The sequence below is a fragment of the Esox lucius genome, chromosome 17, assembly GCF_011004845.1.
Source record: "Esox lucius isolate fEsoLuc1 chromosome 17, fEsoLuc1.pri, whole genome shotgun sequence".
Taxonomy (NCBI): Eukaryota; Metazoa; Chordata; class Actinopteri; order Esociformes; family Esocidae; genus Esox; species Esox lucius.
Genome location: NC_047585.1, coordinates 9,492,157 through 9,636,335, shown reverse-complemented (window position 1 = coordinate 9,636,335; position 144,179 = coordinate 9,492,157). Strand labels below are relative to the sequence as shown.

Genomic DNA, 144,179 nt, shown 5'->3' with positions numbered 1-144,179 from the left:
ACACACACACACACACACGGTAGTCAGCAGTAAACAGATTAAAATCCATAGCAAACATTTCCTAAAAAGATCAGATGAGCCAAGCGCAATGTGTACTTTAGCAGGCATGGTGGTCCATTAACAGTCCATAAGTAAATCAGAAGATTGTGATGCGAGAGCTTTCCCGGCTGTCTTGTTACTCAATGACCTGCACAGACCTGTGAGCCACGCTGGTGATGTCGTTCACAAAAGAACTCTTGTTCATTCCTTGCTGTGGGACACATTTTTAAACAAACATAAGATCCCATATTAATGACTTTACTCCCCTTGATCAACAACAAGCAAAAGTTCTTGGCTCACTGCAAGTGAAACTGACATGCGAGATCTAGGCAAAACTATGGTTGTATGAGATTAAGTAACTGTAAGATGTCCTGGTTCTGTGGGTAAGAGCCTAACACACATGTGAACCTGCACCCCTACATTCCTTGGTAGAGCCACATGAACAAAATATCCATTCTCCCAGCAGACTAAACTTACTCTAATCCTTTCATCTCTCCTCAGTTTTCAACTACATGCCTGACTGGGGCGTGGATTAGGTTCATAGTTAGGAGAAAAGACATTAGACCGGCACACCCATACCCACCCAGATAGTGTGTATCTCTACACTGCATTTTCAACTTGAGAAAGAGCCACTGAAAACAACATCAGCCACAATGAGTCATACATTTGTGCTCTGGGCAACGTGTGATTAATCACCACACAGATCACTGTCGTTCACCTGACGGAGCCTGCCTAGTCAGATCCTTTTCTCAATACCCTCCGATGCAAAACTCGGTAACATCATTTGTAACATTGGTAAATAAAATGCAACAGGGATATGTTGCATCTTAATAAAACTGAAATCATACCTTTTTAAGAAAGCTCTGTATGTCCTTCTCTGACCAGAGACCGTAGAGGAGTACTCCTGCTGCTTTGCTGGCCTTTGGTAATTGCCTTATAAGAGAGAGCAAAATCTCTGTAAGATGTACTGAGTAATTAGACTCAAACCTCGGTCTCCTCTCCTCGGTTGGAAACTCCCCATACAGGCTGCCCACAACAGCTTTACATAGAATCACTTTCAGGGTACTTAATGTAACTTCAGCGAAACTTTATAAAGAATATTTTCTGTTTTCAGTCCTCCAGAAAAAACATATGAAACACATAGTTGAGACAAGCACAGATTCAAGCTGCAGTGCAACGCTCCTGTTCTGGGGTTAAGGTCCCAAAGGTATGAGAGTATTCTAAAGAAGTTGCGGATGAGAGTGTCTAATGAAAGGATGAGTGAAACCTACGCCCAATTAATTAAAACAAGTGTTGTTTTTTTCAGCACCCACCCCATGATTCAAAACGGCTACTTTTCAGCCACAGGTCCAACTCACAAACACATTTCTAATGTAATACAAGAGAACGATCAGGTCTCAGTTGCCTAAAACATGAAGGGACAGTTTCGCAGACACGGATGAAACCTTGTCTAGAAAAAAAGTTCAATAGAAAACTAAAGTGAGCTTGTTTTTGTAGTCCTAGACTAGGCTTAATGTGTGTCTGCGATACCGGGAAAGTGTTTCTCTTGATGTTTCTTAAAAGATTTTATTTCCTTATGTAAGACCATAAATGGGTTTTAAAACTTTGAACATAAGGTACTGCAGAAAAACTGATTACAAGAGACAGGATTTTCTGAGATTGTATTTATTTTAGGAGATCTGAAAATATTGTACCTGTTCTTGCTCAGATCATTAAGTGTGTTGACAACAGTGTTAGTGAGTAGGTTTTTCCCCATCTCAGGCTCCTTTATCAACAAGCTATGGCAGGTTTGACATGCCATGGCCAGGGTGTCATCCGAATCAGTCTCTTCCTTGGACAACGAGTGGAGGATGCCAACCAGATCCGGGAGAGTCTGTCGGGCTTCAGACAAGACGCACACACCATTAGATAAATATCTTCCATTAAATGCACTCCACAACCTGTAGCTCATTCAACATGGCATCCACAGCATTTGAAAAGCTACGGCAACTGTAGGCCAGGAGTAAAGTAAGTATTTGCTTTTAATTGTTTAATCCTCTCAGGAAATAACAGCAAATTCCTTTAGCTAATTTGACCCTGCAGGATGTGTGCTCTTGGTAGTAGACTGCACCACCACTTTATAGGCAATCATATATGCAAGAAGCAACAGGCACATCCAAATGCTTTAGGTTACTTGCTAACCAAACGTCATTCCCCGGTTTGAACAGAAAGGGATTGGGGAGTGATTCCTGCCGGGAATGAAGGGCCACCCCCTTCCTAGGCCAATTAAATTCCACTACCAATTATTCTTTAAACGTGAGCTACAAACCAACATATCTATAATCTTCATCCTTTACTGAACAAGGAAAAACAAACGCAGCTGTATAAACAAAGGTGGCTGTAAACCCAGCTAAAAACAAAATATTAATCCACAGTTCCATCCATTCAACAAAGGACTACTGATATCTATGCGCACCTATTTTACTCTGAAGGCCCGGGTTCTTGGTCAAGTTTCCAACCAGAGCCACAGCGGTCTTCTGGAGGCCGAGGTTGGAGGACTGCAGCAGAGGAGAGATTTGAGGCAAGCCATTCAGCTTCCGCACGATGCTCTGGCTAATCACACTTGATACCTGGGACACAGAGATAAAAGCCTTAAAAAGGGTATAAGACCAGTATTTATTAGGGCAATGTAAAGTTTAAAGACGGAATAATTATTGTTTTTCCGCACACAACTGGTGCGTTAAACACTCTTGGTGTGAAAATAAATCATGACAAGAATTGTTCGTACAATGCCAGGGCTAGCAGTTAGGTTCTGCAGGGCCCCACAGCAGGCCTCCAGGGTGTCATCTCTCTGACTCGAACCCAGCAAAGACAGATAACTCTCAATGGTCTTGGAGTGGAACAGCCAACCCGCTCCTTTAGGATTCGGGTCCTCCATTACAGGGAAATCAAAGTGATTCTGCAGGAGAAAAATTAGGACAGGGTTTTATAAGTTGTGATTAATAAGTCAGGTATTTGATGAAAGTTCATGAAATAGCTGTTTTTAATGAAGTGTACTATATTATTAAATAACGTGCAGCACATTGTTTTTATTATTTACAGAATCCATTGATGTCTCTAATTTGGTTTGTGTGCCTTACCTCTTGCTCCAGGACCTTACTGCTCTGTGGGCTGAAGCAGCCAATGGGGCCGACGTCACCGTGGGCGTTGGCCCTGGATGTGGTTTTTGCCAGAGCATTGATCTTGCTGAACAGGGTCGGGGCCTCATTCTCCAGCTGAAAGCTCAGGTTGTGCAAGACACACACACAGTTCTCCACAGACTAGCAAAGAGAAACATACAAAGTATTACTCAGTTTGGCATTATTCTGCAGTGTAACCCCTATCACACACACACACACACACACACACACACACACACGTTTGTTTTTGTGAAATGTGGGGACCAGAAAAACTAAATTCCATGCTCCCTTGCCCTAACTTTAACCCTAACCTTAACCTCAATAAAGTAACATTTATGGCTAAACTTTACCTAGATATAATGGCTAACCTTAACCCTAAACTTAACCAACAACACCTGGACCTTAAAGAAACCCCAATTCTAAGTCTAAAGTTAATTGTAAGTTTGACCCTAAAACTTAACCCTGAGCCGGAAAATGACTTTTGAAATGTGGGGACATGAAAAATGTCCCCACAAGTCACCTGGTTCAGGTTTTAGTATAGTTGTGGGGACAAAATGTCCTGACCCCACACACACACACACACACACACACACACACACACACACACACACACACACACACACACACACACACACACACACACACACACACACACACACACACACACACACACACACACACACACACACACACACACACACACACACACACACACACACACACACACACACACACACACACCTGAATTATGTTGCTTTTAATATGATTCAAACCATGTGCTGTGGAAGCACCTAGTAAACACAGACCGAATAAATTGCCCTAATGTGGACAAAGCTAGGTAACCATTAAATTAGCTGTAACAAGGACCATTGGTCAGGCAATGCATCTGTAAGTAAATGAAGACCAAAAGCATTCTAAAGAAATTTGAAATAAAGTAATATAAAATGCAAAGAATAGGAAAAGGGTACAACATAATATCCAAGTGTTTAGATATCCCCGTGAGCCCTGATGGATCAATAATCAGTAATTGGAAGCTACAGAGGCCAATAATCACTTAAAAAGGAGGTTGAGTTCAGTGTCAGTCAACCATATTAAAAGTTCGGCACAACACTGTCCTCTATGGAAGGGTGGCAAGAAAGAAGCCGTTACTCAAAAAAACTCTGAAAGCATAAGTGTAGATGCCAATCAGATGAGACCAAGATAGAGCTTTTTGGTCAAAACGTAAAGTGTGTGGAGCAATCTAACACTGCCCATTCCCCAAGACAGAGAAATATACAAGTAATTACTGTAGGAAAGACTGATTCAGTCTGCAAAAAAATTAATGCTTTGAAGGACATTCAACTTCCATCAGCAGCATCCCTTCCAAGATATTACAGCACGCTATGGCAGGTTTGGCACTCCATGGCCATGGTGTCATCCAACGCAGTCCTTTCCTTGGACAACAAGCAGCTTAATTGTTCTTTACTAGGTTCTGACAAATGTATTTTACTGAAATCTGCCATTTTGAGCACACAAAATGAAAACCATTTAACTTTGGATGAATTAATGTAATCCATTAAATATCCTGTAAACCTGACCGAATTACAACCTAATTTTCTGCCTTCGTGGACATTTAAAACAATGCTACAGTACGGGCGTTCATCCACATTAATATGAATGACACTTCAATGTCACATGAAATATTCGCAAGTAACAACTGTCTACAAACAGCAAGAGCACTGAATCATTGTGCAGTGCAAAACACGGCACAACATCGAACAGTCTTTTATCCTGATCAGAGCTGTATTGGCGAATACTGCATGTCAGTAGTTATTCCACTTTCAAATATATATATATATATATATATATATATATATATTTTAAATAAAGTAATATACTGAACTAGTTTCTTAAAATTAGCACAAACTACCATGGAAATGTGTTTAACTGATAGGGAAGGACTCCTCCATAACATGTTTAGCATGCTTGCTATGGCGCTCTACAAACAAAATCTATTTCTGCCAGACTCCTGGCTTTTTGGGAAACTAAATAAAAATACATTGTTATAGGCTCTATGCCAGATGGATGGGAACGGAATTTGCAGCATGATACACAAAATAATTTGCTGGCATCATAACAGCAAGTTCAGTTGGGTAAAGAATTTCGAGCAAAGCCACTAGCCAGTTAAAAAAAAAAAAATCCACTGATTGGACAGTCCTCAGCGATTAGCTTGAGCGTTTTGCATAAAGTTTGGAAAAGCTGAACTTTTTCTTCACCTTGCAAGCATTGCCCAATGAGCCACTCACTCGCCTTGCTTCCCTTCATTTAAATGAATTTAACCATAGCCCCTAAAAAGATCAGTTTGTAGATACAGTCAGGGTTAGTGAGATGGTTGGCTTTTGGCAGAAGCAAAGCTGTGCTACTTAGGGGTGACATACTACTCACATGTCTGGCTGTTCACACATAATAGCCTATGCAAGGTGAAGTGGACTATGCACTCTGGTATGAATTGGCACCACATTCAGAACTCTGAAATATATTCCAGACTCAGATAGTGTGCGCAAAGCTGTTACATACCCACCCCCCCAAAATAATTAAAGCTGTTACACCAAAAGGAGTCTACCAATGTGTGGGGATTAAATAATGCAAGTAACATATTTCAGTAAATTTTTCTCACAAATATTTCCCAACCCACAACCAATTTCGCCTAACAATAACGGAGTGTTTCAAAATAAATTACCAAACAGAATGAAATTTACTAATGCAAGAATTGCTCAGGGGTTTAAATACTGCAAGGCACTGTAAAAACATAATGATTTATCCAACACCAAGTTCAAAAGTGGATACCAAAAATTCTAAGCAATGGAGGTAACATCCTTCAGCAAAACAAAAGTATTTTGCTTAAGGATGACCTAGTATTAACATAACGTTACTAATTTTCACTGAGAAGTAAATCAATGTCACCTTGTCATCAGGCTTGTCGGCATCCACGCAACCCTGGACATAACTGACTAGGGAGTCTATGAAGCCTCGACAGTTACGCATAGCCTGCCGGTTGCCTTGTTTCGCACAGCTTAGGTTTCTGTTGGGACAGTCAGAGTAAACATCTAGTTAAACTTGTCTTGACATTCATCAGATGAAGGCAGGTCAAGACATCTTTGAGGGATCTGACAGTGGAAGACATGCTACACAATAGACAATCCTCTGAGACAGACACCGGTTAAATGGCTGAGTTGGACACAGGTCAATTTTTGTTAAGTGCCTCAAACAAAGCCAAAATAAGGGCTGGTAGTGCCTGGGCTCTAATTAGCCCCTAACACTGCTACCTTGCTCATTCCCTGGCTAACTGGCAGTACACATACATTTGCAGTGGGTACTCCTTTTCTATAAAATTTATTGCAGCGTCATACCGTAGGCAGGCCGTAGCATGGTAGAAGAGCTCTGGGTCCTGGTTGCTGGTCTCGCCCATTCCTGCCGTGTAGGGTACTATCACGGTGTCCATCAGAACAGGAAGAGCACACCGTACCAACTCTGGCTTCAGACTGTCTGCAGATGACAGGTTCCAAAGGAGACCTGAAGACAAAAGAGCCAGATTTCACCAGCAGCAGAGGTAGCACTTGCTCAAATAGCTGCTACAATATCTGCTTTCCATGTGACAGCTCGACTTTCGGGCCTCTTAAATTATATAGCTTGACTCATTTTTTGTCATCAAAATTATGCTTTGTTTAAGGTTTCAGTGTTTTCGGGTTTGTGCTCCCAAAAGCAAACCTTGTAAATTGAAAAAAAAAATAATCTAAGCCACTATGCTTAAACCAAATCAGGAGACCACTTTCAAGGTGACCACTTTTAACATCATCAAGAAGGCTTTTGGGAAAGCCTAAAGTCTACAAGAAAATAGTTTATTTGCATACAGCAGTCACTAACAATACCCAAAGTGGTAGGTACATTACACATACAGAGAGACAGGGCATTCTCATGCCGCGGCACAAAGTTGCGGTTAAAAAATAAAAAAAAACACTGATAAATATCTGAGCATGGTTTCATAGATTATTTTTGTTTCCTACTAAGGTCAATTAGTTGTTTTGTATAGTTGAACACCATTTTTAATGTCTCAGTTCTTTGAATATTTCCAACATTTTTGCAGTGTATGTAGAACATACGACGGGCACTTCCAGTTACATAATGAGAGAACAAAAGCTGTAGCTTTTTTTTTTTTTTAAGTCTCCATGACCCAGGTAGACAAGAAATGCTTTTGTTAGTGCTACACATCACTCTGCCATTGTAATGCACAGATAATGTGTCTAGTTGCTGTATCTGCTGTTGCTAGTCAAGAACCAAGGGAAATATTTGATTACATTAGAGCCAGTCAGGTGACAGCCTCTGGCAGACAACAATGGTGAGAGCAGACCGACTTAACCTCAAGAACAGAGCCTATTGTGATTTGGCGCAGTGCAAAGGCCAGACAACATCTGTGACTTGACAGATGGTTCGGTTCAGACTGAGCTGATGGTGTTTATTGACAGTTCATTCAGTTATATACATAAACATTTCATTTAAGAAATACATGTGTTTTGGCAACAGAAAGGTACAATACCTCTTTTTTCTTTCTTACAGGATCATGCTCATATACACATCTACAAGGCATCCATGATGTAATTAGCGAGAGTTGGGTGGCATATACAAACAGGGCGATGGTATCTACCTGTGAGTTGTTTCTGTGTCTCACTACAGTTTGTCTCTCGGAGCAGGGTCAGGACCTCAGTGATACCCCCACAGCGTTGGATCTCCTCTTTGTTGTCCGGATCTTTAAAGGCCAGATTCCGCAGAGCGGCGGAAGCTGTCTGTTGGACCTGGGGACTGGTACTCTTCAGCAGGTTCACCAAAGGAGGAATGCCTTTGAACCGCAAAACCTGAGAGACACATAATGCTGTGACATTCTTAACTCAGGAAAGGCCAGTTTCATTTAATCCGGGTAATGGAGACCCAGATGTGTCCCTTTACCTCCTGTTTAGCCTTTTCTTCAGTGAAGGTAGAATGTTGGATAAAAGAGGCTCCGCAGTGCTGGTAGTTAACATCTCCACTGGACAAGTACTCCACCGCCTCCTTCATGGTAATATCAGCAATCTGACCATTATTGTTCATCCTGTTTAGTAAAAATAAAAATAGTAACATAGTTAGGTCCGGAAATATTTGGACACTGACACAATTTTCCACAATTTTCCTGTATGCCACCACAACAGATTTGAAATTAAACAACTGACTTTCAGCTTTCTTTCAAGGGGTTGAATAAAAATATTGTATGAAACGTTTAGGAATTGCAACCATTTTCATACACAGTCCCCTTATTTCAGGGGCTCAAATGTAATTGGACAAATGAACACAATCATTATTAATAAAATGTTCATTATTAATACTTTGTCGAGAATCTTTTGCAGGCAATGACTGCTTGAAGTCTGGAATGCATGGACATCACCAAACGCTGGGCTTCCTCCCTTGTTATGCTTTGCAAGGCCTTTACTACAGCGGTCTTCAGTTGTTTGTGGGTCTTTCTGCCTTAAGTTCTCTGTTAAGCAAGTGATTGTGGCATGCTCAGTCAGGTTGAGATCAGGTGACTGACTCAGCCATTGCTTACTGTTTTCGCAGTATGTTTTGGGTCATTGTCCATCTGTAAAGTGAAGTGCTGTCCAATCAACTTAGCTGAATTTGGCTTAATCTGAGCAGACAATATATCCCTATACACTTCAGAATTCATCTGGCTGCTTGTCTTCGGTCACATCATCATTAAACACTAGTGACCCAGTGCCATTGGAAGCCATGCACGCCCATGCCATCACACTCCCGCCACTGTTTTACAGATGATGTGGTATGCTTTGAATCATGAGCCGTTCCAAGCCGTCTCCATACTTTTTTCTTCCCATCATTCTGTTATGGGTTGATTTAGTTTCATCTTGTCCAAAGAACGCTGTTCCAGAACTGGGCTGGCTGTTTTAGATGTTTTTTGGCAAAGTCTAATCTGGCCTTTCTATTCTTGAGGCTTATGAATGGTTGGCACCTTGTGGTGAATCCTCTGTATTTGCTCTTATGAAGTCTTCTCTTCATGGTTGACTTGGATAATTATATGCCTACCTCCTGGAGTGCGTTCTTCACTTGGCTGGATGTTGTGAAGGGTTTTTTCTTTACCATGGAAAGGATCCTACAATCATCCACCACTGTTGTCCTCTGTGCACATCCAGGCCTTTTTGTGTTACAGAGTTCACCAGTGTCTTCTTTTTTTCTCAGAGTGTACAGACTGTTGATTTGGCTACTCCTAATGTTCCTGCTATCTCTCTGATGGACTTTTTTTGCAGCCTAAGGATGACCAGTTTCATTTGCATTGAGAGTTCCTTTGACCGCAAGTTGTGGTTCAGAGAAAAAGTTCCCAAATGTAAATGTCACACCTAATAATAATAATAATAATAATAAAAGGCTATATGATCATTAGAAAAACTGGCCTTCTTTAGACTAGTTGAGTATCTGGAGCATCAGCAATTGTGGGTTTGATTCCAGTCCAGAAACAATGAACCTTCTTCTGAAACTTTTCAGTCTATTCTTGTTCTGAGAAATTAAGACTATTCCATGTGAAGAATAGCCAAGAAACTGAAGATCTCGTACAACGTTGTGTCCTACTCCTTTCACAGAACAGTGCAAACTGGGGCTAACCAGAATAGAAAGAGGAGTGGGAGGCCCCGGTGCACCACTGAGCAAGAGGACAAATATATTAGACTGTCTAGTTTGAGAAACACACCGCACAGGTCCTCAACTGGCAACTTCATTAAATAGCACCGGCAAAACACTAGTAGCAACGTCAACAGTGAAGAGGTGACTCTGAGATGCTGGCCTTCTAGGCTGAGTTGCAAAGAAAAAGCCATATCTCAGACTGGCCAATAAAAAGAAAAGATTAAGATTGGGAAAAGAACACAGACACAGGAAAGAAAAATATTGAAATAACATTTGTCAGATACAGACCAAATTAAAAGATGCTGGAGAAATTCTTGAAGCCATCTGTCAAGCATGGTGGAGGCAATGTGATGGTCTGGGGGTGCTTTGGTGGTGGTAAAGTGGGAGATTTGTACAGGGTAAAAGGGATCTTGAAGATTGAAGGCTATCACTTTATAATGCCATGTGGATAGCGCTTGATTGGAGCCAATTTCCTCCTACAACAGGACAAGGGCCCTAAGCACAACTCCAAACTAGGCACGAACTATTTAGGGAAGAAACAGACAGCTGGAATTCTGTCTATAACGGAGTGGCCAACACAATCACCGGATATCAACTCTATTGAACTGTCGTGGGAGCAGCTTGACCATATGGCACGTAAGAAGCGCCCATCAAGCCAATCCAACTTCTGGGAGGGGCTTCAGGAAACATGGGGAGAAATCTCTTCAGATTACCTCAAATTGACAACTAGAATACCAAAGGTCTGCAAGGCTGAAATTGCTGCAAATGGAGGATTCTTTGACAAAAGGAAATTTAAGGGCACATTTATTATTTCTATTAAAAAAAACCATGATTTTTTTTACCTTGTCAGTGAATATGTTTCCTATTAATTTTGCTATATTTCTCATTCAAACTCATTTCATTTGTGTGTTAATGGAAAGCAAGGACATTTCTAAGTGACCACAAACCTTTGAACGGTAGTGTACATGTATGAACTCCCCAACATTTCAAAGGCAATTCATCAAATCGGCGTTTACACAATTTCTCATATTCCACTCACCCAAAATCACTCTTGCTTTTTATATTCTTAGACTCCCCCACGGACAGGCTCGAGGATACCATCTCATTAGGAAATTGAGTGCTGGTAACCTGGCTACTTTTCGTGCCAATGATTTTTCTGCTCTTAGGATGCAGCTCGTTGCTGATGAATGTGCCCTGAGAAAAACCGTTGGTGAGGACTGGTCCACGGCCGCTATCGGCCAGAATGATGCTTGATCTGTAAGGCTGGGTCTGCCAACCCGCTGGCTTGGAACGCTGTGCTGGGAGAGTACTGGCGGGGTTGCGGCCCAGCTCTGGCACACTGCGGCTGCTGTTGTTCTGTCCCATGGCTATTGTGTGCCTCTTCCACTGGCGGGTGCCACCCTCGATCCTCTTGATTGTCGATCCCTTGGAGGCCGTGACCCTAAGCCCCTCTGTGTTCTGTTCTTTGATGAGCTGCAGGACGAGGACATTTTGTAAATGCTAGCCAATACTTTAGAAAGCTTCATCGTTATGGCAACTTCATCTCTAAGCATAATAGAGGGTTAGGTATTTTTTTTGCATTAATTACTGTATGCCACTCTGTTAGGAGGTTGAGAACTGTGGAATGTCATTTATTAATCGATTGATATGGAAAGGTAAAACGTGTGATAGGCAGAGCACACGTTTAACCAGATCTTTGAGTTCAGCTCATGATAAATGGGGGCAAAACCAAAAGTGTTGCATTTATAATTTTGTTCAGTGTACATACCAGACCCCCGACTATCCACTCCAACGGTTCAATCTAGATTTACTTGGTAATCTACAGAATATTTTCTGTGTCAATCTGGAGCTCTTATTTTCTTTAATCATAAAAACCAAGTAGTCAGTTGGCTAGAAACTTGGCATGGACCAGATTACACATCATGCCTCATCAAGGTATTTATTACGATCATGAGTCAGATGTCATGACAGTAGGATAACTCTTACTTTTCTTCTCAGCAGTTGGGAAATGATGAAAGTCTCTCACATTCACACCTAATCTTTTTAGGTGTGAATGTTTTACAGTGAGTCAACTCCAGTAGCAGGCTCCACCTGACTCAGACCAGCCTCCCATGACAATTCACATAACATTACGTTACCATTCCCTTATAATACTTACTCTCCCATGACAATGGCAGTGCTATCAAATACATCTCACTCATAATGCCACAAAAGTGATTTTATGGAAATAAATGTAATTGCCAATAAATAATGTACTGATAAATATCAATAGGGGGGGGGGGGGGGGGGACAAACAATATAGGGACAGTTTCCCCCACCACCTTTACAGTATTTAAATGTCTAAGTGAGGTGGTATGTGAAAAAAGTCCTACCGTTTTTGAGAGGGTATTATGACCAGCTGAAACATTAAAGAATGCATTTCCATTGAGATTGGAAGATGACTTTACGGATTCAGAGAATATGTTGATGTTTTGGGGACCTGAGGAGAGAAATAGGAAAGATCTTAAACGACTTGTAAAATCTGTGACAATGTTAGCTACCACTATAAAATAGTAGGTGTGAGCAAAATTATTAATTGGTTGGGTGTGACAAAAATGAGAGCTTTTGGAAGCAAGTCCCCAAACTTCAATTTAGGGTGGAATTACCAGGGACATCAAGACACAATATCATCACAATATTTGGTATCAATACAATGTATATTGTGATACAGTCAGATCTATATGTATTGAAATGTAATTTTTTATAAAAAAATATTATGGTTACTCAATGAGAAAACATAAGAACACAGGTTTATCATCAGTCATGGGAAAAAGTTGCTGAAAACCAGATTGGCACCCCATTTGAAAATAAGCTAGAGAACCAGCTACGGACAAAAATAAAGGTTTTGGTGCATACTAGTCCATAAATTGTATTGAACATTTCAAAACAACTAGAGTTCAGAAAGGTCAAACTGTCTACAAATCATATGCAATCAATGCAGCCTCTGTTAGGGTTCTCTAAACACAGTTAGCCTGATAAGGTAAGGAGCGGTTCAAAAGGACAATGCCTGTTCCCCTTATGAACTTCAGACAAAAGGTTCACAGCTGTTTGCTTCCATCCCATGCTGCCCCATTCCAAATTATATATAACCTCGGGACTTGTGGTATGTTATTTTATTCATACCACACCTTATGCAATATCATATTTTGATCTGGACTATGGAAATATCCATCTACGCCATGTATTGTGTGTTAATCAGGGTGTGTCTGCTAGATGACAAAATTTATTAACTCATTTGGCTTTATTACTTCAGTTAGTTTAATTGCTTATTTGATGTAGGTTTTTACATGTTCTGTTCTGAACTAGCTTAATTTATTTTTTATTTTGCAAGCTCTGGTGAATAGATTTCCAGGATACAATACAAACATACGCCCTTGATAGTGATACGTTTTTATATAGTTTATACAACAAATTATCTTGGAGGCATCATTAGAAGAACTAAACATGTCAAATATGGATTTTCTTTTTTACCTAACATAATTTACAAGAGTTTAGTAACTTTTTGGTATTGCGCTTTCATGGTCGACAATGAATACGTAAATCGTGTAATTCCAAACCGAATGTCTTTACAGCGTGTAGAAACCAACCATCTGCAACAAATCTGAGTAGACCGCCCGGAATAGTATTTTTGTTCAAAATAGTAGCATATACATAATTAGCGACAACAGTTATAGTAATAAGAAGAATCCTTACTCGTTGGCGATGACAGAGATCCATTTTTACCATACTTCGACTTTCCCCTCTTCATCGTTTGCACTTGATCCAAAACCCGCTGTTGTTTGGACCGAAGTTGGTTATCAGACGGCAAAGCAAGAGATGTCTCGTCGACATTCCCTATCGATATGGCCGATTTCAACGGATCCATTGTCATGAAAGACATTTTTCCAGAAGTAATCCAAAGTGCGACGGTCCCTACCTAGATCCGTACAGGTGTTCTGTACGAGCAATTTAATATGACCTTGCCCTACCCTGAACCACAAACCACGCCTACTATTAGGTGTGAATGAACTGAAAGTACAAGTTTTTCTTGTGTGCAGCTACAGACAGATGTAAAATATAAATTACTCAAAGTCAGTGTTCAGACCCATCAAATGCCTGCGCTGAAAGTTAGGCTGCCCACTTCATTTGATACATTTCAGCTGAACCAACTACTCTTAAGCTACGTTTTAGTCTTTTAGCTGACGCTTTTATCGAGAGGGAGTTGCAGGTAAAACAGGCGTAGCCAGAAATATGTTGGTCGACAGGCATGCAGGGATTTGAATGGGCAGAAATATATCACAAATCGAAATTTCACTTTATCATATGCACAGCCTTATTCTTATTACTTACTATTGTACGTAAAAACATTTCAAATCTAATTTGACGGATTTATTTAAATGTAAATGTATTGCTCTCATTTAACAAGAAAGGTAGATTTCAGTGGGCTACACATAACATTGTCGTTGGGAAGCATGGGTGCTGTCAGGAATGTTGGTAGCCCTGGTGAGACTTTTGGAGTTTCTGCCAATGCACTTGGGTCAGCAGCAAGTAAACAAATGGTTTATTAAGCAGTCCTTGTTAAGTTCATATTATTTTTTCGAAAGGATTTTGTGATGTATATTAAAGTTAGAAAAATAAGTTTCCAGTGAATATCACGTTTTAACTCATTTTCCAAAGGGTGTTATTCCCTATAATAAGAATTAGGGTATAATTATAAGAATTAAAACGCCAATATATACATTGATGTTGAAAATATGACTGATCATGCAAAAAAAAAACACGTTATTTTATTTAATGATAGTGATAATATGAAGCCATTTATTATCACATAGTTGTTTTGCTCCTTTTTAAATCATAATGATAATAGAAATCACACAAATGGCCCTGATCAAAAGTTTACATACCCTTGAATGTTTGGCATTGTTACAGACACACAAGATGTCACACACACAGGTGAAAGTGGCAGTTAAAGGTTAATTTCCCACACCTGTGGCTTTTTAAATTGCAATCAGTGTCTGTGTATAAATAGTCAATGAGTTAACTCTCATGTGGATGCACTGAGCAGACTAGATAGAGCCATGGGGAGCAGAAATGCAAACGTTTGAGCACGCACGCACGCACGCACGCACGCACGCACGCACGCACGCACGCACGCACGCACGCACGCACGCACAAAATAATGTATTACAATTAGATACCTTGCATTTAGACTAAATATAACACTTATCCTTTATAAACACTATGAACATGTACTGTGGTGATGCCGGGCCGAGGTGCAAGCTGTCCTTACAGCCCCCTTTCACCTACCTAACCCACCCCCCTGACGAAAAATGGGGATCATAACCGATTCTAAATTAAACACTACGGGCCACAAGAAAAGAACATCTGAATAATATAATCAGTATTTCACTCAGCAGGCCATGGTTTTAGAACTTCAATCATAGTCCATTATGATTTTCATATAATAAAGATTTGTCATGATTTGTCAAATGAAGTAGATTGTCTAACGTTTAGTTTGTTTATTAAGGTTTTTATTTTTCATTTTTCCCCCTTGAAGATTTCAGTTTGGTGTTCAATTGAATTGTTCACATTATAGGTCACATTAAAAGCTGAAAAAGTTCTGACATGATTTATCTTTGTCTCATTCTTTTACATCACAAAAACCTGGCATTTTAATAGGGGTGTGTAGACTTTTTATATCCACTGTATGTAAATATTCCATTAAAAATCAGCCGTTTCCAGCTACAATAGTCATTTGCAACATCAACAATGTCTGCACTCTATTTCTGATCAAACGGATGTTATTCAAATGGACAAAAAAGTTGCATTTTTAAGTAACCCCAAACATTTGAATGGTGGTGTATCATGTGGATGGCTGGCTTGTCCCTCTGTCAAACACCTGTGAGAGAGCTTATTTAAGGTGTGTGTGCCTGTGTGTGGTTCTAATTGGATCATTAATTGAAAACAGATTAGAGACTTACTTGAAATAGTGATGTATTGGCCCATCTCTTAGATATTGTATACATGTAGTTAAAGGGGCAATATGTAAGATTTCTACTGTACTACTAGCATAAATAAGTGAAAATTAACAGTAGACATTTGCAGTTAAGGTTTTTATTTAAAGTTTCAACAAAAAAAATCTACAAAAGGAATCTGAATGACTGACATATTCCCCATTTAAACTTTCTCGCTGGTCCGTCTCTCAGTTTACACTTACTTGAAATCTCCCTATACTCCCTTTAGACACTTGCAGTACTATTCCTCGAAACTAAACCACCCTGGTTTAGCTAGTACTGTAACGTTCTCGTTCCATAAAGGAAAACAAGGAGGATACAAGTGGTGTAATTGCTGGCAGGATTTCACACAGTGCCGCTTTAAGGTGTTCAGTGGAATAGCAGTTTTTAAATGAATGAGTAAATTATGACCAATAAAGTTATCAAGGTCTGGTTTTACTCAATGTAATGGATTATGTAATATATATACAGTGGGGCAAAAAAGTATTTAGTCAGCAACCAATTGTGCAAGTTCTCCCACTTACAGTTTTTCTCGATTGCTTAAACACATTTCTTGAACCTATGCCTCGTATTCTCAAAACAGTAAACACAAATCCATAACTTCTCACACAATTCAAATTTTCAGGGCAAAATGAAGCACTATATCAAAACCATCAACTCTTGCTGAAAAACCAAACTTTGACCTCAGACGGGACACACAAGCCGTCACAACATACACACTAAAACTTAGTTTTACACACTGGTGTAATAAATTCAAAACAACATTTCCAAAACTGTTTATTTATGTTGCCACAAACCTTTTCAGATGAACACAAGACACAACCAATGGTTACATTGGCACATTTCATTCATTACTGTATTACAGTACTACACAGTAAAAAAATAAATAAGAATTGGCCCTAGCCAGGCAGGGGGGGTAAAACCCTCTTGCATGCCTGATCCACCCCTGGCACGCATCTACTGATATGTCTAGGCAGGCTTCTTTCATGGCTTGAAGAAGGTGAACACGCATATAAGGTTCTCGGTCATACACTTTCTACCGCCATGCCAAAAAAACTCCTCTATTGGGTTAAGAAATAGAGAGTATGCAGGTAGAAAGAGGTTGGAAAATATTGGGTTATCGGTAAACCTGTCACGAACCAGAGCAGCGCGATGGAAGCTGACGTTGTCCCAAACAACCACATAGTGAGGGTGCTCTGGTTGTGCTGGTTCCCTGTGGTCCAGCTGGAACATATGCTCTCTTAGACCGTCAAGGAATGCAAGAAGGAGCATAGTATTATAGGGTCCTAGACTGGGATGGCGGTGGAGTACCCCTCATTGGCTGATGGCTGCGCACATCGTGACATTCCCTCCATGCTGACCAGGGACATTTACAATAGCCCGATGGCCGATTATATTCCTCCCCATTCTCCTTTTTTTGGTGAGGTTGAAACCAGCCTCATCCACAAAGATAATTTCAGGTGGAACAGGCCAGCCTTCAATCTCAAAGATTCTCTGCAAAACACATCAAAACCCAATAGAATACTTCATACAATATCAAAAGTCATACCTGAACATAATCCACTCGTGGATCTTTTACCCTGTCAGAGTTTCGTTCAAAAGGGACGCGGTACACCTGTTTCATCTGGAACCATTGCTTTCGGAGAATGCGATCAATTATGGAAAGGCTGATGGAATTTATTCCTTGAAAATTATTATTATCCTCAATCACTCTCCTTTGAATCTCTCGCAGGCGGATTACATTATTGGCAATGACCATGTTTACAAGCTCCCTCTCTTGCTCCTCTGACAAAAGCCTTAACCTCTCACCACCAGATGGTCGTCTCTGTATCCTACAAAAATAGAAGCATGCATTACTGTACATTTGATGGATTTATTTAGTATTACAGAAGCATAGTACAACAGTGGATGTGATGTCAAAGCACAGAGTACAGCACTCAAAAGTTACTGTACAGAGCAGTCATACTGTAAGTACACCTACCTGTTTTCCTCCCTGAAGGTTCTGATGATGGAGGCGACGGTGAAGCGACTCAAATTAGGCTGGATTGCCCATCCTCCCTCATGGTCATACCATGGACAAGAACATGGTCCACTAAAGTGGCTCGAATTTCATCCGAGACTGCTTGTCTCCTTGCCCTTACTCCTCTTCTACCTCGTCCTTCACCACGTCTTTCTCCTTTCCCTCCTCGCCTTCCTCCTTCACCACGTCCTCGTCCTCCTCCATCTCCTTCACCACGTCCTCCTCCTTTTCTTTCACCACGTCCTCATCCTCCTCCTCCTCCTCCTCGACCATGTCCTCTCCCTCTCCCTCCTCGACCGTCATTTCTCTGTGGATCTATTGTTCCAAAACTCCATTAACTGACTCTGGCCATTTTATCTATCTATTGAACGTTCTGATTGGTGTGTGATAAATTTTGACTCGTAGTGTTTCCACCTGGGTAATTGTGTGCTAATTGAGCTTCAGCTGTGCTGATTTGAGTGAGCAATATTGAATGCTGTGCTTTCTAAATGACAACATGGTGTAGGCAATGTGAAATTAAGGGATTTGTGTGTAGAGTTTTGCAGTAACAGTTCAACAAATCTGACTCATGTGTCAAAACCAGGGAATAGTGTTTATAGTTTAGTGAAATGGGTGTGCTTTTTGAAAAACTGGCGTTTTAGTTTTAGTTCAAAAGCCTGGTTATAGTGTTTAAGCAATTGAGAAAAACTGTAAAATGACGAGAGAGGCCTGTAATTTTCATCATAGGTACACTTCAACTAGGAGAGACAAAATTAGAAGAAAAAAATACAGAAAATCACATTGTAGGATTTTTTATGAATTTATTGGTAAATGATGGTGGAAAATAAGTATTTGGTCAATAACAAAAGTTCATCTCAATACTTTGTTATATACCTTTTGTTGGCAATGACAGAGGTCAAACGTTTTCTCTAAGTCTTCACAAGGTTTTCACACACTGCTGCTGGTATTTTGGCCCATTCCTCCATGCAGATCTCCTCTAGAGCAGTGATGTTTTTGTGTCGCTCGGCAACACAGACTTTCAACTCCCTCCAAAGATTTTCTATGGGGTTGAGATCTGGTGACTGGCTAGGCCACTCCAGGACCTTGAAATGCTTCTTACGAAGCCACTCCTTCGTTGCCGGGCGGTGTGTTTGGGATCATTGTCATGCTGAAAGACCCAGCCACGTCTGTGAGAGCCAGAAATCTTGCTTGTTTGTAGATGACCAAATACTTATTTTACAGAGGAATTTAACAATAAATTCATAAAAAATCCTACAATGTGATTTTCTGGAATGTTGTTTCTCATTTTGTCTCTCATAGTTGAAGTGAACCTATGCTGAAAATTACAGGCCTCTCTCATCTTTTTAAGTGGGAGAACTTGCACAATTGGTGGCTGACTAAATACTTTTTTGCCCCACTGTATATATATGTAATATTGACTGTATACTGTATATCTAAAACAGTACACTACTTAAAAAAGCACATCACATGGTCTAGAATCATATTGGCATTCATAAAAATAATATACATTAGCTTTTTTCTTTGCAGAAAAACGTTTTTCTTGATTTTACTGTACTATGAACATATTAAATAATAATAATTAAAAAATCCTGTTGGATATTTTGAAGTTATTAAATGTCACAAACAGTAAAGAAACCTATAATAATCTTATAGTAATATCATAGCAGAAAAAAATATAATGGATTATACAGCTAATTATGGGCATCCTGAGTCTTTTTGGTGAACCCGGGTCTTCTGGCTCAGTTGACCTAAAAGAGCTGATTCATTTGGTTCTCAAATGGCTCTTTATTTAAAATGCTTAAAACAACAAACTAACCCAATACAATAAAAAAAAGTGCAAATATGCAATTTAAAAGTGAAAACATAGGCTGGAATTATTGTAGAGCCTGAAATGTATGTTCAAATTGGCTACAACATACAGTACCTGTCCTAATTATTAGATTGTCTCCTGTATATATTTACTGACATTACCCTACTGGAAAAACACATGAAACACATTGATTCATCAGTACAAGGTGTACAATATTTGGTAAATACATTTTCACCTTATCTGGAAATAATCGTTGTTTGAGCTTAAAAATTAAGGAAATTAAGTAACCAATTAAAAGGCTATTTTCACCAATGCAAATTAGTTCCCAATGCGCCACAAAAGGAGCAGTTCAAAAACAGCCATTTGTTTGCTAACGACCTATCACTTGTTTACAGTGCTGTATTACATTACAGTAAGCACTGCAGCAACAGCATGCAGCTTCCATCACAATAACTAATAATAATGTTATCGGGTAGCTACTACTTAAATCAACAGTAGCTACAGTAGCCAACTGGAGTAATACATTTAAGTTTGTATGTGCTTCAGCTGCCCTGTTAGCACATACAAACTAAGCTAGCAACTCATCCTTCTTGTATGAGTTGCTGGCTTAGCTAACGTTACCAAATTAGAAAATAATGCTAGCTTTCGTGACATTGTTAAACTTACTAAATATGAATCACTGGTGCACAAAATCTCTTAAATTATCCAATAATTCATCTCATCTTCATCCACTTATCCTGTATCGGGTCGCGGGGGCAGCACCTCCAGCAGGGGACCCCAAACTTCCCTTTCCCGAGCCACATTTGCCAGCTCTGACTGGGGGATCCCGAGGCGTTCCCAGGCCAGTGTCAAAATATAATCTCTCCACCTAGTCCTGGGCCTACCCCGAGGTCTCCTCCCAGCTGGACGTGCCTGGAACACCTAAATGTTTAGTATTTAATATGTATATACTATAATTTAAGCCTGTGTTAAGCAATGGATATAATGGTCCTAAAGATGGTTCCACATGCTGAGTGACACCAAGTAGGATCCATGCATAGACACCACATTTGAAACACAATATGTGCTAGTGCCAAATTATGAGCATTCTGCCCGTATCTATCTTTAATATATATCACTATAAATCACATTATAAAATGTAAAAAAAAAAACTGATAGTTTGAATGGTCCTATAGTTGTAGGCCTTTACAAATGCAGTAATATAAAAAACAAATAATGCAAAATAATATTTCAAGAACAACTTTTGATTACTGAATTTACTATTGATAATTTGCTAGATTCATGAAACCTAGTAAAGTAGTCAGCATCAAACTGTGATTCCCAGACCAGATTTGGAGCAAGTTAGACTGCTGAGTCATAGTCTGGTAACAGGCGGAATAAGTAATTCATACACCTCTTTCCCCTAAACTTTGCTAGGTTTGCATTATTCACTCTTCCCAGCCAGTGACACCTAACATACCAAAATCCTGACTGCTATCTGTCTGCTATCTATGCTGTATTTTCAGGCATGTCTGAAAGCAACAAATCTGACTCTGAAGCAATCTTATTATTTATTTAGCTAACCTTCATTTAACCTGAAAATCATAGAAATGCTTACATACAACTTGGAAAATAGTAGAGGAATAGTGAATAATATAATGTATACACAGTATTTACAATGCAAAAGATTTATGAAAACCAAGAACATGGCTATTCACAGGCACTACCAGTCAAACAGCAGGGGGTTAAAGGTAATTTATTCTTAGTACTTTGTATTTGTACAAAAGCTCAATGGTGTGTGATAACTTTAAATAGTCCTACATTCAAAGGAATAACATTTGGTACTGAAACATTTTGAAAAAGCACTCTCCCAAAGGGAACGAAGAGGCTAGTTGTATTTATAAGTCCTCACTGAAAACTGAAAAAGGGCTTCAAGAAATACTTTGTATTGATAAACGGACCAATGAACCAGAGTTGTAAATAACTGATAAGTTCTATTTGTCTAACAAGTGATAATAGTTGATTTATCAGAACTTTTTTGAAGATCAAAAAGCACTGAACATACCCTGGGAAAATATAGAGCCAATTCTATAAAACTGAAAAGTGCATGATGTTCAGCCAGGCCACTCATCATTGAGAAAATGCTCTGGTGTAGACAAAACAGCACCACACCCATAGGCAGTGGCAGACCTAGGCGCCGTAGGGAAGTTACGGCTCTGGGCGGTGGCCAACGTACACTTGGCAATCTGCAGCAAGCATTCATTTTCCACTTTTCCAGAACCCTTGGATGGAATTACTTGTTGATGTTCAGGCATGTTTAAAGCTGGGATCCTCCATTTCAAAATACATTTGTTAAATGTCTGAATTGATATCTCCAGAACCATTTCTCCAGAACCTTATTTCATATTTAACCGAAACAGGCGGGTGTTATTTTTTAATTTGAGTATCCCAGCTTTAACATTTTCCATTTTGTGTTGAAGTGACAGAACTTCTCCTGTATTTTTCAATCATACTGTCAATACAGACTTAATGTTTGTAGCTTCTAAAGGTCAATCTCAGTCTTATGCTATATTAATTTTATTTTGTATTTATTTAAACAAAGGTTAACTATTTACTATTTATTAACTGAGTGGTTTGAACCCATTCCGGTTTGATGGGCTGAAAGCCTTGTTATATTTCAGCAATAAGGCATAAACGTGTGTGGTATATGGGAAATATACCATGGCTAAGCACTGTTCTTAGGCCCAAGGCATTGCGGAATGTCTGGACACGTCATTTAGCTGTGATATATTGGCAATATTACTAACCCCCAAGATGCAATGTACCCGTGGTATACCCGTGGTATAGGGTCTCATATACCCCAGCTGTCAGACAATCAGCATTCAGGATTTAAACCATTAGGTTTCGAAGAGTTTCAAACTTTTTACTGCTCTCATTGTGCTAATAGGTTTATGATAGCAATAAGATGGTTTGTGATCTGTTGCCAATATACTAATTCCACAATGTGTCGTGCATAAGAACAGTTCTTAGCCATGATGCAATGGCCATGTACCACACCCAACGCATACCTTATTGCTTTAATATAAATATACACTTTAAACAGTAACAAAATTTGCAGACTTCAACAATATTTGTACGTACATCTTGACATCATAGATTGTGTGCATTTTCAACTAATCCTATAGCACACATCTGGTTAATATTTGACTGTTGTACATAAAACATGGGTCATCTGAACTCATTTGTTTGCCATTTGAATTATTGCCATCCACAGATGGACAGGATCTGTTGGTTGCAAGTGAAACAAGGCCCTCTAGTGGTGAATAATTAGAGCCACATATAAGAGTCCTTTATGCCACTGACGTAAATGGAGAATCGAGGCTCTTCTAATGACACTGACATTTAATATATTTAGCAGGCACTTTCAAAGCAACAGACATGGTCACGCATATATATGATTGATATAGAGGCCATATTTCAAAATGTTAATGTACTACCAGCATGAATACAAGAATACATTACCAGATGACATTTGAGGTTGATAATATGGACATTCTAAGGTAATACTTCAAACATGTTTTCTATAAAATGTTTGCGTGCATGAGATATCCCCAACTGAAACGTCCCTGCCTGTCCGTGTATCAGTTTGCGTCGACTTGTAATCTCCTCACACTTACTTTAGCCACTGGCAGTACAATCCTCCCCAAACCACCCTGCACTAGCTAATACTATTCTGGTCTCTGTTGGTAAGGGAAGAGGCAAGTGATGTTATTATCTAAATTCAGTCATGTAAACGTTAAAAGCAGGATTCTACACGTTTCCCACTTTCTGTGTGGGCCTAGCAGTAATAAAACCCACAACCCTGGTATTGCAAGCACTATCACAGACTGACGTGCTTTCTAAACTTAGCTCTTGAAATGATTAATTGTTGATTCCTTTTGTCAACAAGGGGGATTGACATTCATGTGCAAATCCAGGAAGTAGTCACACTACATCACATCACACATTTGTACACTTTAATATTACAATAATGTCCTAACATTTTTCAATTAGAATATAAATACGATCAATGGTAAACCAGTAAAATATAGCCTGAAATGGGTCTAGTAGATCTAGTAGGTTGTTATTAGCTAGTTACAATTTAACTAGCTTAAGATAGTTCAAAGAGATTGCCTGAATACGTTATTCAACAAGCCTACATTCATGAAGATAGATACATTACATTAGGAGTGTAATATAAAAAGGTTATAATATATAGTCAAACATTTCCATCTTTCATTGCACTAAACTGAACCCCCTGACAAAAGCATGAAAGGGTTACAGTTCAGTTATTTACCACTTTGAAATGGACCACCTCTGCATATGCTGCCGAAGTTGAACTGGCCTTCATTATACAGTACATTAAATTTAAAGGGAAGTACAACAAAAGCGTTACCTTGCATTTCGAGTGCAAGTTTCTATACTTGATCTTTACAACAAATGTGTGTCATTATATATTTATTGGATTCTGAACACACTACAGGAAAAGGGTAATGCCTTCAAATCTCTACCTTATGACAGTGCACCAGTCAAAGATCTGATTGTCTCGTCCAACACATCCACAATAAAAGCCTGCTGCAGTTTAAATGGAAGGTGGAGCTATTTATCTGGCAAGACGCACTGCTGGATTTGAATCAAAAATTTACCCTCTAAATTTACCCACATTAACCACACCGATGTTGTTAAAGGTCTTGAATAGATAAATACCTTGCTGTAGTGGCAGCAGCTTGTCTTGCCTTTTGATTGGACATCCAGAACTGTTAGAATATACAGTGGGTGTAGAAAAGAATCACCCCCCTTTAAAATAATCAAATTTTGTTGCTTTGCAGCATGAAATGAAGACATACACAGTATTTCCGCTGTATTTACTCAGTGCAACTTATAACATCCAAGTGAAAGATATAACACCAACATGTCAGAAAAACAAAACAAAAACAACCACTGAGTTGGAAAAAGGATCACTCCCTTGTGTCAGCATTTTGTTGAACCACCTTTTGCTTTAATTACAGCCTTTAGTCTGTTGGGATATGTCTCTACTAACTTTGCACATCTAGACGTTGCAATATTTGACCACTCTTCTTTGCAGAACTGCTCAAGTTCAGTTAAATTTGATTCCACAGATTTTCAATGGGGTTTAAGTCTGGGCTCTGACTAGGCCATGCAAGGACATTCACCTTTTTCTCCTTCAACCACTGTGTGGTCAGTTTTGCTGTGTGCTTTGGGTCATTGTCACGTTGGAAGGTAAATCTTCTTCCCATTGACGACTTTCTGGCAGAGAACATCAGATTTTCCTCAAGAATTTGACAGTATTTTACCCCATCCATTTTTCCTTCTAGTGCTCCCTGCTGCAGAGAAACAACCCCATAACATGATATTACCACCTCCATGCTTTACTGTAGGAATGGTGTTATTTGGATGGTGAGCTGTATTGGATTGGATTTTCGCCAGATATATCGTTTGGCGTTGAGGCCAAATAATTCAATTTTAGTCTCATCTGACCATAACACCTTTTTCCACGTGGCCTTAGAATCTTCAAGGTGCGTTTTGGCTAAGCTCAGTCGTGACTGCAGGTGGCCTTTCTTGAGGAGTGGCTTTTTTCTTGAAACCCTCCCATACAAGCCACATTTGTGGAGAATGTGATATTGTTGTCACATACACATAATGACCACTCTTTGTCATGAATTCCTGCAACTGCTTCAGAGTTGCTGTAGGCCTCTTGGTAGCCTCTCTGACCAGTCTCCTCCTGGCTCTTTCATCCAGTTTGGAGCGACATCCTGACCCAGGGAGGGTCTGTGTTGTACCAAATACCTTCCACTTCTTAATTATAGACTTCACTGTGCTTCTAGGCACTGATAAAGCCTTTGAATTTTTTTTTTATCCGTCTACTGACTTGTGCCTGTCCACAACTTTATCCCAGAGATCTTTTGACAATGCCTTGCCACCCATAGTTGATTGTTTTCTTCAGTTGCACTACCAAGGACTGAAATGCTTCAGGAAAAGCTTGTTTCATGCGGAGTTAATCAAAATGACCACAGCTGATCACAGTTGAAAGTCAATTGGCTTTGTATGCTATTGAGAAGGGGATTAACTACAACTGGTTGGGTTTACAAGTAATTTTTATTTTTTGGGGGGGTGATTCTTTTTCCAACTCAGTGATTCTGTTTTTTTATTTTTAATTTTTTTTTCTGACAAGTTGGTATTTCACTTGGATGTTATAAGTTATACAGCTGAATAAATACAGCTGAATAAAACAACAAAAAATGTGTTTGTTTTCATTTCAGGCTGCAAAGCAACAATGTGATTATTTTAAAGGGGGGTTATTCTTTTCTATACCCACTGTAGCTTCCACATATCCAGTCCTCTCAGAGCTATGGTAAGTTCAACCATCCATTCAAAAAAAAAATCTATTACAGTATGCATCTACAGGGAGTGGACAAAATAACAGAAACACCACGTGGAAAAGGACTGTTACTTATAATTACAAACGCATCTTGCAGAGGTTACATTAGGTTGATGGCCAATTAACATTATAGCTGACACATTTACTAAAGAGGTTTGACAATTAGCACTTTGATATTTGAGTTTTCAAAGCAACGAGGCAACTACCAGAGTTCCAAAAAGGCCAAATAGTCAGGGCCTGAATTGCAGGTGCATTTGTTTAAAAAAAAACTAAACTAAAACGTATCAAGGGGAACTGTCTCAAACATCATGACAACAGATGCCAAACATGGACAAATTGCATCGGCAAAGAGGAACAGTCAAAGCTGACCAATAGGGTTAGAAAGACACTTCAAATAGTTGCTCAATGCGCCAAAAGTACAGCCTTGAGAATGTCCACAGAACTGTCTCAACAAAAACTGTACATCATGAGCTTCACAAAGCTGAAATTTATGGCAGGGCAGACATTTAGAAAACTTGATAACATGAAATGCCATCCATGGCCCCCCAAACATCTTTGTATGTTTGAACTTCTTTCTGGAGTGCAGTGTGCAAAGTAGATTTCCACAACCTTCATCCCTCAATGACCTCAAGGCTTTTCATCATGAAGAATGGTGAAATATCCTACTATACACAGTTCAGGACTTGTATGACAACATTCCATGGACTGGAGCTGTTCCACTCATTAAGTCCTTGAAATTAACATATTGTTAGGTGTTTCTGTAATTTTGTACCACATGTACCATTCAAGACCATTCAGATCTAGAGGCATGACTACACTACAGTGGAAGGTGCCATAGGGCAACTGGGGATTAGATGTAATGTTAACAGCACACAACAAAACACAGCTCCACTAACAGAGGTTACAGTCCGACCCTGAGTTGGACACTTAAGCTGCTACAAGCCAAAGGAATTCATGAAACATTTGAAGTAATTGGTCCCACCCACAACGTGAGCGGTGGAATGCAAATCAGAACTGAGAAACCCAATGCCAATGCCGTCTTCAGATATGGACTCCTAGAAGAAAAAAAAGCTGCTACAGAAAGGGCAATCCATACCATAGCGACTGGAATTTACAGAAGTTGCAAACCAACAAGCACGTGAGCAAAGCCTAAGAAAGGTATTTTACTTTTGGTTGTCATAAGGGCAAACAGTATGATGCATGCTTCTAGTGCATAAAACAATTGAGTTGATTCCAAGGACCTCTTCAAGAGTTCCTGACAGTGACGTATAACCCACCCCGCTCCCAGAAGCATTCTCCTGCCTCTATTCCTCTGGCGTCAGAGGACAAGTGTCCTGCTCATCCAGTGGCCTACAAAGAGAGTTTAAAGGGTGGGTCTGAGGGAATCCTTTCAGCCTCTCCTGGAGGCTACCCACAGCCAGCCTCATCTGGTCTTCGGCCCCCTGCAGAGACTTCAGCTCCATCGTGTAGAAGACGTAAAACAGGAATGCGATGAGCAGGATGGCAAAGCATAGCGCCCCCAACAGGTAGAAGGATGTCCGGGGGAAGGGCTGGTCGGCTCCCAGGGCCAGCCAGGGAACGGCACCGATGGCCAGCTCCAACAGCAGCAGGGCCAACCCCATCACCCCGGTGCGGGCCGCAGTGTAGCGCATCCTCTCGGCGCAGTGCAGACCCACCTTCACCTCTGTGCGGGCCTCCGTCACCATGTCCACCAGCTCTGCCAGCTTAGCTGAGGGAAGGGGGTGAAGAATTAACAAGACAAACCCTCGGTCTTCACACCAGAATTGTGGGTTGTTATACCAAAAGGTAGTAGTGGGTATTATCATTAGGTTTTTGACTACTTCAAAAGATTGCCGACAGAGTTGTTCTGAACCTCTTACAGTTTTTCCCAATGGTTTACACACGAAAATTGGACTTTGAAATGCAATCACTGAAATCTGAAACGCATGTACCAAATCCCTAAACAAAGTCTGCAAAACTGCATGCAAAATTCCTAATGAACTCAGATTTCAATTCCATATCACACTTTTGGCAAAACACTACACACAGTTCTCTATATTAGGCACAACAAACATTTTTAATCTCTTTAGTCCCTTTGGAAAGCAACACCAATCACAATGCCAAGCTCTATACACCAATTGGAAACACTCTCCTCACAGGTGTAAACACTAGTTGCTGAATTGTTCACTCAGAAACCAGAGCTATAAAAAAGCACTAAAAGCACTATAAAAGGCCACAGATGAGGTCTCCTGTATTTGTGGAAAATGGAAGTCAATAGTGAAGCAAGAGCTAGAGGTCAAGGAGTGAGAGTAAGAGTAGGAGGACGTGAAAGGACAGTTGTCTCAGATGAGATCACAGCCACATTTGTTGACTATGTGCTCAACCATGGATTGAGTATGAGGGAGGCTGAGTTTAGCCCAACCGAAGCTGCTACACAGCTGCATCTCTCATCCGTATTTTCAGAAATGAGAACCGGTAACTACCATCTACACTATGCACTACGTGTGTATACTGTAGTATACTGCAGTCCAACATGTCAGTAGGCCTATGTTACTTAGTTGTTGTTGGCCAATGCTTCAGTAATGTCATTTCATACTGAAAGAAAACAGATTATTTTTGCAGCTGTAACCAGTCATATCACATTTGTGAATCTTTGGCAGAACTGAGAGACGGTCAGGCCATGGTGGAAGACACTGGCTGTTCACACCAGAACAGGAGAACGCTATTGTGAACATGGTGGGGGCAAACAATACCATTAGACTATGAGAAATCCAGAACCACATAATTACAGACAACACAGTATTAAATGAGATTCACCAGGTGGACAACATTGGATTGTGTATTACAGCGCAACCAAATCCGGATGAATCAGGACTACAGGGTGCCATTTGAGCAAAACTCAGAGAGGGTTAAAGAACAGTGCTATGAATATGTGCCCTGTAAGTACTATACTGGGAATTTACTATCAGCCCTGGACAGAGTAGAGGGAATAAGACCATGTGAATGTCCCTGGACAGAGTTGAGGGAATAAGACCATGTGAATGTCCCTGGACAGCATGGAGGGAATAAGACCATGTGAATGTCCCTGGACAGCATGGAGGGAATAAGACCATGTGAATGTCCCTGGACAGCATGGAGGGAATAAGACCATGTGAATGTCCCTGGACAGCATTGAGGGAATAAGACCATGTGAATGTCCCTGGACAGCATGGAGGGAATAAGACCATGTGAATGTCCCTGGACAGCATGGAGGGAATAAGACCATGTGAATGTCCCTGGACAGCATGGAGGGAATAAGACCATGTGAATGTCCCTGGACAGCGTTGAGGGAATAAGACCATGTGAATGTCCCTGGACAGCGTGGAGGGAATAAGACCATGTGAATGTCCCTGGACAGCGTGGAGGGAATATCCCCATGTGAGCAGCCGTTAGCCAGCAAGGAGTCCTCAATCGCCATGACAAATTTGGTTCCTACAACACCACCCTTCTCATCACATTCCAGGACACACTACATCCTCATTTCAGCTGAGCAGAGGAGTGGATGAGAGCAGCCCAGGCATGTTGTCATCAGGGACAGCGTGAGTTCCCACACGGCTACTCTGGTCCGCAACGGATTCAACCACCCACAAAATATTGTTTTATACCTCCCACCATATTCCCCATTCCTAAACTCAACTCAAGAGATGTGTCCGGCATGGCTATGAAAGGTGTATGACCGCCATCCCCTCACACGCATGTCTCTCCTCCAGGCAATGGAGGATGCATGTGGTGAAATTGATGTGGGGGCTTTCGGCGGCTGGATCCGTCATGCCAGAAGATTCTTTCTCTGCTGTTTAGCCATGGAGAACACCGCTTGTGATGTAGATGAGGTGCTGTGGCCAGACCAAAATAGGAGGCAGGATGCAGCCTAATTTATTTTGTATTACATTTTGCATGTTTTTGTCTTTTTGCATTTTGAAAGAATGAGACACTTTCATTGTACAGAAAACCCTATCTTACTGAATGTTTTGACTGGTTATCTCCTGTTGGGTATGGAACGTGTTACATACAAAACAAGTGTTCAGAAATAGTGCATTTCAGAAAATAAACGGTAATGTTTTTGTTACTGTATTGCGTGTGTGTGTTTACATATATTTCAGTAGGTGTACATTACTGTAACAATCTTTTAAACTGGCTACAGTATATCACTGACAATTCACAAGACAAATCTACTCATGGGATATTCATAGTGTTTCATGTTGAGGCCATCAGTGTGTTGTTGGTTGGTAGATAGATCTATACATATGATGCGTGTCAATTTGATGCAAAAAAACATTTTGGAAAGGGAAAAAACTATTTAGAATTTCGTGTTTGCTTTTGCTAGAGATTTTGAATTTTGAGTTTATGGTTTTGTGTTCAGAGTTTTGGGAAACTAATGGGCCAAAGTTTCAGCAAGTGTGTGTACACAGTCAAGAAAAACTATAAGCCTTTTGTGGCGAATTACAAGGAGAGGTGAGGGGAGTGGTAATTGAAGGAAGGTATCTTGCGGCTCGTTGGCTCCACCCCCGAGCCTTATATGGACTTCCTCTTCCAACACGGACAGGCTGGGATTAATTGGGTAATTAGGTATTGGAGGGTAAAAGGGAAGCAGCTAGTTTTAGAAGGAGAGGATAGAAGAAGGTGGGACAGCGTGTAGAGAGAAGTGACGAGAATATAGATCTGTGCGACTACTTGGTGTGACCTGGACTGGCTGACTAACCCCCTGTGTACCGAACTGATTTGGATGAGGACCTGTGGATAGAAGACGATGAGAACGGAGTGTGGACTGTGAAACAGTGGACGGTGAAGTAGTGGCAAAATCCCCTCCTACGCTGTGAATTGTCGCACACCGGGCTTGCCACACTTTGAATGGTCAAACTGTTTTGGATGTGTACCTGAAGCGCAATCCAACTCTTCTCTGGTTTGGTCCCCTCCAGCCTGCTGTGTGGTAGTGTGAAGCTCCAGCTCAGCGCTTAATGCCTCATGATCAGAGTAAGGGAAGGGGTGGCCAGGGACAGAACCCTTGGTGGTAGCCAGAGACACACAGCGGAGAGACACCCTGCCCGACCCCTGGGAATTACACAATGAGTATACAAGATGGCCCTCAATACAATGAGCAATATCTCATCCATTTCCAATCATCTAATCATGTAGGTGCATTTAATTGTTTGTAGTTTTTACTTTATCAATGTTCCAAAAAAGCTGGGACGCTGCGTAAAATGCAAAACATTTATCCCTATGTTTATTTTTCATTTCACAATGCGCCAAATGTTTTCAAAGGGTGACAGGTCTGGACTGCAGGCAGGCCAGTTTAGCATCAGTTTACTATGGAGCCAGGCTGTTGTAATACGTGCAGAATCTGGTTTGGCATTATCTTGCCGAAATAAGCAAGGCCTTCCCTGAAAAAGACGTTGTCTGTTTGGCAGCATATGTTGCTCCAAAACCTGTATATCTTGTTCAGCATTAATGGTGCCTTAACAGATGTGCAAGTCACCCATGCCATGTGCACTAATGCACACCCATACCATCACGGATGCTGGCTTTTTAATTGTGCACTGACAAGAAGCCAGATTGTCCCTCTCCTCTTTAGTCCGGAGGAACTAAAATTTTGATTTGTCAGACCACAAAACAGTTTTGCACTTCGCCTCAGTCCATCTTAAATGAGTTCAGGCCCAGAGAAGGCAGCTGCAGTTCAGGATCTTGTTTAAATATGGTTTATTCTTTGCATGGTAAAGTTTTAACTTGTGTTTGTGGATGCAGCGACCTACGGTGTTCACAGACAGTGGTTTTCAGAAGTGTTCCTGAACCCATGCAGTGATTTCCACAACAGAATCTTGTCTGTTTTCAATGCAGTGCCACCTGAGGGCGCAAAGATCACAGCCATCCAATACTGCCGTGATCTTCTGCCTGGTCTGTTGTATACAGAGATCTCTCCGGATTCCCTGAATCTTTTAATGATATTATGTACCGTAGATGATGAGATCCCAGAACTCTTTGCAACTTTACATTGAGAAACGTTATTCTAAAATTGTTGCACTATTTGCCTGCGCAGTCTTTCACAGAGCGGTGAACCCCTCCCCGTCCTCACTTATGACAGACATCCTCTCTGGAATTATCTTTTAATACTCTGTCATGTTACTGACCTGTTCTCAATAGACCTAATTAGTTGTGTGATATTCCACCAGGTTTAGTTGTTTAGCATTACACAACCTTTCCGGTCTTTTGTTGTCCCTGTCCCAGCTTTTTTTTAAATGTGTTGCTGGGCATAAATTTCAAGAAACAATAAAATGTCTGTTTCAACATTTGATGTCGCCTTTGTACAATTTGAATATACTGAATATTCCAAATATTTCTATTAAATATTGGGTTTAAATAATTTGCACATGATTGCATTCTGTTGTCATTAACATTTTATGAGGCGTCCCAACTTTTTTGGAAACGAGGTTGTACATCACCTTATACAGGATGTAGTCTATACGGACGCCGTTCTCAAAGGGGCAGAGCTCTTTAGGATTGATGAAAGGGTTATCAGCTATAAGAGTTATGCCGCCCTCACAGCCCTATGGAGAAAAACAAAAAGATTCAAACCCTTTCAATTCATTTCAATAGGCATTAGAGGGAAGTACACAACAAATCAAATTAACTATAATCTACCGGTCCTCTGCCAGACCGTTCAGTTAAATTTCACATTAGATAAGAATGGCCCTGTACTGTCCTGGGGTGACCATCATACATCAAACTTAGCAGTCTCTGTGTAACCGTCAAGGAGGCCTGTGTATGTCCGTAGCAAGCGGGTCCCAAGGTCCTGAGGATGCATGTTCAGATCTCCGCCCAAAATTACCAGGTCTGCTCCACTGGAGGTATGACTAGCAGAAAAAACAACATGAAACCCATGCAAATAAGACTGAAATGACAACAGCAAGAACACCACTATGCAATGCGAAGGAAATCCACTCCAGGCTTTTCCCAGCCCTCCCTATTGAAAAAGAATAATATTTATAACACATTCTGGTGGAACATACATATTCATTTTGGAGGTGGGGTAAAATGTTGTGTGCGCTGCAGGGATATGGATCAATACCAGTGTGACGGAAATCTCAGTGTCTGGATTGCTACACTGATTGCATTCTGTGAGAGATGGACTGATAAAGCTGAGGCAATCAAACCCAACTGGGAGAGTAGAAATCCAGTTGAAGAAGAGGACTTCTCCCCATGCAAATCCAGTAATTGGTAAACAAAGAACCAAAAAATGTTTCATTACTCCAACCTTTTAAACACTGAACAGTAGTGGCATCTGCTGGTTTAAAAAAAACATTGCACATTTAATGTTTATATGGATGTCTTTTCCCTCGATATACATGAAAAGGTTGAATTAGTTAGAATGCGGTTCACATCACAGATCCCTCTTGCCTTTCAAATTACTCTTTTTTTACTATGCATCTGTTAATGTTTTGATGAAACCTTTGTACCTAAATTGGTTAAATAAGGTGTCCAGTAGAGGTCAGTGTTTGAAAGCACATGGGCACCAAAGAAGCCTGCATTTTGCAACAAGCATGAAACAGCATGTGATCAAACGAGACTTTGGACATCATTAATCAAGTGCTATTGTCACTATTGTTTATTTTTAATTATTACCAATTGTCGTTGTTACACTGCTGTGATACTGTGACAGCACCATTCAGTGGCCCTTGAATTCCCAATGAAAACTGACGGCCAGGACCAAGCCAGTTCAGAGCTATCTCAGGTTCAACCATTGGTTCTGGGCCCAGCCAGACTTGGTATTGCAGTGGTAAAGGAGGAGGTGGCAAAGGAGGTGAGAGAGAGGATCTATACAGTGAACCATATATGCACCAGCCCACTTCCTGTCAGTTCCAAACCAGGTGAATGACAGGAAAAGCCTCTGACCAAATGCATTGATTCCAGGTTTTACTATACATAGCCAATGAATATGGTTCACTTCTGACATCTGATGCTATTAATAAAATGTATGCAGCATGAACTGAGGCTAGAAAAACAGCTTGACGTTCTGACTGGTAGACTTAAGCAGTTGAGGAAATTGTTTAGACAACTTGTTAGAAAAGCAAAATCTACTATGTAAACACACTGATTATAATGGGGATACAGCCAAATTCTGGAAACACAAAAACAGTGCCTCCACTTAAACTGCCTAGATACATAGATTTGTACTCTGGACTCATTACTGATAAAAAAAAAAATTATTTTTTGAGGCCTTTAACCATTCTGAACAGGGCTCCAGTCTAAGAATTTCCACTGGTGCCACTGAGTTGTTCAGTTGGTTGCCCCAGCCCACAAAGAAATATTATATAATGACTTGTGTAAAACAAATGTAATTTGTAATTTAGTTTGTATGTAAAAATGTATTCAGTAAGCCAGTTGACTGTATGTTTAAACTGTTGCTCCTTACTTCTATGATTAGGCTACTAACATTGGTCTTTATGTTTTTTGTGAAGAATGTAAATGTCTCCCCGAACAGAGCACTCAACAAGAATTCTAGATTTCAACATGACCAATAAGGATCGTGACAAGTTAAAACTGAAAACCCAAGTCAGGATTCTAAATACAAGCCTCGTTCAGAATAAAGAGCTACTGTTAACATGTTTAAGACTTCAAGGTTCAAATGAGTTACACTTATAACAACTGAGCATACAAAAATAAAATTTCTTATTGCATTTAAAACTACAGTAGGATAGAGTGGGAGCTTGGTGTAGAATAATCTCGGATTTAAACTATAAAAGGCATATTACAGTTATTGAGTGTCGAATTTCGCTATAATCTCAGTATCCTCGCTCACTTCTCATTATCGCTCTGTCTCTTTTGCAACTTGACTTTGAAAATGGTCACTGTGCAGCAAATAGTTGCCTCCATTTCACGCGCCTCCAGGATGCTGTTACAGTTACGCCCTTGTCGGGAGGGAGAGAATTAATCATACGTAGCCACACACACACAACTTCAATCAATTAGTTCTTATTAATTGATTATTCTATTAGAAATTCTATTTTCTCTGTATGATGAATACATTACATGTACTAACAGACATGTCTTCCCTAGCCAACATCCTCTGTCTTTTCCTTATCTGTATTCAGGGACTGTAATTAGTGGAATCTGTGTGCAACCTTGCTTTTAGTTGAGGACAGATATTCCTAAGACAATAGGTACCCATGTATGAACTGTATTATGGACACCAATAAGAGTGTTTGAATTGCATTACGGACACCGATAAGAGTCTGTATGAATTGTATTCTGTTTATTGATTAGAAAACTGCTTAACTGGTATCCAAAACCCAGTGTAATAAATGAACTGTGTTAGACTAGCCTTGAATTTGCTTTAGACTGTTCAGGGACGCCAAGGATAGGCAAAGACCTAGGTCAGCATGCTTTGTTCTTAGAAGTGATTGCGGCCACAACAAAAGGCGCCAGGTCTGAACCCGTTTTATTTTTATGTTTCAATGGCCCAGCAGCAGATAGCTAGAAGGTGAAGTTGCTGATCTCTTCTGTTCCTTCTGTCTGGGGCAGAACAGAAGCAAGAGATAGCACAGATCAGATGGTCTGTTAACTTGGACCTAAAACTGTGGGTGCCATGACAGTATAGAGGTCTATCTTATTTGTATGATGACTTGATTTCTTGTATGAATCTTGAGCATAAGAATTGATAATATAATGTAATAATATTTGGGGAACTGACAAGGAGGGGTATGAAAAAGTAAAATGTGACTTCTAAACACTTATCATGACATTACTTTGTGTTAGTCTCTGTACTCCTACTTCTGCTGGACACTTGTTCCCGTATATACGGTATACACAATTAAAGATCTGAAGCAATCAACTTCTACACAAAATAGAAAATACTTTTACTTTATACTTTGCAAACTACCACAGTATCAGGAGAATAATTATTTACTTTACAGTTCAACTAAATCATGAAACTTGGAATGAATAAAAAGTAGCTTCTAGTGCAGTCAATTAAAATGTAACAAAAAAAAACATGAAAAAGAAAATCTGGAGAGAACTCTGAGAAACCTACCCCAAAAGAAAGAGAAAATCAAAGTAGTCTTCTCACAGTTCATTGTGATTGCTTTTCTAGGTGTACATTACATGCACTGCTCATAACAATTAACAGAACACAATCATCACAGTATAACACCAAGTAAATTAAACTTCTGGAATATCAATCTGTCAAGTAAGGAAACACAAGCGATTGTGAATCAATGTCACCTGTTTTGGTGCAAATGAAAGTGACAACAGGTGCACTGGAGAGGCAACAGCAAGACAACCCCCCAAAAGGGAATGGTTTTGCAGGTGGTGGCCACAGACAACTGCTCTCTCCTTATCCTTCCTGACTGATTCTTCTCTAGTTTTGCTTGTGTCCTTGTCACCACTGGTAGCATGAGGCGGTACCTGCAGCCCATTCAGGTTGCACAGGTAGTCAAACTTCTCCAGGACAGCACGTCCATACGTTCTGTCACAAGAAGGTTTGCTGTCTCTCCTAGCACAGTCTCAAGAGCATGGAGGAAATACCTGGGCCTTTACACGAGGAGAGCTGGACAGGGCCAAAGAAAGGCATCCACCCAGCAGCAGGACCGGTATCTGCTACTTTGTGAGAGGACGAACAGGAGGAGCACTACCAGAACCCTACAAAAAGACCTCCAGCGGGCTACTGGTGTGCATGTTTCTGACCAAACTGTCAGAAACAGACTCCGTGAGGGTGGCATGAGGGACCGACATCCTGTGTGCTGACAGCCCAGCACCACGCAGCTCGACTGGCATACTGGCAGAGAACACCAGAATTGGTCCGCTATTGGTGCCCCATTCTCTTCACAGATGAGAGCAGGTTCACACTGAGCATGTGAAAGTGTCTTTTTATTTCCTTTATATAGTTCCATTACCTTGTTACACAGGTCTTTTGACAGTTCTTTTCTGCTCCCCATGGCTCAGTATCTAGCCTGCTCAGTGCATCCACAAACTCATTGACTATTTATACACATACTAATTGCAATTTAAAAAACCACAGTTGTGGGAAATGTACCTTTAATTGCCACTTTCACCTGTGTGTGACACCTTGTGTGTCTGTAACAAGGCCAAACCTTCAAGGGTATGTAAACTTCTGATCAGGGCCATTCAGGTGATTTCTGTTATCATTATGATTTAAAAAGGAGCCAAACAACTGTGATAATAAATGGCTTCATACGATCACTATCCTTAAATAAAAGATCAAAATCAATGCCAAATGTTCACAATTTCTGCCAGGGTGTGCAAACTTATGAGCACAACAGTACATTCAGCGATTTCCAGACTTCACGTTAATAGATCCTCTGGAGCAGATGGATTCTCCTCAGAACGGCATAAGACATTTAAAGAACTCATACCTGGTCTGCTTAAAACACTCAATCGGGCAATGGAAAAGGGTCAGATACCCATATAAGCCATAATTTCGGTGATCCCAAAGGAAGGAAAGGACAAACAGGAGGGTGTCTCATACAAGCCTATATCTGTCCTTAATGTTGACCATAGATTATACACGTATTATATCATACACTTAATTATATACTCAAGGGCTATTTGACCAGGAAGGTGAGTGATGGTGGTGCATCAGATGACCTGGCCTCCACAGTCACAGGACCTAAACCCGTTTGAGATGGTTTGGGGTGAGTTGGATCACAGAGTGAAGAAAAAGCAGCCAACAAGTGCTCAGCATGTGGGAACTCCAAGACTGTTGGTAAAGCATTCCACTACCTTATGAACATGGTTGAGAGAATTCGTCAACAGTAAAGAGGCGACTCCGGGAAGCTGACTTTTTTTTTTTTCAAACGTCCTCTGTTCAGTGTCCATGTTCTTTCAGTGTCCATGCCCATCTTAATCTTTTCTTTTTATTTGCCATCTGAGATATGGCTTTTCCTTTGCAACTCTGCCTAGAAGGCCAGCATCCCAGAGTTGCCTCTTCACTGCTGACGTTAAGATTGGTGTTTTGCCGGTACTATTTAAGAAGCTGCCAGTTAAGGATCTGTGAGACATCTGTTTCTCAAAGTAGACACTAATGAATTTTTCCTCTGGCTCAGTTGTGCACCAGGGCCTCCCACTCCTCTTTCTATTTTGGTTAGAGACAGTTTGTACTGTTCTGTGAAGGGAGTAGTACACAAAATTGTACGAGATTTTCAGTTTATTGGCAATTTCACACATGGAATAGTTTTCACTTCTCAGAAAAAGAATGAGTTTCAGAAGAAAGTTCTTTGTTTTTGGCAATTTTGAGCCTGTAATCGAACCCACAGTAGCTCACGTTCTAGATAATCCACTAGTCTAAAAATTGCCAGTTTTATGGTTTCTTCAATCAGCACAACTGTTTTAAGCAGTGCTAACATAAATGCACATTGGTTTTCTAATGATCACACAGCCTATTAAAATAATATACTTGGATTAGCAAACACAGGACTGATGGTTACTGATAATGGGCCTCTGTACACCTATGTAGACATTCCATTACAATTCTGCTGTTTCCAGCTACAATAGTACACTGTATTTCAGATCAATATGATGCTATATTACTGGACAAGAAATATGTGAAAGTGATCTCAAACTTTTGAATGGCAGTGTAAATGTATTTTGATTTAATACTTTTTGGTTATTACATGATCCCATGTGTCATTTCACAGTGTACGTCTTCACTATCATTGTACTGTACAATGTGGAAAACAGCCAAATAAAAAAATACCCTTGAAGGAGTAATTGCTTCCAAACATTTGACTGGTACTGTATTGTTAGTGCCAGTGCTACCACAAAAAAAAATCTAGATACACTACTGAAAATATTTTTTGCTAAATAAAATATGACGAGAATTAAAATGTTTCACTGTAACTAATGCTGGTTTCTCCTGAAATTAAAACCACTTTATAAGTAACTATCACTTTCACTAACTGTTGGACTTACCGTATGAAATGCTGCAATTCCCAGGCCTGCACCACTCTGTGAGGTAAATAGGAATCCTTATCCCTGCAGTACTCCGCATGCAGCTGGACGACATGGAAAGAGGACACTGCGTCACTGGTAGATGTCACCTCCAGGTAGGGGTTACCCATAGTAATGATCTTGAACCTGTGTCTCAGGAAAAAAATCATATTTCTGTGCGGACGAGAGGTTCTGATAACCTTACGTGTGTGACATAGACGTGTGCTGTCAGTCTGCCTATCTTCAATATGACCACCCCCACAGCCTTGCCGCCAAACCAGTCTCCATGGTGGGCCTGGAATCACAAGACAGGACATGCTGAAAGGACCAACCACCCACAACAAACTCATCATACTGCATACAACACCCAAGGACCAGCCTACTTACCATGTATGGGTAACCGTTTAATGAATAGCGGTAAAGAAATGCATCGTGGATTCTATGTCTGGAAAACGTGGCCAGTCCGCTGCCTATGACTCCACTGGAAAGGACAAAGAGATAAGAATACAACACGCAGTATTGGGAAACTTGTGTAGGTAGCCACATGTTCCTTCAGACAACTTCAGACAGCACAAGGGCCCAAAAGAAAGGGATTGATGTTCATTATGAGGTTATGATGTTGGTACAGTCCAAGTAAAGTGTTTAGGCTAGTCCCATGTGTTGCCTAAAAACTGCAGAATATTTGACATAATAGGTAAGTCAACTAGACTATTCAATTATACAGTGAATATACATAGTCAATATAAGTGTAGGCTACCTCAGGGAAAAAAAATTAAGAACTAGCCAACTAAGATCTGCTGCCAAAATGTGTTAAAATCCTCCACTCTTTTAGTGAATTACTGAGGGGATTAGAAATGCAAGGCCTTAGATATAATCTAAGTCATGTGCCTTGGTATGGAGGTCAGGCAAGTATTAAGATCAACTTGGAGAAATTCCATTGGGCAATACATCTTCATGGGCTAATAGCTAATCTTCATGCTTTGAGGTAATTCTCCCACAAAATGATTCTTACAAGTGAATAGTAAGGATGTACAAACTGGAGTTATCATGTAATGATTTCCCCACTGAAAAATGTATATACAAAATAAATAAGAAATGAACACCAGTAAAGTAGCATCATAACGTCCTGTATTTTTACAAGCCTTTGTAATTGCTTGCTATCCTCACTTTCAAAAACTAGAAATACTTTAAATGGGTTTTTGAGGCATTATGTTTCTTGTGTTTGATAGCAGAATGCAGAATACAGTAAAGAACACAGTCAAGGATTTGTGCGTTTGTCCTTAATTATTAGGTTTGAATGAGCAACTTAAACTTGAGTCTGATTAAAAATATATTTTAAACGTGTGTCCTAAAACTTGGGAGGGATTACATGAAAAACAAACTAGGTGATATAGGACTTAACCTAACATTGCAGGTGGAAAACAAAACACTTGAGCTGCGTTCCTTTCTGGTCCTCAAAAGATAAGAAATGGTTGGGGAAGGACTGCACTGTTCAACCAATCCAGAAAATAAGGTGGGGGAGTAAAGTTGACATACAGTTGCTTGGAGGCCAAAATATGGGGAACATGAAGCCAACAGTTTGAACCAGACATCTGGGTTGAAGAATATAAAGTTTACCTTTTGAAGTAATGGGAGTGGGGATGGCTGGAGGAAAGTTTCCTTTTCAAGCCAAGGAAGTCATTTTCACTCCAGACCTGAAAAATAAACCCACAATTTAATTGGGAACCCGAAGAAATTTAGTAAAATGAGTGCAGTAAGTGAGGCATCACCACAACAATTATTAGCCTAAGGACAAGTGTTGAAAAATTTGGCTTGAGAAGGATTGCTTTGGGGTGAGTCTGTGGTTATATACAGTATCTCACAAAAGTGAGTACAACCCTCACATTTTCACAAATATTTGATTATATATTTCACTACAATGTAAAGTAGTGAGTGTAAAGCTTGTATGGCAGTGTAAATTTGCTGTCCCCTCAAAATAACACACAGCCATTAATGTCTAAACCGCTGGCAACAAAAGTGAGTACACCCCCAAGTGAAAATGTCCAAATTGGGCCTAAAGTGTGAATATTTTGTGCAGCTACCATTATTTACCAGCACTGCCTTAACCCTCTTGGGCATGGAGTTCACCAGAGCTTCACATGTTGCCATTCATGGTTCCCTCAAGGAACTGTAGCTCCCCAGTGCTGGCAGCACTCATGCAGCCCCAGACCATGACAGTCCCACCACCATGCTTGACTGTAGGCAAGACACACTTGTCTTTGTACTCCTCACCTTGTTGCCGCAACACATGCTTGACACCATCTGAACAACAATAGTTTTTTTCAGATCCTCAGAGAGTTCGTTGCCATGAGGAGCCATGTTGAACTTCCAGTGACCAGTATGAGGAAGTGTGAGAGCGATGACACCAAATTTAAGACACCTGCTCCCCATTTACACCTGAGACCTTGTAACACTAACAAGTCACATGACACAGGGGAGGTAAAATGGCTAATCGTGCCCAATGTGGACATTTTCACTTAGGGGTGTACTCACTTTTGTTGCCAGCGGTTTAGACATTAATGGCTGTGTGTTGTTATTTTGAGGGGACAGCAAATTAACACTGCAATAGAAGCTGTACACTCACTACTTTACATTGTAGCAAAGTGTCATTTCTTCAGTGTTGTGAGGGGTGTACTCACTTTTGTGAGATACTGTATATATATGATCTATATCTAAGGGAAGTAAGACTACATTGTTGGCAGAATGCCCAGACAGTACAGACAACCCAAAAAGTATTCAAAAGAGCTGAAACATTGTAATGTGTGAGCATGAGTGTGTACTTGCACCAGGACCAACCTCTTGCAGCAAGACAATATCATGCTGCTCTCTGCTCAACAGCTCTCCAATCATGGCATAGCGTTCCAGGCGGTGCTTGCTGAGGTAACGGATACCCCTGAGAAAGAGAAGGGGGGAAAAATAAGGACAGACAACATTACCAGAACCTATAGGCCTAGAATTTAAAAAAATGCTTATCCAGCACACTGTAAAAAATAAATACTGCACTAACCAGCAGTTGAGGGAGAACACCCGGAGTCTGATGGTGTCGTGGTCAGCCATAGTAAGAATAAATGAGCAGTGATGGTGGACTGCAGCAGAGACCAGGTGACTGGGTGGTTAGGGCAAGTCCACAGGGGTCAGCGGCAATTAGGCCCTGCTGTTGTGGACAGATGCAAGTCCCTGGTTAGGATCAGCAGTGAGGAGGACTATGACACAACAAGACATCAGCAGAGCTGACTTGACCGTCCACTTTCAGGCTAAATGCGCTATTGCCATTCTAAGCAACTAGTATTGTTCACTGGCTGACCTGACCTTAGCCAACACACTGCTGACATAGGAGAGACACTGACACAGTATACAGGAATGGGGGCAGGAGAAATCCCAGCTTCAGCAAGATTAGCTAACACGACATAGAAAGGCATTTTTCCTAAATGACCATGACTATTGTAATGTAATATCTAATGGTCTAGAGACAGTGGCGGAAAAAGTCAGAGTGTGTGTGTGTGTGTGTGTGTGTGTGTATGCGTGCGCTGTATCTTGCTTTCTAAACAGTTTTGCATGTAAGAATGTTATGTATTCAAAACAGAAGACCTTGCCAGTAACATAAGCTTAGGACCCTAAAGTTAGTCAGAGCCAACTACCTTATCTAGGCGCCAGTACTTTGCTAGCCATATATCATTACTGAAAAGAGGATACGTTTTAAAATCGGGCTGTCAAACATTGGAATTAACATTTTTAGTTAGACGCCAGTGAGTTCGAGAGACATCGTTTTTCAGGGAGGAGTCCAACTTCCTCTTGTCGACACGCTTGCTACCAATTGTTTGCAATAGGAACCAGAAATAATCTGTCGAAGTTAGTGCACCATCATCAACATGGCAACAACATAAACAACGGAACCAAAATGGTATTTACTTTGGTAGCTAGGCTGATTTACACAAACAATATTGAACCAGTCCATTAAATAAATAGCTACAAACCTGCTCATAATTGTATCTACAGTCAGTAGTTATTTGGCCAAGGATTTCAACGAACTTACCTTCAACGCAGGCTAGCTCGCTAGCTGTCAAATACAGTACGTTTAGTGCTGGCTGGAGTAGGTCACATGTCGCATGCTGACAAGCACATATCTACTTGTGTTCGTTTGTTTTATTTACCGACAAAAAGCTTGTTTCCAGTCTAGACAGGGTTACTTATCATCTGTTCTATATAATCTGGTTTCCCTCATCCCTGCCATACTTCACAAGATATATTAGAGAAAAGAGAAACACTACGGCATTGGTCAGTTCATGGAGGAGGAACGCATCGTGGTATACACCCAGCACATTTTGGACCAATTGCGTTAACTTTTTTAATAATTAAAACGTTTGAATCTATGAACTTTTAATTATATTCGAAAGCTCGTAATGTCTCGATTAGAAAACGTTACTATAAGCAAGTAATTACTCAGATATCGGAAATGTTTGCTTATGTTATACGTCGTGCTAATGCTTTATTTTATCAGTGCAATATGTACACATTTTTTGTTCAGGTTAGCAGTATGTGTGTGGCGTGGGGACTATTTTCCTCTGTTTGAGAAGTGGAGACAAATGTCCCCAATTTGAATCTTCTGCGGGGATTCACTGGGACAAAAATTCTGCCCTGGCACTGTAGCCACATAAACCCAAATTACTACGCCTGCACCAGTGGCGTCATTAGGCCTGGGCGTCCGGGGCTATAGGCCTATATCCCCGGGTCTTTTATTGTCATAATTAATCTATAATTCTGATCGCGAATTATGACAATGTAGACGTATAGGCCGCTAGCGTGTACATCGTAATTTTCCGCATGTATATTCAAAACTCTGTACTTTCTGTCCCGGATGGAGTGGGGGGTGGGCTAAGGCCCGAATGTATTGTGATCCTAGAGACGCTTCTGGCCTGCACATCCCCATCCACAGACAAATGCATTCGGTACTTCTGTTTGTGTACTGATGGTAGTGCTACTAAAATAATATATAAGCAGAAAAGTTATGTAAACCTTTAATCTATAAGTGACTGATAGATGATGCTCACTACTTTTTAAAGGTTACATGTTTATAACAAATGCACACATACAGTACAATATGTAAAAAACCAATGGCTGTGCATCTGAGTCGTTTGCACCGCTGTTGTGTGCTGTCTGTCTATACATTTTATCTGCGGTCACTGTCATTTAACAGTATGTTTCTCTTTGTTGTCATTGTCTGTTTGTTTGGTTCCACTTGTTTGTCTTTGTTGTCATTCTTTATGAAGTTTGTCTGCCTGTCTGATTCTCCTTGTTCCTCTCTGTTGTCACTGTGAACTTTGCATGTCTGTCTAATTCTCCTTGTTATAATGTACAGTTAAGTTTTAATGAATCTACTTGAAGATATCATTAGGATTATTGACATATGTGTTCCCCTCTACTCTAGAGTTAATTATAAACCCCAAGTATATTTGTGTATCTCATTTTCTTCCTGCCTGTACCACACTACTCCCTGTCTCTGCTAGGCCTACATTAGCATCCTTTCTCACAGCACTGGTACTAGAAGACCAGTGGACTCTGACTGTACTGATTCCAGCAACATCCTAGTTAATGAACACACAAAAAAATTAAAATAATACTTGCATGCTGTTCCTATTGACCCACTGTTAAGTAATTTAGCAACAAGTGGCTGGCTGTCAAAGTATATTTGTCAGATGCCCAGAGTATAGGATTTAAACATTGCAGTAAAATGCTTTCTCACCGACTGCTCTCAACACTGGAATACACATGAATACAAACAAGTATTAATACATGACTTGCTACATGTGTTCAATGTAAAGTTCTGTACAAATGTTTAGAATATTAGATTAGATTAAACTTTACTGTCATTGAACAGTACGAGTACAGTACAATGAAATGCACATAGCATCTAACCAGAAGTGCAAATAGATGAGGGCTGGAAATGTACAAGTATTAAGTATTGTGTATGTTACAAGTAGAATGTACAATCATCTAAAGGATTATTAGGAACACCTGTTCAATTTCTCATTAATGCAATTATCTAATCAACCAATCACATGGCAGTTGCTTCAATGCATTTAGGGGTGTGGTCCTGGTCAAGACAATCTCCTGAACTCCAAACTGAATGTCAGAATGGGAAAGAAAGGTGATTTAAGCAATTTTGAGCGTGGCATGGTTGTTGGTGCCAGACGGGCCGGTCTGAGTATTTCACAATCTGCTCAGTTACTGGGATTTTCACGCACAACCATTTCTAGGGTTTACAAAGAATGGTGTGAATAGGGAAAAACATCCAGTATGCGGCAGTCCTGTGGGCGAAAATGCCTTGTTGATGCTAGAGGTCAGAGGAGAATAGGCCGTCTGATTCAAGCTGATAGAAGAGCAACTTTGACTGAAATAACCAATTGTACCAACCAAGGTATGCAGCAAAGCATTTGTGAAGCCACAACACGCACAACCTTGAGGCGGATGGGCTACAACAGCAGAAGACCCCACCGGGTACCACTCATCTCCACTACAAATAGGAAAAAGAGGCTACAATTTGCATGAGCTCACCAAAATTGGACAGTTGAAGACTGAAAGAATGTTACCTGGTCTGATGAGTCTCGATTTCTGTTGAGACATTCAGATGGTATTGTCAGAATTTGGCGTAAACAGAATGAGAACATGGATCCATCATGCCTTGTTACCACTGTGCAGGCTGGTGGTGGTGTAATGGTGTGGGGGATGTATTCTTGGCACACTTTAGGCCCCTTAGTGCCAATTGGGCATTGTTTAAATGCCACGGCCTACCTGAGCATTGTTTCTGACCATGTCCATCCCTTTATGACCACCATGTACCCATCCTCTGATGGCTACTCCCAGCAGGATAATGCACCATGTCACAAAGCTCGAATCATTTCAGATTGGTTTCTTGAACATGACAATGAGTTCACTGTACTGAAATGGCCCCCACAGTCACCAGATCTCAACCCAATAGAGCATCTTTGGGATGTGGTGGAACGGGAGCTTTGTGCCCTGGATGTGCATCCCACAAATCTCCATCAACTGCAAGATGCTATCCTATCAATATTGGCCTAGATTTCTAAAGAATGCTTTCAGCACCTTGTTGAATCAATGCCACGTAGAATTAAGGCAGTTCTGAAGGCGAAAGGGGGTCAAACACAGTATTAGTATGGTGTTCCTAATAATCCTTTAGGTGAGTGTATAGCTGTGCAATGAAGGCAAATACAGTGCAAATGGCAATTCTAAAAGAGCAATGAAGGCAAATAGGAGAGGGCAGAAAAAATATATATATAATGTGATGCTGCATTTTTTTGATTTCTCAAACTTTTTCAATACTGCCTTTACTTTTTTATGGTCAGTTATCTAGCTATCGTTTTCTGTTCTGACTATATTAACCTAGCTTTACAGACAATCAGCTCGGGTTGCACGCTCTCTGATGACGTGTTTGATTTTGACACAAAGTCCCAATTTGAGCAACCTTTGATTGGGCCGGCAAATCTTGGGACCAGGCCTGGCCGTTTCCCACTGGGACAAATGCGTAATATGGATTATTACAACCACAGTGAAATTGTGCAAGTCATGAAAACCCGTCCTATGCACCACCGGCCTGTAAAAATAATTTATTTATATATATTTCAAAAGAAATCTGATCAGCCCACCTGATCTTCAGCCAGAAGTATATTCTTTAGAACCTCTATACATAGTCCACAAGAAGGAGGTAAAGTTACCTTTACAATGGACATTTGGTGGATATTTGTTTTCTCTTGTCAATAGCTATAAAGTTCGAGCATTCCATGATTTTGAAAATTACAAGTTTTGAATCAGGATAGGATCGACTACAATCCACACCTTTTATTTTTTCAAAATCTTTAAATATTTTTGAATTTAAAAGTCAATAGCTCCCACAAAGTGTTGTAATAATACAAAACATACATAGTCTGCATTGGGGAAGGATGTACTACAATCCACAGCTTTTAGTTTTTCAATAAAGTAAATTTCTAAATGTTGTTTTTCACACACACACACACACACACACACAAAAAGAGCAGGCAAGCAAGCACAGGGGAAAGAGAGAGAAGGTAGAAAGATCCATTTGAACAAATACTGTAGGTTTGGTTATCTGTATCTCGCAATGTCTTATCTCACAATGCTTTAGAAACTTAAGTCTAAAGTCTGCCTGTTCCTCTTTGGTTTTATTTCAAGAGTACAACCTACCCCAGGCCTTTTTAGATTTTCTTTAGCTAGGCTACAACAGCAAATAATATGAAGGAGACTGCACCTCACCAGGAATCTGTCAAGGCTGTGCACATTGGGAAAAAAATTAATTTTATTAGGTTAAACTATTTTCTACTTCAAGGGCATGCAGTTAGGCCTTAAAAATAATCAGATCATTACAAAAACAGTCAGGGGTCAGCTAATTGTTCTCTTTTGGTATCATTGAGCTTTTTATGTTTAGAAAACTAGTGACAGTAACTTGAACATCAGGATTTCTTGTCCTGCACAGTTCTACTTCAAAGCGAAATAGGGAACTTGTTGGCACCATCTAGAGACGAAGACAAAGAAACACATGTAGGACTTTCTGCAGGGCTCAGCCGGCATCCTGTACAGCACAGCAATGTGAGCGTGAAATCCTTGAAAGAATGTTTGTGTTGTCTGCTTAGGTCCAGCTAATGGGAGAGCATATAGGATGAGATGCAGAAGTGTGTGGGTTAATAAAAGTCCCTCATGTTGGAAAATGTGTGATAACTATTAGATCAAGAGACCAGCACTCAGTTTATAATCTGAATCACCAAAGTTACAATCCAGAAAAATAGTTTGTGAAACATTTGTGAAAAGGGGACCATGGCACTCTCTCAGATGTTTAGTTTAGCAAGTCTACACTAAAAGGTAAACTGTTTGTAAGATGGAAAAATGGAAAAATGACAATCTGAGCCTTGATTCAATGGCTGAGTTGAGGATTCCATTCACCCTTGCTCCCAAATGAAAGTAGATGTAATCACTAAAATTCAGTTTGACACATGGGAACCAGTCCAGAGTTTAAAACTGTCATGAGACAAGCTATTCTGCAAACTGGACAGAGGTTTCACATTATGTAACATAATTCCCCTGAAAAACAACCACAATTACACACACATGGGTACCACACTGTTACACACTGTTTGATGTGGCAAATGGTCTGTATATTTTGCTTCAGAAGTTCTTCATTTCTATCCTTTAGATTTTATTTTTGTGTAGATATACAACATAAATTGGTTCATTGGAGTCAAAAAATACTATTTCATATTGAGGTTTGACTATTAAATAATGTCTATTCATACTGTATAGTATTGTGGCATTGAAAAAAACTATTATGCTTACAATTGTACTCTAGCCAACAGCAAGAAGAATTGTACCTGAATGGTTCTTCCTCATTTCTTAATAATTTTCTAAATAATGAACCTTTGAGTTAAGATTCTTATATAGATTCTTATATTATATAGTTTTTTGAAATGTATTGAAGGCTGCATATGTGTCCTATAGCACATTGAATTAACTTGTTTGATTTTTCATCAAAACATTTATCTTGTTGATCATTCTCATTAACTTTTTCATAGAGTTAAACTACCATTTAGTGGTCTACCAGAGCTAGCACACCTGAATCAACTTGTCAACTTCGTTTCTAGCCCTAGACTACTTGATTCAGGCGAGCTTTTTCAAGGCTAAATCAAAATTGTGACACTGCTGAGGCTCCCCTGGAGAAGTTTGAAAAACCACCGGACTGGAAAAACAAAACATAGTAGCTTTGATTCCAGAAACCAACATATTCTTTGGAGTGGAATAAAAGATTCCCAGAGTTTTAGTGTTGGCATAATTGTTTTGATTGGACGCTAGCTGTCACGGTTATCCAATCAGGATTACATTATCTGTTCTCCATAAGCTCATTAATAAAAGAATGTTCATCTTTGAAGACTGAAAAGACCAGACATTTGACACATGACAAAGAGACAAATCTATTTTCCCACTTTTGGTAAAGTATGGTACTTGCAATGCCATGGTTATGGGTATGATTCTTACAGAAGGGTTAGTACAAAGAAACTATAATAAATGTATGGCATATGGTGTCCAACCTATTGAACTTGAAATTGGCCCAATCATTTAATAAATTAGATATAAATACAATTTCTTCACACTGGGTAACTACACAGACAAAATTATATACACATCCTGTGAATTAGATGGCCTCCTCTAACTTCAAAATGTGAACTTTAATAAGCTGAACTGTGTTTTTATATGCTGCTGAGGGGAATATTTAACAGATAGATAATAAGTGTTACTGTTTGTTTTCCTCTACTTTTGTTACAGTTGTGGAATCTGGTATCAGATAGTTCTTACATCTTACATCTTTTAGTACTTTTCTAAATATATTCTTAAACATATTTTAAAATGTTTATAGTAATGATTTTCAACCATCTTAACTTCCTCTCCTTCAATTTACTCCATGTTCAATAACTAACTTGTGAAGTAGGATGTGGTTGTTGTGCTTAAACGATAACACATTCCCAATCAATATAGTCATAAATCATCTTAACTACAGTTGATGTGGGCCTCTTTTGGACCTTCAACATGTACAGTTGGTGGGGTTATTGTGCTGAGGGACAGACATTAAATCCCAATAAATAGAAATGTAAGTTAATAAATAAAAAGGTTTGTCATTAAAGGCATTTCTATTTTTACAATTGACAAGGTGTTCATGATCATTGTCATCTCTCCTACTTTCTCCTTTTTTATAAAAATTCCCCCTTCCTCCATTGATAATTTTGAGTAGGCTCTTTGCTGATCTAATCTTGCTTTAGTGAACCCCTCAGATGACCTGGACTCTTGCAATATTAACTTAAGTCATCAGCTGAGTGAGCATGCCCTCATACAAGTTAATCCAAGTAATTTGTGGTTTGAAGAACAATGTAGAACGGATGTAGTTTTGGTCTGCTATGTAAACTCTTAACATTGATTGATCCAGCAAATGGTGTTCAATTGTTTATTTGTCTATTTGTCTTCTAATGTCTCTTAATATGAAAGTAATCAGAAGTAATTCAAAGTTATCTGATTATGTTACTAAACTTGAGTAATCTAATAGTTACATTACTGATTACAAATGTGGACAGGTAACTTGTAACTGTAACAGATAACAAAAGTATCAATCCGACCCTGGGTACAAAATACAATAGAATAATTATGCTTACTTCAATAGGCTTAAAATTATTTTACTTTTATTCAATTAATGCCTTTCTGGAAGTGTTGTAGAAAATATAGGTTATTTAGGTTGAATGTTGTTTTATGATGTTTAGTAATCTTATTTCGATTGGCTTGTCACTTTACGTGACTAGAACAAAATATTTTATTTTGAAATGTGTTTATAACAAGATAATTATTTAATTAAAAATAAAATAAACATAACTCTGAGCATGCTTTGACCCTTGAAATGCTCAGTCTGAATGTGTGGATGTAAGAAAACAAATTGTTAAATGAAATACATTCTCACAGCCTTGATTGGCTGATAGGAAGATCTCGAGCACACACAAGATGAACAGTTGTTAGTCCGTTAGGTCACATTTGTAACCTCATACTGGGACAACCTTTCCATTCCATCTTAAAATGTATAAGGTTGTGTTAACTCCAGTGGTATTCATTTGTATGAGTGGAATTAATTTGTGTGAATGCCACAGTGTAGCATTCCTGTGTGCCATTAGAACATGGCACTAGGGGTCCACCCCTAGAAAAATGTATGTGCAAAGCAGGGCCATAACAGGATTTAAAAAAATCACAGATATGTTTGTCAACATCAATTTACACAGAAGGAAAGGCAGTTATGTGACATAGGGAGGCCTAGAGCAAATCTGCAAAAAGTGTTTAAGTTTATAATGCTAATAATAAGTGAAATTATTTCATTATTTTGATTGATGTTGCATTTGCCACATGGCATCTGAAATGCATTTAAAAGATTTAGGAAAGTTATAGAAAACATCAGAGCATATCATCAAGTAGAAATGCTTTGACATTTTGGAGATGACATACCACCCTCAATTATCACATGCATACTAGTTTCTGGATCCATGGTACTAAATGAAGCCTAATCTTTTGGGTCCGCTTTTATGTTTCTTCTTGCAGCAGGTGATGCATTGTGAAATGACATTAGAGAAATGTGACAAAGGGCCACAGAAAGTATACTGTACATGCAAATACTATGTAAACCATATAATCTGTAAATCTATAAATTCAAGTTACAAACATGTTATAATGGGTTTTCTGGGGACAAATGGCCCCAAAGGCACAATGCGTCTTTTATTGTTAGATTATACATCTTGATTTGATTATATAATACAAACCCCCTTACTTTGAAGATAACAGAAAATACAAAAATGCAATGCGCAGTTGGTAACCAAGGCCACAATAAACCACCTTATAACCGAAAAATACTTGCCCACACCATTCAAATGATACATAATATCTCATTATCAAGGTCAACAAAAACACACAACGTTTTCAACAGATGCATATGGCTTCCACTGAAAGTCAAAAAACAACAAAAACAACAAAAATATGAATTATGATAATGATAATAAAAAACAAGGGCCTGTAAAAAAAGGTAAAGTTGAGAAATCCGCTAATAAAGATGTTTGTAAAGCAGTTGTTTGAAGTCAAGCTCCTGGAAGCAAGACATTCAAAGCCCGGTGTACTAAATCCACCATAAAAAGTCTTATGTATGAATTCTTATGACAAGTCCAGTGAACCGTCCAAGGTCGAGACCATCCAAGTCTAGATCCATGGGATGACAGTTATGTTGTCTTTAGTATAAAGTTCAGCTCAGCAATAATTGTAACGCCTTCATTGCAATGGCAAAGGTTAAACACGTGGCCCCCAGCCCTCCCACCACGTGGGTCATTCTCACGAAACTGACATTTGACCAAAACAATCTGAAGTGTAGTTTTCCATAAAATGGATGACTGAGATTAATAACTGCATATTTATTTCAAAAACATTATCATGTTGTTTTTCTAATAGGCATTATAGGCATTTAACCAATTTCCACTACTACCATAGGTAACAAACAAATCCATATATAATGTTTTGTAACAATAGTACCCCCAATATAAGGACTTGGTGTAAAATATAAAATATTTCAAATTAAATTATATAACTTCCATCAGTTTTGAACTCATTAGCTGTTTCGGTAACAACAAGGCCAAGTGGGGAAATGCACTGTTTGAGATTTAATTTAATATAAGTAAATAAATAAATGTTTAGATCACCTTAGGTTTACTACTTCTTACGATGCATTATTGGTTATTATTATTAATTATATATTTTTTAATACAAATATCTAATTGTTTGATTTATTGAATAACTAAAGCAACACATTTTGGATTTTAATTAGATGTTAGAAATTCAATTCTACAAAATGAGCAGAGTTCAATAGTGTCATGATTAACTGTGTAATGAGAATTCTGGGGAAATAAAAAAAGTACTTAAAAAAATACTCTCCAGAATTTGTTACTCAATTTGCTACAGACATGTTAAAACTGGTTTCGTGAGAATCACCCATTCGTTTTATTATAAATAACAATCAATGGTCACACACCGCAGCACAGAGAAGATAGCTTTCTTTAAAATATATATTATTAATTAAGCCGATGTCATTGACAAATTAACAGTTACATTTCTTGGGCTTTTACTCATAAGTTAAGAGATAACAGCTTTTTTTAAAAGAGAAAATCCTTTTACACATGTAGGCCAGCCATTACATTGAATGTGAAATTCATCAATTGTGGTCTCTCAAAATGGTGATATAGCATTAGAAAAAACAGGTGATAAAACCACAGAAGTATCATTTTATCCTTACATTAAAATTGTTAAAACCTGGCAAGTTCTAATACGGCGAACTTGTAGAAAATCGTGTTGAACCCAGATACTAGCAGAACAGCTATGGTCTCTGTGCTGAGTTAAAGTTAATTACAAATATAAAGAGATGTCCCCAAAATACTCCTATGTAACACATATTCCTGTAGCATCCACTTACTCACAGTAAGGAAACTGTTCATTTCAAAAACTAAAGGCAGAAAATAAATGTGTTGCTTCACCCTTTGTTGATCTTAAGTGCGCCACAGCACATGGATGTGTTGTTCTCAAGACCCATTAAAGCCAAGGGATTCGAAACTGAATGATCTGATCATGCTATCCCCTCACTGTACACATCAACTGCAGCCAGTCTTAAACCATTCATGATAACACATCAATTGAAAATGAATAATTGTTTTATACACATCCGTCCATAACACAATGTTCCAGGATAAGAAATGTGCTTCAAATATCTACAGGATTTGCAGGTAGGAGAAGGTAAACTACATTGTCATGTTCAGTTTTCAATTTGTTGATGCATTTAAATCAGCACGGTTTCTTTCTGGTTCTTTACGACAAGAGGTAGTCAATAAGGCATTCAGGAGTAGCTGGCAATCAATCAATACTTTTCTTTGGAGAAAGGCACATCCTATCTAATTTGTTAAACACCACTTGGTAGGACAGTTCTACTTTTGGATTATTTTTGCATTTGCTCGTCTTCCATGGTCCTTGCACCTGTGCTATTCCATTGTCTACACTTCTCATACCAGAGTATGTGTTCTCTGAGACAACTCTCAACCGTGTACACTTTCTCATTCCCTCAGTCAAAAACATCTCAAGCTAATGTACATGTGTTGTCGCAACTAATGTGACCCACTTCGTCTTGGCACATTTAAATATATGGTTAAAAGGTTGCATTTAAAAACAAAACCATGAACTCTGCATTTCCTCTCTTGTCTGTTGAGAGACTTCATCCTGTTTCCTATTTAACAAAAAAGAAAAAGAAATAGTGTGGAAGTATAAAATGTGTTCATGTCAGTTCATTCTAACGTCGTTTTGAATGTTTCTTGGCAGCTGAGCAGTCTGTCAGTGTACTGTACAGAGTCGGGTCATGCGGCACTGTCAGCCGGATACCAAAACCTCCATGCAGGCCAGCGGGTGGGTCAGTCTTTGACAAGCCTGTAGACATGGTACTGTGCCCCGTGTTCACTTGTGGAGACCTCAAACACAAACGCTATACACAGCAAGGTCTCCTGAGTGTCACGGTTTGTCACCACCTGAGGGAGGAACCGAGCACAACCAAATAAGGTCAGAAGGAACATATGGTCGAGTTACATGAAGTAAAGTACAAACAATATCGCCAGCACACCAATCAATCAAACAACAAAATGTACAAAAAGTGTAATCCAGTTATGTTTGCCCTAAATAAACATATTAGTCTTGTTGTAAAGAATAATGTTACCTGGAGGATAGTGAAGTTTTCCAGAACACTATTCATCATGTATTTTTCTGGCAGGTGTTTCAGCTTGTGGATGAAGTTAATCATGTACTCGCACATGGGAGAGCGGTGGATTCTGTAGATGCACTTTCCCCCCTCCATCCGGGCGTACTCCGTCTGAATTTCACAGGACAGAATTTAAAAGTCTTAACCCGAAAACAGCAAACAATATCTTCAGTTAAACAAAAGGGAAAAAACTAGGCAAGCCTAGTTCAGCCAGTCCACAGGCAGAAGTGACTGTGGTGAGCCTGAGGGAGTGGGCTTGAACAGTTATTTGTGGGCCAAGTCAAGATAACTAGCAGCCAGTAGGCATATCTCTTTGGTAATTACCATTACTTTACAACACAAGAACAGACAATTATATTACTTGGTTACTACATTCCAGCCAAGTGTCATAAACATTTATTCAGTAGGGGTCTGGGGGACCATATGGACGATGCAGTCCGCATCGACATGGATTTTATCCAACAACACCTTGATAATGCAGAAGCAAATTTAATAGGGTAACAGCATAATATATTAAATCTAAATATAATCGATTATGCAAGCTATGTTTGTTCTGGCTTGGTTTACTGCTGTAGGTAGTTACAGAAAGCAAGCAGTGGAAGGGGCGGCTCAGTCTTTTTCAATGGAACCTTGGCGGTGAGCGGAGTTCTACATAGACAGAGACGTCGGCAGTGCCCACTCGGTGAGCAGGGGAAAATAGTAAAATGTTCTGGAGGAGAAAAATGAGAAGCTAATCCCTGTTGGAGCTAGCACGCAATTCATCCTTCAACGCCTTGCTAATCTGAAACTTGGTGTATGGAATACAATTTGTGTATCAACAATGTACATGAAACGCATTAAATTACAAACCGATTACTGTAAAAGTCTAGCTAATAGCTATACAGTACCAGTAATGAAAACCACAACCTTCAATCAGTTATTTTCGGTTTCAGGTTACTATATTCACTTTTAAAACCAACTAGATCTCAGCGGGATATGAACATATACATATGTAAATCTGTTCTTGCAAATATTTGATTATATCTCTTCATGTGACAACACTGAAGAAATGACACTTTGCTACAATGTAAAGTAGAGTGTACAGCTTGTATAGCAGTGTAAATTTGCTGTCCCCTCAAAATAACTCAACACACAGCCATTAATGTCTAAACCGCTGGCAACAAAAGTGAGTAAACCCCTAAGGGAATATGTCCAAATTGGGCCCAATTAGCCATTTTCCCTCTCTGGTGTCATGTGACTCGTTAGTGTTACAAGGTCTCAGACTCCCTCATACTGGTCACTGGAAGTTTAACATGGCACCTCATGGCAAAGAACTCTCTAAGGATCTGAAAAAAAGAATTGTTGCTCTACATAAAGATGGCCTAGGTTATAAGAAGGGGTCAGCCTGTCAGTGCTCAGAACATCACTGCATCACACTGCATCAAATTGGTCTGCATGGCTGTCCTCTTCTAAAGATGATGCAAGAAAGCCCGCAAACAGTTTGCTGAAGACAAGCAGACTAAGGACAAGGATTACTGGAACCATGTCCTGTGGTCTGATGAGACCAAGATAAACTTATTTGGTTTAGATGGTGTCAAGCGTGTGTGGCGGCAACCAGGTGAGGAGTACAAAGACAAGTGTGTCTTGCCTACAGTCAAGCATGGTGGTGAGAGTGTCATAGTCTGGGGCTGCATGAGTGCTGCCAGCACTGGGGAGCTACAGTTCTTTGAGGGAACCATGAATGCAAACATGTACTGTGACATACTGAAGCAGAGCATGATCCCCTCCCTTCGAAGACTGGGCCGCAGGGCAGTATTCCAACATGATAATGACCCCAAACACACCTCCAAGACAAGCACTGCCTTGTTAAAGAAGCTGAGGGTAAAGGTGACGGACTAGCCAAGCATGTCTCCAAACTCAAACCCTATTGAGCATTTGTGGGGCATCCTCAAATCCACCAGCTCTGTGATGTCGTCATGGAGGAGTGGAAGTGGCAACCTGTGAAGCTCTGGTGAACTCCATGCCCAAGAGGGTTAAGGCAGTGCTGGACAATAATGGTGGCCACACAAAATATTGACACTTTGGGCCCAATTTGGACATTTTCGCTTAGGGTTGTTGCCAGGGTTTAGACATTAATGGCTGTGTGTTGTGTTATTTTGAAGGGACAGCAAATGTAAACTGTTATACAAGCTGTACACTCACTATTTTACATTGTAGCAAAGTGTCGTTTCTTCAGTGTCATTTATTCAGTGTTGTCTCATGAAAAGATATAATCAAATATTAGAAAAAATGTGAGGGGTGTACATAATATTTAATTCATTACGAATTTGCTAAAACTTATCATATTTTGCGAATGCTACTAAAATGTACCATATATTACAAAATTACACAATCGTCTGATATGTCACAAATTAATTTTAAGGTTATAGTTAAGTTAAGTATCACAGCACTGGGGTTAAGATAAGTATCACAGCACTGGGGTTAAAGTTAGGGTTACGTTTTGGGTTAAGGTTTTGAACTTAAAAAGGTTAGGTTAAGGTTTGGTTAAAGTTAAGTAGCACAGTATTAAGTAAGCAAGCTTATTTACAGTTGTGTTCAAAAGTTTGCATACACTTGGAAAATCTGTAATATATGGACCATTTGTAAAGAAAACATGAGTGACCAGGCAAAACACGTCTTTTATTTCTTATGGGATTCACATTCAACTGTAGGTCATAATAGAATGGCACAATCATAAAACAAAACATGGCAACAAAGACAAAGATAAACTGAGCCCTGTTCAAAGATCTGAATACCCATAGTTCTTAATACTCTGTATCGCCCCCCTTAGCATTAATGACAGCGCGCAGTCTTTTGTAATAGTTGTCTGTGAGGCCCTGAATACTTGCAGGTGGTATAGCTGCCCATTCGTCTTGACAAAATGCTCCCAGGTCATGCAAAGTCTTTGGTTGTGTTGCACGAAACGCACGTTTGAGATCTCCCCAGAGTGGCTCGATGATGTAAATTGTGACAATTTATATCTTGTTTCGTTTAACATTTACAAACGGGTATGTCATTTGGTACTTCCTAATTTACTCAGAAGACCTATCAGGTGCTTTTGTAACTACAAAGTAGACCTCTGGAAAATGTACTCACCTCTACTTTCTCTACCACCTGTTTGCCGAAGGAGCAGACTTTGGTGGAGACAGTGATGGTCATGTTCTCAGAGCTGCTGTACTGGCTGCTGACTCCGTAGAAGGAGCCTGGGCCGTCCTGCATGCCACTGCTGTTCAGGTCCGCCTGCAGAGGGGAAACATGCATGGAACGTTTTGGATTAACGTTCAGCTCTTTGGAGTTATTTGAGTGCATGCATTGCTCTAGGGCAGTGGCTCTTAAACAATTTTGTTTTAGCTCAGAACTAGCTTTTCTGGATCAACTAGTCAAGGGCTTGATAATAAGTGGACCAATTAATTCAGGAATACTTCTAATGAATGGAATGGATGAGGGTGCCCAGCAGAGGTTTGAGAATGAATATATTTTTCCCCTTTTCAAATAAGGGATTTGAACCAGACAGCATTTTGTTAATGACATTAGACTTGGCCCCCAACTATCAGAAAGGACCGCAAATGTGGTTTAAATGTGTGAAATAAATCATTTTCATTATCAAAAATGATATTCGGCAAGATAAAGTCAAAATAACACACCCAAAATTTAACAAGGAAAAAGGCGTTCTGGGGGCCTTTCTCATAAAGTTCCTTGAGCCCGCCTTTCTTCTCAGGGAACTTGTCGTAGATCTGCCTGATGTCCACTGCCTCCAGGAGGGGGTCGCTGTAGGACGGGTTGGTCTGACCAATGTGGACAAACAGATGTTTGCTGTACTGCATGGGAGACAGAGGGAAACAAACTGTCAGATCAGTCACAATGACAAAAGCCTTGCTTGGCCGTACAGAGTTTGTGTTTGACTTTCTGCAATTAGAATTTTGTGACTCACGTTGTCGGGGTCCCTCTGCACCTCCATGAAGGCAGAGTATTCTAGCATCCGCAGTTTGGAAGAGGCAATGGTCCGGTCCTGCCACACGGGCACCGCTGTAGCGGCCGGGGGGAGGGGGGGTGCCAAGGGCTCATAAGCTAAGACCAGAGACAGAAGAAGCGAGAAAGAGAAATGGAAATAGACGGTGAGGAGACAGAGAGAGACAGGCAGAAGTGAATGTAGAGTTCTTGCGTTCATGTCAAGCATTGGATTTATTGCTGATGTGTACGTTATATCAAGTGATATATCACTGCCATCTGGGAACAGGTCTTCACTTGTATAGCATATTTTCCCAGATAATGAATGAAGATGACATGTAGAGTGCCTTCGGAGAGTATTCAGACCTCTTCACATTCTTCACATTTTGTTGAGTTACAAAATTTCCATAATCAGGAAGTAAAAATATGTTTCTCATGTAAACGTTTCTAAAAATTTATTTTCCCTTTGTCACTATTGGGTGTTGTTCATAGATCGATGTAATCTTTTAAAATTAATTATAAATTAAGTTTACAACACAGCAAAAAAAAAACTGAGCTGGTCTGAATAATTTTTCAAGGCAACATATATTATGCGTGCTCCATACTCACTTGATATAGGTGGGGGGGCAGGGCCTGGTAGTGGGTTTGGGTACGAGGACTGTGCAAAAGGTTTAATACTGAAAGAGAATTTTCATCATGTTACTGTTACTAGACAATGAGGAGCAATAAATGTCAATTACCCTTGTTTTTATTCAGCTAATGTCCAAGTCTATGTGATGGACATGCTAGTGGCGTGTGGCGTCAGGCTTCATTGGCATGTCAGACAGATGTGGATGTCAGACCACAGTTAAGACTGGCTGTTTGTCTGTGGCGGCACCAGCTACACATAAGTCCACCTCTGCTTCATTCATACATGTCATGCACTAATGGATGCATAACAATTACATAATCGGATTGACTGGATGATTATGTGACTGACTGATTATTTAATGAATATCTGTTTTTCTTCAAGCAAATTTGAGTGCTTGTTTTCCAACACAGAATAATTGGAAGGATGCTTGAAAGTGACGTATGAACCTGACAACAGGCCAAATCCGTACTTAACATTTTTGGGCCAGTCATTCATACCTCTGGTGACAACAAATATTGGCACACTAAAACTTTCTTTTAATGAATGAAGTGAAGATAGTTGAGCCAGGGAAACCGAGTGGGCATTGGCTCAGCGATGCATCAGCTGACGTTGGGATCACTCCTACCACAGTCTCAAGATTTCCTAATCTTATATGGCCGTCTATTTCAGTCGATCAGAGTGGTCGTCAAAGCATGTGGTTGCTAAAAACACCCACCATCCCAGCCTCCCTGTTTGGTTTAATTTTCTTCTGTGGGGGTTTGGTACTTTCTCATTACCATAGGGATTGATATTAATAACATTACAGTGTTAATGTTGTTATTACTAGTATTGTATACATGATCACGTCAATGGCGGTGAATATCCTCAAAGGGACAGAGCCTAATGTCAAGACATTGTATGTATATTGTTGTGCAGTGTTTCTCTACTAAATGGTTAAACCAAGAAGTGGCGTTTTCTTTTCATCTGAACTCACAATCGTCTTAAATTTTTTTTTAAATGCCCAAAGTAAGTTCTCCATAATTCTTTATGTCACTGTTAATATTACAGAACCTTGTTTTCTCATTTAGAACCTAATATATCCTTTTAAATAAAAAAATAAACAGAAATGGCACTGAAATAATTGTTGACACCCTAGACTGTGTGGTAGTAAAGACTAGAGCCAAAAATGACTGCAATCAAGTGCTTTAGTGTGAATAGTGTGAATACTTAATTGCTACTACGGAGGGATTGTCCTTTTTTCTAAAGCATCCATAAAGCACATCTTGTAATGGGATAAGGACACACGCATTTTCATTCCCGATGATAGCAACATCAGTCCATAGATCACTTTTCATTGCAGAGCTATACTGATCTTCAATTCCTGCTTACCAGGCATGTGTGTTTCATCTCCTGATGATTTGGGTCAGGACAGTAAAAAAAAGAATACATTGGTTTGTTCTTGTCGCTCTCAGTCATGAAGCTAGCCGTTCCCTGGTGTAAAGTTAGTGCAGGAGCAGGAAACATACTGAAGCAGAGTTAGGGCTGCATTGTGCTACAGCTGGACTATGAGGGAACTTACGCATAGCTAGTACGGCCAAGCCCAGGAGTCCTTCCCGGGTTGAGCTCTAGAACCAGCCTGATGTGCACAAATGTGATCCGTTAAACGTGCCAAAGAAAACCCGCCACTCCACACACACCTAATCTGAATCAACTAATCAGTCTAACACTGCCCAAACATGCAACCTAAACTGTCACTCAACAAATAGTTAATGCAGCTATACTTACTCCTGAGAGGGACCAGGCTGTCCTGGTATGGGGCCTGGCCAGAACTGAAAGGCAAAGAGGACAGTGTCAATTGCTCATGCACAACTCATTAAAATAGCCTACCTCAATCAGTAAACCAACAATAATGTATATGTGTAAACCACAATTCAGAGAAATCGCTGTGATCCAAAAACTCAAGTGTAGAAGGGCTCACCCTGGCTTGCGGCGGGTAGGGAGAATGGGGCAGTGGGGGCAGCTGGCTCTTGATAAGGCTCGGAGACACAATCTGGGCCGACGACAGAGCTGCCATGTTCTGGAGGGCCTTGTCTTTGGATGCCTGGTCCTGAGGACAAAGAGGAGGAGATGAGGGAGAGGGACTGCTAGGGGCCCATTTAATACCTAAAACTGACCTGAAATCCCTCACTAAATGAACAACAGTTTATTTAGTGCAAAAGAAATACAGATAAGACTATAGTACTGCAAGTTCTGCTATTGACATGTTGTACATTTACACTGAAAAAACACTGTAAAAGCTAATATATTCTGGTTGTGTGTAAATAAACATCAGATCTAACATTGTGCTACAACTTGGAGTACTACCAGGCTACGACAATTCAAAGAACAATAATAAGAGAGCACATATATGATTAATTGTACCATTCAACAATGAGCAGATGAAAACGTTTTAAGCCATATAATCATACAGAACATTCCAGGAGTCAGATGATTCTAATTAGTAGAGAACTTAAAGAAAAGCATCCTTCAGAAATAATTTTTCTCTGAGAAACTGTGGTTGACGCCACCACTCTCATTGTGGTATAAGTAGAATAGAAAATAATACTGCAGTAGAAACAATTCCTCTCTTCCATTACAGCAAAGCAGGGCTGCATAATTACATAGGCATAATGGCTTCATTGATCAGTAGACTGCACCGTAAACGGTTGATTGCAAATAATATCACTGGGATTTGTCCGGAATGTTCTGCGGATTGTAATGGCCAAAGGAAGAAAAGCATAGATGGATGTGGTTAGGCTTGCCGAGTTTGTACCTGGACATTCAAGAGCATTTGCTACCACCAAAATAAAGCTGAAATGTCACGGTTAGTGGGTCTCATGAGGAAAGTGACAGGATACAAAGCACTAAGAGGACAGTTAAGTGGCAGTACATTCCCTGGTCCCAACTGCTACAGTATATGGTGTGGGAGCTGACAAGGAATGACACGTGATATGAGGACCCAAATAGAAGGAAGAGAAAAAGAAAAAAAGTTGCTTGTATATATATTAAAAAGTGCATCCAAGGCCAAGCCCTTTTGGGGTATTCTCATCATAGCGCAACTACATTTTCTAGGCTGAAGAACAGGAATACTGCATGTCTTAAAGGTGTGACGGTACAAAACGCATCTATAAAAGAACAGAAAGTTGACCTATTCGCAACACACAATTTGCTGTGTGGAACTGTTGATGGCAGGGATTGTTTGAACTGTAAACTGAACTTCAATGTTGAAAAAGGTGCAAGGGCACAAATAAATGTTGCCGAATAACAATGGTACAGCAAAGCCTAACAGACCACAGGCAACATTGAAGTTCTCAACAGAATTAAAACATCATGTGATGATTCTGGTGCTAAATGGGATAAATGTATTGATAGGTAAAGTGCACATTGGTAGAGAAATGTGTCATATAACTGCACAAAATAAACTTGTCTTTATCTACGCACTTCATAATTTACAAAACAAAATCACATTGAAATAAGGTACACTGTTATTTAAGCCATATAGAGGTTCAGACTAGAACTGAATCATGAAAATGGTTTCAAAATAAAATTCAGATATTTTATTCCAGAAGTTGTTTCTGTGTTTGCATGCACTTTTTTTGCTATACCTTAACATCCTATTGGATTAGAAAGGCTCATGTTGAAATGGTGTACACGCAAAATGTTTGCTACCGCTGTTCAAGGATCCTACAGGTGGCATACACTGAACAAGCGTTACAAAAAGCATGGCCTGGCTTGTGAGTAGAAAAGTGTATCTCAGAAGACGCAGCCCTCAGAGAAGCAGAGTCACCCTGCACAAGCAGTCTGCTCAGTGTTTGCACAAGTCAGGTATGATACACAGGAATGTAGTTCCAAGCACACACGTTTTCTATTACGGAATAGCAGCGGGTTGGGATTGCCATGCCAGCAGAGGGCATTAACTGAGTGGTCAATGCACTGGCACTGCCAAGCGGAGAGGAGGGGAGGGAAGCAAATCACAAAAGGCAAATCCACTTACCAAATTCATGGCCTAAATCAAGGGAAAGAGAAACCATTAGTGTACACATCTAAAGGTATATATCTAGAGGGATATTCTGATTAATTAGGCGTTTTCTTATGGAATCTGTCAGCACATACTTAATAAATCATTAAAGGCCATGTTCTAAATTTACAATAGGCCGCTGGAATGTCGAAATGAAATGTTCCTATCCCTGAAGAATAGTTAGATAACACTTGAACTAAAACACAACAGGTATAATGCATTATGATGCCTGCATTAATGTGTCTGAAGACTGTATCGGTACTTAGTATCATCTGCTTCAGAGCCTGTTGAAAAATGTTCACAAACAAAAGCAGAACATAGCTTCAGCTGATAATAAAATATAATAAGCGTTTATAATACACAATAGTGCCTTGTATCTGTTTGGCTCTAAGGCAGGGCTGTTATACCAGCCGAGATTCAGATTTTGCATATCAGTAAACTTAGTAGAATAACAACAGCAGAATGCAATACCAACTATAGCATTATCTGTTTTCTGTTGGTCTATCTTAACACCCTAGAAGGAGCCATGAAAAAGAGAGCTGAATTTAAGGGACAAGCTATGTTAAGGACAGTAAAAGTAAGATATACCCGACTCACTCAAATAAATGTCAAACACTGAGGTGCTTCAAATGAAGGATGTTCCCTATCTTAAGATTCTATCCGATTGTGTCTCCGAGATTCTTTCAAGTCGAGTACCTCCTAAATCTTAATAAATAGTAAAGTCTAAAGGGGTCCAATAAACTAAAATGAAGTCAGATGAACTACCAGCAACCAGTGTGTTTTTGTTGTTGAAAAAACAATATATGTACATGCCAACTAGCTGTATACTTCAACACAATAATTTGGACTTCATTGTTGATAAAAAAATTTGTGTGCAGTTTTTCTTGGTTGAGGAATAGTTTTACGATCTAAAGCCGGGGAAGGATTAGTATAACTGTAGCAACACTGTCTGCCGTCCTCCAACAGGCAGAAGTAAATAAATTCTGCAGAATATACGCTTGCAAATACCAAACTCAAAAGAGCATGAGGTTATGGAATAAGGGTACACTCAGTATGGTCTAGAAATACAAAGAGTAGGAAGTCTAGAAATAGAAAAGAGTAAAAGCAGAACAGAAGTTCAGAATAAAGGCAGCACAATTGTTCAAAGCACACTTCTACAGTTGTCTATTATGCAGGTTTAATTATAACATCCTGGTCTTTGCATACGAATATAGTAATGGACTCTCGTACGGGAGGACATTCAAATAGATCCAATGGAGATTGGGGTCAGAGGAAAGAAGGGTTTAAGGCAGAGGAAGAGCTGAAGAAAGACTTTAGGCAGAAGCATCGCCGGCATTGGTACGGCAGGGACAGAAGTGGAGCCAGTGACAAGGCCATCATGCGCCAACACCTTTCACCTCGCAGATGGACAGCATTCATCAGCCGAGCTACTGTTCACACGCGATAAGCAGCTGAATGAAGCCAGCTCGTTCTCTAATATCGTTCGTTTAAGTTTTCTACAGAGCATGGAGATTTATGATATTACAATAGTCAGAAAACGACCATGTTTTAGACGGAAGCTATTGGTGCAGTGCATGCATGGCAGCTCCTAGCTTTTGCTTTATCTCTCCCAGACGTGTTGGACTATAAATAATGAATCACGCTGTGACTTCAAGCCAATACAACCCATAATACGCAAACAGCCTCTTACTGTCCTATGTGCTACTACTGGTATTTTCTAGTCATTGAGCACAAATCCATCTAGGTCTGTAAGGGCAGCTAATGTGCATAAAGTCTAGCTTATTGGTTAGCGCAAAGCCAAGCCCCGCCCAGCCCGCAGAGAAGCGCATACCTTCAGCTTTGACTGGATCTCGCGAGATTTTCTCCGGGCGAGAACCTGCAAATGGCTAGAAACCTGCAGAGGAGAAGAGCCAAAAGGGGAAGAGAAAAGAAGATGGAGAGAGAGAGAAGAGAAGAGAGAGGAGAGGCCGTAACCAAGGAGGAAAGAGATGCCCAGTCATAGTTGGCAGGAGGCCCGTTCGGTAGCACCTACCTTGATACCGGCTTGGTATTCTCGAACTTTCTTCCGTGCTAACACCTGAATGTGACTAGATACCTGAAGGAGTGTGAGACAGTTTTCAGCGTCATAGAGCATGCACACGCACGCGGACGAAGCCTGTCTGTTTCCACATACACACACACAAACACACGGACGAGGCCCGCCCGCACAAAGAGACACACAAAATTATACAGATCCTGAAACATCTAATGGAGGTGATTTACACAATTCTGTTTTAAATTGTTTAGTATCTAATTTTTTCAAGATAAAAACAAAAAGACTGATGTTACAGCTATATATTATTTTGGCAACACTTAATTTTAAGGTACATGGTGGTTTATAAATGTGAATATATGTAGCTAAAAATATTTTATTTTGGGTTAGTAGCCTATTAGGACTATTACGATCTAAACACTCATATGTTGACTGAACAATTGTTGACAACTTTATTGTTAGCTAAATTGAATAAAGGCATGTCGTGGGGGGAGGGGAGATCCCTTAACTTTTTCAATAAAAGTCTACACCGAGAGAAAAAAGTGTTTTGGACCACACAACCACAAATGTGTGCTTGGGTGTTGACTGCAAAGAAGTGCAAAAATGTTCTTTGAAAGGAGGCAGCGTAGTGAGTGACCCTGACCTGAAACCAACTCAGACAGTTGAGCACCAATAAGGGCACACTTAAAATAACACTCGCCAAGATCTGTTGCATACACCTAATACTGCTACAGCCTACTCTCATTACTTGCTATTATTACGCCCATTCCAAGTAAATGACCTCTCTAAACGTCTCACAAAGGTGCTTGTTTGGTAGCATCAAGCTACATTGCAGGTATATTTGTCACGCAGTGATGATAGGGTACAACTGTTGGTGGCATGCCCAGTTCAAACTTTAAGTATACATTTATATACAGTTAATGCACATTTATACATTGTAGTGTTGTGGTTTTGTATTTTTTGGTTGTATTTTATGTAATTTTTATGTGCAGCTATTTTTGGTCAGGTTAATTTTTAAAACATGTGTACCTTAAAAAAGTGTTAACAAAACAGTTTGTATTTTTTCTACCATTACACTTCTAACAGAACATTATGAATTTGAATGACAATTTTTGATTGTTTCTATTTCTTAATAACCCATTGCTGTAAAATGAAAATGAATAATTTTTACCTGCTTTCTTGTGCGGGTTTTGCCTGTCCTCAACTTGATGTACCTGGCTATCAACTCATTGCGACCTGGAAAAGACAAGTGAAAAATACAATGAAAAAAACACCATGGAATCAAAGAGTAATCAGATACAGTTTGTCAATTTAGTCTTATGTGCATTTTCAACTGGAAACATTGTTTAAATTTAAAAAAGGGGAACGTATCAGGAGCCATGGTGAACGTGATTCTACACAACAAACACAAGATGGAGCTAAAAGTAAACTGATAGATATATACAATCAGTAAGTGCACATTCATGTATAGGCGAAGTGCACATTCCTGTATATAACATCACAACACCAATGTTATATAGAATGAACAAAGAAAATATAAATGAAACTGTGTCTGTGTTTATATTACCCTCTGAAGTAAATGTAAACCAAAAAACAAGAAAGCCTAGTTCAGCTGGCCAGCAATAGAAATTGTTGCCACCTTGAGATTCATCCCAGGTTGCCCGCGGGTGTCGTTAACCACTACACCACAGAGCTGTACAGTTACTGGGTATCAGTATAGTTTCTTGTCTCTATCCTGAACAAATCCTAGTTGAGCTTTATTCATGGATAACAGCTTGGCTATTTTCAAGGGCCCAGGCATGAGGTTCACCCTGGGGCGCTGGCACCACAGTATTCAACCCATGTGCTGTGGATGTCCAAATTTCCACAAATAAAAGAAATTGCCCTAACAACGACACAGTAAGTTTACCATTAAAATTGCTTGTCGCATTTACTGGTTAAAACTAAAGTAATAGCTCTTTATAAAATGTGTCTATATAGGAGGGTGGCAAGAAAGAACATGTTGCTTAGAAATACCTGAAAGCATAAGGTTCTTATATTAAAAGGCAGTGTTTATATATGGATCTTGTTTATATATGGTTTCTTCTTTGCATGGTATAGTTTTAACTTGCATTTGTGGATGCAGCGACATACTTATACTTGTTCACAGACGGTGGTTTTTGGAAGTGTTCTTGAGCCCATGCAGGGATTTCAACTACAGAATTGTGTCGGTATATAATGCAGGAGATCACGGCCATCCAATATTAGTTTTCAGCCTTGTTCCTTGTGTACAGAGACTTCTCCAGATTCTTTGAATCTTTTAATGATATTATGTAACATAGATTGGGATCCCCAACCTGTTTGCAATTTCACATTACGAAATGTTATTCTTAAATTGTTGCACTATTCGCCTGCAGTCTTTCACGGAGTGGTGGGCCCTCTCCATCTTTACTTCTGAAAGACTTATCCTCTCTGGGATGCTCATTTTATACCCAATAATGTTACTGACCTGTTGCCAATTGACCTAATTAGTTGTGTGATATTCCACCAGGTTTATTTGTTTAGCATTACACAACTATTCCAGTGTTTTGTTGCCCCTGTCCCAGCTTTTTAAAAACGTGTTGCTGGCATCAAAGTGGGCATATATTTGTCAAGAAACAATAAAATTTTCAACAGTTTCAACATTTGATATGTAGTCTTTGCACCATTTTCTATGGAATATGGGGTTTAAATTATTTACACATTCTGTTATTGACATTGTAATATATAAAAATAGAAATAATGTAGAAAGTGAGTAACAGGGGAAAATGAAATAACGGACCTCAACATCCTTTTAATATTGTGTCTTGCATAACTAGTAGTGCACCTACTGAACTGTATGGAATAACAACAGTTTAGGCTTTAATAATCCCAAAGAGGAGCACCAAATATTAATGCAGAACGATAAGTTTTTCTCTTTAGCCTTGGTTAGGGTATTTGGAGATGAGAAGGTGTAGTCTTTTGCTGAGAATCCACAGCAAATAAAACCAAATTGTGCCAGTCAAGGATATTGATGACCATTCTAGGATCTCCAGCTGAAAATAATCTAAAATCCTGATGTAAACCTAACATCTCTGTGGTTTTTAATGCAAACTTTTGTCATTTCTAGAGCATATAGCAAATATGGTTTTCAATTGGGATTCCAAACCTAAGAACACAAAATGGAAAATATAATATTAACATTTTCCATGTGCAGGAAAATGTTTATTTTCCTAAACTAACATGACACTGCTATAACAACTCAGAAAGAGCAATGAGAATGCCCCTGTCACAACTTTTTTTAAAACATTTTGCTGGCATCTAATTCAGAGTGGGCATATATTTGTCAAGAAACAATAAAATGTTTCAACATATGATATGTTTTCTTTGCACTTTTTTCAATTAAATATAGGGATAACATAATTTGCACATCATTGCATTCTGTCCCAACTTTTTCAGAAACAAGGTTGTATGAAAATGAAAAAAAGAAAAAACAGAAATGTAAAAAACTAAATTGTTTAATATTGCATAAATAAGACAAATATTTTTTGCCTAATGAAAATCAATATCCTTACAGAATGGGAATTGACCAAATTAAATGTGAACTGAATACGAATTTATGTAATGGTGAGTCAAATTGAGTCAAAATTATTGACTTTTATTAAGAAAAACAAGTTTGATCGTTATAATAATGTGATTTAAATTTTTTGTAACGCACAGAGAATCATGACAAGTACTGGGCCATCTTTACATGAGCATGCAAAGTTTTGGTAGATGTTGTTATAAACATGGTCATCACAGACCTGCTTCCAAGCCCTAGTCATGGTTTTGAATTCTTTTGCAAGGCATTGTATACTCAGTTTATTTACTGTGCTAGTGTGTGTGTGTGTGTGTGTATATGTATATATATATATATATATATATATATATATATATATATATATATATATATATATATACACACAATAATAAAATCATGCATTATTTAAAATAATAATAATAATATAGTACACTTTATTTGGAGAGTCAATACCACCATCTGTTAATGTTCTACAGATATTCATAGGATTCACAAAATATCAAAAAGTATATGATTATTATCAATTATAGCATTGATAATAATCATCATCATCATCATTAGGAACATGATAGTTACCCTATTCATGAAAGCTTCAATTAACTTGTGTGTAGAATCACCAGTACATCCCTAACCAGTGACATGACTGGTGATATAATAGGGCCTACATCTGAAACTGCCTGGTTTCATTTAATTAGCACATTGGACACCTCTTGACATTTAGCTGTCCCATAATTATAGACTTGGTACTTAAAAGAAAGAGAACATCTACACTCAACAATCTGCTCAAACAGGTTGGGCAGGGATTGCCTCCCTATCCATTGTTTAACCTCAGACAGATGACAAGGTCTTTGAAGAGGTTACTTTTCTCAGAATGCAAAGTTTTCTGTACATTTTCTAATGAGAGAACAACTGAACAACAGAATACATCCATGTTCTAAGGGGATTCTGGGTTTTTCAGGGCTGTCAGGTCAACTGGGAACTCTTAGTCTCAGGTACGCGAGTCTACGTCTAATTTTGACATTTGCTGATTGACAAGAGAATTGGTATGAATGTGCATCAGTGTGTCTGTGTGTGTGTGTGTGTGTGTGTGTGTGTGTGCGTGCATGTCCGTGCATGTGTTTGTGTGTATGTGAACGGAGAAGAGAGAGAAAGAGAGAGAAAGAGAGAGGGAGAGAACAGCTGCGCCATCATGAATAATGACCTTAACTCCCCACATTCACTGACAGTAACTAAGAGCCAATCATGTACTCATGACACCTCTCTCTAAAACACACACACAGACACAGTTAATGCTTCACATTATCGCAAACCCCAGGGCCCTGTGACAGGCCCGGCAAACCGATTTCAGACCATGGACACACTGACACTGTGCCTTTTTCACACACTCCTTGGCCTTTGGCCTCCTTTGGGCGGCACTCTGCTTGGTATACGTAATTACCATAAAAGTCCTGCAGGGCAGGAGAGGCTGGCCACCTCCAGCAGGCCAGCCTTGAGACTGCTGAGCTCTCCTGCTCTCCCACTTACTCTCTACTGTGCTAAGCTTAGCTGAGCAGACTTTTTCTCCCTATCTCTCTCTTTCCTTCTTTCTCTCACCACTGAGCTTCCTGGGCTTACAATGCTGAACTTCAGCAGTCAGCCAGTCAGTCAGTCAGCCGGGCAGCCCCTCCCCCTCCCCACCAGGCTCAGGAGGGACACGCCCGCCCCGGCGCCTCCGCATTCCCAGCATTCCTCTGGGCCTGTCACATCTGTGCTAGCCGGTCTGATTGGCCAGGGCTCTGCGAGCGAGCAAAGCCTGGTGGACACACACACATGTGCACAGTGATAAGCTAATGGGGCGTCATGTCCGTGGGTCTGTTTGGGGCCGGCAGCGGGGGGAGCGGGGCGAGGTGGAGGGAGCGAGGGACAGAGGGGGCACGGGGTGTGAGGGGGCAGCTGAGGCTGTAACTCTTGAAGGAGACACAAAGCCATAACAGTCTTTGCCAACAACTGCCACCTGGTGTCAGGGCTGCCCCCCCCCCCGACCCCACACACACCCCTCCCAACAAAACAACCCCTGCGTGCGACCCCTTACCCAACGGACAGTAACACCTGCCGCTGACCTTCGCAGTCAGGAGGTGGGAGAGAACAATTACACCAACCCCCATACACACCCAGCCAGGCCCACCGGCCCCCTACCCTCCTCAACCCAACTGCTACAATCCATCTCCTGTACATAGGGAGTGGTGGGACTAACTAGTAGCTTTTAAAATATGTGCAATCCTGAATACCGATTTTCCACAGAAAAACAACTGGACTTCATTTGTAGAGGCAGTTCTGAGAAAGGTTGTATGTCTTCATTTAGTTGTGTAACTGACTTGGATTGCAAGCCGTGGGGTTAGCTCGTCTTTCAGACATGACTACTGGAAAGAAGATTGGCTTTGAGAGGCGAACTAGGCCTGTTCAGACTAGACAGACAGAGGGGTCAGCTAGGCGGAAAAGAAGGGGCCTTGCAGGCCCAGAGTCAGGAGCTGGACAGGTTGGCAAACACACACAAGTGTATACAATAACAAGGACTATCTGTACTTATCCCTTTCTTCTTATCTCTCCCACTCTACCTCGACCTGTTTCTACTTTCTCTGTCACTCTGTAAGCCTCTCACTTTTTCGGTCTCTCATTCTCTATCTTTGTCCCTCTAATTCTACCTCAAACTGTCTACCTTCTCTCTCACTCTTTCTCTCTCTCACTTCATCTTCCCAAATCTTCCTCAACCTGTTCTCACTCATTCTTTCTCTCTCTCTCAGGTTGCCCAACACCCACACAGTGTTGTTTGCAGAGCCCCACAGGCCACGCTTAACCTCTTCCCTGCCAGGACACGCCTTTCCTTTCCTTTAACTTCATGTCCACTGGAATTTTCCACTTCCATTTGGAGATGGAGAGGTAACTCACTGCCCCACTCTCTCTCTCTCCCTCCCTCTGCCCCCCTTATTCTCTCTTCTTTCACATTGAGGTAATCCTGAATTGCTAACATACTGTTCAGCCATGACAGAGAACATTCCTGACATCTCAGTATGAAGCCAACAGGGAAGCACCAGGCCCCCTCAGTCATCCCACGTTGCTCTCCTCTCCTTCCCAGTCAATCAAACCGACTCCCAGCCTAGCATGCTCACCCCCCCACCGCAGTTAGTATTACCTTGTCCATCTACTAACTCTGTGCATGCAATGAACCTCATCACTCATTCCCGGCACAGTCCGCAAATGTCACCAGACGACACATGCTTCCCTCCAGTGCCCCATTTTTGTTTTCTCCTCCGTCTTACCCAGGGTGCACCGCAGATGTGACAGCTGCGGGGCTCGACGCAGCACTGGGCGGAAGAGGCAGAGGTGGGCTCAGAGTTTTGGTAACACTGTCCAGCGATAACCCAGATGAACAACGTGTTGGCCAACTACGAAACAAGACAGGCCACATTTTTGCACAGACTTATCCACCACTATTTCACCTGTCCCCATATAAATGCTCAGGGTTTATCTGGCCCAATGTAAATTGAGGAACCATTTTCCATTCCACATTCGGTTGACCATGTCAAGGTCATCTGCCATTCTGAACTGGGGGGGGGGGGGCCTGGTCCGAGCCCATACCCCTGTTTAAAAGTAATCACGGAATACCACAGGAAATTCACAATTTGTTTCCCACAACTACATTCCTTGTGGAAAAATCCAGATATAATAGCCGACGAGAAGGATGATGATGATGACTTGCCTGGGTTTTCGAGGCCACGGCGTCGGGCAAGCAGTAACCCCCCACCCCCCAATGCAATCGTTAAAATTCCCCCTGCCTCACGTCAGAGCAGCATTTAGATGTCTGAGGTCATTGCCTTGTGAGAAGGCTTCTTCAGGGATTTGAGGCCAGGAGGGCCTCAGATGACTTAGTGTAAATGGATAGGGTGTTTACTGCTCTGGAAAAAGGCAGGCACTTTTCTTGAACTCTACTGGGGGTCCAGACAGTGTTGCTGTTGAAAACAGTGGAGTTCACCTGCCACTTCTGTTGTGCCCGTTTTCTGATTAACGACATTGAGGTATTGGTGATGAACACTGAATATACTGCCTAACCAAGAGGGGTGCAGCCATTTTGCTTTTGCAGTTAAGTCAGTCATTCAACAGACTCAGGGGAAGGTCGTTAGCCAGGCAGAGGTTAAACCATGACAGTGTTGCCAGAGCTGTTCCTCAGTGCTATAAATGCATTATCACATAATTGGCAAGACATAAACAAATTCACACAAACACATGAAAGTCATGTTAAAGTGATCCTTTGTCATTCTAAGTAACTGCAATACTAAGCAAGCCAACTACAAAATTACATTTAGCAACAGCTCCTTTGACATGTAGCCAGGTCACTAAATACGCTTCTAAGCTAGCTAGTCATCCAGTCAAACCAGATAGTTAAAATGATGTAAATGTAACCAGCAGCAAACTCAACACCCCATCCCCCAGGAGAGGAGAGTCAATAAGTTGTAGCCTTGTTTAGACTCCAGCCAGCACACCCTATATATGATATGTTCTCTGTGATCTTTCAAACGGTCCAGAAAACGCAGCAAACACCGGGGTTAACAGCTGAGTCATTTGAGTTATGTGCATGTCTGTACACTAACATCCAAATCTGTCTCCAAACCCAAAGAATGAGATTCATGACTGACGCATGCTAAACATTCCATTTTACGGCAGTAAGGACAGAGCAACAATGCAGACAGCCATGAAAATAAACTGAAAAACCCATAAATATGGCGGTCTTGAAATACTTTCTGATAAAGGCCGATAGTGGATTTAAGATGGTTTCCAACGGCGCAGGATTCAATTAAACTTTATGAGACATGAACAATAATTAAAGGACTTGACATATGTTGCACAACAGGACTTGAAGAAGACACGCAGCCTGTATCGTGCATAATATTGTTCACCAAACAAATTTTGTGAGGACATAGTCAAGTCAAACCCCTTAAATAAGCCTCCATCTCAACCCATTCTGTGTGCATTTCCTGCCAATTCAAATTTAAATCTGTTTTAGGTCTTCCTTGCCTGTATAATTGAAACCAGCAGCCCGGCCTGCCGAGGCTGTTTTCTCACCCTTCACAGAAATTAAGACCAATGTAGACAGCTTCTAACACCTGGATGATTCGCAATTCTAACAAGCAACTTGACAATTTTCCCATCTGGATTAAGAGGAATTCAGCACATAAACTGCTCTCTCCACCTGTGATTTAATGAACACGCTGGTAGAGAAAATTGCTTAGACCCGTTAAGGACCATGTGGAAGTTTAAAACGCTCTTTGCAGTGTTTTTGTTTCCATTGTTTGATTTACGAGGTTGAGATTATCATCAGCAATGTCGATCCAATGGGTTCAAGAAGCAGCAAAAGCTACTCTTTGGAGACCAGAAGCGACAGTCAATAAGTGCTCATTGCAGGACACACCTCATGGGCTTTTTCCATTACAGCAGCAGTGTGCAGCCAGCGATTATGTTTGCGTAAGCTCTAGTTTTATTGTTTGTGAACTGTGTTTCCATACAGCTAGAGCTTAATTACCTCTGCTATCTCATGACAGGTCTATGTGAAGAGGTGCTAATGGTGAAAAAGGTTAACAGAATTTCAGAGTTTTAAAAGGTACAGGTTGTTTGTCCGCGGAATGACAGTAGGTCCGCTGAATCAGTGAGACACGGTTGCTGGATCATGTAGATTGAAACACACAATTCTCAGCCTTTAGGCTAAAAACTGTGATGTCCTTAACAAAAATAGATTATTGTTCCTGTGTAGCTCAGTTGGTACAGACATGGTTCCAGGGTTGTAGGTTCGATTTCCACAAGTTACAGTTAGGAAACAAAAAGACATACATTAATGTTCAAATGTTTGGGGTCATTTACAAATGTCCTTGTTTTCAAAAGAAAAGCTAAATTGTAATCCATTAAAATAACATCAAATTGATCAGGAATACAGTGTATACCTTGTTAATGTTGTAAATTACTATCAGGAAACAGCTGATTCTAAACATCTATATAGGCGTACAGAGGCCCATTATTAGCAACCTTTAGGCCTGTGTTCCAATGGCATGTTGTGTTTGCTAATCGAAATTAATTAACATTAACATTTTAAAAGGTGAAATGATCATTACAAAACCCTCAATAAATACCCGCAATAAAACTGGCCTTCTTTAGATTAGTTGAGTATCTGGATCATCAGAAATTGTGGGTTTTATTACAGGCTCAAAATGTTCAGAAACATAGAACTTTCTTTTAAAGCATGGCTGTCTATACTTGTTCTGATAAATGAAGGTAATTCCATGCAAAAGATTGCCAAGAAACTGAAGATCCCATACAATCAATGTGTAGAAAAAGCCATATCTCTGACTGGCCAATAAAAATAAAAGATTAAGATGGGCAAAATCATACAGAAACTTGACAGAAGAAGAGTAATTGACATTCAAATCTAAGTTTGAGGTGTTCGGATTACAAAGAAAAACATTTGTGTGACGCATACTACATGAAAAGATGCTGGAGCCAACTATGAAGCATGGTGGAGGCAATGTGATGGTCAGGGGTGCTTTGGTGGTGGTAAAGTGGGAGATATGTACAGGTAAAAGGGATCTTGAAGAAGAAAGGCTTTCACTCTATTTTGCAACTACATGCCATACCCTGAGGATGGCGCTTGATTGCAGCGGTAATTGCTGCAAATGGAGAATTCTTTGACTTAGGCAAAGTTTGAGGGACACAAATATTATTTCAAGTAAAAACATTATTTCTTACCTTGTCAATGACTGGTATTTGCTATTCATTTTGCTATATTTCTTATTCAAACTCATTTCATGCATGTTTTCTTTGTAAGTGACCCCAAATTTTTACAGTTATACAACTACAGTTATAATCCGATATGTATTAATACAGCTAAAATTGTCAACTGGGTTACGCTATTGAGAATTTCTTCCCGGAGACAGTCAGCAATATTGTCATTGTTCTGCCTGAGTTGTCATAGCAGCATCACGTTAGTTTAAGAAAATAAAAATGTTCCTGCACACGGACATTTTTTATAATATTTTCCATTTTGTGTTCTTAGGTTTGGAATCGGAATTGAAAACAATATTTGCAATATGCTGTATAAATAACAAAAGTTGGCATTAAAAACCACAGAGACGTGTTTTTTTCAGCAGTAGATACTAGAATGCTCAGCAATATTTGCTTTTATTGATGTGGATTCAATTTGGTTTTATTTGCTGTGGATTCTCAGCAAAAGATCAAACCTTCTCATCTCCAAATACCCTAACCAAGGCTAAAGAGAAAAACGTACCGTTCTGCATTAATATTTGGTGCTCCTCTATTGGGATTATTAAAGCCTAAACTGTTGTTATTCCCCACAGTTCAGTAGGTGCACTACTAGTTATGCAAGGTACAATATTAAAAGGATGTTGAGGTTTTTCCCCTGTTACTCCCTTTCTACATTAGTTGTATTTTTTATATTACAATATGTTGTGAAGCTGTGTAAAATAAAATAAAAAGTAAATTAAAATAGAATGCAATGATGTGCAAATAATTTAAACCCTGTATTCTATAGAAACTAGTACAAAGACAACGTATCAAATGTTGAAACTGAGACATTTTATTGTTTCTTTACCACTCCATGAAAGACTGCACGACGACTCTCAACGTAAAATTGCAAGGACTTTGGGGATCTCATAATCTACAGTACATAATATCTATAAAAGAATAAGAGAATCTGGAGTAACCTCTGTGAGCAAAGGAAAAGGCCAAAACCAATACTGGATGGCCGTGATCTTTGGGCTATCAGACAGCACTGCATTAAACACAGACACGATTCTGTAGTGGACATCACTGCATTTGCTCAGGAACACTTCCAAAAACCACCGTCTGTGAACACAGTATGTCGCTGCATCCACAAATGCAAGTTAAAATTCTACCATGTAAATCTGATGAAACCATATATAAATACGATCCAGAACTGCCGCCAACTTCTATGGGCCCAGGCTAATTTAAGATGGACTGAGGCAAAGTGGAAAACTGTGCTGTGGTCTCACAAATCAAAATGTGAAAATCTTTTTGGGAATCATGGATGCCGTGTCCTCTGGACTAAAGAGGAGAGGGACCATCTGTCTTGTTACCAGAGCACAGTTTAAAAGCCAGCATTTGTGATGGTATGGGGGTGCATTACTGCCTATAGCATGGGTGACTTGCACATCTGTGAAGGCACTATTAACGCTGAACAACATTAACAGGTTTTGGAGAAACATATGCTGCAATCCAGAGGAGGTATTTTTCAGGGAAGGCCTTGCTTATTTCAGAAAGACAATGCCAAACCACGTTCTGCATGTATTACAACAGCATGGCTCTGTAGTAAGAGTCTGGGTGCTAAACAGACCTGTCATCCATTGAAAACAATTGGCGCACAATGAAATGAAAAATACAACAAAGGAGCTGAAATCCTATATCAAGCAAGAATGGAAATACATTTCACTTTCTAAACTACAGCAATTGTTCTCCTCAGTTCCCAAAGGCTTGCAGATTATTGTTAAAATCTGCAAGCAGCATCCCAACAATTTTCTTTCTATTGAATCAGGTTTCCTGTTTTTATTAAGTAAAAAGACTACTTAATTTAAATAACTTTTAATGTAATTGTTATTTACTTCCAATCTTAAGCATCTAAATTTCATTATATTGATTATAGGCAGTAAATATCGGGCATCAGTCCCCAAAATCCTCTACAATGGTTTATGGCATCGGCTCTAAGAAAATCCATATTGGTCGACCACTAGTGTACATAGACTACTGCCAATAACATGTTATTGAGAAATAAAATGGGAAATGTTCCTCAATCACTTCATTAGTGCATTAGGCCTGAGAAAGATAATGAAAGAGACTTAGTTTCGCAGCTGAAACGGAGAGCAGGTTTCGCCACTTTCCTAATTGACTGAAGAACCTAAGTATTGCATGAGGAAGACACAATCAGCAAATGGCGAGTACATGGAGACAGCATAGTCTAAACCAGTTTAGGGTACTCAGGAATGCCAGGTAAAAACCAAGCTGAGGATATTTTCCTGTGATGACTTATGGTTAGCTGAGCCCCAGATCTACTGCTGTGTTCTGGTGAAACTGGAAGAACCTGCCCCTGGGTCAGGGGACAACAGGCTAAGACTTGTCCTGTCAAGCACTCGTAGGGAAAAAAAGGCTTATTCTTAGTGTTGTAGCTGTTGTATGGGAGGTAGGGAAGCCTTGCTGTCATTGTGCAGGGATTCCAAGAGCCTAACTGTGATTGCATGTGGTAATTGGAGTCAACATACTGTATATAAACAAAAGTATAAGTAACACTAACAAGTAAAATCTAATAAATCAAGTGTTTCTTCCAACCTAGACTACAAAACGCTGAAGTTTTTTTTTTCCTCCCTTACTACAAGCGGAGATGGGATGCAGGTGCCTTGACCCGAAGGTGCTTTAACGAATCAGCTAGAAAGTGATACAGGGCTGACTCACATGTAGACTGAATTTGATGTTCGTGTGTGGATGGTTTAATGTTACATATGCCAATGACTGCAGCAAATAGTATACAAAAGCGTAAATTACTTGGTTTTGTATCTTACAACTGAGAAATAAGAAGAAGTATTGTGACTACACAAATAAACTTTTGAATGTAAGTTGTCTGATGATAGGAAGGAAGTCTCTTGTGAATTCAAATGTGTCGGATGGAATAAATGGAACAATAGTAATAGTCTAATAGTTTCAGACCATAAATGAAAAAGGGTACCACAACAAAACTGTACCATTGTGTGCGCTTGTGAGAGACTGCATGCTTGTGTTTAACTCACCATACATCTTGCCTTCGTCTGAGAGGATAATTTTCCTCCGTCCACAGGGTGGGTATATGGCCAGGGCCTCCTGGAAGCTCTGTTCGATGTCCGGGCTCCAGACCCCCTCCGCATCACCATCCATGGCCTTATCCAGCTCATCGCTCCCCTCATCCAGCCCATCCCCCGGGCTACCGTTGGCACTCCACTCGTTGGAAGCAATGGTGGCGGCTCCCCCTGGGCCCGACCCCGAGCCCCACAGTCAGAGGATCTGTGAGGTAGAAGAGAGAGAGAGAGTCATTATCAACATACACTTTATCATTGTCATTGTTGACAAGTACATCATTGTCATTAGCACGCAAGTAAATTGAAAACGATGTCTCGCTTAGCTGTTTTCCTTGAAATAATTAAATATATACTTTTTATAATTTCCTAGTCGTTATGTTTCTAAAACTTCCAAATGAATTTAAGGTTCTATAAAACTTAGTTTTAACAGCACATTATTCAGAAGTGGCCTCAAATAATTCCTGCGGTTAGGGGAAACTGTGTCCCAATGTGGTTGGCTTCTGGCTGAGAGGAGGCCGAGATCTTAAGTATTTTTCAAGATGCCTCTTCAGCATTGTATTGTTTCTGAAATGAGAGTCCCTCAAGTATCCATTATTCCAGGATGCTGGAATGATGTTTTTTTATATATATATTCGAACTTTTGCAGATGCTGACAAAAATACACATATTGGACACATACTTTATGGTGAAGACCAATTGTGATGGTCCTGTGGGTAAAATCAACTCCTCATGTTACAAGGACATTTTGAGGTTCCACTGCAAAACAAATTCATGGGGGCATCACATTCTTTAAAGTTCAATTGTTGAAAACATCCACAATGGAAGTAAAAAAATATGAAAAGACTTAATGTTCTAATTAACTATATGCAGTAAGCTTGTCTGATGCTTTAAAAGTGCCCTGAAATAACTCAAGAGGGGCCATACTATCATATTACTATTGCTTTCTGATCACTAAATCTGGATATGCGCATTTGAGTTGGCACACCAATGCTGAAGACTGATCAAAATGCACATTTTTTTTTGCTCTGAACAACCACATAGACAATATTCTTTTTTACTATGGAGTCTATTAATGCTTTGGCCACCCTATTTAATTATTTATTCAATTTTATCTTCATTCATTATCACACATACTACTCAAACCCACCTCATGACACCCCTCATTACTGGTTTAAAGTATTATTTTGACAGACCAGTGGCCTTCGCTATAAAGTTCACTAATATTGGTGTGGATAAGACATGTGACTTTGAAGACCATGTCAGTTTGACTCTTAGACTATGATAATTGCTGTCGACCAAGAGCATAATGCCAAACAATATAGCGGACAACTAAACAGAGTCAAGCCTTGGTGAAGGAAGGAAGACAGAAGGGAAAGTAAAGATAACAAATTTAAACTTCCCTGTTGCAGCAACCCAGGTAAAGCAGAGGTAAGGTTTACAGATTGTTCACTTCAAATTGTATTGTCATTGGCACAAAATTACATCAGACCAACGTCACGAAAAACCAGTTCTACCTCCTGAAGGGAAAAACCCTCTGAATCCAGTCTAACAAAGGCAAAATGTTCTGCGCTAGGCTGATCACAAACCAGCTGAGTTAGTTTTTAACCAACATCACCAGTCTTATACCTTCCTCTGATTGACGGACAGTGTGAGATTGTGTGGTAAACCTGAGATCGTTGTGACTCCCAGGACCAGAGTCAGTTTGAACTGAATGTGGAGGTCAAGGCATAAATTGAGCAGCGTTCCCCAGGGGCAGGCAGCAGCTTAAGTATTCAAGCTAAAAGTCTGTCGAGTTTAGGCTGCCTTTATACAACACGACTCCAGACAAGCAGACACAATGACCAGAAACAGCGCCAGCAATGTCCACTGCAGTCGAATGTCATTACACATACATTATTTGTTTTTTAACAGATCTCAATTTCCATTCATAAATTTGTGGGCGCATGCTGCCTATTTTGGACGCGGGAAATATTCTGTAGTGGGATGAATGTGCTTAGCAAACAGGAGCACCTTTGGAAGTGACTGACACTCAACCACAAACAAAATTGTGACTGTAGTGTTAATGCCGCACCACGTGAAAATAATGGTAAAATCTTGACTAGATCATACTGAATTAATAGGGCTTTTATGTAATTCTTTTCTAGGCCTAGAAGGCCCACCAAGATCATAGGCTCCAAAATGAATAGGGATTACATGTAATCTATATGTAATTATATGATTAGACCCATGAAGTAGTCCAGTGTATGTGCACACAAAGCGGGTCTCGTGGCAATAAGAAACGCAAGCCACTTTCACTCACTAGGGTCTCCGACCTGACAGCAACTCACTTGTTGAAAAGGGTGAATCTTAGTTTCTCAACAATTTTTGCCGTGGGGTTTTGCCAATAGGGGTCCCTGAGTAGTGGGCTGTAATAATGATAATAATAATAATAATAATAATAATATGAGTGTGTCTCGCAGGGTGCCGCTCTACTGTGTGTGAAAGGGAAGCTCTCATGGAGAGCGAGGCTTAAATTCCAGACATGTCCTTATTAAGAAAAGGGCTGTGAGCGCTCCCTGTCTCTCCTCCTGCCTCCCTTGTGTCAACCCGACGCCCGCCCGCTTTCCCTCCCCGATCCCCCCACTCCACCCCCTCCGCCCAGTGCTCAGAACGTCTCTGCCCAAATAAGGACTGGAGACCAGGGGATACATGTAAGGGGGGGGTTGGGTGGGAGGGAGGGAGGGAGGGGGGAGGGAGGGATTGTCCAATTTAGGCGTCCACTTCGAGGCCTGGAGAACAGTAGGATTGTTTCTGCTGGAATGCAACCTCAGCATGGACAGAGAGAGAGAGAGACAGACACACTAGTCTCTTCGTGACGCTGCCTGATGTTAACTAGCAGAGAGAAAGAGTGAGAGACATACAGAGAGAGGGCATTGTCAATGCTTTGTGTATATGGTATGTTTCACTATATTACAGGGAATTATTTCAATAGAATGCTCTAGAATGGTGCAGAGAAGTTAGGCACAGCGAACAGAAACTTGCAATTTCACTGTGTAATTGTGTGTTTACCTATCAACGGTTTAATTCGTCAACTAATATAACTGGGCTATAACGGGAAAGCACCATCACTATTGCTGTTACTAGAGTGTATTAAACCTAAGGCGTTTAGTAACCTCAGGTAAAATTAGGCTGAAGGAAACTACATCACCAACCAATACAGGCGATAAGCATGCAGGAAAATCGTGTGCACTACAGCACATTTGACACGATTGTTTGAAGGAGGTGATTTAACTCAATTCTAATGATAACTTTTCTTATGGAAAACTGTGATTTGGGGGGGGGATTTGCATGCTCAGTTGTTGGGTCTTCGGGATTACATAAGTAGGCATTTGAAATTAAAGTTATAGAACTCCCTTGTGTCCTGTTCTGTGAAAGATTCCACAATGAAACTGACAAAATATGTGGAGAAAGTAAACTGTAACATACCCGTTCTGGCTACTGACAACTGCAACAGAGTTAATGAAAATGAATTTGTATTGTAAACCTGGAGCTGGTAAATAGATAAGTCATAAATAATGACGACAGCATAATGTTGTATTCTGTTGTTCTGCAATTAATAACAGCAGTACAATTGCCAACCAACTCCTGTTTGACTTCATTTGATTTGACGGTAACATTCACATAGGTTACAGGGGGCATAAAAAAAACAATGGCTGCTTTTTTGAAGTATATTCAATTAATGTACATGTTATTAATGCGCAGCAATTGAAAAATAAAACCAATCCTTAGGGCAAAAGAAGTGCCTTATTAGGCCTACTTTTAAATGGCCTCGCTATGGTCATGTTGAATTAATTAGTCCATCAATGGAATTTCTTTCAGTTCACATTTTGGCAGAACTTTGATGTATTAGGAGTTATACTCACATAAAGCTAAACAAGCAATGGCAAAAGTTAAACTACAATCATAAACTTTGATTTTATTTCTAATTCTAAGGCTATTAAAATGACAGGTCAATTATGCTTTAGGTGTATTTTCACAGTCATGGTCTTCACATTTGGCAGAGAATATGGCGCAAAAACACAACACATTTATAAAGACTGTCAAAGTGTTGCTTGTGTAGAAATCCTGAGAATTACATCACTCTGTCCTGGCAAAATGAATCTCTAATTTTGCACATGTGCAAAGGGAAATCATTTACAACCGATTGCAGTCACTGCAGTTAAATCAACCTACATTGATGGAAAAATATATTTCCTCAAAGATTTGTCTAATTTTGCTTCTAATGTTGCTACAAGTTGTGTCAATATTTGTCTTAACTTTGCTTCTAAACATTATAGAAGAAGGGCTTATGACATTGACCTGAAATATCCAATAAGAATAAGAGAGAAAACTCAGTTCAGAAAGAAATATACACCAAGACAATGTAGAGAAATGTGGTGCCTGAACCGTCCGTGACAATTTGGACCATACTTAGAACATTTTAAACACTGAAAACACTCAGAAGATACAGTCAAACATAAATAAAATCAGCAGTTCCTCACAAAAGAGAAAGGACATTTTACTCCTTATGGAAGAAACAGTCGGCTTCTAAAGAGAGGAAGACATATTTTGAATCATGCATAAGGACACTGTTGCAGTCACACACACAAACACACGGTCACACACCCAAACATACGGTCACACACGCAGAGATGGACACAAATATAAACACACACAATCAGACACAAACATGGTACAAAAACTCTTCTAGACGATTTTCCATGAATGGCCCCTTTGCCTGTGTCCAGATGGAATATTAGGCTGGTTGATTGAATGACAATGTACGCTCAGATTTAACACCAAGTCGGGCAAGACACAATAAAACACACAGAATAGTGCATATTCTCCCCCCACACACTCTGAGAGTGGGTCCAACCACAGACCTGACTGAGACCAACACGCTATAGAATTCCAATGTGCAACAGGAATGTAAATACCAGTTGTCTATGCACCTCACACATTCATTCAAACTCCACTATTCACAGCCCAGAAATCCTCTCCATCCGCTTTCCCAGGCTTCATCCAACTATCATGTTGCACTTGTGTTTTTTGAGGGGTTTTTTGGTCACAATCTTTGCACTGACCTGTCGTTTTTGTCTACCCTTTTCTTCCTGAAACGTGTTGCCTACAAACGTGTTGCCTACATTCCCTGTTTATAACCCACACCGTGTATTAACCGCAACCATTTATAAACCGTATTTGCCCAGAGAACTGTGACTCATACATACATTGTACATTAAAATTAAACCATAGGGCACTAACAACATTTATTTGATGAAGAAAAAAATATGTTTTTGAAAACCCTGTAATGCTAATTGTATCATATATGCTACATGAGTTTCTGAAAACTTTACATTGTCAAGCAGTCAACTGTGAAAATGTTCGCCGGTGGAAACAGTTTTAAAAGCTGTGTATAAGCCACGGTTTATTAACGGGAAATTACCGTACAGACAATTTGCTAGTTTGAAACTCTGACGTGATGGTGCATGGTGTGAGTATAATTTGACAGTTGAGCAGGGCATCTAGATGTCAATTCTCCTGTAAATCGTTTTGGGTAAGACCGTCTGATAAACGTATGTGATTATGTGACTAAGTCATTGTCAGACAACGTCTGAGGGACGTTGTCGTGATAACTCGGGAAAGGGATTCCATGTGACTCCTGAGTATGTGTTATAATGTGTGTGCCTTACTGTCCACAGTCAACATGGGAAAAGACTAACAGACAGCCACAGACAGGAAAACAAACAGAGGTTGTGTGTATTTTGGCTGAGGGTGGAAGATTGTATTTGGGGGTTGCCAGTGATTTATATACTCACTCACAGCATAAGAGAAAGATCAGATCATCATGAAGCCTTCTAAAGAGGATCCCTTTGTCTTTTTGTTTGCGAGTAATGGGATGAAAACAGTCAATACCAAGATACCGTTGGGAGGCATTTAATGTATAGACTTCCATGCCCCATTCCAGGGGCGGTGGGAATGTCATTCTACATTCATAAGTTGCATTTCGAAGCAAACAGGATGGGTTTCAGAAATAAATCATCGTTTTCCTGAGACTAAACATCCCTTAAGAGGGAAAAGTCTGGCCTATTGAGCTGGGACAATGCTGTAACTGACGTGAAAACCGTCAGACAGACACCAACCTAGGAAAGTAGTCCTCGACTGTGTGAGCTCAAATGAGGTCCTCTTTACATTAAGTCACTTCCAGTTAATGAATAAAATGCTATAAACAAACACACGACTCTCAACTGTGACACTAAAAAGCTAACAGCATTGAAGAGCTAAGTAGCCTTGTTGCCACTCATGCAGATGTTCCATTTAAAATTATTGGAGTCATACTGAACATAAATGCATTTGCTCAACAATATGCATGAGAAGTGTCATGTCCAGTAACAATAACATGATCCAATCTTAGAGATACAAAGAGCTAGAAACTAGATATAATGTTGTGAGCAGTACATTTTAGAAAAAAATATCAAAACAGGTACATTTTGTCTAGGGTTGGGAAATACCAGGGACCTCGCTGTAGGATATCAACACGATATTCACAATTCCATATTTGGGTTACGTACAATGTTTTTTGGCCAATTGATCATTAAAAACCCTTCTGTGATTATGTTAGCTCTGCTGAAAACTGTTGTGCTAATTGAAGAAGTAATAACACTGGCCTTCTTTAGATTAGCTCAGTATGTTCAACATCAGCGTTTGTGGGTGCGATTACAGTCTCAAAATGGCCAGAAACAAAGAATTGTTTCATGAAACTCAGTCTATCCTTGTTCTGAGAAATGAAGGCTATTCCATGCGAGAAATTGTCAAGAAACTGAAAATCTCATACAACGATGTGTAGTACTCCATTCGCAGAACAGCACAAACTAGCTCTAACCAGAATAGAAAGAGGAGTGGGAGGCCCCAGTGCACATCTGAGCAAGAGGACAAATATATTAGAGTGTCTAGTTTCAGAAACACACACTCACAGGTTCTCAGCTGTCAGCTTCATTAAATAGTACCAGCAAAACACCAGTCTAAACGTCAACAGTGAAGAGACGACTCTGGGATGCTGGCCTTCTGGGCAGAGTTGCAAAGAAAAAGCCATATCTCAGACTGGCCAATAAAAAGAAAAGATTAAACTGGGAAAAAGAACACAGACACTGGACAGAGGAAGAACTCTGCCTAGAAGGCCAGCATCCCTGTTGGGCCTCTTAACGCCTAAAAAAACAGGCCTCTGTACCCCTATGTAGATATTCCATTGAAAATCAGCTACCATAGTAATTTGCCACATTAACAATGTCTACAATGTATTTCTGATCAATCTGATGTTATAAAAAAAAATGCTTTTCTTTCAAAAACGAGCAAATATGTCCCCAAACCTTTGAGCAGTAGTGTATATGTCTATGCACATTATATTACTATACTTATTATTAGAAATAATTTAAATGACCAATATCGTGATTTAAACATTTTGGTCACCATGTCAGCTGCAGTGAAAAGAAAGCCACAAGTTATTTTTTGATAAAATATGGAAATAAGTGAAGAAAAACTATTTCCTATCCAGTATCACTATATAAGAATATAAGATGTAAAAAAACTACGAATGGAAAATACTCAAGTAATGGGGCAAGTACAGCCAAGTAATGCAAAGATAATATTGCAATAAGCGATACAACATATATTCAGAAAAAACATCCCGAATAACTATTGATTTTAACCGCTAGTGTCAGCGGAGAAGATAGTCTTCCATCTGATGATCATATAAGAAATTTTGTTTCTTGGTCGGACTGTTCTTGTCTTTCAAGAATGCAGGCATTTCACAGTACTGCTGATGCAGTGGGACACTTGCCGGTGAGGCCCCCTTAGAAAGGTACCCCCCAGATGGCAGACCCCCCGCCCTAGCTTAAACTGTGCAGACCCATATTTCACTCATACTAGACACATACACGCACACTTGCACAAGCACACCATAAACCGTTATCCCTTTCTGCCTCAATCCCAGAAAATAATAATTTTCATGGCCGAAGGGCAGCCACTCAACACAACAGATGCAAAGATTCTCTCTCCCTCTCTTCCTCTCTGAGACATCCACACACTCCAGGCCTCAGAAACACGTACTTGACAAGAAGAACAACAGGACTTGGCGATTGAAGGAACAGCTGCTCTCTTAGGTCAGATTACAGATAAAGAAAACATTTTAGACTAAGGCCAAGAGAGCTGTTCTCTTACTGGGAGAAACTGCCTTTTACCCCTGACCAGCCATCACACACACACACACACACACACACACACTTCTTTTCCTCTCTCTACACAAAAGCAGCTTATTTTAGCACTGGGCTACAGTCCACCCTCTGGTTTAAATACATGTTAAAACGTTCCATTTCAATACTTGAAAAGAGAGGTGAGCTGCCTATTGAGTTGCCACAGAGAGAAAAGTAACGGAGAGAGGGCCAAAACACCCCCAACTCAGAGCCCCAACTCAGAGACCACTAGAGAAGCTCCGCCTCCCCCTTCACTCCCCTCCCCTGTCTGTGTTTGGCCCTAATAAATTCTCTTCAGCTCCTCCAATAACTTCCTCCAACTTCCTCTCTGGCACGGCGCTCAGGAAACAATCAGAGCTGAGAGTGAGAGGAGAGGAGGGCTGGACGAACAACAGCTCACACGGCAAGAGGCAGAAAGAGGCAGACAGAGAGGGAGGGAAGGAGGTGGAATGAGAGAGAAGGAGAGGGAGAGAAAGAGGAGCAAATAGCGGGAGAGAGAGAGAAAGCCAAAGAGAGAGAGAGGGGCTTACATTGAAAGGCAGTAAGGCAGTCACCATACATAAACAAAAGCAGTCACATTGATCGATAATCATAAACAGTCACATTGATAATCACCGACAGTCACACTTAAAGCAGCTTGATACAACACAGATTACCACAGAAAGGCATGATTGAATAGGAACAGTCTGAAATGAACCAAAACAATTCAGAGTCGAACAGAAAGCGATACAAATGTTACAAGCTTAAATGAAATGTGATCGACTAATCCATGTCCTACTAATTCAGACGCTATGGACTAAATTGTACCAGTGTCTCAGCTCCATAGAGTGAAGCTGTAATCCGTCCGACAGAGGAAAGACTGACATAAAGCAGAGGGAGCGCCAGACTGCTTCTTTCACAGCCTGATTCAGCAGTTTAATCGCAAATTTTCCAGGGAAGCGTTGCAGAAAGCAGTCATCCTCTCCTCCCTGTCTGAATTGGTCATTCTGTGCTGGGGCCAGTGGTTGGGTAACCCTAATCCGTGAAACCTTTAAGACATGCATAATTTATGCAGAAGTATGCATGCTTAATACAGTTCCTCATCTACCCGTGTCATTTATGGAGTCTGAGCACAAAAGGCCAGCTAAGATGTGGCATTCGCATCGCAGGAACAATAAAGAAGCCAGAAGTGGGGGTCCATGTCATTGTTTGTTTAAAAAGGGACAAACCGTCAAACACAAACCCACAGGTGATCGTCATTTCAAAATCACTTCACAGCAAGTGTGTAAGATAACACATTTAGGAGACAAAGTGCAATAGCCCTTTGGATCCTTTACACAACACTTAGAGACGTAGGACGCTTAGTACGGTCTAAATTCTTTAGTAAGTGTGTGGTTTTTAGGAGGGGTTGTCCTCCTGCTCCACACTGTAAAGACTTGGATTACGAGTGAGGCTTCGTATGAGTGCCTCTTTAAGTCATTGGAGCCTCCTCCAACACAATGCCTGCCACATCAGTCATCAGGATCCTAGATAACCAGGCCCGGCCTGTTGCCCCTGTCCCTTTATAACAGACACCAGATAGAGAAACAAGCAGAATTTTAACAGCTCTCCTATTTACTGCCTGAATAAGACGAGGGCCCACAGCGTTCTGTTCTTTTCCTCACTGACATTGGAGCGTAGTGAGGTTTGTCACAATTAACAGTTGGTCACAAAAAGACCTACTGAAAAGTTTAGCAACTTGGGATGAACGGACACAAAGACTATACTGTTCTAGGCTACTCCCAAGCTCCTCCCTTGAGCAGTCAGGGAGGCCAGAAGTCTTATCTGTTAGGTTAGGGCCTTGTTGCATTTGGAGAACATGTAAACAAGTCAGTTCACTCGTTGCATTAACATTAATCAAATGCCAGTGACTGCCATTTTAATTTGGCTAACAAGGCACAGTAATTGCTGGGGGGTGCACCAATTCCTATCCTTCAAATAAAGACGGTATTATGATGTAAATGGTCACTGCAAGCCCAACAATGCCTAATTTCAGCCTCATATTGAGTTTTACCTGTCTATTTACTAAATATTATCAAATGAACATTGTTCATATTGTAACTACAGCATTCTTGAGGCTTGGGTTAGTTGTTATAGTCACTGGTATAAATGCCAGGTCTTTCTGTGGCTTTCTCAGTATGTAACAGACACAAGTGGTAATTTGTTCAGTCCTCTGTTGACAGAAGGGTAAGTGGCCACCATTTGGAAGACCACTTCTGGGGACGGTGCTAAAAAGCAACCAACGTCTGCACAAATGGGCAGAACTCATTAGCCATTCTTCTGTGGGTTTAACACCAGCAAGTGAAGTTGCTCTCAAATAGCCAGCAAAAACAGAGTTAGAAACAGCCCACCATCAACAGAACCCACGACGACCTACGTTGAGGAAGGTCTATTTTAAAATAGGAAATGTATGGTATACAAAATGTAAACATTTCAAACTATTCAAATGCGGCAAGCTGCAATGAATGAACTCAGGAGGAAAATTACCCGTTAGATAGATAAAAAGAAAATAGGTGGAAAAAAACATTTGAATTAGTATAGACATGTCACCGTAATGTTTATGTGCAGTAAAGCAAATAGGCCATTTTATTCAGTTGTGAAAACCACAGTGGTGGCAACATAAAAAAAGATTACTCTGATTAAACTGTTAAATTACCCAAGAGAGGGACTCTCATCCATTCCAATGCAAAATGCACACTGATCAAAGTGAAAGCCAAGACAGCAGTTGTGATCTAATTGAATATCAAATAGCCATACCATCAGAGTTTCTAATTAGCATTTTCTTAATCAACTGTATTGTGCTATTGTGTATCGGAAAAAGAAACAAGGAAAACTATCCACTTTAAGAGGATGTTATTAAAATAAAGGAATTGACCCCTGCGCATTAGAGAACGCTGGCCTTTGCTTCCAGGGGAATCTGGGAGACCTAAACAAAATATACCCTAACAGAGAGTTTCAGTGCAGTTTATTTGAGAAAGAGCTGATTATTTTGGGACTGAGGGCAAAGCAGAGCAAAGCGCTAGCCTGCTACATGCATGTTGCATAAACACACTGAAAACAGAGGGAGAATCTGTCAGGGCAGCAGAATGTTAATCCGTCCCAGATCGGTGCTCCGTCAAAATCTAATATTAGACACCTTCATTCACCAAGAAGGCTGTTACTGCTTTATTTTGTATCTGCATGCACACATGTTCAGAGAGAGAATAATCTGGTCCAGCTTTGTAGTTATTAGAGTTAATTAAAGCTGAATCCTTAATGGTGGAAATGCCACATTTGTTTGCGATATTGCAACAACAAATAAGTTACTACAAAAAAATGAAAACTGTTTGTTCCAACTCCGAATATCCTACATTTCCAACAAAGGAATATGTGATCAACAATGTTCAACATCAGATGGTGCTCTGATGGGTTGTTTAAACTTGCAATACTGTAACAAAAGAAAGAGGTAGAGTCTAGGGACAAAACTCTATCCTCTGGTAAATAGTTGTTTGGCGGTAAAGTGTAGAAATGATCCACTGGAAATCCTGACAAATATGTCCCTTCAGAATTTTGCAATGACATTTTGTGATGTCTGTGGGCTAATTTTCATGTAAGAATTATTATAATATTTTTTTTTTACCATTTTAACAGACCCTCTTATCCAGAGACAACCCATTAACAGTCAGTACATCTTCTGCTTCCCTTCAGTCAGCCCTGTTGTTCTATACTGAAACCTATACTGCTGCAATTATCATAGACATCCCATAATGCGCCTGTATTATATTCATACTACTAATTGGGTATTAATTCTAATTAGCAACACTTGCATCACATTATCAATCAAATACAAAGTCAGCTTCAATCTTTACTTGAGATGATTGAATATAGGCAAACCTTGCTTTATCTCTCTGAGAGTCAGAGAATGCGCAGCTGCAACTGGGAGTGCCTTCAGTGCTTCAACCACTTCACAAAACTACTGAATCCATCTTAAAGATTTACAGCTGGGCAGATGACCTGGGGGCTAGTGTTTGTATGTTTCCATTGTGTGAATAAAATTCCTATTTCAATTATAAACAAACAATTATTTCCAAAGATTTGATGAAATAGTGACAGCTGTATCTGCATTATTTAGCCATTTGTTCTGTTTTCCAACTTATTTTCGCTACGTGAATGTTCATCATTTTAAAGTAACAAGGGATATTTTTCATCGTGAGAGGTATAAAAGGGTACAGACAGTTCCTATAATCACCCAAATGTCAATACTCTCAATCCAAAAAGCCTTAAACAGGCTGGTCTACTAACAGTATGTAGTGGTGGACCTGAAAAACAACATTCTACATTGTTCTGCCAAACCTCATAAATTGCACTGATTGGATCACAGGATTGTGTACACCTGTTTACAGGGTGGTTAAGGAAATAGAAAAAAATCTTACAAAGCATCACACTTTTTTATATTTCTAATATGTCAAAGCCTTTGGAGAAGGAAGGGCCTGTTTATCCAAGCGCAACCAATCGCACACCAGGAACAGGTGTTGCTTGAAGAGTTTTTTGTTCATATAATTACACAAGTACAGATCCATTCATTTTAAATCCTAATATCTATATTAAATACTAAGGATTACCAGTGAAACATCAGTGGACCCTGTTAGGAAGATCAAGTAAGATCCACAACTCAAAGAAAGTACAAACACATGCTTAATCAAGCATTATTTACCCACACAAAATAAAGGATATTTGAAATAAACTGTTGGAAGAAGTCAGGTTTCGGTTAAAGAAGAGACTTCTGCAAACATATTGGACAATAAACAGCACAATTTGACAGTATCTATTACTATAAGTGAGAGGCTGAGTCACCTAACGGTCATCTCTACATTAATTCTGCATTGACACCAGAGTGACATAGTATGTACCAGGACAATGAAGTCCACTACTGTCTGTAAGAAGTTACAATAATCATTGTAATGCAATTAACTATGGCATAGTTACAAACAAACAAATAATACTTATCTTACATATTAAAAATACAAATGTATACAAAAATATAATAAACAAGGTGTTTTACATGCAATTAAAACAAACAGTATGTGGACTAAAGTTCTCCAAGTGTGTTAAATAAAATATTTACTGACAGACCAGAGTGTTTATGAACATGATGTGAGTGCTGAAGTTATAAGAAGTTGTTATTAACTTGTTATGATATAATTATTTTATTTTTTTAATATTGTACATGTGAAAATATGAACATCTATTAAGAAAAATTACCATTTGAAATTGTAGCAAGGTCAACCATGTTATCCGTTTACCGTTAAACTGAGATTTGTTTTGTCAGTGTTCTGATTCAAAATCAGTTAACATAACAGAATAGGTAACTGGTAAATAATGAAGATTAAATACTAATTTGTCTAGACTTACTGATGTTAATGTTTTCGTTTACAATTGCCTTACCTGAAATGTCAACTTCTAGAGACGCAACACATGATTAAGATACATTGGTTGGAGGAGGGGTGGGGGGGCTCGTATGTATCATATATGGCCTCTTTTGGACACAATGTTACCAAATTGGGTGATTCACTTACCTATGGGGTGCAGCAAAACAGCGCGTAAAATGTCGAGTTATGTATTCCTCAAATGTGTCTTTCTCAGTCTGTCAATCCTCCTGTATAATAACGACTTGATTCTTCTGGAGAACAAGTTTGGAAGAAAGTGTTCCAGATCCAAGCAGCTGTACGTAGAAGAAAGGAAACATGCTCGTTGTCCCATAGTAATGACAAAGAAGCAAAGAGCTACAATTGGCTTATTATTGCCAAGTTGAGTATCGTGACTATAGTTAAAATAAAGCAAAGCCAATATTCCCTGCACACAGACAAAGTCAAACACAATAAACGCGATCAATCCGTAATTCTTTTCTTCCCTCCCAACGTAGGGAGTTCCACGGAAAAATGCAAAAAATGACAATGATCTGAAAACTTCACCGAGCGAGCAGCATGAAAACTTCACCGAAACCTCTAAACAAAGGGAACAAATGCATGGTTACTCACCTTTTTTTGCAATCACCACTCCTTACAAAAGCGAAGATAACGTACTAATTTTGATAGTTTTTTTTTTGGCGCCTTTATTGTTTTCAGTAATATTTTGCCTGGTTTGACAGTGTAAGTGGAATGTTAAGTATGACTTTGGTATGAAATCAACGCACTACACTGGAAAACGAAGAAAAAAACTTTAAAGGAGGAGCCACGAGTAGCGTCGATCACATACTTGGGGGGAGTGACTTCAGTCTAATTTCTCCACCCCCACGTTTTTTGAAAATACAGATCTGTATGGTCCAGCTAATGTAGTCCAGTTCAGAAGTCTTTTTTGAGAGGATTCTCCTTGGAAGTTGTGTTTCGTTCTACGGCCGACGTCATATATGCAGTAAAACAAAACAAAAAACGTATTACCAAAGATCTGGTTAAATGTCTCCTGGACACATTACACGAACTTCACAGAAAACAAGTCATAATAAAAACAGAAACTGAAGTAGCCTGATATTATGAGTGTTAACTCATAGGGTGATTTGGAATTTGTAAGGAATGTACACATTCCACTAAGGGAAGATCTAAAATGTCGATCATAATTATGCATGTGTCAAACGATGTGGAAATAGTTGGGCTCGTATTCATTACATGAATAGCTCCGTCTGTTGGCCACAACCATGATTGTAATAGTTGACATTTTGAAGTAGCCAATGCTTGGGTAGGTTTGCTGCTAAAAACGTGTCCCAAAATAAGCGGTTAAATAGATTCAACAAAAAAGTCAAATATCAGCGTCATAATTCGCTATGTTAACTAAACACGGATAAACATGGACAACTCAGAGACAGCTCACGTAGCCTACTGTGCGCATTATTGCACAGCATCTGTCTAGAAACCTTTGTGACAAGCTCCATTACCTCTGCGAGTTTGGACAACCGCCGAAGCAGGTTCGGGCAGAGATCACACCTTCCACTCTTTCTCAGGATCATCAACCTGAGCAGGCAGCCCAAACAGGTTTTTCGTCTTAAGTGCAAGTTTCTTCTAACCCACATTTTGAAAGGAAACAACATCTGATGTATGGGTCTCTAAAAACGAGCTAAGTAACAAACAACTGATTCGTTGGACTCATTTTTAACCGACTGTATTTCCTCATCAATAACTGCAGGCATTCTGACACCGAAAAATATTTCCAAGTAGGAAATATTTTGATTTTAGTTTAATCAGAGCATGTTTCCAGTGAGCATGGATGTTGTCACTTTAGTTATACTATAAACACTGACAGTGATTGACATGATTTTTGGAGTTTGTGAAACAATACTAAACTATCACACGTCATACTTTATTTTCAGATTAGCTGATTATTTGAGCACGTTGTGTCCAAGCCTGCACTTTTTTCAAGTTCACAAGACACTGAAATGCATTGTTATTCTTCCATCCTTCCATTCAAAACAACAATGGTACACATCAGAGGGTTATATCTTCCAACATCTGAAAATACTATAAGGCTCTTGTCCACATGATTAGTACAAAGTCAGAATCTAGCCTAAGAGAGTACATAGAAGACAAAAAGGCAGGTATCAGAACAACAGCAACATTGTTGCTTGAGTAAAATTAAAATAGCAAATGAGAATGTTAGAAAAACACTTGACTGTACAGTCACATGGTACAGACATATTGCCTTATACTGCAGCCTCTTAACCTGTTCACAATGAAACCTCTCCTTTGTTTTAGGAGGCCATAACATTGGTGATACGAATTACTAACATGGACATAGATAAGCACATATTGACATAAAATGAAGTTAATTTCTTTATGTTGACATATCACAAATAACAAAAACAAACATAACCCTAAAAATAATAAGTAGGTCTATTCTGTCATTGTTTGAATTAAATTTGATCAGTCTGCACTGACCCAGTTCTCATACTCATACTAAATGTCTTTATATGACATTGTAGCTTATTGGATTTACATTTGAAACTAAACCTAACATAATTAATTAATAGAGAACATGTAATGTACTACAAAATCATTGATTTATTTAAAAGATGAACTATAACTTCAGATTTCATCCGTCTGCATCCTCAAGCAATAATGCAAATTCCAAAACACACCATATTTCCAGTGCTCAGCTATAAAGTATCATCCTCTCTTTATGTCTGGGGTTTAGCTCAAGGAGCTCCAATAGAAAAAATAATCTTAATCCCAGAATTGCTCATAATCATCAGTCATCAGACACAATCCCTGAGATAGTCCATGGGATATCAAATGCCCTCAGTCCTCCATTTTGCCTAGGACTTCCATCCTTCAATGCACTTTGCGTTGATATTGAGTTGTAGAAAAACCATCAGGGAAATTCTTCTTTCCTGTACTGTGCATCTGCAGTAGCCAACGAAGAGTTGCAGCAGCTCTAGGAGGCACCAGGGCCTATTGTTTTGTTTTATTCGCAGGTTATTTTGCCATCAAAACTGGATAGAGCGATAGCAAAGGCTTGCACTGCACACATTGGGTAGCTGTAGTCCAGAGTGAATGCGTCGTCCGCTACTCTTCCAAACTGCATCACAATATAGTCCTCTAGAAAGATATACAAAAAAATTTTTTTTTACCAACAAAGCCACTCAAATTTGACATTACAAGTATGGCAGGATTTATGAAAAAAGACAAGTTACGCTTTTGCTCAAAACTTCCAGAAAATATACTCTATTTTGGAGGGTGTGATTCTATTCAAAGTTATTCCTATTTTTTCCTTAGACTTTGGTCCATTTAAACTGAACATGATGGGCGCTAGATAAACAATGTGTAAATAATGTAATTTTTTATTCTTATTTGTCTCTTTTTACCATCTTTGCTGTGGATGATCTGAAAGTTTTTGATGGAGGCCTGTGTGACCCTGCCATTGAAATTCAGCACATGGGACGCCGTGTCCTCATTCCAAGTGGGTGTTTTGTTGTGGAGTTCGATCAGATTATCCAACTTTCTGTTCTGGAACTTCATTAGTAAACCATCGTTGTCCTGAATAAGTGGGAGTGGGAAAAACAAGGCAACATTAGCTCAAAATAACAATGGACATGGACATACAGTGCCTTGCGAAAGTATTCGTCCCCCTTGAACTTTTCGATCTTTTGCCACATTTCAGGGCTCAAACATAAAGATATAAAACTGTAATTTTTTGTGAAGAATCAACAACAAGTGGGACACAATTATGAAGTGGAATGAAATTCATTGGATATTTCAAACCTTTTTAACAAATAAAAAACTGAAAAATTGGGCATGCAAAATTATTCAACCCCTTTACTTTCAGTGCAGCAAACTCTCTCCAGAAGTTCAGTGAGGATCTCTGAATGATCCAATGTTGACCTAAATGACTAATGATGATACATAGAATCCACCTGTGTGTAATCAAGTCTCCGTATAAATGCACCTGCTCTGTGATAGTCTCAGAGGTCCGTTTAAAGCGCAGAGAGCATCATGAAGAACAGGGAACACACCAGGCAGGTCCGAGATACTGTTGTCGAGAAGTTTAAAGCGGGATTTGGATACAAAAAGATTTCCCAAGCCTTAAACATCACAAGGAGCACTGTGCAAGCGATAATATTCAAATGGAAGGAGTATCAGACCACTGAAAATCTATGAAGACCCAGCCGTCCCTCTAAACTTTCAGCTCATACAAGGAGAAGACTGATCAGAGATGCAGCCAAGAGGCCCATGATCACTCTGGATGAACTGCAGAAATCTACAGCTGAGGTGGGAGACTCTGTCCATAGGACAACAATCAGTCGTAAACTGCACAAATCTGGCCTTTACGGAAGAGTGGCAAGAAGAAAGCCATTTCTTAAAGATATCCATAAAAAGAGTCGTTTAAAGTTTGCCACAAGCCACCTGGGAGACACACCAAACATGTGGAAGAAGGTGCTCTGGTCAGATGAAACCAAAATCGAACTTTTTGGCAACAATGCAAAACGTTATGTTTGGCGTAAAAGCAACACAGCTCATCACCCTGAACACACCATCCCCACTGTCAAACATGGTGGTGGCAGCATCATGGTTTGGGCCTGCTTTTCTTCAGCAGGGACAGGGAAGATGGTTAAAATTGATGGGAAGATGAATGGAGCCAAATACAGGACCATTCTGGAAGAAAACCTGATGGAGTCTGCAAAAGACCTGAGACTGGGACGGAGATTTGTCTTCCAACAAGACATTGATCCAAAACATAAAGCAAAATCTACAATGGAATGGTTCACAAATAAACATATCCAGGTGTTAGAATGGCCAAGTCAAAGTCCAGACCTGAATCCAATTGAGAATATGTGGAAAGAACTGAAAACTGCTGTTCACAAACGCTCTCCATCCAACCTCACTGAGCTCGAGCTATTTTGCAAGGAGGAATGGGCAAAGATTTCAGTCTCTCGATGTGCAAAACTGATAGAGACATACCCCAAGCGACTTACAGCTGTAATCGCAGCAAAAGGTGGCGCTACAAAGTATTAACTTAAGGGGGCTTTTTTATCCAATAAATTTCGTTCCACTTCATGATTGTGTCCCACTTGTTGTTGATTCTTCACAAAAAATAACAGTTTTATATCTTTATGTTTGAAGCCTGAAATGTGGCAAAAGGTCGAAAAGTTCAAGGGGGCCTAATACTTTCGCAAGGCACTGTATATTGTGGTAAAGTGGCAAAATCTTATAATCAACAAAAACAATAATGCTGCATTATATGTAACCTCTTATACATATGAAATAAGTATACAAGTATTTTGTAAGCAGGGGTGTTATCTGTAAAGAAAGAAGGCTCAATAAAGAAGTCTCAATGACAACGGTTTGCTTACACTGCGAGGTCGGATGGGCACTCGTTCACTGTCCTTGTTCATCCCTGGGATGATGACGGTCAACCGTCGGGGACCCTTCATTCCCAATACATTTGTTTCCTGTAGCCAGAGGTCACAGAGTTAAAAAGCAGAGAAGCAGTGTAAAGAAATACATTTGTATGGAAATTGGATTCCATCATAGATTATAATTAAACAATCGAACAAGGAACATTCTACAGATTACTTGCAAAACTTCAAACCCTTCACAATGCCTGTTTTCATGTCTAAACTAACACAAAATGAAGAATTAATAAACTATAATAGACTCTCTACAACCCGTTTAATAACCCCTTTGAAAATCAGCACATCACTTGTTACCCAGATATGAAAGGTTGCCTTACGTATATAATGGCTGCTAGTTCTTGGCGAGCATTGGACATGTCTGGCAGGGCTCGGTCTGGATGCAAAGCATTGTCAAACACTGTGAACTTGGTGCCCATCATGTTGGACCTATGGAATGTACATAATCAATCCATGAATGAAACAAGCTTATGAAATGCTAACATAATAGTATAATTCCTAGAAGTGTTACAGTTGGAAACTTAAATGTAGTTACAACATACCTCAACTTTCCAATGAAATTTTCTCCACCCCTAGATAAGTCTGTGGGGTCTATGGAGATGAGATAATTGGATGTTGTGCTTTTCTTTCGTTTTCTCCCAGCCAGTAAAAACACCTGTCAAAAGAAAATTTATTTTTAAAGCAAAATAAATCTTTAAAGTGCACAGAAAATGCATTGTTAACAACTCTGTACTTAATCCCACAATAGCTCAATCTCCAATTGGTTTCAAAAGAAATCTTGAATATCAAAAGCTGCAAATGACATTTTACCTTTCAAGTTGACCTCTAAGAGTGCCTCACCTTTTTCTCATTGTCGAGATGGAGATAATATGTAGGGTACAGGCCTTTGTCCATTCCCCTCTTGTCCCGCGTCATCTTGCATTTGACAGTCGCCCCCTGTGGGGCTGGCTGCAGGACAAACTCCTCAAGGCTGTCAAACTCAATGTCTGGGGATGGAGGCCTCTCTTCCTGGATGTTGGAAAGAGACAGCCAGCATTAGATTACCATGTCTATCCAAAGTTTATTTTGGGACATAGCATTTATATGGTCAGTTCAAAATAATAGCACTGCTTGTTAAAGATGAGAATTAAATACTGAAGTATTGCATATTCCACCAAAAATGAAGTGTTTATCCAGAGGCAATAAGGTTTCGGAAAAATATCCCGGTACTTGTTTTTGTTGACGTTAAAAAGAGCTTTTGGACGACTGGAACCAAAGTAGCCCCATAATATCAAACCATCTACAACTATATTTTACAGTAGGTGTTGGATTTGTTTTATAATAATGTGGCGTGAATGCACACTCTCCCTTATCAGGGTCAGGCCAATGCCTCAGAAAGAACCATCTGGCCCGGGGCTGGGGAAAGGGGCCCTTGAATGCATCCCAGTTGCTGTAAGTAAATGCAACTCGGCGACCACGCCTTGACGAGGCACACCTGCCCCAATCAAACCTTGTCAGGGAGAGCTGAAAGGGCCCTTAAGAAAGCAGCTATTGGAAGTAGGGAAGAGTGGGATGTTGGTCCCTGCACCTGGGTTTTCGGTTCGTTCCTGTTTTTGATATGTTTTCATTTCATCCACTTTTTGTTAATGAATGCCCTAGGGGTCCAGGACCCTGGCGCAGTGTCCATTCCCTGTGTCTGGCCCCATTACAAGAGACATGTATACTGCTTTTCAACAGTTATCGGTTTCTGGCAAACAGGGCTGTGCACAGAATAGTTGAGTCTGAGGGGAAAAGTATAGGTGCTCATGCCCCCCTCCCACCCAGGTCTATCTGTATACGTGCCTGATGGCCAAAGACCTGTATTTACATACCATCTGACCCTAGCACAGGTTCCAAGACAAGTGCCTACTCAATCTCTAGGCATTAACATTTGTTGAATGAAACCAAAATAGAGTGTTTTGGATATGTTCACCAGTGGTGGAAATAGAGACAGAAAAACATGCATATGAAGAAAAGAACAACATGCCCACTATAATGTAAAACATGGTGGTGGACCTTCGATGTTTTGGGGCTGTTACTGTTCCAACCGTCCTTAGCTTGAAGCTCTTGGGCTAAAGCTTGGTCAACGTGATATTTTTGCAAGATGTTAACTCAAAGCACCCTTCAAAATCCAAAAATGAAATGGTTAATTGATCAGCAAATTAAGGTTACAATGTCCTGTTCAATCTATGGACCTGAAACATTTTAATCCTGTTTGAGGAGGGCAGTCCATAAGCACAGTAGGAGCATGTCAATGATCTGGAAATTTTCAGTATGAAAAAATCAAACATCTGACTGCTGCACAATGTGTTTTTCAATATCATTAAACATTTTAGTAAAAGCATCAGTGTCATTATCGTCACAAGTTCAGGATCATGAAATTTGGAATGCCAATAAATAAATCTCTATCTTATAAAACTACAAACAAAAATACAGTCTTAATATGAAAGGATATTATTACCCAAAACAAATTTCAGCATAACATAGCTCAGTATTTTTAGTTAGCACAGTATTTATTACGCTAATTAACAAACAAAGACTGAATCACTAAACAGACACAACATGGTAAACTAGTCACTAAACAGACACAACATGGTAAACTAGTCACTAAACAGACACAACATGGTAAACTAGTCACTAAACAGACACAACATGGTAAACTAGTCACTAAACAGACACAACATGGTAAACTAGTCACTAAACAGACACAACATGGTAAACTAGTCACTAAACAGACAATGACATACCTTCTTCTTCTTCCCTTTTCCCTTTTTCTTTTTTGTCCCTTTTTCTGCCTCAGAGTCAGATTCATCACTCTCTGATGCTTTGGCTGATAGGAAATTGAACATTAAGAAAATATAAGGCAACCTTTTTCAATTGACCTTCTGAAAGACAGCCAAACACTGTCAATGTAACTGAAGTGGCAATCTGCCATTGCTGTATATTCATTTTTGGACTCACTGTTGATTCTTAAAAAATATAACTTGTGAATGCCCCATGTGTTTCATTGTCAAACAACATCTACATATATATATATTTTTTTTTTATGTTCTACCACCTTTTAATCCCTGACCAAATCATCATATCCAATTGTATTTGCAGCCCAGTCATATTGCATTCTGCTTTTTTCCTCATTGCATTATGAACCAGAAATTCATGTCATTCAACATATGCCTGGGAGTGCTCACTCAGTTGACAACCATAGTTAGCTTTACAGGCACCAGAATTGGGGTTTGGTAGAGCACAATGAGATAAAGGAAATCCCTGCTGATAATGCCTCACTAGGTGATGCTGGTGAACAGCATTCACCATGAGGCTTTCCAAGTCACTCATCAGGTAGTGGCACAGTTAAGGCCTTTATCTAGACTGTATATTTTTTACTTCAAAAAGGTGCTTCACATCCCTCCTTGAGGAATATATGTGGATTACAAGAACATTATGCTTCATGTAAATAGTGGTAATCTGCATTTGGTCATTTTTGAACTACTTATTGACCATTGAAGAATACATAACATGTTATTTATTTATCCAGAACAAATTACAGTCTATGCATAGCTAAAGATTGCTAGGTGGAACGAACACAACTCAGTTGTGGTAAGTACATCCTACTCAATTAAGTCACTATCAACAAAGTCATTCTTAAAAGAAAGACAACACAACTAATGTGTATTGCAATCATAAATTCACGGCTACGGTGGAGAGCTTTGGGCTAATTTTAAATACTCTTTGAAAAGGTAGGGTAGAGACTGCTCATGAGCAGAGGTGTAAAAAGTAGAAATACTTTGCTTCGTCACCAGTTTTGGGAAGTTCCTAAGGAAGGGCTAAATGACCACGTAAACAGAGTTCATAACTAACCAGTAACATTAGTCAATCATTTACACTCTTCTTTTTTGTTTAATTGATCACTGGTTAGTTTTGAACTCTGTTTACCTGGTTACGTAGATCGTAATTAGATACTTCCCTAAAGTGGTGAACATAGCCAAATCCAGTTGAGTGCTTTTACTTCATACTTTTTACACTTCTGCTCATAAGATGTAGTACCATACCACAAAAGTGGTAAATTGTTTAGAAGAAGTAAAGAGCTGTATTCTCAGGCCACAAAAACCAAGGATCAAGTGCATAATCTTGGTGTTCTGAGAGACTCAAACCTCACATTCAACAGTCATATCAAAGGGGTCACCGAAACAGCATTCTATCATCTTAAAAATATAGCCAGAATCAAGGACTTGGTGTCCCAAAAAGACCAAGAGAAGCTCATCCATGCCTTTATCTCTAGTAGGGTTGACTACTGTAATGGCCTCTTAACTGGACTCCCCAAAAATACTGTAAAACAGCTGCAGCTCATTCAGAATACTGCTGCTAGAATGTTAACCAAGAGAACAGAGCACATCACTCCGGGTTCTTAAATCTTTGCACTGGCTTCCAGTCAGTTACAGAATAGATTTTAAAGTGATTTTTAAAGTAATGGTTTAGGCCCCGAATACATTTCTGATATGGTTGAAGAATATAAACTGAGCAGGGCTCTTAGATCTAGTAGAGCCCAGAATCCAACCTAAATATGGAGAAGCTGCATTTAGCAGTTATGATGCACACAATTGGAATAAACTACCAGAAGATCTTAGACGTGCCCCAAACATATTATTTTTTTAATCCAGGTTAAAACACTTCTCTTTTCACACACCTATGACTGAGTGCTTAAACTTAACCACACTGTTTAGCCTTACAGCTTTCATAGCTTCCTCATGGAATCTGCTATGGAATCTTCCAGTTATGTTTGTATTTTGTATTTATTCTATTTATATTTTCATATTCAATGTTTTATTATTATGATGTTTTATTGTTGTTTATTGTTTTTATTCTAGTATTTGTTTTTATTCTATTGTATTTTTCTATTTCTCTTTTTCTTTGTAAAACACACTGAATTGCTTTAATGTATGAATTCTGCTATATAAATAAACCTGCTTGCTAGAAGAAAGTATTTATTTATTATTGTTTACTTAAAATGTCATACCACAGAAGAAAGGGAACATTGTTATAGACAGCAACAGCTAAAGGCTGAGGCTCAGATCAAGAGAATCAGAGCTTTTTGAAGCTTCCGCACATGTGCAGATCATGTTGTGCCATATGTTTAGTCTCTGCCCACAGTCTTTTGGAAAATGGGGCTTGTTTAATACAGTTAGATAAAGTTGAATAAATATCTGAGAGATCAAATCAAGATCTTAACATTCCTACACAAGAGAAAATAGAATAGCATAATCTAATTATTTAAAGAATAAGGCACAATTGGGATTGGTATATTGACAATACACCACAGCCAAGGCCTGTTCTTACTGTAGGCACAAAGTAATAGGGATGACATAGACTGTTACATCCCCAGACATTAGTGTGTGTCCTTGTGTTTTTGTTTCTGTTCTGCACTCTGTACGTATTCACATTAGGTTCCCCAGGATTGGTCCATCCAACTGCCATTTCAACTTGTCCTCCTGTTCCCGCCTGCTCATCAGCTAATCCACCACTGCCGCCTGCCAGTCTGTTACCGCGCCATCCTTTTAAAAACAGCACTAGAAGCATCCCAGGAAGAGAGAGCTCCGGTGTTGCAAGCAGAGACATTATCAGCCATGCCTGCCTTCGTTCGAGTTTGTGTGTCCTTGTGTAGCTCTAGTGGATTGGGATTTAGATGCTCCAAGTTTATGTTGTCATTACCGCTAACATTTTTGTTTATTAACCCCTATTGATTTTTATTTTTGGGGAGAGGGAACAGGGAAGACGGCCTGGGGTCTACATTCTCCCCGCAGGCAATCTTTTTCTCTTAAACACACTAGGTTAGGGGAGAGTGCGTTCCTCAGTAATTTTATAATCTTGCTTAGTTAGCTCTCTTCTTCTGTTTAATTCTTTCCTTTGGCTCCGCCTGCGTTCCTTCTCTCCTCGAGTGCTGGTATGGGTTCATACTTGTTTGCTTGAATTGGAAATTATTTAATTAATTATTTTTTGCACTCTTCCTTACGTGGTCCCAGTTTCCATCCTTTGGCTGTATTGACCATTCGTTTGTTTTATTTTGCCACTCCCACCTATTGTTCCCTAGACTTGCCACTGGGACATAACATAAATGGGCACTCGTCCAGGATCTTAGATCTGCAGAATAACAATGTTTTGTACATGTCTTTGGGTGGATCAATTAGTGTTATATTAACCATGTACCACAAATTCCTGAGGTGCCTTATTGCTGTTATAAACTGGTTACCAATTCAAATACAACAGTAAAAATAAAGGTTTTGTCATACCCGCGGTATATATTGTACCTAGAATTTCTAAACAAACAGTTGGCGGCAGGGCCTTTTCTCATAGAGCTCCACTCCTGTGGAATGATCTGCCAATTAAGGTTAGAAATGCAAACTCAGTGCAAACTTTCAAGTGTCTACTAAAAACTCATCTCTACAGCACGGTTTATAATTAGGTGTAGCCTGGCCCGGGGGCGTGAAGGTGACCAGTAGGCTTGATACTGTCCACCCTTGCTGTCTTGCCAGGTGGGCTCTCGTCGCCACTGGGATGCCCTCCCTCCAATGCCTTTCGGGGGAAGAGTCACTGGCTTGTTGTTGACTCTCTGTTGCGTATTTGTGCAATTGGGCTGTACGCCGCTAGCAATACTCGGCCCTCATTCAGGGGGGTTGCGGTTGGTGGGTGTCCCTTTGGTTGATGCCTGGCAATGTGGTTGGATTGATTTCCTGCCTGTTGGGCCCTGTCCGGGGCCTCCCCCGGGTAGGGCCACAGTGTCACCAGACCCCCCCGTCTCAGTTCCAAGGTGTTCCGCTGCTATATTATTGTGCTGGGGGATATGAGGGATGTACTACTAACTTTTCTCAGTTTCCAACAGTTTTAAATTTTAGAAGGAGATGAGGTCCTGGTCCACACCTGCGGATTACGGTTTGGGGGGCCCGTTGCTGTCCCTGTCCTTGTCCACCTGGTCATACTTCTGACCTAGTCTAAATTCAAAAAGACTCTGGATTTACCCCAGAGAAATTTATTTATTATTCCAATTGGACTCTTAATATCTCACCCGGCACAGCCAGAAGAGGACTGGTCACCCCTCTGAGCCTGGGTCCTCTCTAGGTTTCTTCCTAAAATTCGACCTTAGGGAGTTTTTCCTAGCCACTGAAATTCAACACTACTGTTGTTTGCTCCTTGGGGTTTAAGGCCGGGTGTCTCTGTAAAGCACTTTGTGACAACTGCTGTTGTAAAAAGGGCTTTATAAATAAATTTGATTGATATACAGTTGTGCTCAAAAGTTTGCCTTGGAGAATTAGTAATATATGTACCATTTGTAAATGGTCATAACAGAATGGCACAGTCATAAAACAAAACATAGCAACAAAGAAAAAAATGATGGATATCTTTTTATATCCTTTTCCATTTTTATAAAGTTCCATTATCTTGTTACTCAGGTCTTTTGACAGTTCTTTTCTGCTCCCCATGGCTCAGTATCTAGCCTGCTCAGTGCATCCACGTGAGAGCTAACAAACTCATTGGATATTTATACACAGACACTAATTGCAATTTAAAAAGCCACAGGTGTGTGAAATTCACCTTTAATTGCCATTTTAACCTGTGTGTTTCACCTTGTGTGTCTGTAACAAGGCCAAACATTCAAGGGTATGTAAACTTTTGATCAGGGCCATTTGGGGGATTTTTGTTATCATTATGATTTAAAAAGGAGCCAAACAACTATGTGATAATAAATGGCTTCATATGATCACTATTCTTCAATAAAATACTTTTCTTCTGCATGATCAGTCATATTTTCAAAATCAATGCCAAAATCTCTCAATTTTTGCCAGTGTATGCAGACTTATGAGCACAACTGTAGCCTTACGTAGCACAGCATGTCCCAAATCAGCATTCGGAGTTCGAACCACAAAACGTGTAATGTTACTCGTGTCATTGGCGCTCAGCTGCCTACCCTGAAGGACATAAAAAGCAGGCGAACCAAAAGAAGGCTCGGGCAATCACAAAGAACCCCAGTCACCCGATCTATGGCTTGTTCACTCCTCTATGGAATGGTAGAGTGACTAACTGAGGGACCAGCAGATGCTACCAATGCCTAAAAGAAAATAACTATTGCCCCTAGGAAGCTCCACCCCCAGAGTCATTAGGCACCTTAAAGGCCAACATTGACTTTCTTTCTAGCCCTACCAGCCACAAAAGTTGACTGAACTGAACTGTACATCTGTAAGCACCTGTCTCATGTGTATACCTGAACAGTGTTATAAGCAAATACTGTAGATACATATCACACAGGATTTTAGATAACTGTTAATACATGTTATATTGATAATTTTCATTGTAGTGTATGTCTGCTACATACACTACAATGATGGACTACATCATATTTCAAATTCTCTGGCCCCTTTAAAAACCCAGACTGTTTTCTTTACCCATTCTGCCCCATGGTTTACATCTGAATTTCACCAGATCAAATTAAAAGATTGTTGCTTGGAACGCCTTTACAAGAAAACAGGACAAATTGTGCACAAAGAAATATATAAGAACCACATTCTAAATGACAAGGACGCTCTTTCTACTGCCAAATTCACTTATTATGCAGGTTTAAACACCAGAGCCCTGATCTCCATGGTCAACAAAATTTTACGACCACCTCTTGCACCTCATCTGTACTCAAATGCCTATTGCAACTCCCTAATGTTATTTTTTAATGCCAAAGTTCATAAGATCCACCAGCAACTGACAACTACTACCTCTCACAGTCTGTCTCTCTCAGGTCTCTCAGCCCCTCTTTCTCGTGCATTTTTAAGTCTCACGGTTCCCTCTGTTGCTGAAACATCTGACCTTATTCAAAAGTCAAAGCCAACTACCTGTCAGCAGGGTTGGGTAGGTTACTTTTAAAATGTAATCCTATTCAGTTACCTGTCCACATTTGTAATCAGTAAATTAACTTTTTGATTATTCAGACTCAGTAACGTAATCTCATTACTTTTAGATTACTTTCATATTAAGAGGCATTGGAAAACATATATGAATAGTCTATAACCAACTGAACACCTTTTGCGGGATCAATCATTGTTAGAGTTCACATAGCTGGCCAAAAACAGAATTAGCATTTTACCTTATGGGTTGTGTGGGCTACAGTGCCTTTGGAAATGGGTTTCTAAACCATTGCTTTTTACATCAATATGATTAGGCTACATCTCTACATTACACGCTAAAGTTATATGTCGTAGAGCTCCGCCCACTCGAGGGGCTTTAGCTCCTAGTGGTTTACCCTAGCCCTCCCTTTTTATTCAGCAAATGTCTGTGGTTTTAAAGCCTTCGCCGAGGGTTCCTGGTCCGCTACAGCTTTCGCCAGAGCTCCCGTTAAGTCCTACGCCACCTTCACCAGGGTCTACGGGAGGCAGACTCCCATCAGCTCGGCCATTCCTCCTTTAGAGCCTGAGCTGGCCGCGCATTTCCTGCCTTTCTTGGGCCGCTACACGGTCCCTAAGCGACGCCGATCGCTCACCCCTCCTGAACGCACCTCTCTCCCAGGAGAGCTTATTTGGCGATGCCGTTCACACTGCCATAGCTTCCTTCAAGAAGGCAGACGAGGGACGGAAGGAATGATCTCGCCACCTTCCCCTGGCTAGCCGCTCTTCCCACTCGGCCTCATGATCCTCTGCTCACCTCCCGGGCTCCTCTGTTAAGCGACGCCAGCGCCGCCAAGTCTCTGCTGCCACCTCTTCTGCTGCCTTGGCGTATCCTCCTCCTACTGCCGCGGCTCCTGCTCCTCCTCCTGTGCGACGCAGACAACCTGCTCCAGGATTGGATGTTACGTGGCCGTCTAAGAAACCCAGACCGTCCTGACTAGGCGTGGAGCGGGCTGCAAGTGGGAACATTGCCCTCACGGCCCCCGCCTCTTCCTACATCAGCAGAGTATGGGCTGAGTCTGATGGCGTCGCAGATTCGGCCTGACTATCTTTTTATATCAATAAACAAGCTAAGCCTTACTCAAGCGTAAATTGTGCTTTTGTGCAGACTTAAGCGGTGTCTGAGCCTGTTAAGTCGCTTGTACAAATGCAGCTCATTCAGAATGCTGCTGCTAGAATGTTAACCAGGAACAAGAGAACAGAGGACATCACTCCGGTTCTTAAATCTTTGCATTGGCTTTCAGTCAGTTACTGAATAGATTTTTAAGTTGTGCTTTTAGTTTATAAATCTCTGAATGGTTTAGGACCCGAATACATTTCTGATATGTTTGAAGAATATAAACCAAGCAGGGCTCTTAGATCCATGAACACAAGTCAGCTAGTAGAGCCCAGAGTCCAAACTAAACATGGAGAAGCTGCGTTTATCACTTATGCTGTACAAAACTGGAATAAACTACCAGAAAATCTTAGACGTGCCCCAAACGTATACATTTTAAAATCCAGATTAAAACACTTCTCTTCTCACATGCCTATGACTGAGCACTTAAACTTAACCACACTGATTAGCCTTATAGCTTCCCACTTTCAATTGTTAGCCCTATATCTTCCCACTTTTCATCTTTATATATTTTCTTATTGTATTTTTTTATTATTATGATGTATTCATTTGCTTTGATGTTTTCATTTGAGTATTTGTTTTTATATTATTGTTTGCATATATTTTTGTTTGTAAAGCACATTAATTGCTTTGATGTATGAATTGTGCTATATGAATAAACTTGCTTGCAACGCAGGGAAGGCATCAGGATTCTAGCCTATCTAGACAACCTCCCTGTAAATGTCTTCTCACGCGATTAGGTCTTGCTGTGAATTGGAAGAAGAACGTGCCGAGGTCAGCCCAGCAGGTTTCTTACCTGGATCTGGTCATGGACACACACAAGAGCGCACATTTCAGACATGCAGGCCCTCGATCTGCTCTCTGCCCTGTTGGGCATGATGGCCGCAGCGCACTTGGTAGTCCCCAAGGCCTGCTGCACATGTGCAGCCTACAGGCCTGGTTCGCTTGCCAGCGGGTGACCCGGTACGTCATCAAAACCGGACTTTGTCCCTGCCAGCTTGCCTACGAGGGGACCTGGACTATTGAAGGGACCCCTTGGTGCTCTCTCAGGGCGCTCCTCTGGGCAGGGTGTCAGAGTGCGTTCAGGTTTTCACAGACACCTCTCTCCACGGATGGGGCATTGTGTGCCGGGGTAAGGCTGTTGGAGGCGTGTGGCCTCCTGGCCTTCATCACATCAACCTGCTGGAATTGGACACGGTCTTATTGGTGCTGACGCATTTCTCTGACCTAGTCAAGGGCCGCAATGTCCTGGTTCACTGGGACAACCGGCCATGGTCATGTACATCAATCGCCAAGCGGGGATCAGGTCTCCTTTGGCTATGGGCTTATGCCCATCTCCGCTCCCTGACTGCGACTCACATTCCGGGCCGTCTGAATGTGGGCGCGGACATGATGTCTCGGGGTGGCCTTCATCACGACAAGTGGCGTCTCCACCCAGACATCATCTCCCTCATCTGGCAGAGGTTTTGGGAATCCAGGGTGGACCTATTCGAGTCCAGACCGAATGCACACTGTTGCCTGTGGTCCCAGACGGACTGCCCCCCTCTGGGGGTGGACGCGTTCGCACACCACATCTGGCCTCAGAGCCTCCTTTATGCGTTTCCCCCACAGCGCTGCATAGCGCGTCTGCTGGCTTGGATCTAGGCGGAAGGGCTTTGGGTCATCCTGGTGGCTGCCGATCGCCATGCGGCTATCTGGTATCCAGAGATGATCCAGTTGCTGGCGGACCGTCCGTGGTCGGTTCCGCTCAGACAAGATGCACTGTCCCAAGCGGAGGGCTTGATTCTACACTCTCCAACGCTGTCAGGAGCTCTCGGGTCTGGCTCCTGAGTGGGACCGGCTTTTGAATAGAGGTTTGTCCACTGCCATCGTCCGCACCATCCAGGGTGCTAGGGCAGCGTCTACATCCAAATTGTATTCCTCTCGGTGGGTGGTCTCCTTCGACCATCCATGGATACGCATCGGCCATCTCTGCGTGTCATGAGGGCTTTGCTGGAAACACGGTTTTCAGCCACCCTCTCCTTCGCCGTTTTCTCTTGGGTACGTGCCGTCTGCGGCCAGACTGGGCACTCCACAATGGGACCATGCTAAGGTGCTGGGCGCTCTCTGTGAACCCCCATTCGAGCCCTTAAAGCAGTGTTCTCTTTAGTTGCTCTCCCTTGAGACTGCCTTACTCATCGTTTTGTGCTCTGCTAAGCGAGTGAGTGATCTCTGCGCACTCTCTGTGTGCCTGGGCTGCTTGGGTATCAGTGAGGACTTAGGTTGCGCTACGCTGAGACCTAATCCGTCCTTCGCACCCAAGGTTATCATCAGCTCTTTTCGGTCGAGGACTATCGATTTACAGGCATTGTTCCCTCCTCTGCACGTCCGTGAGGAGGACGAGAGGCTCTACTGTCTGTGTACGGTACGCGCTCTTGCCCTTTACGTAGAGCGCACCAGGTCTATCAGACTGACTCCCCAGCTGTTATTCGGATTCCCAGTTGGGTCGTCCGCTTACTAAGCAGCATCTCTCCCACTGGCTTTGTGACTGCATCACTTTGGTCTGGTTCTGTTGTTCTGGAGGGTCTCCGTGCACACTCCACGCAGGGTGTTGCTGCTTCCTCTGCCCTTTTCCACGGGGTCAGAGTGGATGACATTTGTGCTGTGTCTAAACATGTCTCTGTCATCCCTTGTTCATTCGGTTCTCAGTGCTGCTGCCCGAGATCTCAGAATTTTGCTAGGGAATCTCATGCTTTGGCTTGATTCTATACTTTCCCTAACAGTACAGAGTATGGGAGGGCGTTCTCTGGGCTCACGGGTCCTATGTAGGGGCAGGCATGCCCTGATTGGCTGTCGCATCTTGCATAATGAGTTTTCAGCTCCGCTCCACTCATATAACCGGAGTAACATTCCCGGTAACGGTCGGTCAGATATTCAGTCATTCCAATTAATCCAATAAACCTCGATCTTCCAGAATCTGACTTTTTATCTGAACATAACCCAAAATCTAATGATGCTAAAGCCTCTTCTGTTATTTGTTTTATTCATGTTTTTAATTGCTTAAAAACATTTTTGAAAAATAAATGGCAATTACTCGAAAGGGTAGTGACATTGTTGTATATAGAAAATGAAGATATCCGTAGCTTTTTGCACATAAACTAAAGCTGCAGTAGTCTGACGATTTGCTCCACAGCCAACATTGTCAAAATGTTGCAGTAACCACCCGCACGTGAATGCATGTTTGCAATTGTGAACACCCGCATAGAAATAAGATTTACCCGCGCAAACATAACCTGCGTTTATTATGGCCACCGGAGATAGATTTTCAAAACACAAATGAAAGAAATAAACTATGATTATAAACCTGCACTATTAGCTTAAAGTAAATTATGTCAGCAGCCAATGATAACCAATGAACACAATTTTCAGAGAAAGCAAGCAGAATCACATGGCCTACTTGTATAGACAGAGTTGATGTGGCCGCGTCAAATGCAAATAATCATCCTTTGGCAGAGTGCTTCCCAACACACCTTTTCTCCTCAAAGGTTGTGGTAAATTCCATATCATATTTTATCTTGAAGGCAGCGCCATGTTACAGCTATCTAACAAATTGTTGCCTAATTTATTAAACAATTACTGTAAAAGTTATTCGGTGCAACTTGTCCTGGCTGTGTTGTTCGGTGCATAGAGTGCTTAGAAAGGCGCCTAAAAAAGTACATTTATTATTATTATTATTACTCCCTACCATAGACTGTATAAATAATGGACGACGCCCTTTCGCTGTTTTCCATTGGTGAAAAATGAAGCCACCAGTGTCCTGATACGGCGCTGACATCTTGGACTTGCGTCTGCGCAGATAGCGATCTTGGGACCAGTTCTGCGCAGTAGTTATGCGCAGTAGCGAGAAGGAAGTAAAGCCGTAAAGCCGCGAAATCAACGGCCCCACCCCTGTGCCCCGCCCTGACTCTCCCTCGCAGAATGCGCATACCGTAATCAATCGCAAGTCCAAGTACAGTACAACCTTTGCTTGTTAAACCTAGACGATATGTTATAGCCTAACTTACATCATGTTTAACCTTAATTTAGAATAGGCCTAATACAAAAATAGTTGGTAACTTCTAGCTAACGATCACCTGCTAGCTATTAACATGGCTATTAACGAGGCTTGTTGTCTTTTAGCTAACGTTAGCTAGCCCATTACATTTATTTACTAATTAAATAGCTTATTAATTTAACTTACCGAAAAAAATTCAAAGATCAATTGGAAATGCCAGATCGGTTAGCACAATGTACTGCAGAACAACCCATTATGTCCGTGTGAAATTATATCAATTATAGAAATTTAGAGATTAAATGTAAAGTTCCAATCTCCTCAGTCCTCCGAAGATTCAGTGGCTCCTCGGCTCAGATAGCTGTCAATCACAGCTGTGAATCACGACGTCACACCACCGTTTTTAGAGCATTAAATAACTAACTAAAAACAAACTTATTTTAAAAACAAACTCTTGAATTTACATTAGCGTGATACAAACTACTGTAAATGACAGAAACCAGCTTCGGAAAAAATATATTTGAAGGGTAATTTAATTGTTTAGTTGGTCTCGCGTCCCATTGAATAACATGGGGAGGGCGGGGTTTATGACCTATACTGGGACCACTCACCAGGGGGCGATCGAGACGTTTTGGCTTCACTTTTCAGGGCTTGTGCGGCACGCTTGCTCCCTACCATCCTATTCTCCAGAAATACCCTCCAATTGCTGCTAATATTACCCTCGTACCCTTCAAAGTAGAGAGCTGCTGCTGACACAAGAACTATATTGCATGTATGCAGTCTTCTGCACACTATGCATTTCATAATAAACTCAACTCTAACTTGTCAACAGTGGTGTTTGGAAGTAGCCTAATAGTGTTACGTTCAGTTATGCAATGTGAATACTTTTATATTGCATTCAGCTACAGTGTTGTGTGCACAATTCCCACATGGGCCAGTAAGGAAAAAGTAAGACAATGGATGCACACACTACTGTCACTCTGGATAGCAACATCTGTGAAATTACTAAAAATACATAACTGTATATTGCCAAGTGATGGGATCTGTTGAGTTTTGGCGGGGGGGGGGGGGTATTATTTCTGTCAATGTTATGCTATTAAATTAAATTATGTTATGTAGAATAGTGTAGTCATTAAATCTTGCAGCCATTGATTCAACATACTCTGCACATTCAAATCAGCTTCGGCAAGCTCCGGGTCTCTTGGCCCAGAGAACAAGAGAAAGTCAGAACTGTAGCCTGTCGTTAATGAATGAACACACCAAACACATACCTTTCTTCTTCTTCTTGTCTTTGTCTTTGTCCTTGTCTTTTCCCTTATCCTTGTCCTTATCACCTCCCACTGAAAATAGGGATGCTGGGTTGGCGATCTCCTTCTTCTTTGATTTCGACTTGCCCGACTTAGTTTCGGTTTCGCTGTCATCTGTATCAGACTTTGCTGCTGGTTTTAGAGAGATTATATTCATATCACAGTCTCTGTGTTACTGCAATATTGCAATGTTTTCTTTTGAAAAGGGTGTGGGACTTCTCAAGTTGGAGACCTTTAGAGACCCTGCTTATAGATTTTCAACCATAAAGTTAAATATTATTAATTTGTGAATACTGCAACAGTTTAAAATGAATACATAAAGCCTTGGCATTGACACTTACCTTTCTTCTTGCTTTTGGAGTCTGACTTCTCTCCATTGACAGAGAACAGAGATGCTGGTTCCTTTTTCTTCTGTTCTTTCTTCAATTTTTTATCAGAGTCTTTGTCATCTGGAAAAAAAGACAATGCTTCTATCAGTGATGGCATTCTCAAAGTTTCAGTGATGAGTTTCATTCTAAAAACAAAGACATTACAATACTGGTCAAAGGTTTTAGAACACCTACATTTTTCCAGTTTTTATGTTTCATTGTACTCTGAGATTAAACCAATTAACAAATAAAGAATTGGAGGCATAAAATCATGGAACTGTTTTGTTTAACAAAATCAAATCAACATTTTTGACCCACCTTTTCAGAAATAACAGCCAAAACACTTGTGGCATTCTTTCTATAATGGAAATCAAAGTTCTTCCCAACACTGTTGCAGTAGTGTTCAAAAATTTGTTGCACTTGTAGGTTGCTTTGCTTTCACCCTTCTGCCCAGTTCATCCCACACCAACTCAGTGGGGTTTAAGTCTGGAGACTGTGCTGGCCATTCCATCATGTTATTTTCTTCTAAGGCAGTTCAAACATAGCCTGGAGGTATGTTTGGAGTCATTATCTTGCTGTAGGTTGAACCCCTGAACAACTAGGCATACACCAGTGGGTACAGGGTGATGCTGCAAAATGCAGTGGTAGCCTTTGTGGTTCAGGGTGTCACTCAGTCTGTGCTAGTTGCCAACTCTGGATCCAGCAAAAGAACCCCACACTATGATGCATGCACCTCTATGTTTGACAGTTGGTGTCACACACTGAGGAACCATCCTTTCACCTACTTGATGGTGTGCAAAAACCCTGTGTGATGAACCAAAGATTTAAAATGTTGATACATCAATAAGACCTTACTCCAGTCTCCATTAGACCACTGGTGGTGCTTCATGTCCCAGGAAAGCCTTGTTTTCATATTTTTCCATCTTAGCAATGGCTTTCTTATTGCCACTTGGCCTGTCAAACCTATAGCTTGAAGTCTTCTCTTCACTGTTGAAACTGAGACTTGCTTACTTTGACCAGTGTTAATAATCTGTGCCTAAAGCTGTTGTCCTGTGAGCCGCCTATCATGCCAGCTGTTGACTCTAAGAAACATATCTTCTGATTCTGTTGGGGATTTGGGTTTGCCAGACCTCATCCTGTCAGTTTCCTCCAGACTCCAACAGATTGCCTTCTGAAACTATACTTACCATGGCTTGCTTTACAATTTCTCTAAAGGAACGTCCTACATTTTCTAGGGTTATAATGGATCTGTTTGTCTTCCTTTGTTAATTGCCTTTTTCTTACCATTACGATAGCAGTATACTACTCTGTGAAGTACACTACTGTCCAAATAATGTTTAACACAGTCTGTTCCAACACTGCTTTTATATTGACAAAGGGTTATAAGTAAGCAACAAAAGTTGGGACACCTACACTACCATTCAAATGTTTGGGGTCAGTTAGAAATATCCTTGTTTACCTTGAAAACATACATGAAATTGGTTTGAATAGGAAACTACCTTGTACAAATCTCCTACTTTACCACTACCAAAGCACCCCGAGACCATTGCATTGCCTCTACCATGCGTGACAGATGTTGTCCAAGCACACCTTCAGCATATTTTCATTTGGTCTGCATCTCACGAATGTTCTTCTTTGTGATTCAGAAACCTCAAACATATTAGTCTGTCCATAACACCTTTTCCAATCATCCTCTGTTCAGTGTCTGTGTTCTTTATCCCATCTTAATCTTTTGTTTTTTTTGGCCAGTCTGAGATATTACTTTTTCTTTGCAACTCTGCGTAGAAGGCCAACATCCTGGAGTTGCCTCTTCACTGTTGACGTTGAGGCTGGTGTTTTGTGGGTACTATTTAATGAAGCTGCCATTTGAGGACACGTGAGGCATCTGTTTCTCAAACTAGACACTAATATAATTGTCGTCTTGCTCAGTTGTGCACCAGGGCCTACTACTTCTCTTTCTACTCTGGTTAAAGCCAGTTTGGGCTGTTATGTGAAGGGTTTAGTACAAAGTGTTGTACAATATCTTCAGTTTCTTGGCAATTTCTTGCATAGAATAGCCTTCATTTTTTAGAACAAGAATAGACTGATGAGTTTCAGAAGAAAGTTCCTTGTTCCTGGACATTTTCAGCCTGTAAATCGAATCCACAATTGCTGATCATCCAGATACTAAACTAATCTAAAGATGCAAAAAGGGTTTTGTAATGAATCGTCTTAGACTTTTAAAATGATAAGCTTTATCAACTTTAACCTCTGGCAGTTTTACTTCTTACCATTTTAGGTAATTGACTGGACTTCTTACACTTCAATAAAATGTGAAAAATGGGGGTCTAAAACATTAGACCGATAATATACACTTGTTTGAATGTTTTTGTATGTTTGACATACTGTTACATGAATAAGCTGCCACAGCTTGGTTATGGCAATGTAACACTGTTGACTTCCATTTCAAGTCCAGGACTAGTGTTTACTTGCACTCAACATTACACAATCTAATCTCCTATACATATTCCTCTTAAACCAGGTCTTATTCTTGTTGTCTAGTAACTACTTAAAGAAAATGTGCTTTCCTATACAGCAGGCCACCTTTAGCTTTGGATTTCTTCTCCTTGCCATCTTTTTCAGAACTTTCCTTTGGAGGTTTTTTCTTTGTCTTCTTTTGTGGAGTCTCTTCCTCATCGTCATCATCATCTTCTGTATCTGAACCTTAAGCAAAAAATAAGGGCATACAGTTTCGAGGAAAAAGGCATTTTGGATTAATTGGAGGTTTTGATGATATAAAATGCAGATCATATAGAGCATCTTCTCTGTTACAGTTGTGGTCCGAAGTTTACAAACAGTGGATATAAAAAGTCTACACACCCTGTTAAAATGCCAGGTTATTGTGATGTAAAACAAAGAGAGAAAGATAAATCATGTCAGAACTTTTTTCACCTTTAATGTGACCTATACCGTGTACAATTCAATTGAAAAACAAACTGAAATCTTTGAGTGGGGAAAATAAAAAACTCCCAATAACCTGGTTGAACTAATACTTTGTTGAAGGACCTTTTGATTTTATTACAGCACTCAGTCTTTTTGGGTAGGAGTCTATTAGCATGGCACATCTTGACGTGGCAATATTTGCCCACTCTTCTTTGCAAAAGCGCATCAAATCTGTCAGATTGCGAGGACATCTCCTGTGCACAGCCCTCTTCAGATCACCCCACAGACGTTCAATTGGATTCAGGTCTGGGCTCTGGCTGGGCCATTCCAAAATGTTAATCTTCTTCTGGTGAAGCCATGCTTTTGTGGATTTGGATGTGTGCTTTGTCATGCTGAAAGGTGAACTTCATCTTCACCTTTCTAATGGACGCCTGAAGGTTTTGTGCCAAAATTGCCTAGTATTTGGAACTGTTCATAATTCCCTCCACCCTGACTAAGGCCCCGGTTCTAGCTGAAGAAAAACAGCCCTGGAATGTGAGTCACAGTCAGGGAGCGGAGATGGGCATAAGCCCATAGCCAAAGGAGACCTGATCCCCGGTGTTTTTTGGGTGATGTGTAGAGTTGTTTTTTGAATTATGGCCAAAAAGTTCAACCTTGGTTTCATCAGACCATAACACATTTTCCCATGTACTTTTGGGGGTCTTGATGTTTGTTTTTGCAAACTTCAGCCGGGCTTGGATGTTTTTCTTTGTAAGAAAAGGCTTCCGTCTTGCCACCCTACCCCATAGCCCATTCAATAGGGGAGATTGTTGTCACATGAGATGCAACTAAGAAATAAGAGGAAAATCCTACTAGAACAGCTGAACATTATTTGTGATTAATCAGAGTCACTTTAAATGATGGCAGGCGTGTAATGACTTCTATTTAACATGTGTTTGAATGTGATTGGTTATTTCTGAACACAGCTACATCCACAATTATAAGAGGGTGTGCACACTTATGCAACCAGGTTATTGTAAGTTATTTTTAATATTTTTTCTCTCTAAGATTTCAGGTTTTTTTCCAATTGAATTTTTTACATCATAGGTCACGTTAAAAGTGCTGGGGTGTGTATACTTTTTATATCCACTGTATGTTCATCATGGAAATAAAAATCATGGCAATATTGGCCTTTCAATTACTTATTTGAACTGTTCTTTTTCTGGGGCAGAATGATTGTATAACATACATCTTTAATAGAAAAAAACAAGAATTTGATGCAGAGGGTATTTATTCATTTGGGGTTTTCTGTTATCCACACAGGGTCAATATTATACAGGGTCAAAAATATACATACACCCCCTTAGATTATTAATTCGATGGTGCTGAAAGTTCTTTTAACTTCTTGTTAGTGATCATGATTGACTACAGTTGGTAGCTTCTCTGTGCCAACATAAAAAGGGTTTGTTTGACAGCACACATGGTATTGACCAATACAGTCACCTGGGAATGTCCAAGGAGCTCAACTGAACGTAAGTTTAAGTTATTGGGAGGTGTAGCCACTTTGCCAAGGTCTGGAAGAAGTCGCAAACTGTCACCCTCAGCTGAGAGGAAATAGGTTCAGATGGTCAGGAACAACCCAGGAACCACCAAGCCACAGGCCTACCATGAACTGAAAAGAAAGAAGCCCCTGCCCCAAAATCAATACCTTCAATCTCGGCTAAAGTTTCAGCTGACCACATGGCAAAGAAAAAGCCTTCTGGAGGAAAGTTTTATGGTCATATGAGACAAAGATTGAGCTGTTTGACCACAATGACCAGAGGTATGTTGTATGAGTAAAGGTGTTTTGTTCAACCACAAGAACATTGTACCAGCTGTTAGGAATGGTGGTGGTAGCATCATGCTCTGGGGATGTTTTGTAGGCAGTAGAACTGGCACAAAGTGGGTGGAATAATGAAGAAGGAGGACTACTTCAAAATTCTTCCGCATAACCACAGTTGAAACTTGGACACCATTGGGTGTTCCAACAGGACAATGACCCACATTTAAGCTTGCTGTGGAATGAATAAAGTAAGCTAACATTAAGCTTTTGGAATAGCCTTCTCAATGTCCTGACCTCAGCCCTATTAAACATTTGTGGACCATGCTTAAAATTCGAGTCCATGCAGGGAAACTAACAAATGTAATTGAACCCTACCAATTCTGCCAAGAAGAGTGGTCAAATATCCAACAAGAATTCTGCCAGAAGCTTGTTGACGGCTATGTCTGCTCAAAGTGAAACTTGCTATGGGGCATTCAACCATATATACAGCATCTCACAAAAGGTAGTACACCATTGCTGTCGTCCCAGAAGAAAGCCTCTAATGATGATGCACAAGAAAGCCTGCAAAGACAAGCAGACTAAGGACATGCATTACTGGAACCATGTCCTGTGGTCTGATGAGACCAAGATGAACTTATTTGGTTCAGATGGTGTCAAGCGTGTGTGGCGGCAACCAGGTGAGGAGTACAAAGACAAGTGTGTCTTGCCTACAGTCAAGCATGGTGGTGAGAGTGTCATAGTCTGGGGCTGCATGAGTGCTGCCGGCACTGGGGAGCTACAGTTCATTGAGGGAACCATGAATGCAAACATGTACTTTGACATACTGAAGCAGAGCATTATCCCCTCCCTTTGGAGACTGGGCCACAGGGCAGTATTCCAACATGATAATGACCCCAAACACACCTCCAAGACGACCACTGCCTTGCTAAATAAGCTGAGGGTAATGGTGATTGACTGGCCAAGCATGTCTCCAGATCTAAACTCTATTGAGCATCTTAGGGGCATCCTCAAACGGAAGGTGGAGTGCAAGGTCTCTAACATCCACCAGAGTGAAAGTGGCAACCTGTGAAGCTCTGGTGAACTCCATGCCCAAGAGGGTTAAGGCAGCCGGAAAATAATGGTGGCCACACAAAATATTGACACTTTGGGCCCAATTTGGACATTTACACTTAGGGGTGTACTCACTATTGTTGCCAGCGGTTTAGACGTTAATGGCTGTGTGTTGAGTTATTTTGAGGGGACAGCAAATGTACACTGTTATACACACTCACCTAAAGGATTATTAAGAGCACCTGTTCAATTTCTCATTAATGCAATTATCTAATCAACCAATCACATGGCAGTTGATTCAATGCATTTAGGGGTGTGGTCCTGGTCAAGACAATCTCCTGAACTCCAAACTGAATGTCAGAATGGGAAAGAAAGGTGATTTAAGCACTTTTGAGCATGGCATGGTTGTTGGTGCCAGACAGGCCGGTCTGAGTATTTCACAATCTGCTCAGTTACTGGGATTTTCACGCACAACCATTTCTAGGGTTTACAAAGAATGGTGTGAAAAGGTAAAAACATCCAGTATGCGGCAGTCCTGTGGGCGAAAATGCCTTGTTGATGCTAGAGGTCAGAGGAGAATGGGCCAACTGATTCAAGCCGATAGAAGAGCAATTTTGACTGAAATAACCACTCGTTACAACCGAGGTATGCAGCAAAGCATTTGTGAAGCCACAACACGCACAACCTTGAGGCGGATGGGCTACAACAGCAGAAGACCCCACCGGGTACCACTCATCTCCACTACAAATAGGAAAAAGAGGCTACAATTTGCACAAGCTCACCAAAATTGGACAGTTGAAGACTGAAAGAATGTTGCCTGGTCTGATGAGTCTCGATTTCTGTTGAGACATTCAGATGGTAGAGTCAGAATTTGGCGTAAACAGAATGAGAACATGGATCCATCATGCCTTGTTACCACTGTGCAGGCTGGTGGTGGTGTAATGGTGTGGGGGATGTTTTCTTGGCACACTTTAGGCCCCTTAGTGCCAATTGGGCATCGTTTAAATGCCACGGCCTACCTGAGCATTGTTTCTGACCATGTCCATCCCTTTATGACCACCATGTACCCATCCTCTGATGGCTACTCCCAGCAGGATAATGCATCATGTCACAAAGCTCGAATCATTTCAGATTGGTTTCTTGAACATGACAATGAGTTCACTGTACTGAAATGGCCCCCACAGTCACCAGATCTCAACCCAATAGAGCATCTTTGGGATGTGGTGGAACGGGAGCTTCAAGGCCCTGGATGTGCATCCCACAAATCTCCATCAACTGCAAGATGCTATCCTATCAATATGTGCCAACATTTCTAAAGAATGCTTTCAGCACTTTGTTGAATCAATGCCACGTAGAATTAAGGCAGTTCTGAAGGCGAAAGGGGGTCAAACACAGTATTAGTATGGTGTTCCTAATAATTCTTTAGGTGAGTGTAAGCTGTACACTCACTACTTTACATTGTAGCAAAGTGTCATCTCTTCAGTGTTGTCACATGAATAGATATAATCCAAAAATGTATTTCCTTTCCAAAAAATTCAAAAAGGAAGGTTTTGAGTGAGTTACAGAAGGGTAAAAATTAAGAGACCACTGCAAATTGAACGCTTCTGATCCTCACTCAAAACTTTCCTTTTCAACTTTTTTGGAAAGGAAAGAAAAAGGTGCAGTGGTCTCTTAATTATTCCCGGAGCTGAATTTTGTACAATCATTCTACTCCAGAAAAAGAACAAATCAAATAAATAATTGAAAGCTCAATATTGCCATGACATTCATGTCCATGATGTGTGTATGTAAACGTCCAACCGCAACTGTATATTGCTGAATGTTCACCTTTCTTTTTCTTTGGCGCACTTTTTGTTTTCTTCTTTGGCTCATCTTTCTCTTTTTCTTTCTCTTTTCCTTTCACTTTTTCCTTTTCTTTTTTTTCTGGTTCATCTGGTTTCTTTTTCTTCACCTTTTTTCCATCTATTTGACAAAAATCACAGAGAATAGACATCATAATCAAGTAGGTCAAGGGATATGGCCTGTAATGAAATTGATATAATTTTATGTGATGGACATATTCTTCATATTTCCAGCATATTCTTCATATTTTTGCCATTTGTCCTGAAGATATGTGAGGGGCAGTTTGTACTTTGAACTGCAGGGCTCTCCTCTCCAGACAGGTCTTCGTTCTTCTTGCTTTTGCTCTTTTTGGGCTTGGCATCGGCACCATTGAGGGCTGGGCTGGCTGTCTCTGCCTTCTTTTTCTTTGGCTTCTAGAATGCATTATCTATAGGAAGATAAGTCAGATAAGAGGAAAATGATGACACAGTTATACAGTTATAACAAAATCCTTGATATTTACAAAATAGTGTTTGCATATTAGCATGTTGCATGAACCATGCATTTACAGTGGATAGTGAAAGTCTACACACACCTTGCAAAGTCTTCACATTATAATTGTATCTAAAAGACAACAACATTTTCAAAGTGAAATAATCTTGTAAATGTTTTTTAAAAACACACAAAATAAGTTGTCTTCATAGCATTTGTCTTCATATCTTAGAGATAATACTTGGTGTGAGCACATTTGGAAACCATTACCATCAATTATTGTCAGTAACAATTCTTGGAGAAACATATATACATTCTTTTTGTCAAAATTGTTCAACCTCAATTCAATTGAAATTGATAAGAAATGACTGATGGATAACAATATTCAACTCTATTCAGTACTGTGTAACTTTCTGTTGCCTTTCACTGTTGTGCTTTTGACCAGGTCGCCATTGCAAATGAGAGTTTGTTCTCAATCTGTTTATCTGCTGAAATAAAGTTGAAATAAAATAAAAATATTAAACCATGTCAAAGATTTTCAAGCAAATGTAAGTCTGGACTAAGAGGGGACTATTTTGGAACACAACTCATTTTGAAACGACATGATGATGTTTCTTTGGCATTGAAGTAAGTATAATAATCTCACTGACAAAATAAACTCAGGGTTACATTTTCAGAGACTGAGAGTTTTTTCTTTAAAGGGAATGCACAGTGAAAACTGCATTCATACAGAATGTTAATTAACATTGTTTATTGTTTAAGTTGTAGTTTCCATTTGTTTCCTGAGCTCAGAATGCACCCAAGTTGACCACAAATAGTATAATTTGCAAAGCACATTTTGCAGATAAGCACTTTCAGAAACTGCAAAAACAATATGGTAGGCCAATGTTCTTGTACAGTTGGCATTGCCACTGACAGCCCCAGCAGCAAGCTAAGATCACCATGAACCGGTAACTAGCTAGCTACTATACTAGCTAACATAGCTAGCCAGTGCAGATTATATAGCTCTGGAAAAAATTAAGAGACCACTCCTATTGCTTCTTAAATCCGCATCTCTACATGTATGGCAGCCATTCCATTCCAGTGTCTGTTAAATTCCAACACAGGCACACCTAATTTTGCTTAATGAGGTACTGATTAGGTGATTACCTGAACCAAATCAAATGTAATGAGGAAAAGTATAAAAAGCACTTCTGTGGTCATCACAGTGGTCATCACAGTACCTCAAAGGTAATTTGAATGAACAAAATAACTATTCAGCATGACAAAAGAGTTGAAAAGAAAAGCTTTGAGTGAGGAAAAGAAGGGTTCAATTCTGGCTTTACTGGCAGAGGGATACAGTGAGCGTCAGGTTGCTTCCATCCTGAAAATGTTCCATAAGAACAAGGTCAAGCAACAGACATTGGGGACAACAAAGCTACAGACTGGCAGGAGATGAAAGCCACTGTCAACTGACCGAGATGACTGTCAACTCATTCGAATGTCACTCAACAACCAAAGGGTGACATCAATTGACCTACAAAATGAATGGCAAACAGCAGCTGGGGTGAAGTGCATGGCGAGAACGGTTCAAAACAGGCTCCTAGGGGCAGGGCTGACGGTCATGCAAAGCTAGAAAAAAAGACCTTCATCAATGAGAAGCAAAAAAGAGCCAGGCTGAAGTTTGCAAAAGACCATAAGGATTGGACTGTAGAGGAAAGGAGTAAGGTAATCTTCTCTGATGAGTCAAATTTTCCAGCTTTCCCCAACACCTGGTCATCTAATGGTTAGACGGAGACCTGGAGAGGCCTACAAGCCACAGTGTCTCGCATCTACTATGAAATTTGGTGAAGAATCTATGATGATCTGGGGATGCTTCAGCAAGGCAGGAATTGGGCATATTTGTCTTTGTGAAAGACGCATGAATCAAGCCAAGTACAAGGTTATCCTGGAAGAACACCTGATCCTTCTGCTCTGACAATGTTCCCCTCTGAGAATGTTTTTTTCCAGCAGGACAATGTTCCATGCCACACAGCCAGGTCAATCAAGGTGTGGATGGAGGACCACCAGATCAACTGTTAATTTTATTCAAACACTTACCTATGAATAGTAAAACCAGAGGAACTGAAATTTTTTTAGTGATGTATTTCCAGAGATGTATAACTAGCTAACTGTACTTTTTTCCATGAATCCTTCCCTCCATCCTGAACAGTCTCCTAGTTCCTGTCGCAGAGAGGAATTACTCTCCCATCACAATGCTTCACTGCATAGAGATGTTATTAGCCATGTGGATGAGGGGTACCTTGTTTTCGTCAGATCTAGTGCTTAGCATTCAAGCCTAATAGTTCATTTTCAGAGAATATTTTCCCTCATGCGCCCAGAGTCCTTCAGACATGTCAAATGCTTATAGTCAGAAGTGGTTTCCGTTTATCCACTCTACCACAACAGCCTGACTGATGGAGTGCTGCAGAGATGGTTGTCCTTCTGACAGTTTCTCCCATGTCTGCAGACAAATGCTCCATTGGGTTCTTTTATTCACCACCCTGGCTAAGACCCTTCTTGCCTTGTTGCTTAGTTTGACCGGATGGCCAGTTCTAGGAAGAGTCTTGGTCATTCCAAACTTTTTCCATTTAACAATGAAGGATTCCAATTGTGCTCCTGGGAACTTTCAATGCTTAACCAATTTTATTGTACATTTTATTATTGAGTCTGCACCATTCTGTCACAAACGACAATAGAGAGTTCCTCGGACATCATGGCTTTGTTTGCTCTGAAATGCATTGTAAAGTGTGGGACCTTATAGACAGGTGTGTGCCTTTCTAAACCCTATCCAGTCAAATGAATTTGCCACATGTGGATTACAATCAAATTATAGAGACATCAAGGATAATAAAGCACTCAAGATCATAACAAAGGGTCTGAATATTCATGTACATGAGATATTTCAGCATTTTAGTAAATGTGCAATAAATTGGCAAAAATGTCCAAAAACTTGTTTTCACTTTGTCATTATCGGTTATTGTTTTTAAATTGATGGCCAAAGATTGATGGCCCTAAATTCAGTTCATAACATTTATTTTACATATGTGTAGATCTGTGGTACAAATTCCATGTCAGGTTACATTTTAAGGCAGAACAATATGATGACCGTAAGGGGTGTTTAGACTTTCATTAGGAACTGTATGCCTATAGGAAAAGTGTGAGCAGGAGCACTAGGATTGTAGTAACTTACCATTGAACCAGAAGGTGCAAGCAGAAAGAATTGAAAGGACAGAAACGCATAAAACACTTAACATAACAAATCACTCTTCTAGAAATATAGTCTACTTGAAAATGAACAAAATACACAATTTTTTAAAATCCTATTCGCAATGAAAAGTAAATAGTGACCACAGAATTAATGTCCCACATGATGTAACCTGTCCATGCTGTGACACAGTGACCTAACAAATTGGCCTATACTAACAGCTTTACAGTCACCTGCCTCAACCACCTAAACCTGTTGCTTCACAACCGTCTAAGAACTTACATAGTTACAAAGCTAGCTATTACTCGTAGTGGTAGTAGTGCTTTAGAGATATACAGTAATAAACAGTTATCAACTATACAAGGCTGTTCAGGAAAACCGGTATTGAGTGAAACGTTGGACCTTACATATTTATAAAAATTGGCAGATACTTTCCTCTCACATTTGTAATAACATATTGACTATTCAAAAAATAAGCCATTTCAGCTTCTCTCCAGTCAGTAACCAGACAGTTGTCCCACTATGAGCCTTGCTCAGCCGCTCATAGCTCTCCCCAATTGCTTTCATGGCACTGGTGACTGGAACCAAACCACAATTTCCCAATAAAACAAGGTCAGCCACTGTGACTATGGTCACCTGAACATTGAATGGCCGGGTGCAGGAATGGATGGCCACTGTAATCCGATTAAGACGTGGCTCTATTTCTGTCCTCACCTCAGACAAGCTGTCACAGTAATGGCAGCCTGCAGTCAAAGCCATCATCGTGCAGTTTTGTTTTGAGGGGGGAAACCAACTGTCATATTCAAAATCATTGCATTATCTGTATCAATATGTCAAGGAAAAAAACATATTCATGTGTACATGTATTTTTATCAAATGGATAAATCCTTCTCCCGTACTGAGAATGGGTCTCCACTTCCCGTACTGAGAAGAGTGACTGAAATGATCAACTCCTATCTCACCCCCAATTGATTTTCATTTTGATAACAATAACTTGCTTGGAAAACCTCAGAGTAGCAAGTCAATCAAGTTAACAACATCAGTTTGCTACCTGACATCCATGTGTACACCAGAGCTTCATCGCAACCCAGTGGCCGGTTCTACCTAACCAGTGCCACACAACACACACTAACTTGTAGTAAGCAAGGCATTCTTGGCAATGGAAAATCTATAGTGCAATCCCTAGCCAAGTCATACCATAGACTAGAAATGGGACCTGAGGCATCGGGATCATGATGATGTATTGTCACTTTGGATAAGAGCGCCTGCTAAATGACTGAAATGTAAATGTGTAAGCGCCTACGATAGAATAGCATCCAGGTGGTGTAGCATCAAGCAGTTCTTCTGAGCCATTCTAGCTGGACCAAGCCAATGCTCTTGTAAAGCTACTTAAAACTGTTACGATAACACACCAGTATGCTCCATCTATTGGGTATTTATAACAGGTATACTGCTCTTCTGATAACAGGTAAACTCTTCTTCTGTCCTCAAAATGGTCTAGCATTCAAGAGGACATCTATCAGAATTCAGTAAAAAAGTATTTAAAGTCTTTCAGAATTAATCAGAATTGTACATAAATACATTTTATGAGAGCCGTCACAAGTATTCCTTCTCCCTCTAACATCCTTTCAACAGCCAAAGCTCTTCAACACACTGATTCTATAACTTTACCTTCTCTGCAGACATGCTGTGGCCAGTGACTTCGGCTCTAACAAACTACAAATTCCTTTTTCCCCTCTTAAGAAAAAGGAAGTGTAAAAAAGACAATTCAACACAATGGAGATAATAAAGAGAGTGTAGCGCCTGGGACTCACTGGATCCCCATCAGCAGAAAGTTGCTAATAGGATTTATGTGAAAAAGCCATCTGCTCTTCAGAGACAGAGACACGTCAATGGGATGAACCAAGATGACATGGGAGAAGGGTTAGTTGTGGCTGACTGGCTAATCAACTTTGACTCGAACACAACAGCTTATTTTATCAAGAACAAAACAAGAAAACACATACAAACGTAAATAGGAAACTGGTGTCTTTAAAATGAACAAAAAGCCACCCAGTGTTGTTTCTTTATTTTGAAACTTAGCGTGAATGACTTACCTGATGTGGAGTGGATTCATCTCTCCTTTCTGGAGACCTGTAAGATACATGTTGAAATCTGACAAGTCATAAAAATACTTTGTGACACAAAGAGATAGCATTTCCCCTTGCTCTCCATGATAAAGCATCTGTTCCACATAACATACATCTAGAAATCTATAAAGTATAATGTAGTCTGTGGGAACTAGGCCTAATGTCATCAACAACCAGGAGCACTAACAAGAGGACTTTGATTGGTTTAGCCCCACTTGGACATGCCATACGGAAACAAGGTTTGGTATTTATAGCCATTGGTAAGAGTCACTGCTCAGGTATGAGCACGTTCTCTGTCCAAACGTTGTTGTCCATAAGTGTGTGTGTGTGTGTGTGGGGGGGGGGGGGGGGGTCTATATTCAAGCAGGGTCTGAGAACTGAAATGCTCCAAGTCATACATAATCTAAGGCACAATTGTCTTACTTGTCATCAGTCCAGACTTCTCTTAGGATATCCTTATGAAGAGGCATTTTTTCTGTAGGGAGGGGTAAGAATCAGAGAACCAGATAGTGATTGTGTAAGAGAAGTGCAGGATTGTTCTGGACACCTTACATCAAGGGAAGAACCACATTTAAAACAACAATACACGAAGAAGAGCGACATTTAGACTTCTGTTGTAGGACACTTTGTGTATTTCAAAGTATAAAACATTTGTGATAACCCAAGTACATTGATTTTCCATAGAGTTTTCTGTTTTCATCTCATAAAAATAGATTATAAATATAATTAGTCAATATAATGAATTAAGTCACAGGCGCACACACAAAGGTAGACCACATAGTCAAGCAAATGCCCAGACTCACACATGCACACATACGCGTACCTTTGGCTGGCTCCAAGTGTGCACCGGTCCCTGAACACACTCGTAGTTGTTGTCAGCGTGATCACCCCTCAACCTATGAACATCCACAGGGGTCCATACAGATCCTGCTCATATGAACGGTCCAATAAGAGGATTGATTAAAGATCAACAGGTCCCCTTCCTCCCATTCTACCCCACTCCACTGTATTTGTACTGCCCCACTCCACACCAATACTAACAGTAATAGGATTGGAAACAAAGGAGCAAGTCCCCACTACTACTCCACTACTACCTGTTAATCAGATTGGCAGCAGGGCAAAGGGTCCCTGCGACTACCACAATCCAGCCCACCGGGACAAAACATAGTGTGCCATCCTGTCATCCCACCAAGGCTTACCCTAATCAGCTCTTGACCATCTGGGGATTTTTCAATTATTTTACGAAGAAAGAGATCTAATATGGTTGGATTATCAACCTTTCTTTTAAAGTATACTTCAACCTGATCAGGATAAGCAACAAATGTTCATTCAGGTATATGATGGAGAACTTGTGTTTTTTTTTAACCAGTGGATAATGGATGTTACATCCTCATGATGTTCCTACAGCCTACCACCAGATGCTGCTAAACGGCAGAGGACCATGAGTGTTGCAGTATCCAGCTCCAACACATGGGGTCGCCCATCAGCATTGAAAGTTTCTATCCAGCCATGATAGTGTATAGCCATTTTAATCAGTGGCAAACCAAACTGTCAATCAACTATCCATGCAGTGTTGACGTTGTTTTTATAAGCATATTGCATTGTGAATGTGTATTCATATTCCACTTGGGCAATGCTAATTTTTAACTATAACAATATATTTTATATTCATATCTGGTAATGGGTAGAAGTTCCGCATTTCCTTGACTTTAAGACCAGTGGAAACCAAATAGCCCTTTGACATCAAAGATGCACAACTATAATTTACAGTGGCATATGTAGCACATACTGTTTTGTATGCATCTTTTTATTGACATATTGCTTGTTAAACAAATTGTTTCTCTGAGGATTTGCATACATAATGTGCAAAGCATGCAGCAATTCCAGTAACTAAGTGCATATATCTTCTTTCAATCAATTACTTTGCTGAACCTTACATTAACTAGGGTGTCATTACTAGTACTATATTTCTGTTTCACCCAACTTTCTCAAAATGTATGAACTAAATATAAGTCTCTCTGGATAAGAGCGTCCACTAAATGTAAATAATTATTTGTATTAGCAATGACAAACAGCAAACAGTATACATGTGCAGTATTCAGTACTGTAGGCCAGACTGCACCTGTCTGTCTCAACTGTAACTATTCATACTGAATGAAAGCTCCCTCCTCCCTCAACCCCTCTCCTCTCTGTGTTCCCCTGTCACACTGGCCAGCCTGTTGCCTGTTGAAAGCAGTCTAGACTAATAGCTTTGCTGGCATTTCTTTAAACTCTTGACAGTAACACAGCACTTGGCTGGTGGCCCAAGGAAGTCTGATGACCTCAGGGGTGTTGGGTAGAGGGCATCATTTAACAGACAGTACACCTATTCTTAGTAGTGAATGAGCTTCAAAAAACCTTTTGGAGTTTAAAAGGTTGTGGGAATAGGCCTTTGAGGAACCCCTGACTAATTATTCAAACAGGAACCTCTTTACATTGGGAAGGGTTCCATTTTAAATGTTTTTAATATTGTAGTGGCGACAGCCAGTTAGAAAACTGGAGGTGTGGCTAAATTGAGGCATTGGTAGTTCATTTTGGCCACCTGTGAAAGTAAATATAATTCCTTTTCATCATGTGAAATTTGTACACTGCTAATTTACCCACAGTACATATTCCAATATTATATCAGTAGTATTAACATGGCTGATTATATGTAATAAACTGGTAACAATAAAAACACTGAGTAAAATATATTTAAATGTACTGGGTATGTGTGAATGTGAATAAAGTTGATCCTGAAGCTACAACTCCATCAGTGTTCTAATTTAACTTGATGACAATAGATTTACGGGAAGTACATTTATTCAACCAGCTGGCCAAAAAAAAGAAACATTAAAGAACCTGTAAACTCAAGATCAAATCTTAATAATGTTTACATGAGTATTCTCTTAGTCACTCACCAAAATATGAACCCCAATAACAGCCAACATCTACAGAAAAAAGTTGATTTTGTTTAAGCATTAACACATGACAGACAGTGTGTTGCCAGGTAATAACCACACATCAGCTGTGTGTGGTTATTCCCTGGCAATGCAGTCTGGAGTGTGTTAACGTGCTTATAAAACAGATGTCAACATTATATTTGAGAAAAATATATATAGTTTTAGCTTATTAAAATGGTGTGGTTAAAGTGCGGTTCTTACATCTTCTAACATTCACATCCACCACTCCCCTTACTGTTGCCATGTTATTAAGCCACATAGGTCTAGTAGTCACTATTATGCTGATTGTTTGTAACATGGTCTGAATACTTACGTACATGAAGGTTTGTATTTGCAAAGAATTGGCATTTCTAAGTCTGCTTTAGTAATCTCCTTGTATATGCTTGGCTGCTATGGTTAATCTCTTGTGTTTGCTAGCCATCTATTATACAGTTACAGCTACATTTACAAGCTACATTTGCATTTGTTTAAGCAATTTTTCTGGTGTTATTAATTGAAATACACCCATAACAAGCTATGATGCACGATTTCTCTTGATTTAGTCAAGTTAAGAGGACTGTCTGAAGGTGTGTGTTGGATATTACAGGCAGTATGTCATGATTAAGCGTCCTGTGTGTTTATTTTGAAGGCATCCATCAGTGTTGTAATATAATTTGGGCACCCAGACCATACTTGTGAAACACTTTTGGGAAGAAGGGATGCAAAAAAAGAACAATTAAAGACTAACACAGAAAAATCTCAGAGAGATGCATGTTTTATATGATTGGCAATAAACTTGCCCTTCAAACTTGTTTATTCTCCCAATAAAGCTATGTAATGTGGTAGTTACATGGACTAGCTCTGAGGTGAACATAATTATTTCTGAGAACGAATCACTATTGTCTATGGCATGGTGATGTGATAGCTAATAATCTGCACCAACTGTACTGTAGCCAGGTTAGAAAGCCTTTCATATTGGTAAACTCTGATTTAGACATTTAAACTTCACATAGATAGTTAGCAATCCCGCACGTGAGAATGGTATAGTCAGAAATTTTATTTTAGTCTTCTGTTTTTACTAAAACCTGAATTTATGTTAGCGTTTGCTCCCGATGTTATTAACGTTTATTAACAAATCTAGTAAACTATCCCTGTTGAGCTAAAAAAAATACTTTTTACAAAACGGTTGGGATTACTCAAATCCTGAAGCTAGTTAGCATGTCCACAAAGACAATTATATTGGGGTGAGTGAATATTAGAATATAATAGTTTAAATTTACACAGTTCATCAGATGCCCCTGGCTTGTAATGTTTCATAACACATGGCAACTGTCAAGACACGTGCTACCAACAGCCATGAATATGTTTTTTGTTTTTAGCCTAACACACACAAACGGCATTCACATTTTGATAAAAGCCGAGTAATATTTGGAGTAATATCTGTAAGCCAAAATAGAGAACATATGACAGGAACACTGCTCTCATGAATTTACTGTCACAGCTTTATGGCTTTGTTGGCCGCCACAGTGTTAGATTTAGGCATTAACCTTTCTTTGAACTCCCCATAACCTTTCTACATAAATGTGCATACTTCCAGGAAAGAAGACGGAGAATGAGCCATTGTGCAAAATCTCAGCTTGTGTTGCCGAACATGCCGCTTTTAGGCGAACGTGCAGAAACTCCAGTAAGTTAACACTGAGTCAACTAACAAACATCTCAATCACTGTCATAGTACCGTTTAACACCACTTTAGGCAATCAGAGTTTGTCAACACTGACTTTCCTTGATAACCCTGAGTTAAATCTGAGTAGGTTGAACACCCTTCGTAGTATACCCCTCTGGGTAGACTAAATTGGGAGCTAACAAGCTACAGGTGTAAACAATGATGACAAAAGGACAGGCTACATTACAAAATAAAAGCAAAAAACAAACAGAACAAAACAGAACCTAACAGTACCCCAACGTCAAGGTGCGGACTCCCGGCCGCACCAACAAATGTTCAAAGGGAAGGGAGGGCGGGGCGCTGATATAGGTGGTGGCTCTGGACCTGGAGCTGGGCGAGGTGAGATGGCAGGCAAAAGGTCCAGCCCCGGAGCAGAGCAGGACATTAGCGCCGGGGAGTGAAAGGAAGGACAGGCCACATTTAAAAACAAAGCCAAAAACCAAATAGAACCAAAACAGAACCTGACAGGTATTGTTTGAAAACTGAAGACTAAAATCGTTATAGGAATGACAGTCAGGGATAATTTTCTCAGAATTCCAAAAAACTCTAAAAATCAGGAAGGTCTGGTTAAAGATTTCATGCAAACCACCTTAAAGCTACAGTCCAAGACTGTCATTTGAGAATTTGAGCATGCCATGGCAAAGGCCTTCTAGCGTCAATAATTTTGGTGGTAGCTATCACACTTTTAACCAGATCCAACAGGTGCGAACCCTTGATTATGTCTCCTTTGAATATTAATTCACCGTTTCAAGTCCACAAAGTCAAATCTTTAGACCTGAGCATTCTATTTGGAATCAACATTCATCTTACTCCGCACAGGCACATTGTCCAAACTTTCATCAACAAGGTTAACATTTTGGTCAGCAATTTGATTAGTCTCAGTCATGTTTACTATATCAGCCTCAGTGTATTTGTGTCAAGCTTCCCCTGTCTAACAACAGTCAAGAATCTTTGTAAAATGCCACAGTATATTTAAACTTTTTAATGTAAATCCAAATCAGTCTTCAAAAGTATATTGCGAATTGACAAGTCATATTCAACAGATTCAACACTGCTAGTCGTTTTGAATTCTTGTAGTTTTTCAAACTGAAGTTGTTTCGAACTTAATTTTCTGAGCATGATCCATGTTGCTTAACCGTTCCTCAATGCAATTAGACTGGAAATGCACTACTATGCTTAGTCACGGTAGTAGGAAACCTTCAGATTGGTTGATGGTTATTCTGTCTTTGCAACTGAAGTGTTCTTTCTAGACATATATGTAGTGTTAGATTTTCTCTCTTCACTTTATGCAGCTGTGATTCTGTCAACGGTATATTACCACGCTATTACCGCGGTTTCTAAAAAAACTTTAAATTGACTCACTGGAGCCTTAAATAACATCTTCAAAAGTGGTAGATTTCTACGAATGCATTTAGACATGATCATACTTTCATAGGAATGTACACAACAGGCCAATCATCGGAAAACAATCCGGTTCTCAGACAGTAGTCTTCTGGTGTTGTAGCCTTAAAGTATGTAAGTAAATAACCAAAGGGTGGGTGCATCTTTAAAACTCTCCATGAAGAACTGAGAAAGACCAGGGTATAATTGTCTTCCTAAAATACTAATCTGCTGATTGTCGTGTGGGTTGAGATAATTTGTGTTAGTGTTAATAGTTCTACTAGATTTGCCTTTAACAAACATGTTTTGGACAAGGTAGATGGCACTCAAGTTATGGTGGTGTGAATATTGTGTGAGAACTCTCTCCATCCCCAAACTCTCTGATGCACCTTTCATAAAATCGTCAATAAATCTTGTAATTTTTTTTCTAAATCCGAAACAGATTTTCATCACACAACGATGCTGGTAAACATTTAAAAGTAATTTCTCTCAACCTAAGCATTTCGTTATACAACAGGTGCCAACACGAATAAACTCAGATTATATTCTACATTTCTTTAGAAAAACAACATCAGCATTATCCAGCAACATCTTCACAAAATATGTTTTACCCGAGTTACTGGATCCACTAATGACACAGCTGAATTGGTGTTGTAGTTGTGGGTCAAACCCGCTACAGTCAATATCCAGCCTAGAATGTGATGTAGTACCCGTAAGGCCTTGTGCTGTAATCGGGGGGGCAGTACACGCTTGTTGTACACAACTCTGAAGCACTTGACTCTACTCTGTTTTTCAATGTGAGCGCTCTTTTATCTCTAACATTTGTGTCTGCTTTAGGAAGGATGTGATCATCATCACCACCTTCACCCCGTACAAAGTTATCAACGAGTCTTGTTACCTCTCCAAATGTACATTACCTGAGTTGTAGCTGTTGAGTCTAATGCCTTTTGCCTTTAGACAGGTCAGACCATTAACCAGTTTTGTAACTGTATGTCTTTGGGGCACCAATAACAAATTGTGCGATGCTGTAACCATTTGGTAACTCATCGGTCAAGTCTCCCAAGAACAGGCCTAGAGGGGGCACTGAATCCCTGTGCCGTGTGACAAAGATCACTGAATCAGAGTCTGTGTAGAGCACACGCCTATCCAACTTCTCCAAGAGTGAATACAACTCGAGTCTAGCATTAGCAGTTGTGAAAGCAGCAATAAAAATGTTGGTGTGGTTTGATTGGTGTCTGTTTTGTGTAACACCACTGTACCATCGCAACCGTGTCTGAGACGAAAGAGAAATGACTAACTTCTATTTCCATGGAAAAAAAGGTAGTGGCCTTGACTCCTCAAGATCTGTAATTAGCATTGTGTTCATAAGGTTAGTCCGCTCACCCATCTTACCCCAAAGACTATTCATTGCACATTTTGCCAAAAATTGTCTTGCACTATTAACAACGTTTTCTTTGTAAAGCTGCACACCCTCCTTTTCATGATATTCATGAATACACTGTTCTTTAGCATTGTCGTCAACGACAGATGGCAGAAAGTCACTAGCTTCCTGCTTGTGCTTCAGGAATGTTCTCATGTAATCCACAAAAATATTATCTAATGTCCTGGTGAAATCCCAGACTTATAATTTTTTCACATTGCCATAACCTTTCTCAACAGCCTTGACCAGCTCAGTAAAAACCCGGGTACCTGTTAAAGATCTTTCTAAATCAGTGTGTGAACAATCTGGTTTTCAGACTCTGCACATAATCTACACAAGGGAAAGAACAGCTTACCACCGACCCCGTACAGTAAAACTGGGTGATAAAGGCTTTTGGGCGGAGACACGGTAGCCTTAACAATAATATGTCTAGTGGTTTGAAATCTCTAAAGATTTTGTTTGGATGCCCAATCAGATAAGTCTTTGTCTTGTTGCAGAATGGGTTAAGACTATAGACATAATTATACTGAATAGTCTCCCCTTCTTGAGCTGTACATTTCTAATGAATTGCGTTGGTGCGACCATCGAAAAGAGGGTCATGGCACTCTGGACTATCAAAGGTCTTGTCTTCAAGAAAGCTTGTACATCTGCGGATGTGTTTTTAAGCTGATTCCATACACACTCCCATATTTACTTAAAATGTACGTTGTTGTCCTTGTTGTTCTTTTAAAGCTTCAAACTTTGCTAGCCATTGCTGGTGCATCAACCCATACTGAATCTTTGTCAACGGGTTGGTGCTTGTTGAATAATGACACTGGGTGACCGTGCCAGAAACAGCCTAGAAATTAATAGGCTGTGCAAACACTACGAACGTCAACATCAACATAGTATACGCCGATTTTAATCTCACCTCGGTTCAGGGCATGCTGTTTCAATATATTCTCATCAGAGGCCAGATATTCAAGCCATTGGATTGAGCTATTTGAGAATGTCTTCTGACAACGACTGTATATTTTTCTTTTCATTGTAAAGATCTTTGAATTCCTTCTGTGTATGAATTGTGCTATATAAATAAACTTGCTTTCTTGCTAGTTGTCTGAGGGAAACAATGCAATTATGTCCTTGGTGAGGAATCTGTTGCAAAAGACTTTCATGCAAACTGATTGGATCTCGAGTCCGTAAGGCATACAAACCTCTCACAAGATGACCACAGTAAGCCTTTATTTCAGCCTTCATGACAAAGGGTTCTGCGGAAACTGTTTTGTACCATTGCAAAAACCCATCTTTTTCTTTAGCCATCATGGTATTCACCTATTAGTAATGCGGTTCTAGATGGGGGCCAACACAGTTCTCATTCTCCTTGACATTAAACTTGTAAGGAAAGCAGCCTTTTTTTTATCCTTAAACCCCATAGCATGTGGTAAAGCCACCAGCTTCATCGGTAAGAAAATGTGTCTCTGATTGAAAGTGCTGTCTGTAAAAATAATGTGCTGGCCACCATTAGCAGTGAGTGTCATATCAATACCATTGTTAACAAGGTATTACATCAAGATGTAATCATTAAAACCTTTCGAGTTGTGTGCTATAAAGGTGTTAGTTGCTGTATTTTGCTATCTAAACCTTTTGAAATAAGCTGTGACACAACCATCTCTGGTCAACCGTCTCATTATCAAAGCTTAATGCACACACAAAATATGCAGTGTGTAAACTGTTCACAGGATTGGCAATTGTCTCAAAATCATAAAATATTAGTAACGCTAACATTTTATGATTTTATAGTAACGCTCACTGTGTTCCTCGGGTTTGGACGGTTTTATGAAACATTAATGATTCATTTCAACAGTCAGATCCACGTTACAGTTGGGACACATGTTAGCTGTGCACTTGCGTAGTTTATAGTTGGTAATACTAACGTTGTATTGATAGCCACAATTGACACAATACTTCTTCTGGTCACACCTACTAACCCAACGACGTGCGCCTTTGTGGAGCTTCAAGAATTTAAGGTGACTGTAACAGAAGTCAGAATAACATATTCGCTTGCAGTCAGGGCACTTCTTTGTGTTCCGAGGCTGGTTATGACAATCTGTATGAAGACATACACTACAGCTATGTTTACAATCATGTGGGTGTTAAAACCGGTACACCAATCACGGACATATGACACCCACAGAAAACATTTCAGATTCATGAAATGTGACTGGGTGACATTCTGCCGTGAGAGACTACTGAGACTCCTTACTGGTTGATTCACAGAGAGATGAACTGCATTGTGGGATTGTTGACGTGCTGTATGCTGCCTGCTGTTACCTACCTGGCTACCTGCCAAACTTTTTCAAATGTACTCTGTATAAACTAATTGGTCAAAATTCTATTTTAAGAGTTTTACCAACGCAATATTTTTTATCTGTTGACCTCTTACCCAACTTTACTACATCGGGACTCTTTTTGGACATAATTAACGGAACTACTCACCCCTGAACACCTGAGGCTAAGTATCATTACAATGCCTTATCACTGTAAGTAGCAACAACACGGAGGAGAACTATCGTCTTCAGTTAAAGAAAGCAGAGTTAGAGGCTCGGCTTCTGACGCAAATGTCAGGCAAGGATTATGTTAGTGTAGAAATAGAAAAAACAGCGTCAGTGCCACCAGGAAGAAACATTAGTCTTGTTAGCCCCCCGGCACAGCTCCTGCAGCCAGGGCAAGAACTTTCTCTTGGTCACTGGGAAGAAATGCCGTCGACCAGTTAAACCTGAATCGTTGCTAAATCCAACTGAGACTTTCAACAGGTTTTCCCCACTGGAGTCAAGGCCCCAGCCATTTTCGGAGGGTAATGATCGGCAAGCATGTTCTACCGGTGGCCTTGAAAAACTAAAAACTTTAGTCATCGGCGATTCCATTACACGCAGTATTCTGGGGTTGGTCCGAAGTCTAAAACTGGCAAGTATAGAGAGTACAGAGATATTGTTATTCACGTTGGCACCAACGACATTAGGATGAAACAGTCAGAGGTTACGAAGCAGAACATAGCATCAGCATGTAAACTAGATAGAAAGATGTGTCGGCATCGAGTAATTGTTTCTGGCCCCCTCCCAGCTAGGGGTGGTGACGAGCTCTACAGCAGACTTGCGCAACTCAATCGCTGGCTGAAAACGGAGTTCTGCCCGTCGCAGGAGGTAGAGTTTGTGGATAACTGGCTTTCTATTTGAAATAGGGCCAGGCCTGAGTACTTAGTACAGCTTTACCTATTGCCACTGTGACTCGTTCCAGGCTGAGAAAAGTTAAACAAGGTAGTGCTAACAAAAACAACCTTATTAAGATAAAGCCTTCCTCCACCTCGGTCACAAATAAAAATAAAAATGACTGTATCACCTCGCATCTCAAAGTGGGACTCCTAAATGTTAGATCCCTTGCTCCAAAGGCAGTTGCAGTAAATTAATTAATTTCTGATCATAAACTTGATGTTATTGGTTTATGTGAAACGTGGCTAAAGCCTAATGAATTAATTGCCTTAAATGAGGCCTCTCCTCCTGGTTATACTAGTGCTCATATCCCTCGTGCATCCCGAAAAGGAGGGGGTGTTGCTAATATTTATGACAGTAAATATAAATTAACTCTCAAACATATCACTGAGTTTCATTCTTTTGAAGTTTTACTCATGAAAGTTAACCAGGCCGATAAATCGTTTTACATAGCTACTATTTATAGGCCCCCCGGGCCATACACAATGTTCCTCAATGAGTTTCCAGAATTATTGTCTAATCTTGTAGTCATGGCAGATAGTATTCTAATTTTTGGCAATTTCAATATTCATATGGAATAGTCCATTGATCCTCTTCAAAAAGCCTTTGAAGCCATAATTGACTCAATGGGTTTTATCCAACATGTCTCAGGTCCAACACATTGTCACAATCACAACTTAGATTTAGTCCTGTCACAAGAAATAGATATTGTAGATCTAATAATTTCCCCCCAAAATCTTAAATAGTTAGGTCCTCAAAGTCTCAGCTGTCCTAAAAATGTCCTGCACCTCCCTGACCAGGTGTCAATGGGGACACTTGAATTTTTTGATCCTGTAACTCTCGACACATTCACAAAATTTGTAATGAGTTCTAAACCCATGTGATGTGTACCAAACTCACAAAAAATTGTGGACATTAAGCCTCTTCCTGAAATATTAAACAATTATAGGCCAATATCGAACCTCCTGCTCCTCTCAAAAATCTTACAACTGAATGCCTTCCTGAAATGCTCCAGTCCGGTTTCAGACTCGCATCATACTGAGACTGCACTCGTGAAGTTAACAAATGACCTTCTAATGGCCTCAGACAAAGGTTCCGCATCCATCCTGTTGCTTCTTGATCTAGTGGTGCTTTTGACACTCCCTTCTCTTAGAGAGACTGGAAACCCATATTGGGCTATGTGGACATGTTCTAACCTGGTTTAAATCTTATTTATCTGAAAGATATCAGTTTGTATGTCTGGATGGCATATCCTCTGACAAATCAAAGGTATGTTTTGGTGTTCCTCAAGGGTCGGATCTGGGCCCATTATTGTTCTCACTATATATGCTGCCTCTGGGTGATGTAATCCGGAATCACAATGTCAATTTTCACTATTATGCTGATGACACAGTTATATATTTCAACGAAGCATGGAGAAGCCTCAAAATGATCTACTTTGGAAGCACACCTTCAAATATTTGGAAGTGGATGACAGAGAACTTCTTGCTTTTTAACTCAAGAAAAACATAAATGCTTGTTTTAGGACCCAAGAAACAAAGAGCTTTGTTGGCAGATCTCACTGTGAACATCGATGGCTGCATGGTCGTATCCCAAAAAACTTTAAGAAACTTCGGTGTTACCCTTGATCCTGACCTCTCCTTTGATGAACATATGAAATGTCTCAAGAGTTGCTTATTTTCATCTTCAAAACATAAAATCAGAAACTTTCTATCAAACACTAATCCATGCTTTTGTTACTTCTAGATTAGATTACTACTATGCTCTTCTTTCCGGTTTCCCTGACAAATCAATAAATAAACTTCAATTAGTGCTGCACACGGCTGCTAGAATCCTAAATAGAATTTAAAAAATTGAACATATTACTCCTGTCCTAGCGTCATTACACTGGCCTGTTAGGGTTAGGGTTTTACTGTTAACCTACACTCACCTAAAGGATTATTAGGAACACCTGTTCAATTTCTCATTAATGCAATTATCTAATCAACCAATCACATGGCAGTTGCTTCAATGCATTTAGGGGTGTGGTCCTGGTCAAGACAATCTCCTGAACTCCAAACTGAATGTCAGAATGGGAAAGAAAGGTGATTTAAGCAATTTTGAGCGTGGCATGGTTGTTGGTGCCAGACGGGCCGGTCTGAGTATTTCACAATCTGCTCAGTTACTGGGATTTTCACACACAACCATTTCTAGGGTTTACAAAGAATGGTGTGAAATGGGAAAAACATCCAGTATGCGGCAGTCCTGTGGGCGAAAATTCCTTGTTGATGCTAGAGGTCAGAGGAGAATGGGCCGACTGATTCAAGCTGATAGAAGAGCAACTTTGACTGAAATGACCACTCGTTACAACCGAGGTATGCAGCAAAGCATTTGTGAAGCCACAACACGCACATCCTTGAGGCGGATGGGCTACAACAGCAAATAGGAAAAAGAGGCTACAATTTGCATAAGCTCAGCAAAATTGGACAGTTGAAGACTGGAAGAATGTTGCCTGGTCTGATGAGTCTCGATTTCTGTTGAGACATTCAGATGGTAGAGTCAGAATTTGGCGTAAACAGAATGAGAACATGGATCCATCATGCCTTGTTACCACTGTGCAGGCTGGTGGTGGTGGTGTAATGGTGTGGGGGATGTTTTCTTGGCACACTTTAGGCCCCTTAGTGCCAATTGGGCATCGTTTAAATGCCACAGCCTACCTGAGCATTGTTTCTGACCATGTCCATCCCTTTATGACCACCATGTACCCATCCTCTGATGGCTACTTCCAGCGGGATAATGCACCATGTCACCATGCTCGAATAATTTCAAATTGGTTTCTTGAACATGACAATGAGTTCACTGTACTGAAATGGCCCCCATAGTCACCAGATCTCAACCCAATAGAGCATCTTTGGGATGTGGTGGAACGGGAGCTTCGTGCCCTGGATGTGCATCCCACAAATCTCCATCAACTGCAAGATGCTATCCTATCAATATGTGCCAACATTTCTAAAGAATGCTTTCAGCACCTTGTTGAATCAATGCCACGTAGAATTAAGGCAGTTCTGAAGGTGAAAGGGGGTCAAACACAGTATTAGTATGGTGTTCCTAATAATCCTTTAGGTGAGTGTATTCAGTTTTGGGATAATCAAACATTAGGTGAAAGCTAAATATATTTTCCTCTCAATAGCTTTAATGTTGAAATGTATGATTTTGAAAAGTGATGGTAGAGACCTAAAGTCATCCCCCATTGTTGATGATAGAATGAAGAAAATGCATAAAAGTGGTGATTTAGTGTTTGGCTGACCGTCACTATTTAGAATAAAAATGAATCTAACTTAGGAGATAATCAAGACACTTTATGTTTGCCATGAGGTAGTTTGGCCGGTGCCTGAAAAAAAACGCTACATTTGTGTGCTGTAGCTATGCTAATACAATTGCCCTGGTGCTTGCAACAGGTAAAGCACTGCACATGGACTGGAGTTTTTCACTCCTACAATTTAGTTGCACACCTGGGGGCCAAACAATTTAGTTAAGCATGTGCCAAGAAACTACAGGATATTATAAATGCATGATAGCCAATTTCACAGACCTGTGTGATGGTACTGTGGTAAAGTCAAATTCGAGAGCTGTTTAGCTATGTTAAGCACATTAGTTTATAGGATATATGGTTTATAATTCCTTCACACAATCGACCGTGTTGCACATTGATGTCTTTGTGTTAGTGAATGTTCGTGTTTTTTAACATGTACACTTTGTTTTGATGAATATACAGGATGCAGCTCCTTACTGAATGGATTATAGATCCATCCCTACTACCAATTTTCTATTTTTCATGTCCATCCTGAAAAGATGGCCAGTGCGGTTTCAGGATGGTGCCTCCTGTGGCCGTATTTGTCATTGTTCTGCATTCACTCATGGTGTCACTTTCCATTGACTTAATGAAGTGAATGCTGAGGGGATGTATGATATGATAATTGATGATGATTGGAAAGAGTTGAGCTTAGGGTTTAAGGCAGATCAAATTCGTATTTATAAGGAGCTACGTATAACATTTTAGTTTTTCTTGTTTGCATAGTTATAACGGAGCATTGGCATCTGTTGTGTTTTACATTTTCCATTTACAGGATGTTTTTAATTGGTTTATTTGGAGATTGTTTTGTTTGATGTAAGGTCTAACATTTTAATGGTTGAATAGAATAGATCTTACCATTTCTGATTTGGCCAAGCAAAGACAAGTCTGACAATCTTATTCCACTGCTAGTTGCTTTTGGGCAATAATATAGCACAATGAACCAAACATCAATCAAGCCACTTCTGGATGGAAAAGGAACTTTGACATAGACTTTTATGGAAACTTGTCTGAATAGGGTGTACGCTTCACTCTGATGATGGAACTTCTGAGATCCACAAGCTATCAGGACTGATCTATTGTCTTCCTTGTTGGGAGTTGACTGAACCTTACCCAGTGGATGAAAGTCTGATGGACTGTTGAACCACACTAATCATTGTTTTGTAGTTATACTTTCAACAGATCAGGACATCACAACCCCTTTTCTGATTATATTTAATGTCACTGACTGGACACAGACAACTGAGTGTTTGAGTACCAGCAACGTGTTCAAGAAGCATTTCTACAACTACACTGGTTGAATCTGTGCCAAATCTTCCTGACCACTCACATGGCAGAACGATGCCAGGGTCAGATCACTTGGCTTCATACTCATGAAGCCAAATGTTCACACACATTTCTAGATGAATCATTGACAATGAGATGAGAATCCTGAAGGACTCCACATACTACAGTACCATGGGCCAGTTCACTGGAAAGGTCACATGGTCCTAAACAGGGTTGGAAGACACTGTTGTGGTGTTAATCTTGAATTAGTGAAGTGTTGGAAACTCACTGTTCCATTATACACCTACACTGACTTGTTAGGACAACCAGGCAATTTGCTGGGTCCACATCACACTGACTGCAATAACTGATTTTGGAACTTTTCATCACTGATACAAGACAAAAAAACTGAAAACAAGAACTAAAGGACACTTGATTGGAAACTAACTTCTTTCCTTACAATCTAAGATTTTCCTAAATTAACTGATATGGTGATTTCATATGTATGAATGTTTGTTTCTCACAAAACAGGTGAGAAACTCTGTACGATGACAATCCCAATATTGGACTTCAGCGTATTTGTGATGATGCTAAATGATCTACATTATGATGGCTATCATGGTTTGTTTGGACAGTGAATTTCTCCCTATTTTAGGTGGTCCCTGTCAAAGGTAGATGTTTTCCCTATTTTAAAGGTAGAATCTGTCACAGGTACAACAGGATATCTTTTGTATGATATTGTCGCATGGATCATGATACGGACAAGGGGGGTTTTGATTGTTCAATGGACTTTGGGGGATATGTTTTAACCATGATGTCATGTTGAGTCAGATTTTCTGCTGAACACCGTTAACACTGATAATAATCTGTTGATGTCAATATGTTTCTTGACCTTTATGATCTGAGGTGGCGATGGGATTGATGACTCTCATACATTGAGTTATGTGTCAGAGTGTGGTGTGTCAATTGTCTTGTTTACATTCATTTTCATTTGAGGAACAATACGACCTGATTGGTCAGATACTCCTTTGTTGTTTCATCTTAGTCATTTGTAACATAAGTGTATGGGCCTTTTCTTTTCATTAAGAATTGAATTGTACTTGTAATGTTTTATCAAACATGTAATGTTTTTCTTCAAATTTTTATAGTGGGGAGTGTGGAATCTGAGCATTAACAAGTACAATATTAGAAAGTGAATGTGCCTAGATAATGAAAACAACAGAAACATCTCTGTTTAGATTTTCTCTCTGTAGGTTGCACACTACTAACCCCAGGAATGTTTACATTTACCATTTGGCATGGGGGTTACTGTCTTGGAAACCTGATCTTTGCTAGGTAGATACACCCTTCAATGTATATATCAGCTTGCAACTAAAATTACAGTGAGAAGATAATGGAACATTCACCAAATGGCATTTGTGCTGCAATTTTCCAATAAACTTGGGCAAACTTCTCCCTCGATTTGAGGTTCTACATTATTTGACCACTATAGGAAACCGCCGATTTCTAACAACAATATACTGTGGATGTTCATAATAAGTTACAAGAGAAGCAACTAGTGAAACTAGTGGTACTTATTCAACAACAATGAAATATGATCTATTACAAAAATAAAGCAAATTGGGTATGATTCAGAAGGCCCATGGCTTGAGTGGGCCCACTGATCATAATAATATCAGTGATGTCTTTAACTGAGACGGCCCCAGGCATGTCTCTTTTCAGGGGGCCCAGGATTCCTGGCGACAGTCCTGTCTCTGACACGTCATAGCTGTGATGCTAAAATCTTAACTATTTTGCTTTTAGTGTACCTCTCA

At 40.1% G+C, this 144,179-nt stretch overlaps 4 protein-coding genes and 3 long non-coding RNA genes across 16 annotated transcripts in view; all 7 read right to left on the bottom strand.

The window, feature by feature from the left end:
* The window catches only part of pkp1b (plakophilin 1b), a 14,154-nt gene extending 50 nt beyond the window's left edge, over window positions 1-14,104 (bottom strand). The window contains exons 1-13 of the mRNA XM_010899252.5: window positions 13,626-14,104; window positions 12,266-12,372; window positions 10,933-11,366; window positions 8,178-8,319; window positions 7,879-8,086; window positions 6,587-6,749; window positions 6,141-6,258; window positions 3,159-3,338; window positions 2,807-2,977; window positions 2,495-2,648; window positions 1,734-1,920; window positions 888-972; window positions 1-250 (exon numbers count right to left, since the gene is read on the bottom strand). The exon at window positions 1-250 is cut by the window's left edge and continues 50 nt beyond it. Coding sequence (XP_010897554.1) covers window positions 176-250; window positions 888-972; window positions 1,734-1,920; window positions 2,495-2,648; window positions 2,807-2,977; window positions 3,159-3,338; window positions 6,141-6,258; window positions 6,587-6,749; window positions 7,879-8,086; window positions 8,178-8,319; window positions 10,933-11,366; window positions 12,266-12,372; window positions 13,626-13,812 — 2,211 coding nt within the window. The 5' untranslated portion in view covers window positions 13,813-14,104 and the 3' untranslated portion in view covers window positions 1-175. The remainder of the gene's footprint in view (window positions 251-887; window positions 973-1,733; window positions 1,921-2,494; window positions 2,649-2,806; window positions 2,978-3,158; window positions 3,339-6,140; window positions 6,259-6,586; window positions 6,750-7,878; window positions 8,087-8,177; window positions 8,320-10,932; window positions 11,367-12,265; window positions 12,373-13,625) is intronic.
* Window positions 14,105-16,689: 2,585 nt separating this feature from the next.
* On the bottom strand, window positions 16,690-18,128 carry LOC117592948. The gene is made up of 2 exons (XR_004574691.1): window positions 17,907-18,128; window positions 16,690-17,757 (listed from the first exon to the last, which is right to left on the bottom strand). It is a non-coding gene; the product is annotated as an uncharacterized LOC117592948 (long non-coding RNA).
* A 7,920-nt stretch (window positions 18,129-26,048) lies between these two features.
* Window positions 26,049-43,445, bottom strand: smpd2b (sphingomyelin phosphodiesterase 2b). 2 transcript variants are annotated; one of them, XM_010899250.4, is made up of 11 exons: window positions 43,221-43,445; window positions 42,195-42,341; window positions 41,984-42,080; window positions 40,766-40,842; window positions 39,536-39,629; window positions 39,354-39,443; window positions 39,131-39,213; window positions 32,925-33,057; window positions 32,647-32,751; window positions 31,087-31,261; window positions 26,049-27,902 (listed from the first exon to the last, which is right to left on the bottom strand). In XM_010899250.4, exons 2-11 carry the CDS (start codon window positions 42,242-42,244, stop codon window positions 27,478-27,480), a joined length of 1,329 nt encoding a protein of 442 aa, XP_010897552.1. In that variant the 5' UTR covers window positions 42,245-42,341; window positions 43,221-43,445; the 3' UTR covers window positions 26,049-27,477. The 2 variants fall into 2 exon arrangements, with proteins under 2 accessions (XP_010897552.1, XP_010897553.1); XM_010899251.4 differs by having other exon boundaries at window positions 42,195-42,338.
* An 8,016-nt stretch (window positions 43,446-51,461) lies between these two features.
* tead3b (TEA domain family member 3 b) lies at window positions 51,462-93,165 on the bottom strand. Of its 9 annotated transcripts, XM_010899241.4 has the most exons (16): window positions 92,986-93,165; window positions 92,524-92,669; window positions 78,642-78,891; window positions 66,403-66,467; window positions 65,232-65,294; window positions 65,031-65,093; window positions 63,176-63,187; window positions 61,121-61,249; window positions 60,928-60,971; window positions 60,722-60,778; window positions 59,142-59,209; window positions 58,516-58,652; window positions 58,229-58,402; window positions 57,681-57,824; window positions 54,525-54,677; window positions 51,462-54,339 (listed from the first exon to the last, which is right to left on the bottom strand). In XM_010899241.4, the coding sequence occupies exons 3-16, from the start codon at window positions 78,763-78,765 to the stop codon at window positions 54,226-54,228; spliced, it is 1,347 nt and encodes a 448-aa protein (XP_010897543.1). In that variant the 5' UTR covers window positions 78,766-78,891; window positions 92,524-92,669; window positions 92,986-93,165; the 3' UTR covers window positions 51,462-54,225. The 9 variants fall into 9 exon arrangements, with proteins under 9 accessions (XP_010897543.1, XP_010897545.1, XP_019911106.1 ...); XM_010899243.4 differs by lacking the exon at window positions 60,722-60,778; XM_020055547.3 differs by lacking the exon at window positions 63,176-63,187.
* Window positions 93,166-94,159: 994 nt separating this feature from the next.
* Window positions 94,160-121,278, bottom strand: LOC105027257 (TUB like protein 1; the record flags this gene model as incomplete). Its single annotated transcript, XM_034287195.1, has 12 exons — window positions 94,160-95,532; window positions 95,799-95,970; window positions 97,785-97,883; window positions 98,165-98,273; window positions 98,387-98,499; window positions 98,685-98,852; window positions 100,610-100,692; window positions 113,196-113,363; window positions 113,573-113,680; window positions 116,183-116,302; window positions 121,200-121,234; window positions 121,277-121,278. Coding segments are annotated over 12 exons (1,311 nt in total), but the record flags the coding sequence as incomplete, so codon positions are not given.
* A 15-nt stretch (window positions 121,279-121,293) lies between these two features.
* On the bottom strand, window positions 121,294-126,743 carry LOC114828864. The gene is made up of 3 exons (XR_003777233.2): window positions 126,583-126,743; window positions 121,504-121,627; window positions 121,294-121,334 (listed from the first exon to the last, which is right to left on the bottom strand). It is a non-coding gene; the product is annotated as an uncharacterized LOC114828864 (long non-coding RNA).
* Window positions 126,744-127,007: 264 nt separating this feature from the next.
* Window positions 127,008-127,976, bottom strand: LOC117592887. The gene is made up of 3 exons (XR_004574615.1): window positions 127,864-127,976; window positions 127,464-127,515; window positions 127,008-127,044 (listed from the first exon to the last, which is right to left on the bottom strand). It is a non-coding gene; the product is annotated as an uncharacterized LOC117592887 (long non-coding RNA).
* Window positions 127,977-144,179: the final 16,203 nt, after the last annotated feature.

Coding starts and splice junctions, on each gene's coding strand:
- smpd2b (XM_010899250.4), bottom strand. CDS start 42,244: ATGGCTGACCACGACACCATCAGACTCCGGGTGTTCTCCCTCAACTGC. Junction 42,081..42,194: donor GTGTTCTCCCTCAACTGCTG/GTTAGTGCAGTA, acceptor TCTCTTTCTCAG/GGGTATCCGTTACCTCAGCA. Junction 39,444..39,535: donor TAAACGGTTACCCATACATG/GTAAGTAGGCTG, acceptor TTGTGATTCCAG/GCCCACCATGGAGACTGGTT.
- tead3b (XM_010899241.4), bottom strand. CDS start 78,765: ATGGATGGTGATGCGGAGGGGGTCTGGAGCCCGGACATCGAACAGAGC. Junction 65,295..66,402: donor AAACCCGCACAAGAAAGCAG/GTAAAAATTATT, acceptor ACACTCCTTCAG/GTATCTAGTCACATTCAGGT. Junction 60,972..61,120: donor CCTACCCGCCGCAAGCCAGG/GTGAGCCCTTCT, acceptor TTTGCCTTTCAG/TTCTGGCCAGGCCCCATACC.